We start from the raw sequence: 144,179 nt of genomic DNA, 5'->3' as shown, positions 1-144,179 counted from the left end.
ATTACTCTAAAGTGTTGCGCCATTTCTATGTCATCAAGTCGTTGACCGCCTTTTTTAACAGGAAATATGTGTGCTCTTTCTGTAATAGGGTGATGCACCACTGGTCCCACAAATGTGAGATGAAGTGTACATACTGCCTTCATCACCCCCATGTGCTTTTGTTGAAATGATGGTAAACTGTCAAGTCATAAAGTTACTGATAAAGCAGTTTGTGATACATTTAAAATATGTACTATGTGTTCGAAATTTTTAAATCTCGAGAAAAGGGGGAAAGACGATCATAAATGCAACGAGTTCTTTTGCCAGGCCTGCTCAAGAATTGTTCCGTCAGAACATTTATGCTACATAAAGCGATACAGAGGCAGTGCTGAAAAAAAAGTTCTTAATAATATTTTTCGATTGTGAAGAAACTCAAGATACGCCTAACGGTAGCAATTCTTTCGTGCATGTTGTAAACTTAATTGTCGCACAGCAGGTTTGTTATTCTGCCCTTGAATAATGTCAGATACCCGCGTGTACTAATAGGTTTTGCACCTGAAAAGTCGAATTCTAAAGGTTGGTTTGGTATTTGCACTCCGTTAACCGTTGAATCTCACCAGATTATTATGCTTGCTACCATACCGAAAACTATCAAGTTGGGTAACTGACGGATCACCACGTTGTCAAGGGAGAGCGAAAATGTATTCGCAGGTAAAGTATATGTTTTTACCTTTACGCGTTTGTAAGGGTATATCGCATTGGATCGTTGGAGGACGTTTTCATGCGCAAGCAAGATGCTTGGACTAATAGTTACATGATTCATGTACATTGTTGCCCCTATAATTTTAAACCGTGGTGAATTAGCATCCTCTTTGGAGTACAACTCAAATTCGGGTTTTTCTAATGAGAAAATTACCCGGAGATCTATTCCGTTAATTAACAATTTATCCTGATTTAAAATATCACCGTGAATTTTTCTCATAAATTGCACGACGCTACTGCTTGCAAGCAATTGGGATCTTCTAATGTAGGCACTGTTTGAATCCTCTGGTTTTCCATTTTCAATGATATCCATTTCATTCTAGTCAAGGTAGTACCACCCAACAGATTCGAGATGGGTTTTAGCGGTGTTACTACCATAATTCAACAAATTTTCAATGTAGGCTCGGTATTGATAATTATGATCGGTTTGTGCGATTGTTGCCGTTTAACTGTATTGTACATTGTCCGAACAGCGAATGCATGACATTATTGACAACACCAACTGGAGAAACCCCTTTATCTAACAATTTTTCCTTTCCGTCTTTTAGCTTAATTAGTTGCACTTTTAGTCGAAGATATATACTGGACAGATCTCGATATGTATCGCCATGACCGAGTGAGACAAATTCTAAACTGTTGAATTATCTGGGGCGGCATGGGTTTGTACGCTATGGGTTTATATGCTACTTCCTCGGTTTTTAAAATATTGCTTTGTATCGGAGAATTAGAAAAAAGATCTATTTTAGATTTCATGCATTCTTTGTAAGACATTTTTTACTTATCGAAAATGTCTGTCAGACGCTTTCGCTAGTTTTTTCTACTTTTTTTTCATCGTTTAATTGACTGAGATTTTCTAATTACTTTGTTACCTTTTGAATATTTCCTACGATTAGATTTCGTTTTAGATTTTTTAACCTTGAAAGGGTTAGTTCTTTTTAATGCTGACCGATTATTAATAACAACAGTGTCTAAATCCCTGTAGAGCTTATTTTTTGGGCTAGATCTCGTACAGCAGTTTGACCCCGTTCGCTTAGACTTAATTTTATAGGCTTCTTACCTATCCCAGAGAGTATTGCCATACTAGCTTTTACTGCTTGCCTTTTCAAGGTTGCTGTACTCGCGCAAACTACCGGGTTTGAATATCTCGCTAAACCTCTAAAGAAACTACCAACCCCTCTATCATCCTATCTAATATTAGGTGTTCGATGTACGTGTGAATTACCGCCACTCTGAATTAGATAGTAGGTGTGTAAAAAGAGTTCATTTTATGACTAAATAATTAAACCCTCTGACGTCTTTAAACTACTATATGCTGAACTAGAAAACATTGCCGCTCAAAGTGGAGAGTGAGATATGTTGGAATATCGCTTGCATGGAATGCGACTATTTCACCGTGTTGCTTAGTTACTTCTATAGCAATGCTTTCAATGAAGGTGTTTTCAACCGGATGATATTCTATATGCTCAAATCTTAGCATTCTATCACACTCTTCCGATGGTATTGCACGTAGCCATCGTTCCAATCGATTACCAATTACTCGTGGTCTTATAACATCACTGGAGATAAAGATCAGTCCCCCATCATCATATGCACTAAGTCTAGTAGTTGACTCTGATGAAGTATCCTTTGATGCTCCACTAACTTCTTCTTCCAAATTTTATATTGCTGTATCATCATCATCTTTTTTAGACCCCTAATTATCGATATTCTCTTTTATTTCCGGTATTATAGCATCCGCATTACGTTTATCTTTAGGTATCTGTAAAAATAAAACTGGAAAAATCTCTAAGGCTGTCTGTTTCCGCATCCATTGCTATTTTAATGGTTTTATAATCACCGCCACTCTCCTTCTCATACGAAGCTTCTACGATAGTACTGTCTACTTCAGATTCGCGCCATTTTACAGGCTCTGCATCAAGTGATTTTTGTTTCAACTTTTCCATGTGTGCTAATAATATCTGAAATAGGTAGATTTTCTTTACCCTTTCCTCATCGCTAAGCTTCTCATCGTTAAATTGTATGCACACTAACAAAAGTTTCATCAAATCCCTAAGTCTACTTCGTATGGTTTTTTAATTTTCACCTGAACATCTAATCCTGGCCATTGAAGTTCCAAATTATCAACAAATTTCGTTTCATTAGGAAATTCAGGGGGTGCAGGTAAAGAACTTCCCAAAAGGATTAAAGACTGCAAACTATCGCGATTTCGCCGCTCCTTCGGAATTTGACCGATAATCACATCAGTGAAGCTTTCAATAGAGGGGTAGGTATAATTTTTCAAACCAACTTTCTCTACAATAGCATCGCTTTGTTTTATGTTGAGTATAGACTCGTTCGGAAGTTTCTCATAAGAAGCTCTAACTATGACTCCATGTACTAAATCGGTCTCTACACGCCCCCATATATTCTCCTTAGCTTTTCCTACACCCAAGCTCCTTAACTCGGCAGGCTCAATTCTGCCAAAATAAGATGAAAGGTTGTAAAATCAATTGCTCCATCCCCATTGCTTATTTCACTAAGCTGCTTTTGTGTCCAGTTGAGCGTTCCATGAAAATCCTCAAAATTTAAGACAATTCTCAATGCCAGGAGCTCACCTCCGGCTATTCCTTCTTTAAGGTGATCGCGTTTGACTCTTTTCTTATAAATCATCTTATTTGCTTCACGGGTAAGTTTTTTCTTCGGTATTTTTTGTGGAGGCAATGCAAAATCGTAAATCCCAACACACCAGGTATCGGTAAGATTACAGAGTTTAGGTGATATATTGCGAAAACGGCCTTGTACATTATCGGGGTAGAAAGATAGAGAACTATTGCTTAGGAGTGAGATGTAGAACTCATTATTATCTACATTGACAGGCATCTCCTGTATTTTATATTCTTTCCCACTCAAAATCCGGAATACTAGAACCTCGTTCTCTTCTACTTTTTAAACATTCACTTTGACGAGCAAATTTTTTCGCTGGGAAAGCTAGCTCATATTGACCAGGATTTAACTGTGAACATTTTAAGGTAGTCTTTCTGATGACTCCTTTCGGATCGCTTTTATATTCTCCCCGGTCGCCTTCCTCTAGCCTCTCCATAGCACTGACTACTTCATATGAACTCATTTCCGTAGGAATGGTATACTGAGTTAATCCGTGATCGGCAGTAATTATTTTATAATCCCCCTGTTAGATTTATCCAGGATAGTTTTTGTACTTTCATTGGTTGAAGGTTTTTAGCCATACTGCTTGCTGATAATCGTCGTTTAGATGCTGGTGAGAGGGATCTTCTTGGTGATGTTACCTCTTCTGGCTTAAAGTAACTCTCTTCGGTCAAGAATGATACCTTCTCTGGGGTTGGCTGTGTTGATAAATCTTTTCGAAAAATTAGCCTTGTCTGGTTCTGGCTATCTCGTAGACCTTTCTGATTCGTCAATGATTTAGCGTTCTTTAGGACATATAGTGTATGCCTCTTGCCTTTAAACGTTGCATTTTCGAAACCATTATTATTATTTTTCAGGCTACTTGACGAGCAATAACATGTAACAAATCGGTTCGAAACCTAATAATATCCTGGGTTAAATCTACCAGCAAATAACTGTGGTCTCTGTATGATATCTTTATATATCTTCACAAGCTCACCACTCTTTCCTGGATCAATCTGTTTAACTAAATGGAGAAATTGCCTTTTGTCTCGTGGGTTTTTCAATACTTCCCTTGATGAAATACATTCTGTGTTACAAAAATCACAGAGAAGTTGCGATGATGAATGATGATGAAAAGTTCACATATCTGCTTTAAAAATGCGTTGAACATCATATCATCCAACACGATCAAAGTGGGATCCTTAGTCTTGTTTGTGAACTCATCTGGGATATATTTCATATATTCAATGTTCTTAAACGATACACGCAATGCCAGTGCTCCTTGTTCTGTATTACACCAAACTATCTTCTCAACTTGAGGCTATATAAGCCACATATTATTCAAAAGATTTTCTGTAAAGATCGTCTTTCCACATCCAGATGGTCCTGCAACCATCATTGTAAATGGATGATTAAATTTTAGCATGGTGATACTACTTCTGATGCCTTTATCAGTAGATGTTAAGATATAATAGTAAAAGGCAGTCGATATTTATACATTCAGGAAAATGAGCAGAAGACAGATTATTAATGAGCTTCCCAAGCCCGCTAGCAGAAACTTCAAACAACGTCGCGTTACTATGGCAGGCTGATTTAGTTGACATGCGTGCCTACACATCTTAAAACCAGGGATTCAGTTTTCTAGTTACAGTAATTAATAGTTTTTCCAAATACGCTTGGGCATTACCCGTTAAGAATAAAAGTGGTTGTGAAGTTATGCAAGCAATTTTAAACCAGAAGCATGTTCCTAGAAATTTACAGGCAGACGACGGACTAGAATTCTTTAACAAGAAATTTATGAAGTTAATGAAAAAATATGAAATAAATCACTACTTAACGCATAGCGCTTTAAAGGCATCAATTGTTGAACAATTCAATAGAACTCTCAAAAGTGTGATGTGGAAAAAATTTAGTATGAAGGGAAACTAGAAATGGATCAATTTATTTAAAAACACGAAACGAAAATATAACACAAACCAACATCGAACTATCAAGATGAGACCTGTAGACGTTAGTACTTCCAACGAGATAGATCGCAAGTTAGCAAAAAGCGTTTTTTTCTATACTAATCTAAAGGACTATGTTAAGTGTTACTTTTGTTCATCGGAAATAAGCGCCCTCAACACACCTAGAGATGTTGAAGTGGAGCATCTACGGCTTTCCCATACCTGTCTTTTTGCTAATGGACGTGATGTTTGCGGTCTGCATGATCGCATTCCTGTGCAAATGGCAAAATCCAGATCCGTAAGTTACTCTTCCGACGCGGTGAAAATTTTACTAGCAGCTGCTATCGTATTTGCTTTTTCACACAGATCTATAAGGCTTATGGCACCTTCAACAAACAGACGACCACATGCACTATGCATTAATTCACTTGGCAATGGAATATTGATATTTTACAATTGTTTTGCAATGTAGAAATATGACAATAAAGATTTTGAACCAAATTTGTGAACTTGTTTCATTTATTCAAAAATACTAACAGGTCGAGATAAATGCTCAATGACTGAGTATTTTAGGGCGAGGAATAAAATGTCCGGATAGCTCAGTGGTTAGAGCACTGGGTTGTCATACGGAAGGCCGCGGTTCAAATCTCGCTGGTGGCAGTGGGATTTGTATCGTGACTTGACGTCGGATGCCAGTCGACTCAGCTGTGAATGAGTACCTGAGTCAAATCAGGGTAATAATCTCGGGCGAGCGCAATGCTGACCACATTGCCTCCTACAGTGTTCTGTAGTGTACCGTTACGGTCTTGAATGAAGTGCTCTAACACACTTCAAGGCCCTGATCCAATATGGATTGTTGCGCCAACGATTATTATTATATAATAAAATCCCATTGACAACACTACCGCCACTAGATCCTACCCGTTCTACCATCCGCAACTTCCACTTAGATTCCGCCCGTTCTACTATCCGTATGCCTCGCGAAAGTAAAAGCGAGACGACAATGTAGTGTTTCTTCCATCGACTCAGCCCTCACAATCTTCCACGCAAAATTAACCTGCCCGGCAACACCACAGCTTCTCATGTCCATAACCCCAGATAATCAGCAGCAGGCAGCCATCATTGCAGCAACTCAACCAACCAGCGCCAAGCGACCATCGCCATCACGATCGAAAACCTTATCCACATCCCTCTTTCAAACCATTTTCTTTATGCAACGATGCTTATCTTGATGCTCCATAAAACACCAAATAAAGAGGTGTACCACCAAAGTAGAAATTTTACAAGACACGACTCTCACAATGCAACACCACCCTTACATAAAATCATCAATTGCAAATTCTAGAAAAAGCCACACCCCAACAGACAACTCTTTAAGGGCCCTCGACAGCTCAAAAACACTTTTTCCAAACATATCCTACAAAATTCACACCAAATCGGAACCCCAACACAAGACATCAATTTTCAAAAAATCCAACCTTCATGCTGCAACACTACCCTTATGACCAATCATACCAAGCGCTCCGCCCCACAAACAACTGGTTCCCCATACAAATCCTACGCGATTGGACATTTTAGGGCGGGCCTAACAACGCATCTTATCCCTATCGCATCTACTGAAATCCCAAGGCGTGATTGGTCTATTACTACTAATCTAGGCCTCATCTATCCCATTCCAATATCTATTCAAATAAACTTACTAATAGTATATTACCAACTTTTAGAGATTGACTGGAAAGCTCCTCTTAAATGAAAAGAGAAACGAAGGTGGCTACGGTTTCGTACTAGGGCAGGACCCCTCAATCCATAAAAAGAAATTGTCTAGCTCCGGCCAAGCTTTGGTTCGAACGACATTGTTGCTTTTGTCCGCTTTCTTGGATCCTCATGATGTTCTTTTAGATTTTGCTTCTCTATCTTCAAACTAATTTTTGCTATTCCACTTCGAATCTCCTCTTTTGTCTCATTGCTAAGGCATTTTATTCGTGCTTCAATGTTGACGATGGTTTCTTCTAATCGAGTTGTGTCTGATGACGCGTACCCTAGTCCATTGTTCAAAGCTGTCAATTCTCTGAGGGTGAACTCAATCCATGCTTTATTAACCACGTATTTCGGTAGTGTGGGCAAGGGGTTTTCCTTCTGTATCCTGTTTTGTGTCAGCCGATCCCATTTAATTTTATGCGCTTTCCGTTTCTTAGTCACTCCACATTCGAATGTTCTCTGGATTTTTACCAACATTCGATCCAGCGGGGCTCCAATTGATGTTGATTCCTTGGCCAATTTTAAATGGTGCTATTTGCTTTAAGGTTTTGTTTTGCTTGTTCTGCGTAGAGAATGATACTTTTTACAATTTGTACCTACATGTGTATGCCTTTTAACTTTTCTTATTTAAAAACAGAAAAAACTTCCCAATGATTTAGTAGTTAATGTACTAAGGAAGAGAGTAAATAGCTCTCGAAATACGTATCTACAAATTATAAAAACATATTGTAGTAGGAGAAGCTACATAGTTTTTTTTTACTCGGGGTTATAATTCTGGAGCTTTATTTCATACGATCTATTTATCTCCACTACTTTTAAAATTGAAAGATAGAAAGAGTGCATAATGTTGATCTTGTATTTCTTGTTATTGCTATCTTCTGAAATTGGATTGAGGATGTTTACACGGTTTTAGTTTTTGATTAAGAATGTGAGAAATATGCTAAGCCTAGTGATGACTCATATTATGGCTATGTGAAGTTGGTATATGGTGAGGAGGTATGGGTTATGTGACATGTAACCATGGTATGTCAGAGTGTGTACTGTAAACATTTGGAGTTAGCAATTTAAAGTGGGCAAATTGCAATTCAGGTGTGTAGTATATATGTATTTGATGTTGTGTTTATGGGTATGTCGCCTTAAGTCAATGGCTTAAAGAAATTGTATTTTTTAAAATTTATATTTTTATCCGGAACTTTTCAGTTTAAAAAGGATCCTAATGACTGCGTCAATAACGACCGATTTACATACCGAAAAAGTATGTATATGTTACAATCCTTCCACTGATCGTACATAAAAGATGCTTCCAGGAATATTTCGGTATTGATCAGAGGCCGTAGCCTTTTTGTCCGAAATCTCTTCGTGGAGAAAAACGTTCTTTGAACTAATAATCGAAACAACACAATCTGATTGACCCTAATTGCTATTACTCTCTCCTTAATTGAAAACACTTTTTAAGGAAACACTTATGTAACATTTATTTAAGATTCTACTTAGACTAACTTAGAACAGTTAATTATACGAACAATCGCTTCTACTGGACTCACGACAATTGAAACAAATTTAGAAACTTGCAATTTACATCACGTGGCAGTTTTTATAATGAATTTATCATTACAACATACGTTCAAAACTGAATATAGCAACGCTGAAGGGACCGGGAATTTTGGTGGTTATATTCAGTAAGCGATTTTAACCGGAACGTCCAAATTTAAAGAGTCAAATTATTTAATTTCACAATAATTAGAAAAGGATCATAAATATTTAAATATTTAATTTGTATGTTACTTTTAACACTTTTTCTCAGTTGATTCGCTGTCAACTCAACTGGTTGTTTTGGTCAGTAAAATGCATCGAGAAAATAAGTTACCATCGTCACTCTTAACTTCTTCATTTATAATTTCCTTGTCGGTCAAAATTTCAGAGGTGCGCACTTCTTCGTCAACGTGAGCAAAATTATCGTAAATGTTCGGCTTGCAGACATTATCAATCGATGTTAGTTGTTGCAACTATAAACTTAATGTCGAAACATCGTCGTCATCAAAACAATGTTGCGAAAGTTCTCTCGAAGTTTTATTACTTTTTTTCTCTTATTTTTTGTTTTTTTGTTTTTGTTTGTTTTTTTAAGGTTTCGTGTAAAACAAACCCTTATTAAAATCGATTCAATGTCTGTTGGTCTGCCTGTCACACGCATTTTTCTCCAAAACGGCTAAACCGATCCAAACGAAATTGGTGTTATCTGTGATATCTGTTCAAATAAACTTACTAATAGTATACTACTAATTTTTAGAAATTTACTGAAAACCCCCTTAAATTCATCCTAGGACTTCCGAATTTTGTACCAGCATAGTGGACAATATTTCATATATATATATGTTGTGTTTCGTGGAAATCTGGCCATTAACGACAAAGTTATAGCAGTTCAAACTTCGCGCGAATATACTGCCGGAATTATATTAACCGGAATAATTGACATTCGTGTCAATACTTTTCGAAACTGGTTCCATATTTGATATTGGGTGAAATATAGGGGAGTGAGGGCTCAAAATGTGACCCCCAAAAAGTGTAACAGGTCTCGTTCTCAAAACCTATCCAACCGAAAAATCTGAAAAAAATCACAGTGGTGCATCTCTACGAAATCTAGGCCTCAAAATATATCCGGTTCCGATATCTGCACAAATAAAGTTAATAATAGTATATTTCCACATTTTAGAAATTTACGGCACCGCGCCTGATGTTCATCCCAGAAGTAAAATTTGGCACGCGTGTAACGAAGAACATAATACACACTTTGGTCAAGTTTGAAGAAAATCCAACTATTATTAACAAAGTTATAGGGGGTGAAACTTTACTATTTTTTGTGAATTTCGTGCACTCTACAACCTGCATAACGTCATCATCACATATCAATTCGTCAATACCACAACGAAATGAGTTGTTATGAATGGGGTCGCAAAGAATTATTTTGTTTTAGTTTTTTAGTCATTTGTATATGAATATCAATTACTCCAACCAGATATATGTGTATATATCTATATAGTATATGCGCGCTATTGAACTTTGCGGGTGGTGCCTAATTCAGATAGATATAAGAAGTAAATCAGGATTATGGGTACGATCAATTTATATACGTGCATATATGTGTACAGTATTCGGAAATAGAGTTTGTTTGTTCAGGGTTAGCGTAATATTTATGGCTGTAATATTTACGTATGTCTGTCTCGTAGTTTGAAAAAAAATGAAGGAATATGTTGGATTTGTAACTATATATTGATAGAAAAATGTGCGTTGAAATTTCTGACATAGATGAACACAAAAACGTTTATACCCGAAGCGCGAGCTTCCGGTATTCCGACTTGTTTATATTTGATGTTAGTTAAATTCTTGACATTTGCTGATAATATTAAACTCAGAGTATGAAGCGTATGAGGTTGACTATTATCAATACAGGGGTTTCCATCAAATGATTTATTTAAATCGCTTCCTAAAAAATAAAGGGCAATGGAATTTTTAGCTCTGTGACACGGAGCTTTCGTGCACTCGTCGCTCCTCACATCTTTTTCTTCAGCCTTTGTTCCGTTCACAAGCGGGGTCGGCTCGTCATGATCGGTTTCGTCATTTTATTTTATCAAATGCCAGATTAGGATGTAATCGTGAGGCCTTTAAATCCCCATCCCGCGTATCAAGCCACCATTGTTTTGGCCGGCTTTTTGGTTGCTTACAAGTGACTTCGATGTTCTGACCAATATTGGTTAGTGAATTCTCGTTTGCGTGAATATAGAGAGCGGCAGACGGACGACATTGCAGTAAATTTTAGATTTGGGACATGCGCTGATACGTCGATCACAAATAACACCAGTTGGGGAATGCCACTTCATCCAGGTTGCGTTAATGCGTGAAACAATTTCATTACGTAGTTCCCCATTGGCTGATAGCTGCCCCTACAGATATTTAAATCGCTGAGTTCTGGCAATGGCAGTAACCTGCCTAGAACTAAGCGATTTAAATATTTCGAGTCAATGCTATCAACCAATGGAGAACTACGTTATGCTCCTCACATAAGGAATCACAAAACCTTTTATACCTGAAGTGTCAAGCTTCCGGTTTCCCGATTTGTTTTTTGTTCCATCTCAGTTTCGAATATATTTTTCAAAAAGAATAGATGAATGATGAATGATACTTGAATTACTCTCATATTGTACCGGAAGTGGCCTACTGTTTTCAAGCGTTGGGCATTCTTATATTTTCCAATAAATATCTGGTTCTTCTTTGCTTCCGCCATACTTGCTCCAACCAAAACTGTTATCCTATACCTGCACATTTTCTCACCGGTATACTTTTGTCCTCTAAACTTGAGAATTTTGTCAGATGTAATCTTAAAAATACCCCTGCATTGTCAATGTTATGAATTTGCTTATCTGAATAATTTTCTGCAAGCTTTACCCAAACTATTCGCAGCCAGGCTTACACTGGGATTGATGAACCATTAGCAAGTTTCCCAATGTATTTTGCTTAAACGATTCCGTGACGTACGCGAAAACGATGAATCGATCCCTGTGAACACAAGAAATCTGTTTTACCCGTTGGTTTTGCAAAATCGTTTGCTTTCATCTGGTACTGTTTCGAGTTATACATCGCCTGAGCAATGCTTCCTCAATATCGGCATGTGCACTTAATTTAACCTTTTTAATTTTTAATCTAGCTTCATCTAGTTCTTTATTTATTTTCTCTTCTGCCTTCTGAATATAAAATAAATGAATTGTCACAAGAGTCGGTCTACACAGATGCGCATAATGGGATCGTCTTGATAAGTCGTTACATCCGGTTTTTTTCTGGAATTTCTCCAAGACAGGCGTCGTTAAAGGCAATATTTCATAATAAGCGATATCTTTACATCCGATACGACCTACGAAGGAATGACCGCGATTTGGAAAATTGGTCGTAATAAGTGATTTTTCATTATAACCGGTGTAATTATAACCGATCTTGACTGTATATTTATTTATTTGTAATGAAGTAAAAGTGAAAAATTCCGACAGAAACTGGTCGTGAAAAAAATATTCAAAAGTGTCAAACTGTGAACTTAATTTGCATTCAAAGTATGTAATTGTGTACAAATATAGCAATTAATTTAATTTAGTTTTAAATACTAATTTTTAACATTGATAATTGTATATCATGTTGTATAGTAGCAATGGTAAGCAAGACCATCTTCGAAGTTCGGATTTCTTTTACCAAATTTTTTAGGACCACTTTTGAAAAATACATGATTTTAGTTTATACGCAAGGAAAGGTAACAAACATGTTACCAATTTTTTCAACTTATTTATGTTGTCAAACAGTATTGAGGAGACACTTGAAATATACGTAAAATTATCCCATAAAGTCAAAACTAAAATAAAAATTTAATATTTAATCAAACCGTCTTTTGTTGGAATGATAACTCTTACTCTTCAGGGTATATTATCAATACATCTAGTGCAGTTTATTTTTATTACATCGTTTCTATACTTAACCGCCATAAGGCCTTCTGTCAACTGTATCTTATTTCCTTGTATTCTTCGTAACAATTTTGTGTTTTTCATTGATCTCCAAAGTGGGTTAAGTTGCGGTGAATTACCAGGCCGAGCTTTTTTCTGAAAAACTCTGTTCTCTCTTGGCCTTTTGGCATGGATCAGAGTCGTTCACAAATACAAAGTTGCCGTTTGATAACCATTCATGTATTTTGAGTGTCATTCTGGTTTCCGAGACCTTTATATATTGGTCCTGCCGTTTAGTGTTAATTGTAATTTTGCACAAGTTTTTTGTTTGATTGTGTCTATACCGTGGCTGCGAAACGTTTGATATAAATGTAATTGAGCTGTCACTATTGATTATCAACTTTTTTATCTAAAAATTCAATGTTTTTATCTGAGAAATCTTTCGTGGGAGGGATCTTACTTTTTCTTCATAACAAAAACCTATAGAATGGAACATATATGTATATTTATATAACTGTATCTTACATAAATTTAATAAAAAATAACTAATGAATAAATATATACTTATCACGGCGTAAAAATCACAAAACTTAATTAAAATTAACCTAGATAATTGAAATAATAAAAACTTGTTGTTTCTTTTTCGTTGGTGTGGGTATTTATTCTTGCAAAAACCGACATTTCGGGAACCACTTGTTCCCTTCATCAGTGCAAACAAGTTCAACAAGAATAACCTAGATAATCTCAAAATCAATGTAGAACACATGCTCGTTGAAGCAATTATTATAAATTACGTTCAAAAATGCATTGTTGCCAGATCATTGAAAAGGAATATTACAAAGTGTAGCAGAAACAATAATAATACATAGTTAATATGAAAAAAATATAATGTACTTAAAATTAGATGAAAAATGTCAGTAGCTCTAATAATTTGGCCACCCTCTATAGTCGGAAGTAATTGAGTGATTTTTAGATAAAAAGAAACACTTCTTTTAATTTGATTTCAAAATTTAATAATAATAACCGTTGGTGCGTGGAAGTGTGTTAGAGCACTTCATTCAAAACCGTAACGGTACCGTACTGTACACTATAGGAGGCAATGTGGTCAGCATTGCACTCGCCCCTGATTTGACTCAGGTGTTCATTGACTAACAGTCATGTGTTATTTTAAGAACATTTATGGCAGGTACAATTTTATTTTCTGTTTCTTTTTTCGTAACGATTCAGGCCAGTTTTGAGCCTTGCTCAATTAAAATTTAAATAAAACGGTATTTTCGTATATTTTACTCGAAATGATAAGTGTATTTATGTAATGAGTACTTCTTCCGTGTCAGCAGTTCGCAGCGCAACAGCAGGTGTCGATTTGTCGCCGACAACCAAATTTATAATAACAAACAAGTGTTATTGTGTTGTGTACAAGAACACTTTCAAGCAATATGTAAACACGGAAGGGTCAAACATAGGTGATTTTAAGAATAACGTTACTTTTAATTTTGAGTAGTTCAAAAGCCTCTGAACAGAGCTAAAGGGTTCTATCCGAGAACACTTTATTTCGCGCGGGAATTACTTTAACTCGCTTTTGAGATTAATTAAGTAAAAATTATTAATAAGAAAGAAATAGAATATTGTGCTTAGAAAATAAAAGGTTTGTTGAAGTGGAGTCGCGAGTGTTTTCTTTTACTTAAGCCAAGCCAATCAAGTAAGTATTATTCCTAACCCTTTAGTGTTTTCTGTTTCAGTGGTGTTTGATTACCCCATCGTTCCGAAGTTAAGTTTCGGCAACCCGGAACGAGAGCAACCACGGTCCTCTAGTTAAACATCCAGGAGCTAGTGCGCGAGCTTGGCCAACGCCCAAGCAGGGTAGTTCACTGGAAGAGGCCGTTTAGGAGAATGCTGAAACATCACATATAAAGTGCAATACTCAATATAAAAAAAATTAAATGTTATTCTCCATCGAAATGACACTAAAAATAAATTAATTATGATATTTATCAAAGTAAAAATTGTAGAATGCAAAGATTAAAGTGAAATATAAGTTTCTAAATAAATACCCTGTTCAAAAATCAATTGTTGCTAACTTTTCTCTTCTACTATAAAGATTTCAGTAAGTCTTCAAACCATCCGAGGTGGTAAGTATTTTAACACCTATTAGTAATAATAATAGTATCAAGGGAGGCTATACTGCTTCCTGAAGAACTATTAACCCCTATAATGGCAGTAGTGTACCTAACCCTTTAATGGCAGTAATATAACTAACGTAACTATAATATATCGATCAGCTCTGCCTCTGGAAGAATACCTCGAGGTGTGTTTTCCGTACTTTGAACAAGTGTCGGACATTGCCCTAGATTATGTATAGAGGTTTTACAGAATCTGTAGAGAATATCCTTAGACATCCTCAGCTTTTGTTTAGGAGGTAGTTTCATCATCAGACATCCCGGTTTTGCGCCGAGGTCCACCAATTCGATATCCCTAAAAGCTGTCTAGCGTCCTGACCCACGCCATCGCTCCATCTTAGGCAGGGTCTGCCTCGTCTTCTTTTTCTACCATAGATATTGTCCTGATAGACTTTCCGGGTGGGATCATCCTCATCCATACGGATTAAATGACCCGCCCACCGTAACCTATTCAGCCGGATTTTATCCATAACCGGACGGTCATGGTATCGCTCATAGATTTCGTCATTGTGTAGGCTACGGAATCGTCCATCCTCATGTAGGGGGCCAAACATTCTTCGGAGGATTCTTCTCTCGAACGCGGCCAAGAGTTCGCAATTTTTCTTGCTAAGAACCCAAGTTTCCGAGGAATACATGAGGAGTGGCAAGATCATAGACTTGTACAGTAAGAGCTTTGACCCTATGGTGAGACGTTTCGAGCGGAACAGTCTTTGTAAACTGAAATAGGCTCTGTTGGCTGACAACAACCGTGCGCGGATTTCATGATCGTAGTTGTTATCGGTTGTGATTTTCGACCCTAGATAGGATAAATTGTCAACGGTCTCAAAGTTGTATTCTCCTATCCTTATTTTTCTTCGTGTTTGACCAGTGCGGTTTGATGTTGTTGGTTGATTCGTCTTTGGTGCTGACGTTGCCATCATATATTTTGTCTTGCCTTCATTGATGTGCAGCCCAAGATCTCGCCTGCTCGATCTGGATGAAGGCAGTTTGTACGTCTCGGGTGGTTCTTCCCATGATGTCGATATCGTCAGCATAGGTCAGTAGTTGGGTGGACTTGAAGAGGATCGTACCTCTTGCATTTACCTCAGCATCACGGATCACTTTCTCGAGGGCCAGGTTAAAGAGGACCCATGATAGCGCATCCCCTTGTCGTAGACCGTTGTTGATTTCGAATGGTCTTGAGAGTCATTCTGCTGCTTTTATCTGACCTCGCACATTGGTCAGGGTCAGCCTAATCAGTCTTATTAATTTCGTCGGGATACCGAATTCTCTCATGGCCGTGCACAGTTTTACCCTGGCTATGCTATCATAGGCGGCTTTAAAGTCGATGAACAGATGGTGCAACTGTTGTCCATATTCCAACAGTTTTTCCATCGCTTGCCACAGAGAGGAAATCTGATCTGTTGCTGATTTGCCTGGAGTGAAGCCTCTTTGGTATGGGCCAATGATGTTGTGGACGTATGGGGCTATCCGGCCTAGCAAGGTAGTGGAGAATATCTTATAGATGGTACTCAGTAACGTGATACCTCTATAATTGCTGCAGTGTGTGATATCTCCTTTCTATGTATGAAACAGATAATGCCACGTTGCCAATCGTCAGGCATTGATTCGCTGTCCCATACCTTGACCACAAGTTGATGAACCACTTGGTGTAACTGGTCGCCTCCATATTTAACCAATTCGGCTATAATTCCATCGGCTTCTGACGACTTATGATTTTTTAGCCGATGAATTGCACGGACTGTTTCTCCTAAACTTAGTGGTGGCAGTATTTGTCCGTCGTCTTCAGTTGGCGGGACCTCCAACTCGCCGATGTTTTGGTTGTTCAGTAGCTCATCAAAGTACTCAACCCATCACTCTAATATGCCCATTCTGTCGGAAATCAGATTTCCCTCTTTGTCTCGGCAGGATGAGCATCGAGGTGTATAAGGCTTCACCCTGCTGACTTGTTGGTAAAACGTGCGCGCCTGGTGCGGTTGCTCCCTATACTTTTCTAGTTCACAGACTTGTTGGTTCTCCCAGGCTTCCTTTTTCCGTCTGTGAAGTCGCTTCTCCGCTCGACGGAGTTCGTGATAAGTCTCTGCGGGTGCCCGCGTTCTTTGAGAATGCAACATTACTCGGTATGCGGCATACTTCCGTTCCGTTGCTAGCTTACATTCATCGTCAAACCAGCCGTTCCGACTCCTTTTGCGGCTGGGGCCAAGTATGTTTGTGGCCGTATCCATGATAACCTTCTTCAAGTGATTGTGAAGATCATTTGTTGATGCTTCATCTCCAGGTCCTCTGTTGACTGCGGTTATTGCGGCATCCATTTCCCTTTTATAGGTGTCGCGGAGGGTTGTGTTGTGGATGGCTTCAGTGTTCACTCTCACCTGATTGTCAGAGGGATTCTAGGTGATATTGTTATTCGAGCTCGGAGCACCATGCCAACGAGATAGTGATCCGAGTCTATATTGGCCCCCCTATATGTTCTGACATTCATCAAGTCTGAGAGGTGGCGGCGTTCGATCAACACGTGGTCAATTTGGTTGAAAGTGGTCCCGTCTGGAGAGGCCCACGTATGTTTGTGGACCGCTTTCCGCGCAAACCAGGTACTTCCAACAACCATTTCGTGTGACCCTGCTAATTGAATAGTCCGCAGTCCGTTATCATTTGTTTTTTCGTGTAAGCTATGGGAGTCAACGTATCGCCTGAATACGGGCTCCTTCCCTACTTGGCTGTTAAAATCCCCAAGTATGATTTTGATATCATATCTGGGACAGGCTTCGAGGGTTCGTTCTACTGCCTCGTAGAAGGTATCCTTCTCCGACTCTGGAGTCTCCTCTGTAGGGGCGTGAACGTTTGTGTGGCTTATATTTCTAAACTTGCCTCGCAAGCGCAGAGTGCATAGCCGTTCGCTTATGTTTTCAAAGCCGATAACAGCAGGTTTCATTTTTTGGCTGACTAAGAAACCTACTCCGAACACATGGTTTACTGGATGACCGCTATAATATATGGTATAGTGGCTCTTTGCCAGGAAACCGGTCCCTGTCCATCGCATCTCTTGCACCGCTGTTATATCAGCCCTATATTAGGACAGGGTATCGGCTAGCTGCTCGTCAGCTTCATCTCTGTACAGGGAGCGCACGTTCCATGAGAAAATGCGCAAATCGTTATTCCGTTGTCGTTGCCGGGTCCGTCGTTTTAAAATCCGTCCTGTCCGAGGCTCCTGTTGTGGCTTCGTAACAAGTTGTTTTCCGTGTAGGGTTGTCAGCCCTACCCAACCCCCAACCTGGAGGACCAGTTGGTACAATTTGTCCCGTTTTTAGGCGCGGGAGACTCGCCTTCATCCTTCTCCGTCTGCAGCTTTTCGTTAAGAAAGAGCTCCCAGCGGTCACCACGTGGAGGTGGAAATAGGGTTTGGTAGTAGAGCTGTTGGTGTTGGTTCAACAGGCATTTCCCAGGTTTTATGGTCCATCGTGGGTACCAATCCACGTTTCGCCCCGGACCTATACTACCCTTTGACCCGAGGAGGTAGTTTAGCCTGCGATAACTTGTGACTATTCCGGATATGATCTTAAGGTTCTTTTTCGTGAGGCTCAAACAATCCCGTGAGCGGTATGATTTATATTTCCCCATGAGCGTCTCGGGAGATTCCATTACTGGTAACTTCGCCCAATACAATTTCTGCAACAGTTTTTCTTCTTTCTTGAAGGTTATGACGATAGACTCCTTCTCAATTCCACAGACCGGATCGTCATCCCTTGTCTGCTTGGAGCTTTTAAGTAACAGTGGTCCATATATCCTTATATACTACCCCCATAAAAAGGCACAGAAAGAATACTGACCCGGAATTTGTTCACCGTAAATTAAAAATTGTATTATAGGTGAAATTGATTAGGCCGCCGGACCTTCAAAAACAAAAGCGTCGTCGAAGAAAAGCTGTATAGCGGTCATTTTCTTTTGTATTGCTCTCGTGAAGGCTCTTTATCAGAATTTTAATTTACATCATTGTCCTGGTGAAAAGAAATCCCCAGATACCCTTATTTATTAAGCCGTTGGCCTAACCCGTTAAAAACCCCAAATTTTACAAGCTAGAATACACTAATGAATACATGGTCTTTCAGTTAACAATTTACTTACTTTCGGGCATGCTAAACAGTATTAATGTTCTGTAGTTCAATTAAGCTATTCACACGATTGGTTTATTCTGCGGAATCCCTCTTCACGTTGCCGAAAGCTTCCTCAAAATCGATGAAAATTAGATGGAGCGGTAACCTATAGGGTGTCAATGGATCGGTACAGGAGGACCGAGAGCGGAAATCGGCCTTCTCTCTGTTGATCAGATTTTTGTGGCATTCCTAGATGAGTGAGTGCATTAATGAGAAGCGGAACTTCACCAGATGTGATACAGTTGGAAACCATGGTGAAGGGCTCCTTCCACCTTTTTAACTGTTCATGATCGTGAATGAGGAGTCGAGCATTAGCCGCCCATACAGAACCATTGGAAGAAGATTGGTGGCCACCTGCCATTTTTTCGGGATCTGGTTATTGTTCTGAAATCATTACTATCTGCAGCAATTTCTCCTTCTGTCACTACCGCAATAATAAATCCGTCTTTTGTCGCGGCGTATGCTATGCTGAACTTCCGAGGATTGCTCACGTTATCAGAGCTCGAGAGCGTAACGTTCGCCACCACACCAGCGTTCAATAAAGCCTCCAATACATTAATTTCATTGAATTGTTTCCGTGATTACGCAGTCAACCAGATCTTCTGACACCCCTTCGGAACATGGCCGATAACTTGAGTAGAGCTCGAGAAAAGAACGTTTTTAACCACGATCCGATGCTTATTCAAGGCATTTGTCGTCCAAACAGGAAGATGGAGGGCTATCTCGAAAGACAGAGGGATCATAATAAGCGGCCGATGATGAACTTGGGGGTCGCAGCTCTTCAACTCTACGAGAACTGGCGGACATAACATGCAAGTGAAAGCAACCGATCATCATTAGATAATGTCAGCGCCTCTCTGATTACGCGCAGAAGTGTTCCTTTCTCCTCTTCAGCTGCTAGTCATCGTGGGTGAGAAGCCTACCGTTAACAAATGGAGCTCCGGCGCGTCGGGCTCATCTTCGCTCGCAGCCGTTACCTTAACTCCTTGGATCCATCGATCAGTCTCCACGTTTCCACAATCAGTCAGATTTTGTAACGCCCTTTTGGGACGCAGACGACAACTTTATCCGTACCAGAGAGGAACGCACCTCTTTTGGTAGCCCAGTGTGCATCAATATTCCCAGGCGGGTTACTTAAAGGTTATGTTTTTCTTCTGGACGACAGTGGGATCGCGGAAATGACCCGTATTAACTTTGGGGGGCCGACGATCTATTTCCTTACGAGCAGATGCAGTAGCAACACGCGAGAAAAAGTGCACACAATCAAAACACGACTTTTCATTCTATTACTAATCGCGATATGATCGATCTGATTAGATTTTTGTAGCCGCTCAGCCGAAATCTAACTGAGTTTGTAGCCTTTTGCAGGTGTTGTGCATGTATAATAATTGTTCATGGAAAGCATCTGTTCAATTGTGATGCTCCTTGGACTAGAATATTCCAGGCAAGATCCTGTTGCAAACCGTTCAGCTTATATCGCTGGAATTCCCGGTCGAGTTCGAGCAGGCATTCAGGCGCTCTCGACACTGTTGTCAAGAGGGATGCGCACATCCCAGAAACCAAAAAAAGGTCTGGCCTTTTCCGCCAAAACTTTGAAAACGAATCGAGAAGCATAGGCAACTGGAGGCTCTTATTTTCACTGCAAGCAGGGGCGCACTCGAAGCGCTTGAGATGCGATACCGCGGCAAATCTCATTAAGCGCAAATCTGAACATTTTGGAGCAATTGCATTCTGTCATCGATATTATTCCTTTTTGTTATCGATACGGTCCGTCCAGAGGACGCGGAAGAATTCAATGGGCCATAACACCTTTCCTAAAACCCCTCATCTACGCTGTTACCATTTGCTTGCTTTCTTAACGAATCATGGACCTTGGACAGTTTTTTCTGAATTTGTAGTGGTACGGGACAGTTATTGATTGATATGTTGATCAGAGGGTTGAAGTGACAGTCGATAAGTTGCATTTTAAAAAAGGGGCGTTAAATGCATTGCCTTGCAATTTATTTTCTTAGAGCGAGGGAGTGGCCCTAGAACCACATGACGCAGAAGAGTAGAGGTTTCTCAAGAAGACCCGGAAAGAGCTAAATCGCAGTTCTGTGAACCTGGTCGTTCGGCGAGTGGTGGACGCACTATGCTCCATTTAGGGCGATTTTCGCCCCCGTACTACTTAAAAAGCTGGGTAAAAAAGTATGTGGACTGGCAGCCAATGGAAAAATATTTAGGCTGCTTAAAGAAATTGAGATTCCGTTCTCATCTAAGTACAATGATTGATTTTTATAATGTCATATGTTCCTTGAGTGTCCGCGTTTGTTTCAACATTTTCGAAGGGGAATATACTGCAAGACTTTCGGTGGCGTGACAAATGTTAAATTAATTTACTATGAGGATAACAATCTTAAAATGTCAGGACAATTAGGATTCGCAGTTGTATCCATCCGATAAAATTCCAGTTCTTGTAGACTAAATGGCAAAGTAGAAGCGCTACACTTGGTGGCCAGTAAAGCCATTTCACGTAACCTTTGTGATTTCTTCTTTGCCCTACTCCATTAGAAACCTGGAAAACTACCACCTATCTTAAATAGTGGAAGAAGGTAATGATTGTTAAAAGCCCCCTTTTTATGGCACTAATAATAGTTAAAAAGCCTTCATACACTTGCGACTTTAAGATTATGGATAAAATGAAAACAATGCCTGAAATTTAGATTCCGCCTCCGCTTGCTTTTTATTGTTTTGAAAAAAGAAGCGTTTAGAACGCCCTGTTCTTGTTAAATTAGCTAGTTAATTTAGCACAAATAGCCCTAGATATAGAGGAGAAAAAAATGAAAGCCAGATAAATGACTAATCCAAATAAAATCAAGCTCTCCTAATGGCTGGGGATTGCATACTCTACTTGCTCTAGTGAGCAAAATACTGCCCGTGCAAGATGCGACTGATGACGTAGCGTGGCTTACTTATGGGTTTGCACAAATCAATAAGGCCTAATAATTAATAGAAGTGAAAGACGGAATAAATAAAATGACTTTGTTTCCTTATGATAAACGTTTTCTATCAATGTGGCCTTATATGTTTAAGCCACCAGAACTCTTGAATACTGAAGGCCTCGCACCCCCCCTTGATAGTAATATGTAATGTCATTCATCCTCTCCCGTTAGTTTGTGTGATAAAGTCATATGCAGTCGATTGGATTTGTGTCGAGACAAAGTCATGACCAATATAATTGTCAATTAAGTACTAATAAGCAGCTGTGTGAAAGTTACACAAAGGATTTTCGTTATTATCTGCTCAATGGAGTGAAGCACATGAACGAAAACAGTGCATGCTATTCGAAGTAAGAACAATTGCGAGTATCTCTATAAGTCAAGGTTTGATAAATGTAAGTAAACGCATTTGATGATAGAAATAAATAAAATTTATTATATAAAAATTTTAGTGATTTCGCCATAGCTAGGATGCATATGTTGTTGCAATTTACTTAAAAATATTCATTACTTGGTGACACGAAGCATGATGCGAGAACTTGAAGTGAGTTTTTAGTCTCACTTGGCAAGCTGGGACGCTGCAGTATTTCGTTTAAGTAAAGCGAACAGGAAAGAAGCGGTGCGGCATTCTCTGGCAAGACACGATTGATTACGCGTTGCCAAGTTTGCTTGATAGTTTCAAGCGCTGGAATCAGTCCAATTTTCAACAGGACGAAATCTTCATTGTTACATATCTTGATGACATGACTCAGAGTTAAACAGATCTAGAAAATACGAAAGGAATGAGTAGGTCCTGTAGAGTTTGAACTGTCGCTTACCTGCTCTTGCAAATTATCTCGATGTTTATACTCATTAAAATCGACTAAATTATTAGATTGCTCCAAAGCTAGGAGCAATGATGACCAAATGGTTGACAAATGTGTCCCATAATGTTCCCTTCTAGCGACAACCGCTAACGCCGCGGCACCATTGATTCGGACTTTGAAATTAGCATTGTTAATGATTACATTGATTAGCGCAGAGAATACAACTTTTTGCCAATCATAGTCTTTAGCGGATGTAAACAGCAATTCATTTTTCATTAGATTTCCTATAGCATAGCATGCGTTCCACTTAACCTTTGCATTATTGCCGGAATTGAGATTTTGAACTAATTTGTCGATTGCAGTTCTGTAAAGTAGTTGCCAGGCAGGTAGTCTTAAATGCTCGGCGTTCAAAAGCCGTAGTAGATTTCCTAATGTGCGAACTGCATTGCTGCGTACCTGTAATAAAAAGGTAATTTTCGGTTCGTTCAATGCTGATATAACAATCAAAAAATTGATAAGGCTGGTCTCAGCTCGGCAAAGCATATTTCATTCTATTGAATATTCGGACAGTTATGGGAAGGTTAAAACATAAATTGTTTACTTCCTGTGGTCACTTTTGTAAGTTCCGCATCTCCACGTCTGAGTGCCTCTTTCCCTCCCGTTTTGTTATTATAGTTCTAACTTCTTCTATGATAGTAGTATTAGAATGATGGTTGAAGCTACTTTCAAGTACAAGATCTTCTTTCCACAACTTTTCGCTAATTGGATATTTTCATATTTTGAGAAACAACTTATTTCTCAGTATACATATGCTGGTTCTTGAAAGATTTTTCCACCTATTAAAGGTCGATTCTGCCTGTCGATCGCTAAAATACCGTGCACCAGCAGTTCATTACTCTCTCAAAACCTTTTGCCACCTTAATGCGGAATAATAATTTGCGCAAACATCTTAGGTATCTTAGCAGTTTAATAACTATTCCACCATCAGCGAAGCAATCACAGGAAGCAAAATAATATTATGATTGACATTGCCAAGAATGCTGAGTTAATTACTGCCGAGAGCAGTCGCCATACCATTATTTCAGGCATCCACTTTACCGATAATATCAAAGGAGTAAGTGTGACGAGCTATAAACGGTTTGAAGCCAGCAGAGGCCCTGGTCTATATCGGGTGCAGAATTTCTGGTACAAGAAGTTCACCATTATACATCGTCAGGGCACATACAGTATAAATCATTAATCGGCCAGAGAAGTACTGCCGAAACACAGAAAGTTGTAAGAGTAACTCATTATCGACTCGGTAGCTGTAGGACAGTCAATTAAACGCAAAATAAATCTGTTTCATTACTAAATATATTATGGCGAGGCTTTTGATATTATCCCGCGATGTCCAGCGAATGTATCGCGTTGATCTGAAACTAATAAAGTTTTTGGAGATGTTTACGGGAGGGTGACACAACTTGGTTACTGCGCTCATTTGGGGCCCGTTAGAGTTCATCCATATACGAAGAAGCATTTTCCAAAGAGATTTGTTAAGTGGTCTTCGGTTTGTATTGCACTTAAGCCCTTTTCATGACTACTGAACGATGCTGGAGGGCATGGTTTTTCAATCAAATATGACTTACGTGCTAAGTGCGAACTGAAACACTTGATGTACTTAGATGAGATTAGCTTGTATGCTGGGGTTGATGACCATCTTAAGCTCTATTTATATTGGTCAGCAAGCAGCGTTATGTATCTAGCACGAGGCGTGTTAGAGACAGCATCGTTAGAAGCCAAGAAAATTCGTGTCCCGGCTTGAATTTGTATGGTGGAAGAACATTATTACGCACATATGCCATTCCGCGTATTCCAGAGGGATTTTCTGCAAGTGTTTCGTTTTTGCACCAACGCAAACTGATAAAAAATGACTCCCTTTCTGCATGGCATTGCAATGATTCGTTAATTCATCCAAGCTGATGTTAAATTCACAGCTGAAAAGGAGCACATTTTTCACAACACCACTTTTAGAAGTTCGAATTACACTCTATAAATGGAACCACTTTATATTTGTAAAGATTATACTTGAATTCTTGAGAGGCACATTTTGATATAGGTTGGACTATAACGGAACAATTCCTAAAAAAACTCATGCGCATGTCTATGCTTCTCCGCTTCCAATGCAAACGATGGTGCGTAGGTATAGTTGACGGGCTATACTATACTCTACCAAGGCGTGAATGGCGACTATATTCTGATACAGTACTTTTTAATCAGAAAATATTTGTATGGTTTCGCATAAGGTCTGTTGTATCTCAACTAATCGATGACGTACCTAACCTAGCCAGATCAGCAGAGCAATAGAGGCGCTAACATCGGCCTCAATCGAGGATATTGATGAGCACCAGTGGCAGTGGCTTTTGGCCACTTTCTAAGGGACGCTATAAGGTCTGGCTGACTGCGGGGACATGGAAGCAGATCGACGAGCGCAGCGAACTAAAGTCTCTTATGGCCGTTGTAAGTGAAGCGTGGCATGCGTCGTGAAAAAAGAAACTCATTATTTTACTAGTGAGGGAATCAAAAGCCGCGGCAAGTAATTACGATTTCGCTACCATGTACTACATCGCAAAAGCACTTGTAGGTGGTTTCTCGATGGCCCTGTAGGGGACGTTAACGTTAGATACTTCAGTTTGAGAAATGTAGAGAACTTTTTATCACTATTCCCAACCGTACAACATCTAATCAAGTTCCATCTGTTATAAATGAAATGCCTAGTCACCGTAATATGCGGATATAAACTACTCCTTCAAACAGAACAGAAATGATCTCGGCTCTCAATACGCTCAAGCGGAGAAAGGTCGCTTGGCTTGACGGCCTCTCCACGGAACTATTCATCGCAGCCCCGGCGGTATCTGCAGAACTGCTCTTTCGACTCATCCGTAAATCTTGGGATCCCCAGATCTTTCCCAGTGAGTGGAAAGAGGAAATGATTATCAAGAATCCGAAGAGAGAGCCGTCCTCAGGGCGACAATTGCGGATCACTTTGGAACAATCTGCAGAGTTCAGATTTCCACTTCACCTGCTCTTCATTGATTTCAAGAAGGCTTTCGACAGCATGAACAGTTTTTTGCAAAATCCCCGTCTCTGCACTTCAGTAAGGCGCTTACAATACGTAGAGCAGAATGGACTGCGTTGCTCCCATTAGAAGACGTCTCCTGGTAGATATAGAGCTTCCAACATTCCTGACTCCAGTTGCACCCCTGTCCGCTGTTTTCATAGTGCCAACTGCAACGTTGTCACCTGCCGAAGCGCCTTCCAGCGGGATCAGATGTTTCAAGAGCTTCGACGAATTTGCCGAAGTTCATCCTCGTGATGTTAAACACACACAGGGAGCGCCGGGTTGAGGTACGCCGGGAAATAGCGCCAACAACTTCAAACGTGATGTACTGATGATCATTCGCCGAGATGTCTTCCAAGCCCCGCCACCCGCCCACCCACGTTGCTAGAGATTCCAATGCAAAAATTATATCAGGGATGCTTCTTCCGCATCCTGGGCGCTGGAACGTTGACGTGGATCCGATGTTTAAAACTACGAGCCCAGTTCTCGCTGCCATTTCCAGGATCCGTTTCCCTCGGGGGCCTGGCTGAGGGATGCTCCCATCAAGGAACCTAAAATTAAAGTCATACCAGGATTCGCCTCTCCGTGCCCGAAACTGCGTCCTCCAGAGCATCCGCCGGAAGGCCGGCATCGTCTTATTCGGCGTCAGGTAAATGCTAAAAAACGTTATCCCTAAACACCGAATCCAGAGAAAGCCACTCCCTCGGCCTTGGGCAAGAACATGAAGTCCAACGCTCTCCCGAACCCAAATGGAAGCGATATTCATCCAATAAGTCAAGATACCATGAAGCCGGGTCCCTGTTCCGGTAATGGTGGCGTGAACGGTGCGTATATTTCGAATGCTCCAGGCAGGGGCATTCCAGAGAACCCAATAGCTAATATCAGAGTGACGCAAAATGTCATGTGCTGCGTCGAAGTGAAAATTCTGAGAAATTTGAAGTTCAGCGGAGGTCGGCACGGTTGCTTTCTGCCGCCGAAACTATCTTCTCCTGTTATCAGCGACGTTATCCATGCTGCCTTTCCTCAAACACCTCGACACACAAATGATAGCTGTCTGCTCTTTCCCAGAGTAATGGACCTGGGTCAAATGGCTCTGGAAAGAGAGGCAAGCAGAGTTGAACTAAACATAAGCACCAACCAAACCAAGGTTCTCAGTCTGACTGGTCATCGCACTCAACGTTCTCTTTCTGCTGATGCATGGGAGCAGCACATAGAAAATGACCACCACCTTTACGGCATACGGGCCAGTTACCGGTAGATGTCTTGATTAGAGGGCCTAAGTGCCAGTGAATAGGTCACACTTTAAGAAACGGCGACGATTACAGCGCATGATGCAGAACAATAGAAGAGTATATGGTTCTCCGGAAGAGGTGGTGCGTAAAGATCGTGAACGCGCTATGATTTATTAAGGAGATATTGGCCACCATATATATATACATAGATTGCACTAGCCAAATTGCACCTAGGCCAGAAAATTCGAGCAAAATCAGAAAAAAATGAATCTATGACGGATTCAAATTTTAAATATATTAATTAAATATATCAATTCTATTATATGACTCCACATATATTTCATTATTGGTAATTAAGATGTTTTAATAAAAAAATAAATTAATGAAATTGATAAAAATTTACCTTATCGTTGTCAACAGCAGAATCCGAGGACACTTCAAGTATACGCTTAAATAAATCATTTGAAATTCTTTCCGACTGTGGCTCAATGCTGTAGGGAAAAAATAACTTAAATTGTTTACAATTTAGCAGCACCGAATTAAAGTTCTTACCAATTGGCAACCAAGGCATCGCTAATATTCCCCATGGCCCAGGACGCTTTGACCCTTACAAACAAGTTGCCATCCTTTAGTAATGGAATTATTGACTCAGCAGTATTTTCCACGAAACATAAATCATCACGTAGTGAAGGAAATAAAGCATAAACCGCCAAGGCTCGAACTGCACTTGCCTTCACATTGTTTTCTTCATTACAGCTGGCGCCGGATAGTAGTGAGATAATTTGAATATGTGTTGTATGCTAAAATTAATTGCCTCACAGAAGTTGCAGTTAATATTTCAAATTTTAAAACTCACAGGAAGACGTTCAAATATATGAATTCCAATGTTAGACATAAAATCACATAAGCTGACCTTCAAGGCTGGATTTTGTGTTTGGCCTTGAATTTTCTGAATAACGGATGGTAAAATTTTCAACCAAAAATTAACACATACAGAAAGTTCATCAGTGTCTCCAGCAGCTGCAAAAAATAAAGTTTCTTTTACATATTTTTCAAATTGTTTAGGTCTCACCCTTTTCAATTAGATAAGCGCTCATAGAATGTCCTATTGTGTCTAAAGTCTTAGCTGCGTAAAGCCTGATTTCAGCTTGTGAGTCACTCAGCGACTTTTCGAGGGCAATCTCAATGAGTTCAAGATGATCCTTCAGCAACAGGAAGTGTGGTGCTAGGCAGGATAGTACTTGAAGGCTTTCGATTCGAACTGGAGCCGCTGCTAATGTTAGAGTTTTCTGAAGATGGTAAATTGAATCTTTTGCATTGTCCAAGATAAACAATTTAAGGGAAATAAGGGTACAAAATAATAGTTAGGACATCATACCTTTAAAGTACCCACAGCTACGCCAAGATTTTCTAGAACCTTTTGTAGTACCCAGGACATTTTGTTTGAGCTGTCCTCACAATTTTTGTTTTCTTCTAAAACTTCCGAAACATCACCCTCATAATCGGAATCGATCACCTCTTCCTCGTCATGTGGTTCTATGCTGTGTGAAAACAAGTCATCAACAATCCACACAATAGCACATTAAGTCAAGTATTACACATCATTCGCACCAACATCATTCAATTGGTTTTGATTTTTATTCGTTGTTTTCAGTTTGCTTCTAGGTATTCCTATACACTCAGAGATTTCGTTGGTCATATCCTGAACAGATATGAGAAATTCCATTACCATCAGTGCAGCGACTTGAATAGTTGGATCTAGAGGAGACAGAAAAAGACATTAATGACAATAGAGAATAGACGAATTGAGTAAGTCGATACCTTTATGATAAATCAAACGGCGTATGTATTTAACGAAAGAGGGAACAAAACAGTTGTCGATGCGATGGAACGGAGTTACCTGTAAATATGAACTCCTTTCAGAACAATCGCAGCTGGCAGTGAATGACAAACACCATTTACCTGTATTAAAACACCTAAGCATTTCAAAATTTGCGTTAAGACGGGCAATGAGCTTTCTGCGGATAAGGCCTGGGTAAGCGATTCGTATATTGATAAAATCATATTTCCTAAAGCTATTGAAAATGGCATAAAGGATGATGGAGCTTTTCTGTTAGAGAAATGTTTGTATTTAGCATTTAAAGTCAGCGATTTTGGCAATTTTCTACTTACCTTGTTTCTGCTTGTGCAAGGTACACCTTTGAGCCAAATAGAAACATGGATGTCGCCTGCAAAGCAGCTACCCTGCAGCGTGGATTTGGATCCCTCAGCACGCAATTTAATAAGCCTTTACTGGAATTAGTGAGTGATTCGGATGGGAAAAGAGAGTGCCAATAGCCATAGAAAATTTTTTTCTCGATATTTTTGGCAACAACACCAATTAAAGAGATAGCAGCCAAGCGCAATTTGGATTGTTTGTGCATTTCGCTTTGGCTCCTTCCGGATTCTGTTTCAGAGTAGTCGGACTCGCTGGTTTTATAAAATGGTGAAAGCATAGCGTTGTCATCTTGAAAAGCAAAAAAGAAAATTGATTTCAAATTAAGTCAGTAAATTTGTATATCTGGCCATCAGCCTGCTTCTTGTAACTTCTTTAGACATAACTAATGTCTAGTAAGCGTCAAACGATTAGCATATTCTCGTTTTGGTTTAATAGTAAGGATAATTAAAACCAGAAGTAGCTGTTGTCTAGACTGCCGCTTTTCAGCACAATTCCAAGAGAAATTGTGAGAAAATCAATGATTATAAGTTTCAGAGTATAGAACATTTGAGGTCGTTCGAGTTACGTCCCGGTAGGACTCACAGATCACATATGGAGAACATGTAACCGGATAACAATTCTCCCCATTACCACTTGTCGATGATGTTGCGGAAATGGCAGAAATGCATAACAAACAACATCAATGCTCGGATCATCATTACTTAAACCAAATACTGATGCTCATCATCGAGCTATTCGAGGAAACGACTGTATTAGTTATTGAACAATTAGCTAAGCAAGCGATTATCTGAACAAGTGGTTCGCATGAAAGAAATTCAACTTTGTGTTTGAAGTTAGTTCGAATTTATTTCCAACTGAGGCAAGGTATTTTACTAAAATCCTCGCTCTATCAAATTTGAGCAAAAATTTTCAGTTAATAACACTCAGCTGCGATCGGCCTTTTTCTGGGGTTTTCGTTTAAGATATTATATGGCAATAAAGTTGAGTTACTGACAACTTGGCCTCGGGATCCTTCCATACTTCCAACTAAATCAGCATTTTGAAAGTGCGATCTCAGAGAAATGGCTGGGCAACCTAAGAACGCATCCTTTTCTACACGAGGCAGGAGTGACTTAAACAAGTTTGCATTTCTTCATTGATGTTTTTGTATCACCCATGCCATTCGATGAGTGTTTGGCGATCGACTCGTCGTATTTCGTTTATTTTTGTTGTTGACGATCCCGTCGAATTAAGATTAGGCTCGCGCTATTGTGCGCAGCTATGCCCACATTCCTGAACTGGCTAGCATAACGATATACAAGCAGACACCAATTAGTTCTGCATTTGTAAACAAACTTACATTTGAGCGATCATTTGACTATCTTAACAATTCTAGTTGATCACCGCTTTCTGTTCAAGCCCAGCTTAAGTACTCCTTTTATCACCGCTCGGATTTTGTTGATGGGGTAACCTGTGGTAGATCACACTAAGAATATAGAAACTATGGTTTTTGATTCTCCGAGGAGTAAGGATAGCTGAGTGGTTAGAGCACAAGGCTGTCGTACGGAAGGTCGCGATTCAAATCTCACTGGTGGCAGTGGGATTTGTATCATGATTTGACGTCGGATACCAGTCGACTCAGCTGTGAATGAGTACCTGAGTCAAATGAGGGTAATAATCTCGGGCGAGCGCAATGCTGACCACATTGTCTCCTACAATATACTGTAGTGTACCGTTACGGTCTTGAATGAAGTGCTCTAACACACTTCAATGCCCTGATCCGATATGGATTGTTGCGCTAACGATTATTAAGGAGTAAGGAGTCACAGACGTCGTATCCACCTGTGACTTCGAGCAATCCAGTCGCGGCTAAGGCACGGATTTTATAGGCCTCGCCACATTTATGTCCCCCACCGCGAAATCTGTCGAAAACATGATATTCACTCTAGTGTAAAGTCTGCATTTAGTATCTACGGCACCTCAGTCGGAAAGGAGGGTATAGCAACTCCCGCAGCGATAAAAACGGCAAATTCGATTGCGGGCGGTCTCCCCGTTTCATTGTTGTCTAATTCTTCCCAAAAAAATGAAGGAGGAAAGTTCGGTAGAATAGAACTTCAATCGCAAAAGAGAGAGGACTATTAGCTAAATTTTTCCCGTCCGGATCGTCGGTTCCGACTCTAAGCGGAAGAAAGCTGGTGTTGTGCACAAAGATGGTATAATCCCGGCATAGAGAAACGGATCCATGCAAGGTGGATACAATAAACTTGGGAAACCTACCAGCCGACGGCAGCGAGGTACTATGAAAGAAGGCGAAACTTCCTGGAAATTGGACATACGCGTTACTGTAGAATCAGATGTGACAATATCCATTGAAGTTGCCAAAGCCTCTTTCTTTCTAGCAAAGCCGTCAAAATTGGAACACTATCCTTATAGCTTACTGGAGCAAAAATCATGAATTCGGTTTAATAAAATCTGTGGTATGTCCTGATATCATTTTTTTAGAAACAACCATGCTGAGACAATTCTGTACGCAGGACCCAGCTGCGGTCATCTTACAATAACAGGTTAACTGTAATACAATCGAATCTAAGTCTATCTATTCTCTAACTCGAACTTTTCGGCCTTCCATTAGCTTTCCCAGTAATTTTCTATATAAAATTCCACCTCTAATTCGAAAAGCCCTCTTAGTTGAAATATTTTTCCTTAATTTTGTAATTGCAAAAGCTTCCGTTGGCACTGTGAAGGACGTTAATGGTCGACAGTCGAACAGTAGAGAAGGAGTGCAAACGTCTCAGGAAGTCGTGGGAGAAGCTGAAGGGCATTTCAGGCATCCGTGCTATTCCCACCACCGGAGTAAATAGTAACCATATGTATACATATACATTCGGCGAGAACTACTGACGATGAAAAAATCTGGGGACTTAAATAGAAATTTTATGAACCGTCGGCGTCACGGGATACCACGGTTATTTATTAATTTGTATAGAGACAGTTCTTTTACAAAAGTCTTGAAATTCAAGTGGACTTATCTCATATTCATATTCATGTAGATGCAAATAAGTTTGAAAATTCCTTACCATATTCCTGTCATTAGTGCTTTCAAAGCCGTTTTGTTTCCGTTTATCTACACAAAGTCCATTTGCTTCCACAATCTCTCATGGATATTTTTTTTATGGAGCATAATTTCCTCTTTGTGTCATTTGTCCTTTATATGCCATTTATTAAGGAATCGTACCCAAGAATGAGATGAACTTACTTCATGTTGTATCGTATTAGTTGTTGGCTTATATACCTATATTTCAGCATTTGCATCTTATTAATAAAAAAATTTTAAAGAGTTTTTGAACTGGCAATGCAAAAGCAAAGCAATATTATGTCCATGCTCAGTAGAAAGTTTGTTACTCATTTTTCTTGTTAAACAAACACCGTCTTCGATATCTATTACCATTTTTGAGGAAAGCTAGTTTAAATCTTGTAAGAGAACTAATTCATTTTGGCAAGTACTTCTTGAAATAAGTGGTGAATTAAGAAACTTGTTTATCTGTTGTTTTTTAATTAGATTAAGATTTTTATCAATTTTACGTCCATCTCTAACCCCCATTTCAAACATATCACGCATGATTGAACTCTAAATTACCTGCAACATCAGTAAATTTTCCAGAGACGGGCAAAATTGAGCAAAAGTATTAATTTCATCCTATAATGTATACTTCGATGAAAAAAAAAACCATGACTTATTTCGAGTTGCTTATTTTTTCCCTAAAGAAGACGGGACATTTAGATTATCTTCACTTAAAACGTAAAGTTAAGCTAATTTACTGTATTATACATTTATCCATTCATTCCATTGCAAACATTCATAATTTAAATGTATTTTAGACACAGGCACAGAATAACAAAGCTGGTGTTTTTCTGATTTAATGCTAAACTCTTGGCAATTCCGACCAGTGTGCACCAGTAAAATAGCTGCCACGAATTAAATGACAACATTTTCGTGAGAAAAGAGAAGAAATGATCCTAGTCGATTGCCAACCATGTCGAAGAATCATGAAATCAAGCTGAAAACACAATCTAAAAAGCGGCCTCGTAGTGACCAACCCTGGTAAGCGGTTCATCAACCGAGATATCTGGCCAAATGAAGGTCCGTGAGAAAGAACGCCTCTATCGTGAGTTTCTCATCGCATTGCATCTAGGCTCTGGAAAGCGAAGTGCTGGGACTCATTATGTTGTGCAGTAAGTTCTTGAATCGGATCATTAAGGAGGTAGAACACCATCTGACTGGCAAAAAAAGACCACCGTTCCAATCCAGACCGTCAAGCGCAATATTCAAATTACCGTCCAATCCGGTTCTGTCCCATACCATGAGCACTTTCGAATACATTCTTGACAAACGTATTCGAGAAATCATTGAAATAACAGTGAACCAAGCCAACAACTGCAAAAGTACCGATGCAGTACACGTTGCACAGTTACTCATGGAGCAATCCTGTGATTCTGGATCTAGGGAAGTCATTTGACCATGTGTTTCACAAACTCATTTCGTATGCTTTGCAGTTAAATTGTCCAACCGATCCGAAAAGTAAAGCTCCAAGTGTGGTCGGTATATTAAAACGTGTCTGTCTCTGTCGGTGTTCTTCAAAGAAGTGGCTTCTCGCCCCTCCTCTTTGTTCTTGTTATGAACACTGTCGCATGCGACATTCAACCCCTCCCCTTCTATAAACTGCTCTAAAGCTGGTTTGGAGCAACTTATACAAAAGTGGAATGATGGCCTCATTCAATACAGTCTGAGAGTGAATCCAAATAAGACCACCCCGGCGAAGCAGACACTATCGTTGTCAGTGGAAGCGAACTGCCAAGAAGCGAGCCTTTCAAATATACGGGATCAATGCAAATTGGATGCAGTGTCGTTCTTTTTGGGCGACGTAAATCCAAAATTTAGCAGTGTTGCTCGCCTTGTCGCCTTCTATGGTTCTGAACAAGAAATGTCAACATCACGCTGAAATGAATAATTAGATCTGCCCCTAAGGCCTGAAGGCACCAGCTCACACAAAGCACATGTGAATTCCTCTCGCAGCTTTTGCAGTGGCCTTTATTCTTTCCTTCAACACATAAATATGACTCGCGGTAAAAATATTATTCGAATTATTTATTCGTTTTGAAATATATTTCGGGTGAATTTTACCCTTTGGGTATCGCCCATTCTTTTGGATACCTTTTGCAATTGATTCGGTAGTTCAAATATTCAATAAAATAATTTTGAATAAAGGCCTAGGCGTCACCGTATGGTGAAATTGGGTTCAGCCCCTTCTGGAAAAGCATCTTAAAGGGAACTATTCAGAACATAGTACTTACATTCGACCTTTAGGTGGTTATCCCTATCGGACTCTTCGCTTCTTGAGTTTTTGCTGCGACCATCCTTCTTTCTATTCTTCCCTACATTTCGTGGTTTTCTAGTTTTCGGCACTTTTCCTCCTTTGTTCGTTTGAGATGTTGCGGGTTCCAGCACGGATTGCTGCGATACTATGACTTTCTGCGGCATCGACTGCTCAACACCAGGCAGCCCGTAAAGCATGTACGACTTCCCAATGCCAAGAATTTCGCCTATATTCCTCTCTAGCCAGTCCCTATCTCCAGCCGCAATTTTCTGTAAAGCTACAAGGCCGGATGTTATGAATACATAAGGATTGGTACTGTCGGCGAAATTCTTCTTCTGAGAATAGAACAGGCGAATGATTTCCACTCCAACTGCATCCAAAAGTTCGACATGATGATCTGACAAGTCCTCATCCAAAGGTGGTATCAACGCCTCGACACATCGCATTGCAGCCTCCGCAATCTCCTCTTGTGAGCTTCCGTCATAGTTCTTCCTCTTTTTCTCGCTTTCATCGAAGGTCAGTCGCTTCATCAATGGACCATTTGGTGCCAAGAGTGATTCGCGAAACTGTGGATGATTTTGGGGTGGGACACTTGTTTTGTTAGTAAGTAAGCAAAAGCAAACCTCTAATAAATGCTGCGGATGATATTTCAGCAACGCATGCATCGTTTTCAGGACATCGCCTGCGACGTCCGGAATGTCGGAATTCAAACATTTGAGCAGCCATTGAAGCACTGGACGAAAAGTCTGAACGGGAACCTGAACCTTCTGCTTCGTTAATAAACTCGTAAGAAGGTAGCAAGCTTTTACTATAATGGTCTCTTCGTCTGTACCGATGTTGGTGAAAGATTCGATCAGGCGAACGGCAGTCTAAACGGATAATAGGGACAGATGTTTACCCATGGATGATAATTGATCTTTTAATTGCTAACCTTGTCATCAACGAATTTTGGATTTTGATACCCGAAGCTATTCAGATCATTCAACAAGTCGTTTAATTCACTACGAGTATTTTCATTTTTGCCATCATTGCAATTTAAAAACAAGAATTTCGTCGTCAGTCTCGAGAATTCATCCCAGTGATTGCTCATTTTTGCCGACTGTCACAACATCATTGAAGTTAGGAATGTTTAGCATTTTACAGCTGCTGGTTGAATATGCGAATTCGAAATTCGTATCCAGGGCATTACCTGATGCTAAAGTTTTCAAACGAGTCTTCATTCACAAACCAATGATTATTTTCATTAATTCTGTGAAGACAATCAAGATTATGCCAATATGAAAAACATCCACTTTAATTAAATAGTAGTTACAAATGGGTATATATGCAATAATTAATCCAAATAAAACACTTCATTCGAAAATTGACAGCAAATAAAATTTTGACGTTTTAGCTGTCACAGGAGGGTCAACATCTTGGATGATTTTAGAGGTGCCGGCGACCTGTTTATTATAGCAAACGTTTAGACAAATTGCGAACTATGGCTGCAGGGCCAATCGCTGAAAGGAATCAAGGTAAGTACAATCTTTCACATCCCAGAGAGAAAAGCATCACATTAATAAATTAAGTAATAACGCTCTTGAAATTGAACGCCTGTCGACATGTTAACCTTATTTGCTCCAACGCCGCGTCTTTGGCTGCTTTGTACATGAACAATATGAAATTTACTCTTTGAAGTCAGTATCGGAACTGATTGAAACATCTCATCTTCCGAAATGATCTGTAGTAGATTTTGAATATTGTTTTCTAAACTTGTTGCTCATTTTATTGTGTCGTTTTAACCTTGGATTGAAGAATTTCGCCTTCTTCTATATTTGTCATTCCTTAACCCGAACCGGACTTTCCACTTGCAGAAGCCCAGGATTACCCAATTCTATGATTAAAGCATACACCTCTAACTTTGTTTCCAGAAGGAATGAAGGGCTCGACCATTTCAGAGCTGAATGCTTCTGAGTAGGGAAAGTGGGAATTTAGAGAGGAATCGGTTGGGAATGAAGGGAAAAGGACTATAAGCTTCGGATTGACGATATATGGTAGTTTTGATATAGAATCTTATAGTGAATGCAGATGGTGAAGACAACCAAAAGGACCATCCGGTGGTCAGCCATGAGAGAAGGAATCTCAAATGTCGGTGAAGAACGCCCTCCGGGATTCGCTATGGAGACCTTTGGGAAATTTAAAGAGATTTATTTACGTGAAATCGTTTTATTCTCTTATCACTATTACTGAAAATACCAAAGAAAATAATCATGATAACCAAAAGAAATATATATGGTTACCATTTACTCCTTGGTGTGGGGTATTGTGCGTCATCGAAACCTACGCGCAACGGTTCCCAGTTATCTAAAATGAACTTGCGCTCCCCCCACGACTTCCCGAGGCGTTCGCACTCTTCCTCTACTGTTCTGCGTCTCGTCGGCTATTTTGGGAGAGCGAATTCCACTGCATGGCGTAGCTCGCAGCCCCATCATACGAGTGCTAGGCCTCGGCGCGAACCAAGTTCTTCGTTTGAGACAATAACACTAGCACAGAACAGCCTCAACTAGATCTTGGTGTTGAGATAACTGCGCTTGCAGATTTTAGACAGGGCAGCGAATGCGGTTCATTGTTCATGTGCCGGACATTTTGTTCGGTGCCACCGTAGGCAGAAACGACACTTCCTAGATATACAAATTGATTGACATCTTCGATACTCTGCCCATTAATGCAGATACGGAAAGTGCGATGACCCGTCAAACAGAACCTTGGTTTGGTTGGTGCTTATCTTCAGTCCCACTTTACTTGCCTCTCTTTCTAAATCCGGAGCCATTTGGTGAAGGTTCATGGCTCTGTAAAAGTAAACAAGTATTTGAGGAAAGATGTCATCGACCATTGAGTTCGTCCACGTGCATCGAATAAAGCAGCATGAAGAACGACACCGAGAGGATGGAGTGACAGCTGGGCCGTGCAAGCGGTTGATCAACTTAGGGAGTCAAAGCTTCCTAACCCTGCGAAAAATGGCGGACGCAAAACGCAAACGAACATAAGCGACCATCAGATGGTGATCTCTATCGAAGCCAATGTCTGCGCCTCTCTTGTTCCTAAATCTACTTCAGATCACGAAATGATCCATCTGATTGCTCATACGGTGTTGGTCAGTTGAAATCCAACTGAAGTTATGGCAGACTATGTGCTCGAACAATGTGTCACCAATGACAAGGCGCTGGAAATTGCAGAAATCCACGAACCTTCCACCATCGCATGTCCGAGCAAGGGGTTGTCAGAAGCCACGTTGACATTCAGATCACCCATGACGATCGCAATTTCACCTTTAGGATGCCTCTCTTGGACTGCTCAGTTTCGTAAGAAGCCGGCATCGGTTTTGCGTCCGGTACCACTTGGCTTAGCAGAGTACTAAAGCACATTGCCATCAAGGTGGCAAGAGGGAGAGGAGTATCACTTTATAACCTTATATTATCTACCGTTGGATTCAACCATTATACAAAATCCATAAATAGTGTAATAACCTCCGTTGGATATGAGAAGTGTTCACTGATAGTGACGGGTCTACATACAATACGCCATGCTCGAAGAGGTTAGAGTAAGAATCTATGCTAAGATCTTGTCTTAAGTTATATTTGAAATTGTTACCTAACAAAACGGCTGGACACCATACTTGGTAGTGTTGGCGCTAATTACTAAGATTTAGTCCGAAAGCTCTCGCGCTGCGAATATACAGCGTAAAATCAAACGCTCAATTTTTGATCTCCAAATGAACATGTATTTCAATGTTGTCTTTCCTTTTATAAAATTCTTAAATCTAAAAAAATGCATAAATCAATTAACATAAGTCATCACTTGAAATTCATGTCCATATGCACATGCATATGCATGTATGCCACTCAGTTTAGAGTTTTGCTAAATAGAGTTTTTAATTATGGGAATTTCAACGATTATGACGAGTTCGAGTATCCTTGGTTTGTTTTCTGATTGGGTTTATCTGTGCGATGTATGCGATGTAGAAAACGGTTGCTTTATTCATAGGGTATATTAAATGAGATTATTGTTAGGATGAACCTCAGTACCGCAGTGTCACTGTGCTTTTTTTTTCAGATTTTTCGGTTGGATAGGTTCTGAGAACGAGACCTGTTTCAGTCTTTGGGGCACACATTTTGAGTCCTTACCCATTATCCCCAAAATTATTAATTAAGCCCTTTCATTTGTTACCCCACTTGCCAATATTCAGCGAAAAAAAGTTTACTCCTCCCTTTCGCTTAAACAGAAAATGTGCAAAAATGTGAAACTCATTTTTCAAACATTGATGAAGCGAGATATAAAGTTTCAACTGCAATAAATCAGTTGAGTTACACGTATATTAGGCAAGTTATAAATTAAATTGGCAACGAGGTATTATCTGTCTCATACATAAAAAGGGAGATATCACACATCTCTGTGCGGCAAGCGATGGAAAAACTGTTGGAATATGGACAACAGTTGCACCATCTATTCATCGACTTTAAAGGCGCCTATGATAGCATAGCCCGGGTAAAATTAATAAGACTGACTAGGCTGACCATGACCAATGTGCGAGGCCAGATAAAAGCAGCAGTATCACTCTCAAGACGACAAGGGGATGCCCTATCATGCGTCCTCTTTAACCTGGCCCCCGAAAAAGTGATCCGTGATGCTGAGGTAAATGCAAGAGGTACGATCCTGTTTAAGTCTACCCAACTACAGGCCTATGCTGACGATATCGACATCATGGGAAGAACCACCCGAGACGTACAAACTGCCTTTATTCAGATCGAACAGGCGGCGCGAGATCTTGGCTGCACATCAATGAAGGCAAAACAAAATATATGGTGACAACGTCAGCACCGAAAACCAACCAACCAACAACATCCAACCGCACTGATCAAACGGGAAGAATAAAGATAGGAGAATACAACTTTGAGACCGTTGACAATGTCTCCTATCTAGGGTCGAAAATCACAATCGATAACAGCTACGATGACGAAATCCGCGCATGGTTGTTGTCAGCCAACAGAGCCTATTTCAGCTCACAAAAACTGTTCCGCTCGAAACGTCTCAGCATAGGGTCAAAGCTCTTACTGTACAAGACTATCATCTTGCCAGTCCTCATGTATTCCTCGGAAACCTGGGTTCTTAGCAAGAAAAATTGCGAACTCTTGGCCGCGAGAGAAGAATCCTTCGAAGAATTTTCGGCCCTCTACATGAGGATGGCCGATTCCGTAGCCTACACAATGACAAAATCTATGAGCGATACCATGACCGTCCGGTTGTGGATAAAACCCGGCTCAACAGGTTACGGTGGGCGGGTCACTTAATCCGTATGGATGAGGATGATCCCACCCGGAAAGTCTATAAGGGCAATATCTATGGTAGAAAAAGAAGACGAGGCAGACCCTGCCTAAGATGGAGCGATGGCGTAGGCCAGGACGCCAGACAGCTTTTAGGGATATCGAATTGGTGGACTTCAGCGCAAAACCGGGATGTCTGGAGTTCCTTATTAAGGCAGGCCTAGACAGGATACCGGTTGTTGCGCCGTTGATGATGATGATGGTAAATTAAACCATGTTTTTCGTTATTATTCCGTGGAAGGAATTCTTAACCCATTGTAGGAAACCACCCGTTTAACTGGTGCAGTTGTTCGTTTTAAGAGGGAGGTAGGGGCTCCTTAAGTCATCGATCCAACGGCTCATCGTTTGCAATACCAATTTTATTCATTGTCGTAAATCATAATGCTCAATCAATGTTGAAACTCATGGCAAAGTGGAACTGAATAAATTAATACAATCACGGAACGAATACTATCATACTATTAAACTAACTCTAAACGACTTTGCGTCGCCCTATTGAATTTTCAAAAAATTCATCCCCGATCAATTAGAAAGTAATTAAGCTTGCTAACTAGTAACTGTTTAACCCAGGCTTGTCGGGAAAAAAAACCTTTGACAAACAAAGCGTCATAATAACTCTGGCTCTTTGGAAATATTTTAACACCCAGTACTTTGAGAAGCAAAAAACTTAATAATGAAGAACCGACTGGTGAGCATCATTGGGCTAAACAATAAAATAGTGTGAATACAAAACAACTAAAATGGCAAACAGCAACGAATAAATGTCACCAATTCCACTCAACCTAAACTTGAACGACCTATTGAAAGAGGCGAAACGCTATAATGAAACTTAGCGTATAAAATATTAAACTTGACACTACCGGGAGGTAAAAAAATATATAATTCGGCTAATTCTACATAAAATACAAGGACTGCAAAGAATTCTTCTCTTCTCCCTCTTAGCGATTTACATGGAGAATTTAATATCATCCGATACAAGTCTTGTTTAGAATAAATATAAGTCTTTATTCTCCAAAAATAAAGTAAATTTGTTAAAAGCTAAGAATTGTGTAACTTTGGATCAAGGATATAACCCCTTGAGAGAAATTCAGGAAAACTCAGGTGTTGAAATAAAAGCTAGTGAAAGTTTGTTAATAAATAAAGTGTTACATTATAAAGAAATTTCCCAGGATTAATTGTGTGAAAACCACCATTTAATTTGTCCAGGTTTTATCACCCCCATGCAGACTTGGAAACGGAACGGTTTAAGATTTTCACTTCGTGGATCTGCCGTCTAGAGCTAATTATGCTCTTTGATTTCTCAAAACAATTGTGAACGACAATTCCAAATGATTTTCCCAATTCTATGGTATTCTACATATATAGTATATTCTTCAGCGATAATTATATGGAGCGACTTGTGGACGCGTGCAGGAAAGCTACTCATATCCTGTAGGTGCACTGTGGCTGAGATGCTTAATGTCTTGTCTGAAACTTGACTTTCCGCACCGACCCGCCGACCAATGTGCTCATTTTAAGAGCCAAAAAAGTCAATTCATATATGGTTCATTAGAGACTCAATTCTCTAAGAATTTGGTATGTGAGATCTGATATTCACCTATAAATGAGAAGCAAGTCGGAAACCGGGAACTCGAAGCTGCAGGTATGAAAGGTTTTGTTTATTTTTTATGTAAGAATACACGTGTGAAATAATTATATCGGACGGTGATCATTTTTAAGGTTTTGTGTAAAACGAAGCTTTATTAAAATCGGTTTACTATCTGTCTGTTTGTGAATCGATGAGAGATTCAAGCTGTATGTCCGGAAAAGTGAAACAGATCTCATTCTCAGGACCTGTCAAACCGAAAAATGGCAGTAATGCATTGCAACAAAATCAAGGCCTCAAAATATATCTCACCACGATATTTGCTCAAATAAAGTTAATAATAGCATATAAATATATTTTAGAAATTTGCCCGAAAACCCCTCGTAAGTTCATCTAGAAGTACGAAATTTGGCATCAGTATAAGTGACAACATAAGACGCAAGGGAATCCAACTATTACTAACGAAAATATAGAAGGTCAAAGTGAATTCATTGTAGTCCAATTGTTTCGCCATTAGTAAATGACGGGCCGCAATATTTTGAGTTGGAACTCGCTCCGCTCCGCCTTTCAGTAGATACCTTTGTCGAGTTTTGAAATCAACAAAAATAGAGCAAAATACCGGTTTCGGTCACGCTACTCCTCACGGTGGAGACGCGGGTCAGCATTTGATGAGATCGAAACCGACCAGCCATAAAAAAAGTTTGCGGGTAGTGTTCCATCCAGAAGGATATATTAGACATCTACGTTAGTACCAGTGGTATTCAACTTTTGTAGTTATATATATACATATGCGTATGTACACATCAGTATGAGTTGATAGACAATATTTTTTAAGGATGAGCATAATATTTCTGTCTTCAAAATATACTTACATCTGAAAGTTTGGAAATACGCATATGAAGGAATGTTTTGAATTTGTAGCTATGTGCGAGAAGAAAAACGTGCATATGAAGTCCCTCACATAAGATGAACCCATAACCTTTATATCTGAAGCGGCCAGCTTCCGTTGAAAGTTTAAGTTGTTCACTCTGATATCATGATATAAATCATTGAATATGAACCTATGTACTCACTTTTTTTTCCCATATTTCAGATGCCACGATATACGTAGGCGGTCTTGACGATAAGGTGTCTGAATCTTTGTTGTGGGAATTATTTGTGCAAGCTGGGCCAGTAGGTAAGTGTAATAACCTTTTAACTTATGAAACTTTTCAAAAATTGTCCACTTTTCAGTGAACGTACATATGCCAAAAGACCGAGTTACGCAAATGCATCAAGGTTACGGATTTGTCGAGTTTCTAAGCGAAGAAGATGCCGACTATGCTATAAAAATTATGAATATGATAAAGTTATATGGAAAACCGATTCGTGTTAACAAGGCATCTGCTCATCAAAAGAATCTGGACGTCGGAGCAAATATCTTTATAGGAAATTTAGATCCCGAGGTTGATGAGAAGCTTCTATACGACACATTCTCTGCTTTTGGTGTAATTTTGCAAACGCCAAAGATTATGCGGGATCCCGAGACCGGCAATTCAAAAGGATTCGCGTTTATTAATTTTGCAAGCTTTGAAGCATCGGATGCAGCAATGGATGCAATGAACGGGCAATATTTGTGTAATCGACCGATTTCTGTTTCATATGCGTTCAAGAAAGATTCAAAAGGAGAAAGGCACGGTTCAGCTGCTGAACGTTTGCTTGCTGCTCAGAATCCATTATCCCATGCGGATCGCCCGCATCAACTGTTCGCGGACGCTCCAGTGCCTCAAATGATGCCGGTGGGAATGGGCCAAATAATGCCTCCACCACTTATGGCTCCACCGCCCCCACCTTCGACACCAGGCATGTTACCTCCACCCCCACCGGTTCCACCGCCAGCATCAGGACCTTTCCCATCTTCTGTACCTCCACCGCCACTCCCTCCAATGCCGTCAAATCAACCTCCTCTTCCTCCACCAGTTGGCATGCCGCCGCCACCGCGTATGATGCCGCCACCACCATGGCAAGTAGGCGGCGCTGCTCCACCACCTCCAACACTTGCAAATGGAATGCCAGCTCCTGGGGGTGCAAGGCCACCACCACCTAACTGGCGGCCTCCGCCACCTGGATTTCACAGACCACCATTCCCACCACGACCTATGCCGCCACCACCATTTCCAGGTGACGGATTTCAATATTAAGTTTTCGCAGTTTCATAAAATGTATGATTTTTTAAGATTATTTTCTGCGTCTGACAAGCTTAAAATAATAAAATTCTTATCCACAAGAAAATACTTTTGTGTTGCTTAAAATCCATTCTCCGATCAGGCTTCGTTGGGGCTTATAAGATCGCAAGTTACTTTTGAAACCTATACAGAAACGGTCCATTCCTCTTTTTCACTGACACACTATTTCGAAATATGCGACTTTTTAAAATGGGTTCTAATACTCTCGATTTTCCAAACCACAACTTAAAGTGTACTTAAACGTTTTCGCTTCAATGTAATAGGGCAGTAGTAGTTCAGTACAATGATATCTGATATGCAAAAAAAAATGTTTAATTAATGTTGCATCCTTGAAAAAAAGATGATGTCAGGAAGGCACACGGCATTCTGTTGTGATGTGTGGAAGAAGAATATGTAAATATTTTTTAATAATAATATGGCACTGAACCCCCTTTCATGGCTACTGAATGATGCTAGAGGGCATGGTTTTGCAATAAAGTATGGCCTACGTGCTAAGTGCGAATTGACACACTTGATGTACTTAGATGACTTCATGCTGTATGCTGGTACTGATATGTTCAGCCATGATATTCGGATGGAGTTTGGATTAGACAAATGTCGAATCCAAGCCATCCGCAAAGGTCATCACGAGCCGCATGCCGGATATAGCATTGGTGACCTCCACATCGAAGCTATGACCGAGACAGACTTCTACAAGTACCTAGGAATTCTGCAAGGAACCCATGCTCGAGTTGGTGATCTGAAGGAAGTTCTGCTGTCCGAATTCCTGCAACGTGTAAAGCTGGTGCTGAAATCGCATCTCTCGGGGAAGAATGAAATGAGTGCGTTGAATGTATGCGCCATCCCTTCACTGGCTTATGCATTCGGAATATTGCCGTAGACGAAGCGGCGGATACGGACAACTATGTCTAAATGCCGAATGGATCATCCAAAGTCTGCCGTGGAGCGGATGAACCTGCCTCGTGACATCGGAGGTAGGGGCGTGGTTGACGTGGTGCCACAACATCATCGCCAAGTCGACTCGCTGCGCGCTTATTTTTACAGCAAAGAGCAGGCGAGTCCCTTGCATGCGGCTGCCTGTAAGGCAGACTGTGGACTGACTCCACTTAACTTGAAGGATCGATCTTTCAATCCTCTGAGTAGGATGAAGTCGGACCAGAGCGGATCGATGAATGGAAGTCGAAGGCAATACACGGTAAACACGTGAATTGTCTTTGGCAGCCATTTGTCGATTTGAACGGGTGGAGAACGACCAGTGCAGAATCTGTGGTTCGGCGTTAGAGACGTTGGACCATTTCATTTCTGGCTGTACTGTTATGGCACCGGTGCAATACATCACTAGACATAATGCTGTATGTAAGGTTATCCATCAAAACCTTGCATACAAGCATGGGCTGATCACGGGAACATGTCCGGTTTACTGATATGAGCCGCAAGCAGTACTTGATAGTTCTGCTTACAGCATGTATTGGGACCGGCAAGTTCTGACTGATCGCCATACCGCACACAACAAGCCTGACGTACTGTTAGTTGACAAGACGGGTCGCTCCGCGTATATTATTGATGTTGCTGTCCCCCATAATAGCAACATTGAAGGGAAATACGTGGAGAAGAAGGCGAACTATGAGCCATTGGCTCTAGAAATCAAAGAAATTTGTCGTCTCGAGCGGGTGATTGTAGTTCCCATAATATTGTCAGCTACAGGTATTGTACCTAAATCCCTCACGGCTTCCCTTGATGTCCTGGGAATTTGGCACAGTCTGGTTCAAACCATGCAGAAGTACACCATTTTGCATACGTGCTCGATGTAGCGGGGAGTACTCGACGGTTTCTCCCACTGGCCTATCACCGGCCACCACCACCAGCGCCCCTTTAGTTTTTAAGTAGGCAGGATCGTCCGAGCCTAAATGCTTGGCACTTAGTGCTAGTATTAGGTAAAATCCGACATCTGCCGAGATTGTGATAACTCGGAAATAAAATGACGTTTTTTCGAAACCCTTTTTTTTGTTATATAATTTTTAAAAGAAGTTTATTAATATAAAATTAAATATTTTTGTGGATCCACATATCAGCATGGGTGTGCAGAATAGTGGATTTAAAATTGGTGAAATGGTTTTTTGTGAATGCTTTATCAAAACTTTGAAAATGGTTTCAAGTAAAACGTGTTCAATCCCGTTGGGAGGGCTTTTTGCGATTTTTTTTTTGGTGAAGAACTCAACAAAAATACAAATGCGAATTTTTTTTCCCACCGCTATTTTTAGATCGATATCGCTCATTATTGAATTACAAGGCAACATAAACACCCATCTCCAAAAGAAGGTGTTTTCCGGGTGCCACACTAGAGGGCGTTATATTCATCCTAGAGAAAAAATAAATGGCATTCCATTATACCACAGTTCGCACACTAGGATTATTAAAAAATATTGAAAGGTAAATTTTTGGTGCCTTTTTAAACTTTTTTTTTGTAAATTTTGCTGTTTTTTCTGCCTTTAATGCATGATGACTCACAATAATCCTAGTTTGCGAAACGTAGAAATATATTCTGGATAAGTCAACATGCAGTTTCGAGAAAAACGTATTTAAAATTTAGAATATGACTATAGACCACTCGGAATATCGAAAAATCACTGCCCATATATTCTACACTAATTGATATAAAAAAAAAGCGATTCCTCGGATATGACACACGGGATGGTCTCCTGAAAGTGTTAATATTAGATTTTTCATAACAAGACTTACTGATGACATTTTGCAAAATTCCTTCTATATATTATGTCAAATTCTTATTTCCGTATTCAGTATGCATTTTTATATAATGTGTAATCCTGAGTCAGCTAGTGCAACAATAGTGGAGTAAAGAAAGACCATTAGTCCTGCTACTATCGGCTAGTTGGCCGTTTCTATACGTGCTGCGGTGCACTCTATTTTTTTTCAACTCATCACACTGTACTTCTATCTGAAATACAACAATATAAAATACGCCAACAAATTCAGTTCTATTCAGTTCTAGTTCTAGTTCTATTCAGTTCTAGTTTAATTTCAGTTTTTATTTATCAAATAAGTCTAGAAATAAATATCTACATTTGCATATATAAACACATTTTATTTTTCGCGATTGTTCGTTACTGTGATTACACCACACATCAGTGGCTTACCTAGTATGTTTTCTTCACTTGGATGCGGCATTTTATTTACCGGCACCATCATAATAGTTGATGAGAATACAGCTGGATGACGACTCTGGTCTATTGGGTTTGAATGGATCACTACAGATCGACCTACTATGCCGTTGAACCCAAACATGATGAGATAAGGGCTGTAAAATATTACCGAAACGATACCGTCGTCTTTTGCTTCAATATTCCCTACCTGTTGAAATAATTTAGAATAAATGAATTCAATGAAATATTCTGAGAAAAAAACTTTCGTTAAACGAACGCACAAAGTTACTCGGCATATGCGTTCCAGTTGATTGACATCCTCGACTTATGTCTCCAAAAGAATGGATATGTATAGCATGCTTTCCCGGTGGCATCCCTGTTAAGTTAACCGTGACCTGAATGAAATGGCTAGGACTGAACTGATGAAATAAGACAACTCCTCTCAATGTTTCGTCCCCTGACTCAGACATCAGATACGCTGAAGCTCTCCAGGTTGGAACAGGCTGAAATTAATGGAGAATCAATCTATTTTGTTTTTGGAATTAGATACAACAACGCTGTACTTGAAATCAACCTACATATGGTAAATACCCCTGGGGGCTCCCTGGAATTAAGGGCATAACCATTTGCTCAGTTTTTGTATATTGCGTCCCCATGATAATTTGAACGTCTGGTGGTGGAAAACTATTCCCTAGTAGTTCGCCCGTGGGATTACAAAACGTCGATGTTAAGTGCATGTTCAGTAAATTTATCACAAATAGTGCAGGCACCATTCTGAATTGTAAACCTTCACTAAAAAACTTCAGTAAACTGAGTGCATGATTAGCACTGTGTGTAAGTAAGATAACTGGACAAATTTACTGTTGATACGCTTGCTGACTCTAATGATTACAACGGTTACGTACCGATTAAAGCTTATGGTTCTAATTATTGGTTTTCTGACAGTATGAAAACGATATGGCCTTAATTACTATGTTGCAGATTTATTAGATTTGGTAGGTAGATAGGTAGGGGGTTGGACATACCTCATTATTGATTACTAGTTGCAGTTAAGTAACAATCATCGTTTTTTAATTCTTTAAAAATAGAAACAAAATGCCAACCAGGTAAGTAGAAACGAAAACAAAGAGAAAATGGATTTGATAAACCATTTCTACTTAATAATGATTTTAGTTATGCCTGCTGATAGAAACTGGCGCTAATTGTGATATGATAATAGCGCGGCTCTTATTATGATTGGGTGTTTATTATTTAGACTAGGCGGAAAATGTGGTTTATTTTATTCTGCTCTTGCAGAGAAAGTATGTGGGCGAAATATGGGCTCCATAGGCTTTTCTCAAACTCACAATAGATTCCTTTCCAAGTTCCTGAAACCTTTCAAGGTAGCGACTTCATCCACATTTTAGTGTTGTATATAGTTCTCATATTTCTGGTCACCTGCTTTCTTTATGCCGAGCCGTAGCTCCGAATGTTTGAACTACGAGTTTGCTTTTTTGCCTTTTAGACGTCAGCCGATCCCCTAAAGAAGCTCCTTTTTTATTGCAATGTTTTGTCTGGAAGGGCGGTCAACCAGCAGGTTTCAATTTTCCCACGGGAGTTCTTTCTTCTCCTTGTGATCTTACATAAAGGACCCTAATGGTTCTCACCATGTTCCTTAAGGATCAATGCACCTTGTGCTTGTCTTGTTCAACTTTTTTTGTTCCAAATGAATTCATCAGATCAAGGCTATATTCCTTATAAGCCTTGGCGGGTTTATTTCTTTTATACACGCCACCATCTTTTAATTCTCTTTGTTAGGACGCTGTTCAGGTCGTCAATAGCGTCTCGAAGGGGCATAAAACCTGGCTAACTGCGGGATCATAGAAGCGGATCGAACGTAAGGGATTATATATTATTGATCGCTATCAACGGTGGCGAACGTGACACGCTCGAGCTCCGATACCATGAAATACCAAGGGCGAAGTGTGCGCCGTGACAATAGGACATTTATTATTGTGCTGGTTAGAAAAGTAGAACCTAACGCAAGCTGTAGCTCTTTCGATGGTGCAGGACGTCAAGGTCGGTTCCTCATTCAGAACGATAAGCAGCTGAACAGGTGGAAGGGAGCGTTGAAGATACACCTGTTGTGGTTGAAATGGTTAGTCACTGGATATAGACAAAAGTGAAATCACCTCTGTCATCTCTGTGCTTGACGGTCTCCATGTAGAATCGTTCATCGCAAATTTTGCAGTTTCTACAGAGCTGCTACTTTCACTTATACGGAGATCCTGTGAACCCGGAATCGTTCCCAGTGAGTTGTAGAAGAAGATCATTAAGAAACCAAAAAAGGACACTCGCTTTGAATGCGACATTTGGAGGGGTATTTGCCTGTTTCCTGTTTCCATCGCAGCTACCTAAATAGTTAAAATAATCCAGTTTGTGGAGTTTACATCAGCCCTTCACCTACTCTATGTCGATTTGTTGAAAGCTTTCTGCAGTATCGACAGGGAATCTATCTGGAACGCTTTAACCAGGAGGTGCATTGCAGAAAAGCTAATAGCAATTACCATCAGAGCAATTTTGCAACCTGCCCCCTTGTTATCTATGGCGTTTTCCATATTGCTTTGTCTGCAAGACATGGAGGACTTCAGAGGAGTATCACATCTTTCCTTAAACTCACCGGCCACCTGATGACATCTCTCTTAGTCTGATAGAAGTGCATTAGCACATATTTATATATCAATAGGTTTTTCCCAGCCCGCCATCGAGCCACCCGCCTGATGGAATATCTAGCTGTAAAATTCAACTACATACTAGCTAAGATTGGCATAAATATTGGAAAAAAACACTAACGGCTTTGTCCATGGCAGAGGCAACCCATCAGACGCTGCCCTACCTCTGCCCTGGAAACAGCTTGACCGAAAGTGGCTACGGGCGATTATCGCCCCTTTATGTATAATCGCACATTCCCCATTGGCGGTCACACGCGGGGGAAATTCCCCCTTTCCACCCCATGACGTGAAGCCTGTGACTAAGGGTACAGTGATTACATGATTATGATTACAGCAGTTGTCCTAGGCTGTCGTTCGGTAGTGAATAGAAAATTACGTCGGTGTATATGCCAAATACCGGTAGACTTGTAGGTTATAGGCGGTGGATAGGCCACTCTTTAGGAAATGATAACAACTCCGTTGCTGATTGTGCATGCAGTAGAATGGCCGCCAAGTGGGCCCCTCTAGAAACACTTGGCGTAGAACAGTAGAGAAGGAAGACTTGGAGGGAGAGGCACTTTCAATCGCATTGCATTAGCGGGTATGTGTCATCTACATGCTATGCCCCATTTACGGGGTAACGGCAACAATACAGAATGTTCCAAAGCAGCCGTACAATCTAGATACCAGGCGGTTCCGCATGCAAGCAAGTTGGTACATGGTTTGCTGCCGCCTTTGCTGGGCGCTGCGGCGCGGCGCATTTTCATGCATGCAACTCATTCTTCATCCTTACCGTCTCCTTTCCGTTTGCAGTTTTTTCCCTATGGAAGTTTTTACCAGCATATCTTGCGCAAGGCCGCAATAGTCAGGACCGGGTATACCCTCGGGGACAAAGTCCCTACCCCAGTTCCCTAAGTTCTGAAATACGCTTGACTGGTCGGCAAGGGTTTTTCTCCTAGTGTGTCACGATATATATGATTAAAACTTATTAACCGCATGACACGCAAATATATGCGTACAATAATTATATTCATCATCAACGGCGCAACAACCGGTATCCGGTCTAGGCCTGCCTTGATAAGGAACTCCAGGCACCACGGTTTTGTATCGAGGTTCACCAATTCGATATCCCTAAAAGCTGTCTGGCGTCCTGACCTACGCCATCGTTCCATCTTAGGCAGGGTCTACCTCGTCTTCTTTTTCTACCATAGATATTGCCCTTATAGACTTTCCGGGCTGGATCATTCTCATCCATACGGATTAAGTGACCTGCCCGCCGCAACCTGTTCAGCCAGATTTTATCCACAATCAGACGGTCGTGGTATCGCTCATAGATTTCGTCATTATGTAGGCTACGGAATCGTCCGTCCTCATGTATTGGGCCAAAGATTCTTCGGAGTTCGCAATTCTTTTTTGCTAAGAACCCATGTCTCCGAGGAATATATAAGGACTGGCAAGATCATAGTCTTGTACAGTAAAAGCTTCGACCCTATGGTGAGACGTTTAATTATATTGCATAATGCAAATACTATGACTATGTGATAATAATATTATGAGTATAAATATCTCATTCCCTCTAAAAAACCTAAGGACAACACGGAAAAAACTCGCCAATAAAAGGAATTTATGATTATTACGAGTATACTATTGCAACCCCATATTGAGTACTCTTCCGAGGAATATTTTGCAATGGGCTGCATGCAATGGCAACAACTCAACAGCGGCTGTAAAATACCGATACAAACGTTTTCCATGGACTTGAGATTCGAGCAAGAGAAACAAGAGAACTTACCCGAGGAACCGATACGCCCGTTCTAGGTCCACGAGAACTCCAAAAACTAAAGAACATCTATTTAATTTCGTTAAACAAGATACAATGTGCAGAATTAGACGAGTTGGGAGAACTGCGGTTTTCAATTTTGACTGTACAACGAATCACAGATTCAAACCTTTATCCTTAAGAATTTTCTTAAAAATGTCCTCAGAACTACGAAATGTATATTCATTTTTGTGAAAAATGTTCACTTTACTAAAAATATTTTACTTGTCCACGAATGTCTTACTAGTCAATAAGGGACATTTAATTACCACAATAATCACTGATAGAGTGAATCGAATCCCTACATGATGCGTGAAGCACATTCTCAAAATCAATGCAGTTTAAAGGCTTGGGCAAGCATTCATAGAGACAGATATACAGGGCCTCATATTCCCCAAAATCGATAGAGAGGCGAAGGGTAAAATCACTTCAAAGTGCTTAGAAGAAGTTTCTAATATGTTTGAAGCATAAGCTGCTAGGTCAATTATTCCATTTCTTCTTGGCCCCACGCACATAGGAGCACACCCTGCATTTGCAGTTGGTAGTCATGACACCAATGACGAAATTAAACATTTTCTCTTGCCTGGGGGTGGGGTGGTCGTCATGGCTGAGCGGTAGGCTCTCGATCTCGATACCTCGGGGTCGAATTTCCGTTGTCGTGGATGTTTGTGTTGTGTTCGCGCTGTCCTGCTGCTGTAGGCTTACCACTTGCACAGCATAGTCTCATTGAAACCTGAGCCTGCATAGATATCCTATCTGTACGACTCCATTTTCATATATCTGTATTAGATCGCATCATCAGTTTCCCTTTTTTCCGCTCTCCTTGGTAAAGGTTGAGGAAAGGGTTGTGACAAACATGATTTGACTTGTAGTACCCCTCTTTAATGGCTAAAGTTTCCTTCTCTTTCTGGTCGACTTAACCTCTATTTATACAATTCAGCTGCAAGCGTTCTGCATCCGCACAGACACAGCACAGCCCAAATCAACTTTTGCAAACAATTTTTCCCAGTGCTGGAAGGTGTCCTAATAGGGAAATTGAAGAGCTATTTCACTGGAAGTGAAGAAGCGTAAACATGCGCATAAGTTGTACCACACCTCTCATTCAAGCATAATTTTCGAAAATATAAAGTGGTTCCATGCATAGAGTGCAATTCCAATTTTTACTTGATTTGTAATTTCGCGAAAATTGTAGTGTTCCGCCGAACTCGTTCCTTCTTCAGCTGTGAACGAATGATTAAAATGTCATACAGATAGCAGGTTAGTTGCAATTTGTAGATACTAATTTTATATGCATTCATTTGATTAAATTATTGATGCAAGAATGAAATACTTGCAGACTGGGTTGCACGGAACGGCGTACATAATTACTTCCACCACATAAATTTGAGCCAGGAGACTAATGTTCTTGGCTTCTGCGATGCGGTGTCTGGCACGCTTGTGTTGAACACGGCACGTCTGCTGCTGGATCGTATAAGTACTCTCATAGAAAATGTGTGGAAGAACTCTTTTGTGTCTGACTCGTTAGGTGCTGGACACACAGTTGAATAGTATGAATACTTTCGCCTGTGCTGTGCTAGAAACACTCCGTACTTGATAAGTTAGCTGCTCTATTCACTTCTGGCGGAAGTGCAGAGGTCGGCCGTAGTCGGATTTCCACTTTCTTTCATCTTATGACGAGTTGTCGTATAGTTGTGTCATGGAGGAGTGTGCAGCATTCAATAAAGCCTTTCTTAGATATAATTTTGGTATTTTCCATCTTTCGGAATGTCTACTTGATTACGAATCTAGATTTTATCTAGACGTTCCAATCAGAACGGCATTCATACAGTGAGTAACGATGAATTGTCTAGTTGCAGAGTGTGGGAGCTGCCACCTTGCATAAATCATATGGGCTGGTTCTCAAGATCTGAGCTGGTTGGATTCTGCTTCCCTTGCCTTTCCCGCAGCAGGCAGGGTCTTATGAATTTATCATATCAAAACGGCGCATGACAGGGTTAATTAGCTCCTCGGAGCGGTCACTGATATCTAACTACGCTACCAGTAACGCGCAATAGGATAACTAGCCTGCTTGTTGTCGGTGATGTGTACCGTCTCGGAATCGGATAGTAGCATCTAAGTTAATAATAAAAACATTTGTTTTTTTTCCCAATTTTATTAAACATAATGTTCAATATTAGTGCCGCGGCACAGTATTTGTTCTCTCGGACTTAAATGTTTATATGATTATATAAAATATGAAGTTGATCTGATTTCTCCTTGTTCCTCTCTCCAATAGAAACACCTTTTTTATAACTTGAATAACATGAATTCCACATCATTGTTATTTGCTACGGAACTAAAAATGATACCTGACTAATACTAAGTATAAAAGCGAAACCAAAAATGATCATAACGATTTAATGAATATAGTTTTATATTTAAACTCTGAAGTATTGCTTCGATTAAACTAAAGGAAGAGAAATAAAATGCCTAAATATTCAGTCAAATTATTACTAACGTTTACACGCAGACACCTAAGAATCCTCACTAGATTGAAATTCTGAACAATGACATTGAGGGGTTCAAGTCAAATATCCTTTTGAGCAGAAAACTATACACCATACAATACACGCATTATTAGTGGGTATTACTGCACATACATAATATTCCTATCATTTGTGGATAGAGCTCATCCATTATGTATAATATAAAATAAATAAATTATAATTATATTAGGGGCAATGGTAAATAAATTCCAAGTTACAATTACGGTTTATCATATCTAGTTATGTGTTCGTGCATCATTCAAATAATGTAGACACTGCTTTATAGTATGCAGTTTTACGTTTAAAATATGCAACATTCTCTTTGGCAACATTGAACGTACTTCCTGTTTGGGTATTTTTTCTTTACGGTCGGTCATGGATTAGTCTTGCATTGCATTAGGTTTCGAGGACTCGGTATGAAAAGTGGGACTTAATCAGTTGACTTTCTTGGCCTGTAAATGAGGAAATAGTGTAGTACTGACTGGATTTATAATAATATATCATTTGATTCTCACTTCGTCACTCTCCTTCTGATCTGATTCATCTGTGTCGTTGCTTTCCTTTTCCGCGCCATTTATTATTTCTATGTCTTCACCGATAGGACTATCGTTTTCAGTTGATGCGTTCTCTTGTTCTTCGCCAGAATTCAGGTTAATCAATGATAAAGTCATTTTACTACTTAGGACAACCTATAGAAATAGAAAAAATAGAAAATTTTTATTTAGTATGTACATATGACAGTAAACCGATTTTAATAAGGTTTTGTGTTTAGACAAAACCTTAAAAAGGTGAATCTAGTCAAATTGCATTTATGGTATGTACGTAATTGAATTGAGTGGGTATTATCTCAGAAGAGCCATTAGTAGTGTTCGTTTTCATCCGCTCCTGTTCCTGGCTCCCAGATCATTTAGCAATGTGCACGAAATGGTCGTTGGAAAAACCTGGTTTTTGCGAAAAGGAATTCATAAACAACAAGCTGGAATTCCGGAAGCTTCATGCTTCGGATATAAAGGTTCTGTGTTCATCTTATGTAAGAAATTTTCTACATACGCCTCTCCCCTCGGATGCAGCTAAAAATTCAGTATAGATATACATATAGATCCCTCACTCCTTAAACAAAATATGTTCAGCTCTGGTCAAGCTTTGGCTCAAAATATGGGCGGATTTATGCTCAATATAATTCGCAGTCATGTCGTGTTTTGGCCGGTTTTTCCCAGGGCAGAGGTGAGGCATCGTCCGACGATTTGCCTCAGCTCTGGTAAGAAACCGTAAAGACGTCTTCACCTAATATTTTTGATATAGTATGTATTCAAATTCTAACTCCACCAAGCTCAAGCTAGTTTTCGAGGAGTTCTTTGATATGCTCCGAGCAAATACGCCTCCAATTGTCGCACTCCGGAGAGAGTTGAGGAGTTGCACGGTCTGAATGCGTTCAAGGCAGAGGTGATTTCACTTGTGTTTAGAGAAGTATTCCAAATTGACTGACAAAATAGGCGTATTAAATGTGGAGAATCGACGCTCTGCTCCTCCGCGAACGGATGCAATAACGACACGCAATCGTAGTTATGCGACCATCTGCTGATGGTCCATATCTATTGCTGATCACATATGATAAATCTGATTAGATTTTCGTTGCCGGTCAGTCGAAAACCACGGAGGAGGTGAAAGTTGTAGAAGTCCACGAGATTATTCCTTTTGCTTTTAACTATTTTAAATATTTATCGCTTACGGTATTTATAATGGGTAACGGTTGACTTAAACGACTATGAAACAAGTCGGCAAACCGGAAGCTGGACGCTTCAGGTACGAAAGGTTTTGTGTATTTCTTAGTAAGTAGCACGTAATATATGCATATATTATGTGAGAATGTCCACTTTCGGATGATATTGATATTCATAGTCTTGAATTTGCAAAGAAGCGACAACTTTGACGTATTATAACTTTGTTAGTAATAGTGGGATTTCCACCAAACTTGGTGAGATCATGCTCTATGTTATACCCTATAGCTCTATATTATACCCTAGCATGAACTTGAGGGGGGTTTTGCAGCCAATTACTAAAAATTATAGTAATATAATATTGTTATCTTTATTTATACAGATATCAGTATGGAAGGTATTTCGGAGCCCAGACACCATATAGTGGCAGCGTCCTGATTTTTTCAGATTTTTCGGTTGGGTAGTTTCTGAGAATGGCCCCCTTAAACGAAAGATCACTTTCAACCCCCCGCACTCCCCACCTTTCCAACAAATGTCAAAACTAAAACTGGCTTCGAAAAGTACCAACCGAGCCCTTTAATTTGATACCCCGTATGACTACATTTGATGAAAAAAAAATTGTACACCCCCTTTTGCATGTATGGGGACAAACCCCCCCCCCCCGCCTTAAATTCATCGTAAAAGGATGTAACTCACTGTATGCGTGAGCGTTCACAGTTCCCAGCTTTCTACCAAATTTGGTGTCAATCGCTGTAACCGTCTCCGAGAAAAATGCGTGTGACGGACAGACAGACAGACAGACATAATTTTAATAAGGTTTTGTGTTTACACAAAACCTTAAAAAGTTGCTGCTTGATGATGTTCGCAAAGCTACTCGTCTTCAGTTTGTTCGATAACATACGATCTATTCTCCGATGAAAAATTTCAACCTGGGTGGATACAAATTTTACTTTCTTGATCTTCGAAAGATTGAAATGTATATGTATATAAGCATCACCAGTGCTATCTTTTTGGTACCAAAGGTACCAGATTTAGTATTTTTTGAAGTTCATCAGTACTTCAGTAATTTTTTAGTTAAGTAAGCACTTCTTAGTATTTTTTAACAGAAACCAAACCAGTGAGTTGAACATTTAGAGAAACTGGCAGTTCGAAAACAATGTGACGTGATTCGTAATTCACAGAAAAGTCAGTTCAAAAGCGGAGAAAGATGCCACGCGACATCTACGGCGGACAGGTTCACTTTAGAGCAGTATATTGTGGGTAGCAAGCAGAAAAAGCGTGCTATAAAAATCTTAGACTTTTGGTATTGAGTTGTTTGGTCCGGCAAATGTGAATTCATTCTGTTTGGGTTTAATAGAAAGCAGTATGTCTATAAGTAAGTCAATACGGAATTCAAAATTCGCGACATACATGTCGTCAAGCCTGGTGGTGTGAATCCGTTAATTTAGGGTTTCGAAGCGACCAAAGCGAACAGATTGGTATTTGTCTAGAACGTGAAAAGGAAGTATACTTTAATGTGCTGCCACCTTAGGCATAGAATAACCGTTTGTTTTTCAGTAGGACAACAAACACAAGTACAAGAAGAGTATAATGCCCCATGCCGACTATACAGGGTGTCCCGTTGACGATGGTAGAAACTTTAATGGGGGTAGCAAAACTCGTTTGAGAAAAATTGTTCCATGGAATTGCCACTCTATCCGTTACCGTTACAAAGTTATAGGGGGAGGGGGACCTGGCAATATTGGGATCCTATACCACCGGCCTACAATTTCTCTTTGAGATATTGGCAGTTAACATCATTCTGTGAAATCGTATATATGCAGTTATTATGAACAAAAGGAGAGTAGGTATTGTTAAATTGCCTTCAAATTCATCTACATATGTATATTAAAAAGAATGTAAGCTGTGGAATCAAACTTTATAGATCGTATTTAGTACCTGAGCCTATTGAATTGAGCCAGAAAAAACTGTATATTTTGTTATGCTTTGATCGCTTCTTCCATAAATGTTTATTGCACTGAAGTCGTCCTGTTCGTGAATAAATAAAGCTATTTCACTTTTGTATGATATTCAAAAAGGCACTGCCGGCGTATAGCAAGACGATCAGGGATGCACAGGCAGGACATCTTCAGGAAATTATGTAAATCATCGATTCACAACAAACCACAGAGGCAACAATGTCTTCTGTCTGTCTGAAGAAGAAAGATGTGACTCTTAAGGATGGCAAGGAGTAGCATGGCTTTGTGATATATACCAAGGGCATGGAAGCGGGCAAAAGTGGCCTTAATTACGATCCTTTTCACTCTAAATCTTAAGACCACCAAAGATAGAGAAGGTGGGGAAGATCATAGACAACTATATAAGAACTAACTTTCTAATATGTAATCCCCTACATCAGTGTCAACATCCTTATCGGGCAATACTTTCAACCGAAAATGCTCTGTATCAGCTGACCGATGAACGTATTACGGGATGCTATAGAAACAAAAGAAATAGCAGTGTGTGTGTTTTCGGGCATTGAAGGAGCGGCCGATAACAGATCACACACAGAGATAATAGATGCCCTGATCCGCAAGGGAGTGGTAAACACCCTGGCCTTCTGAATGGACAGAACGTAAAAGACTCAAGGTTCTCCACAAGGTGGGGTACTATCACCTGTGGAGTATGGTAATGGGTGAACTCCTAGGAGAACTAATAAATACTGGAATACCAACCCAGGATTACGCTGACGACTATGTTTTAATCTGTAGGGCCAAATATGAGGATATTCTACGTGATAGGATCCAAACTGGACTAAGAATTTCTGGTACCTGGTACAGGAAGGCGGGGCTGCGCATCACTGCATCCAAAGCCACCATGGCACCATTCAATAGGAAGCGTGAGCTTGGTCACCTTAGAACTATTAATTAACATGGCATGGGGTGAAATAGAGGTCAAATATTTGAGAATTACACTAGACCAAAGATTACTCTGGCAGACGTGTGCTAGGTTGGATACGAATCCAAGCGTTTAAAGGAATGTTGAAGAAAAGCCTTCGGGTTAGAGTGGGAATATTTACTGGCCACTGCCGACTAAACTATCGCTTGGGCAAGTGAGGGTTATCTACGGACACTGATAGCAATTTCTGTGCAGGGTGTGACAAAACTTCCATACATGTTCTAAATGACATTCAGTTGAGCGGCAGTGTAATTCAGAGGAGATAGAATGTGTGGTAATATCGATTTTAGCATCGAATTTAAAAAATAAACAACCGCAACGAAGTTTGATCAGAAGATATCACAATTTCTGGTAAATCAAAGGGTAGCATTGAACAAGTAATCTTATAGTCATAGTATCATCAAGATTATCAATTTGATATCCCTAATTACTGTCTGGCGTCTTGCCCTACGCCCGCAATTAATGAGAGCCAGGGTTTGTCACGTTTTCTTTTTCTACCATACATATTGCCGTTATAGGCTTTCCGGGTCCATACGAATGATTTGACCCACCCAACGCAACCCATTGAACTAGATTTTATCCACGCGCAGACGGTCGGTGTATCGCTTGAATAAGGGCTCCCTACTTGACTGTTAAAACCTTTGAGTAATTTTGACATCATGCTTAGCGCAGCACAGGGTTATCCTTTTCCGACTCTGTAGTCTCCTTCATAGGGGCGTAAACGGTACCAAGGCTTATATTCTGGAGTCATAGTGACGTTGAAAATAAAACAATATATGTGTATTCTACAACACTTACCGCAGGTTCATCAGGGCTGCCATTTAAATGTTCGTCTACAACATTCTCGGTTCGTGTTTCGGAATCTGCTACAAGTATTTGAGATTCTCGTGGTAGTGCACCTTCTAAAAATATTGATTCCGCCTTTTCAGATTCCTCTTCAACAGGCTGGGGATGGAAGATATTGTACGTTAGAAAAAAAATTTCAACTCAGAATGTATGTGTAATATTTATGTTAAAAACTTATGATAAAAATTTAAATTCTGCAGTTATTCGTTTTTGACTTCGTTATTTACTGTAACTGATACTCATCAGTTTTGATTTAGAAAAAAACAAATTGGTGTTTGAATTTCTTATTATGGAACCTGAAGACCAACAGGCCCTCCCCCCTTGTTAATGTCATCTAATTTTCTGAGTGGCTTCCTAGAAACGTAACGTTAGGTGTAATAAAGTTTATTGCAGTATCAAAGTTTCTGGAAAATTTCAAAATCTTAGATGGGAGTGAAAATCTCGGTTCGAATGATATGTTGTGTAAAAGCACAAGAAAACACTTAAATGGAAAATGCGATGGCACATATGAGCAAATAATCAATCACAATTAAAAATGGAGCAGACTTACACTTTGCGGTCGATGTGAAAATATTGGAGTTGGAGGGCGTGCCCACTTTTGACCACCCTCACAACTAGCGGTCAGTTCCATACCAAGAACCTATGATTTCAAAAATTATTCAAAAAACAGTGAAAATTCATCAAAACAGTACTAATTTCATCGGAAGTGCAAATTCGAACTTATTGTAAAACAAATAATTGGGTTAAACAAAACGAGCCACGTACATCGGCACAAAGAAGAAAAGATGGATAAGTCCACAACATATTTAGGGTATTTGTTTGGGAAAATTAGTTATTAGTTCTATTAATTATGGTCGTGTTTATAATCATAATGAATCTGGAAGATGTCCGTGTATCAGAAATTAAATTGAAATTTACTGTGGTTGGTAGATATTTACATGCGAGATAGTGGTGGATTTTGAAAACATCGCCCCCAAAAAACGCGTATCATTCTTTCAAATTGATATTTTTAATAGATAGTAAGTGTGATAGCGAAACGATGTTTCTTTTACTGAATTCAACCGTAGTTCGGTTTGAGGCCTGCTTTGATTAGGAAATGTACGAAGTATTGATGCAGGCGTTTGCATTTGGTATTATTAAATGCAATGCAGCCAATCAATGGCAGACGATTGGCAACGAGGCATTATTTGTCACATAGATAACAAGCAGTTATGAAAATTACGTTGTTAAGGTGGTCGTCCCATGTGTCGGATTCGCGGAATCAATTTTTTTTTTGCATTAATTGTATCTAGATATAGTGTAGGATAAATGGGCAAAGTATTTGTTTGATATTCGGCGTCGTTCGGAAATTATAGTGTTAAACACGTGCGTATTTATTGATTCGAATGACGTTCGAATGAAGAGGAAAAGAATTGAAGCCAAGGTTGTACAGATGTGTCTTCAAGAAACCTAATTTTTATGGATTAGGTATAGCAGATTAATGTCCAGTTAAGGTTGTATGGCTAAAAATTGCATTCTACTTTTTAAATGCGTTTTTCTCGAAATTGCATGTTGAAAATCGGCTGCCACCATAGCCCAAAATCTATCCTGAAATTCTTTGAAATTTTGACTTATTCAGAACATATTTCTACGATCCGCAAACTAGGATAATTGCGATTCATTCAGTATTTTTTTTTTTATTCATTGAAGAAGCCGTGAAAAAAAACCAAAATTCACAAAAAAAGTTTAACAAGGCACCAAAAATTTAGCTTTATATATTTTTTAATAATTGTAGTTTCCGGACTCTAGTTAAGTCTGCACGTTAAAATGCCGTTTACTTTTTTCTTGAAGAAGATCGCAGCGCCCTCTAGCGTAGCAGCAGAAAAACATCTTTTTTTGGAGATGTGTGTATAAATTGCTCTGTATTTCAATAACGTACCATGCGATCAGGCTGGAAAAGTTACTATGCACGCTCAAGATATTAATAAATCTATAGCGAAAAATTCGTATTTGTACCTTTATCCTGTTCTTCACAAAAAATTTTTAAAGAAAACCAAGAAACGGCCTTCGCACGGGATGACCCCCTTAAGTATCATTTATATCAATTCGCTGCTATCCTGTATGTCTCCTATTCATTCTTTTGTGGAGAATAGGGCATCCTCGTAGTCTCTTTTTCGAATTGTTACTGTTACATTTTTTCCTAATCGATTTTCAATGAAACTATGCTTCAGTTTCATTATTATCACACTTAATGCTGCCCAAGTGAGAAGACTCCAGGAGCCGGATAGCACAATGGCAAACACAAACATTTATAACCAAACGAAATTTGAACCCAGAACAACGACATCAAGGGGTCACGTAGAGATCATTATCTTGCTAATCCAGATAGTTCAGAGGGCGCACACACACATATATATTGCAGGCAAATCAGCAACAGTGCAGAATTGTTGAACTACGGCAATTACTGGTGCGATCTTTTCATTTGCCGCTTATGTGTAAAACTGTACACGGCCATGAGAGAATTCGATATCCTGACCAAAGCAATAAGAATGATAAATTGAGTAGGATTACTTTCGAGACATTTCTCCATTACTAACCATCTATGCCAAGAGTATTCTAACCTGACTGTGGAAGAAACGGTTTGTGATGTGAGATTAAATGATTTAAGGCCGCCATCCACGTCTGCCATACATACGTTAAACGGGGGATATCACACAGTGCAGCAATTATAGAGGTATCACGTTGCTGGGTACCATCTATGAGATATTCTTCTCTATCTTGCTAGGCCGGATAGCCCCATACGCCCAGAACTTCATAGGCCCATACCAAAGAGGCTTCACTCCAGGTAAATCAGCAATAGATCAGATTTTCTTTCTGTGGCAAGCGGTGGAAAAACTGTTGGAATATGGCCATCAGTTGCACCATCTTTTCATCGACTTTAGAGTCGCCTATGATAGCATAGCCAGGATAAAATGGTACACGGCCATGAGAGAATTCGGTATCCCAACGAAATTGGTAAGACTGACTAGACTGAACCTGACCAATGTGCGAGGCCAGATAAAAACAGCATGATCACTCTCGAGAGCATTCAACATCAACAACGGTCTAAGACCAGGGGATGTCCTATCATGCGTCCTCTTTAACCTATAACCGGCTATATTACAAATATTATTATCATCAATGCGCGTTCGCGGTATTTCTAGCAAAACGTTTTTAGAAATTAAAACTCAACACCGTCTTCGTTGCTAGTAGTATTTTATTCGGCATATATCGACATCTCGGGAATTCCGGGTGTATGTTGGTGTGAGTTGATTTCATGATTCTAAGATGAAGTTAAGGGGGTTCTACTAAAAGTTATAGTAATATACTTATAATTAACTTAATTTGAACAAATATCGGAATGGAGGGTATTTCGGAGCCTAGGCACCGCATAGTGGCAGTTTCGAGGTTTTTTTAGGGGTAGGTTCTGAGAATGGGAAATGACTACTTTTCAGCCCCCCCTTCTCGCCTTGTGTATTGAATGTCAGAACTGACAATACTTGGCCTTTCCGATTAAAACAAAATTAATAGACAAGGAGAAATTGAACGTAACCGAAAGGAAACTAATGGAACAGCATAAAAAGAATGAAGAAAACACTCCGGAAATCGGTATTCAATTATTTTCGCATTACCAGGAATCAATTTAGAAAAAGGTACCCATCAATTTTCAAATTTTAAAATCAAATCTGTTTCCTATGCTACGTTCGCGTACCTTGGAAATCGTCATGTTTAACGAAATAGTTACTAAAGGAGCTAAAAATACGAGAAGGGAAGCATGGTCTCAAATCGACAAAAAATACATCAAGGATTTGCATTCCTCCTCGTAATTTTCCCGCTGTTTTTTTAAAATATTGAAATTTCTCGCGTTTATATTGGTGTTCAAATTAGTGTTATATTTTATATTACTCGCATACAAAGCACTCAATCACCCACACGAAATCAGCGAATCGATCGCAATTTGGCCTTTTTCTTTGCAATCTAGCGACACGCGTATAGACTGAAGTCCGCCCGATGATTATTTTCCACGTTTACCCACCACCATTACGTATATTATACTCGATCAACTTTAAGCCACGAAATTTAAAATCTTCTATGTCTCCAATTCATCCAGTTCTGCTCATCTCCTCATATTTCCATTAAAATTGCCAATGATAGGTAGGTCCCTTGAATCTGAGAACTATATTCCCCTTGAAGCATTTGTCGTAAGGGGCGACTAAAATGGAAATTAATAGGCGAGCAACCTGCAAACTCGGACAGGGACGAAATTTTCAACCATTACCTTTGGCTTGCGTACGCAACGGTTAATTTCTGCAATGCGTGCACGCACTCCTCCACAATGATATTGAGGGCTTGGGTGATCGCTTCCTTCGACTTGAATGAGAATTTCGACATTGTGGATTTAAACTAAGTAAAGTGGCGCGACTTTGGGAAGCATTCCTTTCCCTCTTGCAGGTCTTGCAAAAAGCAGTAGTAGGAGCAAATTAGGGCAGATCGATTCTGACAGTTGTGTAAGCCGCCCACTCATAACCTGGGAACTGGTTTTTGATAGGATTTTAATTGTGAGATTTCGATCCAGAGTTAAGAGCACCACAATTCTACAGTGCTAACGGTTAAGGAACATCACATTTATGCAGTTCTATAGAACAACGAAGTGTTTTGTTGTAAAGAAGAAGGATGCTATCTATGAGAGACTTGCTAAAGGTGGCATTGCGATGGTGATGAGTGATCCATCATCGTCTCGATTTTGGAGGCAGATTATTTGCAATGATAGGATCTGTTATAAGGTCAGTTGACCGGTAACGATAATTTAATCATGGTGATTCACCCTTACTTAAATTTCATGACCGCATCTAATGGCAAGGGCGTTGAATGTTGAACCCCTAAGTTCAAAGAGAATATTGATAAATACTAGACTGTGATCACAAGTGCCTTTATCTTTGGAAGCGAGCTACCGGCCTCGCCTCAAATGGGCATCACAAGATCTAGTTGACTACATGGCCGCAAGGAGCAACAACAGGCGTGATGCGCTAGAGCTCCAATATCGTGGCAAAGTATGAAAAGTGTATCTGTACTGCATATTACATCAAGTAAGATGAAGGAAGTCGACGGTAGGCTTTCTATCCACAATGATGAATAGCTTAAGAGGTGGAAGAAATATTTCACCATGTTGATCATAAGTGATTATGGAAGTGGCAGAGGATAGGCCATAGATTTAAAGGGTAACAATCTCATCACGGGTTATACCATGCAATGGAATCGACTACCTCTGTCTGGCGGAAAACAGTTAAGAAAGAGGCAGCTGCTAGTGATACCGAATTGGTGAATCTCGATGCACAACCTGGATGTTTTGGAATTCTTTAATTCTTTACTGACGCAGGCGTAGACTAGATACCAGTTGTTGCGTCATTGAAAGTAAAAAGTAAATCACAAATGTATGATTTTCACTCTCTTTGGTATCATTTTAATATAGGATAACTTCCAACCTCTGAGAAAAGTTCCAAGCATTAGAATGGTATTCAATATGAGTTTTAGGTGGACGACAGTATATATAGAGAGCTCTTTAATGATTTTGCTCGTAATCAGATCCTGCTTGAACGACATTAGAATTCTTAGCGACCAAGAAGTGGATATCGATGTTCAGATAATTGAGCGTTAGGTTGCTGAGTAAAAGTGGATTTACTTTCAGTGTAAACCCTGATCTCATTTACTGTCAACTAATCGAATTGATGATTCATAGTGGTTTGATTTGTTAAATTTCTTCACTACTCTCCGTAGGAGATATTTAGAGGTCGGAGCCAATCGGTGACTTATTCTGATGCAAATCACGTCTCAATCTTCGCATTTTCAGAAAAAATTCATCAGTACCTTTGAAGCACTTCTAGGGCGGTGGGTTCTAAGACCCCTTATTTAGGTGTCATGTACGCTACACTGTTGATTTAAAAGCGTATCGAATTTACACCTTCATTCATGGTTAAGGAGCGCCCCCACTGGGACCGACAATACACGACATTTTTGCTAACCCCCACTGGGAACTACACGACACGGCAGATTGGCTAACGCCCACTGGGAACGACCCACCACGACAGAATATTGCCTAGTGTATTTGCAAGTAAACATATTGAAAGCACGATTATTAATTTGTTTGGCGTAGGAAAATACCTCCGGCTGCCTCAGATAACAGACAGACAAATGTCTGCTTCAGACAAATATCTGTTTGGGAGAAAATCTTATCCTGCATAGGCGCATGCTAACATATTTTCAACATTCAAGCCAGTTTGTTTTCTTTGACGTCAGTTTTTCCAGTTTACAAACAAAAGTGCGATAATCAGAGAATGATATCAAACTGGGTGAATGAGCGGAATTTAGCCCGAAAAAAATCTGGCTGTAATATGCTGCAATAGTCGTAAGATCTGGTATTTTATGGCGATCTGGTACGCAAGATGACGTTGAATTCACAATGTTTCGCTGCTAACAAATTCTTTTCCCTGGGTATAGTCAATCGGTAATTCCAGTAGGTTCGCGTTGTACGAGGGCGTGTCAAATATAAACGGGATTGATTTTTTAAAAATTATTCTGTTTGTTATATTTCATTTACAAAAATGTTTTATTTTACTACATACTCTCTTGCCAAGGAAATGCATTTTTCCTACCGAATCGGGAGTTTTTGAATCCCGTCGTCATAAAACTTCTTTGGACGTTCTTGAAGCCACGAACGATTGCACTGCCGCGTCGTCGTCAAATTGCTTTCCTCCAAGCGCTTCTTTACTGTCCAAGTCCAGATTGTAGGGAAATATTCCAAGGTTTCCCAGCCAAAGGAATTCAATTTTGTTCCGTTGCATTAGCTACGTGAGACCTTGCGTTGTCATGAATCGAAGAATCACGCTTCTAACGGATTTGGTCTTCCTTTTTGGCCGAAATACCAATTTCGCGGCATCCAGGATTTCGTAGTAACGCTGGGCATTACTGGCTCGATTATGAAGGAAATCGAGACGAATACTCTTCTTCTTTTTCTTTACCTTTGGCCCGTTCAATAGCGTCTCGTCGTGATCGGTTGCGCGATTTTATTCTATCGAAAGCCTGATCTAGATGCAATCGCGAAGCTTTGAAATCTCCATCCAGCGTATAAAGCCACCGTTGTTTCGGCCGGCCTTATGGTTGCTTACCATCGACTTCGATGTTCAGATCAACCTTGGCAAGTGAATTCTCGTTACCGCGAATTGCTTGGCCATACCATCTAAGTCGCTTCTCTCACAATTTTTCCACGATCGGTGCAACCCCATATCGATCGCGGATATTTCCATTTCGGATGTGATCTAAGCATGTCACGCCACCAGTCCAATGCAACATCTTCGTCTCCATTACCACAAGATGCCAATCATTGTCTTTTATAGTCGGCCAACACTCAGAACCATAGAAGTCGACAGAGCGGATGACATTACGGTAAATTTTAAATTTGAGACGTTCGTTGATACACTTCATCGAGGTTGCACTATTGCGTGAAGCAATTTCATAAAACAGTTCTCCATTGGCTGATAGCATTGACACGAGATATTAAAATTGCTCAGTTTTGGGCAAGTCACTGACAGTGATAATGCCTGTTTCGCTGGGATCGTTCGTCAAAAATTCAGTTTTATTGATATTTAATCTGAGACCGTGCTACATGAAGCGATCATTTCCTTTTCGGACATGTTGATCTCAAGCGATTTTGCTATAAGACACCACGAAAACATGATATACATCTGAGTTGGACAGTGTCCATAAAAGAATAAAGAGAAGTGGCGAGAGGGCGCTTCCTTGATGAACACCAACAGAGACACGGAACGGTTTTGACACGACACACTTCGAATTTTACTTTTCGGATCGTGGTAGAGCAACTGAATCCAGTGCACGAATTCTTCTGGCACTAAGTGTTGTCGTAGGGAATAACAGATGAGTTCGTGTTGCACACGATCAAACGCTTTCTCTAGATCCAGAAATGCAATGTAAAGAGGGCGATATTACTCTGCCGCTTTGGATACCATCATCCACGTTATATGTGGAAAAAGACCTCGTGTAAAGAAAGGCGCTGAAAAATGTAGCTAGATACCATTTTTGGCTATATTGCCAGTTTGGAACGGAAGGGAGAGCGAAGTCAATGGCAATGATTAAAGTTGCGTAGAGAAGACGACTTTCTTATAGCAAGCGTCCCACGAACATCACCCAAGGGGAATATTTTTACTAGATATCAGACGGTAACTAAAAAGTTATATGACATTAACTAAATCATTTGTTAACTACAAAAATACTTGAAAAAAGCAAAATATTTCGGGGGACCAGATTTTACTTTGCAAACAGTCAGTCAGTTGGAACCAAAATATTGTGTCGTAAAGTTTAAAATATCGATGTTCGGGTTAATTTCGGTTAAGCAAATTTCCCACTTAATACCCTTGCTTTGACAAATAGATCTAAGTCTCTTAAAATAATGAATCTAAACTTAGTCCAAGGAAGACTATTGACTGGCTGTGAATTCAGCGGTGCTTGTGCATTAAACTCCATTCTGGAGTTCACCCTGGTGCTGTCTATCACTATGGAGCGTTCGAACACAGTGCTCGTATATTCAATACATTCATCACGCCATATTTCTCTTCACTCACCAGTACCACACTCTAATTCAGAGTGCCTGATTGCTTTCCTTGTCGAAATATAACTCCTTCTCACATTAGAGAATTGAAACTTCCTTCAGTTACTTAATTGTATGTAAGAAAAAATTTCAAGCATTTCTCGATGTTAGAAGACACTCACGTCAAACTCAAAAGCAAGCGTTATTCAAACCTTAGACAGTCGCAAATTAATTTTGTTTTAGCGTAAGTGTGGTAGTTACATACGCCGTTTAAATCTTTTAATTTGAGAAATCTGCTGTTTTGAGATAAGGTCAATCATTATTTTTTCAACATGTCGAGGCAAGCTTTACCTGAACAGTTCGTTCCTGATGGTGCTCAGGTTTGCTGGCGTCGATTTGTCCTTTACCGTCGTTTTCATTTTCAACTTGATCTACAGGGTCTAGGGTTTCATTAGATTCTTCAGCTAATTCTTGATTTTCACTGGGTTTCGCAGCTTTCTCATCATCGGTTTTCTCTAAATCTCCATTACTTTCGGGTTTTGTGTGACCGTTGGCAAGGTTTGATGTAGCGGAAGTATGTTCTGTTTCATCCTAAAATTAGATATATGTATATTAATGTTTTTGAAGATCCTCTTTTTTTTATTAATATTATAGTTCAGTGAATGAGTAGCAAAAAACTTAGTATGATTATATAGCTTCTCTGCTTGTTGGTTGAGGTATTTTTTCAGATTTTGTGGAGTTTCTTAATGTACATTTAAGTAAAATGAACATCCATGCATGGCTTACAAAATGTACATTGAAATAGAATATGCTGTTAGTATTATCATGGAAGAATTTCTTAGCTTAGCCGAATTTATAGAGGTTCCAATGCAGGCAGGTTGTTTGAAAACAATTTGCACAAGTTTCTTACAGAGATTCATGCACCTGATCTTAAAATACGAGTACGCAATCCGGGGCGAAAAGTGAACTAAATTCTAGTGCTAACCTTGTTTTGATCGTTTGCAGCTTCACGTCTTTTGATTTGTTCATCAGCAGCATCTATCAAACCTTGAATAGCAGTTATGACTATGTGTAACCATTTAAATTTCATTTGATTTTAATTAGATGAATCCCATTATGCATTTTTAAGAAAATTTGGAGAAAAAGCATTTCATTTTACATCACTGCGTAGTAATTATGTATCGATTTTAGTTTGAAAATTTCGTTTTACATTGAAAATATGTCCTTTATCTATTCAAAGTTATTAAGATATTAAGAAAACGGATACAACAAGGCATGCAATTCCTTCATTTTACCATGCAAAACTTTAATATGCGAGAGTTAGGGAACGAACCACTAGTGAAGTTAGCTAAATGGACAGCATCCCTTTTATTCCACCAATTACCATAATATTGGAAACAGAGCAAACACACATATATTGCATAACACCATGATTTCTGTAAGGTCGCGCAATATATCAAATACAGTCAGCGGGGGATTACTCCAATAACACGTGACTTTCAGATAATCAAGGAAAAAATATCCTGCATTAAATTATATGTGGTTGAAAATTGTTCAGGTATGAGCACATAATTATACATAGGTATATGAGATATTCTTCATTTGGTTCAATAAAAATAAAATAAAATTTATGTAGAGAATAGTTAATCCGATTATCAAATAACAATACCAATCTAAACAGAGGTTGTCTGGCTATAAATGAATATAGCTTACGCAAGTCGCAGCAAAAGTCGACCGATGAATAGGAGACAATACACATTGACCAACATTGACTGGTCAATATAAAAAATAAAATGCATAGCATAAAAATACTATCAAAACTCAATTGAAAGTGCAGCATCCGAAAGTACTCCTTCGTTACCACGAGTTTTCCTAAAAAGCCTAATCGGAGCTGGAAAGGTAAAGAGGCATTTATACTATATGCGCGCAAGATAATTTTGGTAGGTAATCCTTTGTGGAGTATAAGGCAACCACAGTTTCAGTTTCATTACTATCACACTTAATGGTGTGCAAGTGATAAGTCTACAGCAGCAGGACAGCACGAATACGAGCAAAAAAAAATAGGAGTGGACAAATTTATATTAGGTTGGGGAAAAAGTAATGGCGTATTTTGTCAATAGATGGCGACACTTGTACATATCTTGTGTTGTACTTGTCGCATCGGGTCATAATATACGGCGATATGAAGACGACTGTTTTATGATCGTACCTTTCAGTCTCAAGTTATAGCGCGTCAAAGATGGAGTCCACCAAGGAAGAAATTCGGCATATTTTACATTTTTACTACCTGAGAGGCAAAAATGCAAAGAAAGCGGCCAACAAATTTGTGAAGTTTATGGGTCCGATACTGCAACGATTCGCACAGCACAGCGTTGGTTCGCTCGATTTCGTTGAGGTGTAGTAGATGTCGAAGAAACACCCCGTACTGGTAGACCAATCGTCGTAGAAACCGATAAAATCGTCGAAATCATCCAAGTAGACCCGCATGTGAGCATTCGCTCGATTGGCCAGGAGCCCGTTTGGAGCCATTTGCAGAAGATTGGATTCAAAAAAAGCTGGATGTTTGGGTGCCACACGAGTTGACGCAAAAACATCTCTTGGGCCGAATCAACGTCTGCGATGCACTACTGAAACGGAACGAATTCGACCCATTTTTGAAGCAGATGTTGACTGGTGATGAAAAGTGGATCACATACGAAAAAGATCGTGGTCGTAGCACGGCAAGCCGGCCCAAACCATCGCCAAGCGCGGATTGGCGGCCAGGAAGGTTTTGCTGAGTGTTTGGTGAGATTGGAAGGGAGTCATCCACTATGAGCTGCTCAACTATGGCCAGACCCTCCATTTGGTCCTCTACTGTGAGCAACTCGACCGTTTGAAGCAGGCGATTCACCAGAAGCGGCCAAGATTGGTCAATAGGAATGGTGTTGTGTTCCAACAGGACAACGCTCGGCCTCACACATCTTTGATGAGCCGCCAGAAGCTCGGATGGGATGTCCTATTGCACCCGCCATATAGTCCGGACCTGGCACCAAGTGAGTACTACCTCTTCCGGTCCATGCAAAACGCTCTTGGTGCTACTAAGTTCGCCTGAAAAAAGGCTTTCGAAAACTGGCTGTCTGAGATTTTTTGTTTTTTTTGGGGGACAATGGAGTTGGCTTCTAAATGGCATGTTTGCGAACAAAACGGCGCATATTTGACTTAAATCGGATAATTCTAAGTATGTTAAATAAAGTGTTAGAATTCGATCACAAATACGACATTACTTTTTCCGCAACCCAATATTTTAAAATTCGAATTAGAATGAGATAAGCGTGCATCTGTGACTGATAATGCCACATCGTACTTTGTTTTCCAAGAGCCGCTATTCCTAAATAATTGTACGTTGAAAATTTAGTTGAAATTACAATATTCCATGATTAAATGGTAAACTAGGAACTAATTTCATTAAGTTGTGGAATTTGTAGCTCTGAATACTCCTCTGTCAGGGCTAAGCAGACCCTTAAGGATAACCAAAAACATTCAAGAAAGAAAAGAAGCTGTAGAATAATGGAGCTACTTTGGTATCATCAAGAATTACCTCTCATATTTTAAAGAAAAACTTATTATCTTATCCTTTTAAGCTTAAGAATTTAAGGTATTAATACGGTGAAATATTTTAGAAAAATATTTTTTTTTTCTTTTCACATTACCAGAAAATATGAAAGTTACAGTATTGCTACTGTATGCGCGTTTTCGACTTAGTGCAGATGCCAGAAGAAAGGCACCGCAACACGAGAACTATGTGCCTGAGTAATGTGAATACCTGCAGGTAAAGAAACAGATTCACACACGATTTTAATAAATCTTGTTGGATTTTCTTTATTAGGGCGTCCGACGCGACAACTTACTGGAATATCACCAACAAATAAAAAAATTAATGAGAAAAAGTACAAAAAATGCCAATTAAGTAAGCGGATATCCTTATGGGGGTATTTCAAGGCCTAGATGTCATTTTGGGGCATCATAATGGCTTTCTTGTCATTTTTTAGCTGGGCAGTTTCTGAGAATAGTCCCTGAATTTAAGTGACCTCTTTTGAACTCCCCTTCCCCACACTTTCCAACTGACCCACCACATATGCTACATTCCACGAAAAAAAATTAAACCCTCTTAAAATCAACATAGAACGAACATTTGCTGCATTTGTGGGTTTTCACAGTTTTCAACTTTCTCACCAAATGTCGTGCCAATAGGAAAGGAAAAAACTGCCTAGATGTAAAGTCGTAACGAGCTATTCAAAATCCATAATGTGATCAAAATGCTCGGAATGCACTACAGATAAAGCCGTGTGAAGTGTAATATACCGTCCAGTTGCTTATAGAACAAAACCTTATTAAAATCGGTTCAATGTCTGCCTGTCTGTCTGTCTGTCTGTCACAGGCACTTTTTTCGGAAACGGCTATACCGATTGACACGAAATTTCGTGAGAAGGTGGGAACTGTGGACCTCCAGACATGCAGTGAGTAATATCCTCCTACGTTGAGATTTAGGGGGGGTCCCCATACATGTAAAAGGGGGGTGTAAATTTTTTTTTCACCAAATATAGTCATGTGGGGTATCAAATGAAAGGTCTCGATTAGTACTTTTCGAAGCTGATCTTAGTTTTGAGATTTGTTAAACAGGCGGGGAGTGGGAGAGGTTCAAAGTGATAATTTCTTTAACGGAGCCATTCTCAGAAACTACCCAACCGAAAAATCTGAAAAAAATCGTGAAGCTGCCTCTGTACGGTACTCAGGCCTCAAAATATTCTCCATATCGATATCTGTTCAAATTAATAATAGTATATTAACGTATTTTTGGGAAAATCAAGCAAAACCCCCCTTAAGTTTATGTCAGAGTTATAAAAGTTGGTAGTAGTATAAAATATAATATGAAGCATATTATCTCCAAGTTTGATCAAAATCATACTATTACTAACAAAGTTACAGTAGCTCAAAGTTGCCTTACCGTGTAAATTTACAACCCGAAGTACTAAATCTGATATGCTAAATGCATGTTCTTAATGGGCTACGTACAAATGGCATAGTTCTACACAAGAAACAAACAAAACCTTTCTTACCTGAAGCGCCCAGCTTCCGGTTTCCCGACTTGTTGAAGACTGCAGGTAGGTTAACTGTTTACTGCGAAACTAATTTTATGGATGGAATGAAATGAAAATTAACCAGCTTCAAGATATAACATACGCTGATGTATTTCCAATACGGCATCTGGATGATTTCTTTTTAATAACAAAAAATTTTCTGATTAATATCATTTTTCCCTCCCAGTTTTAACAAGTCTCAGCTTGATTTAATCTCCTCACACTTAATACTGTGTATCAAAATAATATGTTTTCGTTGTTTTTTATTTATGCACTTTTAACAACACAAATCCGTCAACGGTATTAACATTATTAAAATCGGTTCACTCCCTGTCTTTCCGTCCGTCTGTCTATGCACTTATCTGTCTGTCACACGTGTTTTACTCAGGAATGGATGAACTTTTGAGTGAAACCTTATCAGAATCCAGTCGATGTCTGTCTGTCATGCACGATTTATTCGGAAACGGCTGAACCGATTGTCACGAAAATTTGTCAGAAGGTATGGTCCGTCGTTCCCTTTGATATAGCAAGTGGCGACATTTTGTGTTAAGTTTAAGGGACTGGAGGGTGCAAAAGTTCAAATGAAAGGGCACAATTAATACTTTTGCGAAACTGGTCCCATATTTGATATCGGGTCAAACGTAGGGGAGTGAGGGCTCAAAGTATGACCCACGAAAAGTCTGACAGGTCCTCGTTCTAAGAAGCTATCCAATCGAAAAATCTAAAGAAAATCACAGTGGTGTATCTAAACGGAATCTAGGCTTCAAAATACATCCCATTCCGATACCTGCACAAATAAAGAGTTAATAATAGTATTTTATGATATTTTAGAAATTTCGCCGGAAGGGATAACATAAAGTATAACTCTGGGAAGTTTGAAGGAAATCCAACTATTATTAACAAAGTTATTGAAGGTGAAATTTTTACATTTACATATCAATTCGTCGTCAAAGTAAGCTCACATGAATAAGAGGTCGCAGTGAAACATTTTATTTTAGTTTTTTTTATCATTTATATATCAATATCAACTTCTCCAGCCATACATATGTATGCATTTATATGTATATGTAAATGAAGCTCTGGGGTAGTTCCCCCTAATTCAGATAAGTTTATTTGTACATTGAAAAAGCGGTATTCAATATATGTACTTTATATGTACATATATATACTTTTATGCACGAAGCAAATTGAAAATATGTGTACGAGCAATATATAGTATATATATGAAGGAATATTTTGGGTTTTTAGCCATATACCAATGGAAAAATGTGTGTAGAAAGTTTCTCACATAAGATGAACACAAAACCTTTATACCCGAAGCGCCAGCTTCCGGTATTTCGACTTTTAATTTAATTTGAAGATGACATCCTAAAAGGAGTGTACATTTTATTGTCATAATATTGTCGTTGTAGGGTAACGGATAAAAGAGATAAGTAGCTTGGTAAATGGATATAATCCCAGATAGAAGCAATTAGGCACCATATATTGGGCCCATTTTACTACCCCTAGCAGCAGCAGTCTGTTCAGATAAATTCCAGCTCACGTGCCGCTTGCAGGGTTTTGCGAATTTAAAGATCTCTTCTAAAAACCGAGATCATGGTGATTCCTGATTGAATAAAAATTTGCGAGGTACCTTCATTTACGCTTGATGAAGCTGAAGAGTCGCATATTAAGTGAAGAGGCATTTCCTTCTCTTTAACACGTTGGCTATAGATAGTCGAACGAATCATCCAATTTTTTTGCAGGCGGTAGCTTGAGAAGTAATACTCCCTTGCAGCCCTACTAGGATTTACGCATTTTCTCCTAAAAGGGCAGTAAAAAAACGGTAACCTCAAGGTTTTTTTCACACACATTGTTTACTACAATAAATTTAACTATTCAATTTAAAAACGTAACGAGAAAATCTGGAGCAAAAATATTTTGAGGCTGTTTTACAAAACATATTCCTCAAAATACGAGTACGTACTATTGCAATTATACATACTCGAATAAAGTTAACAATAGTCAATAAACACATTTTCAGCAATTGAAACTTTTGGTCAAACGTCTTGCGCCCTACGACATCTTAAAAATTATCCGATTGAAGTGAATAGTTTGACATATTAAAACCGCATATACTCTTCTTTTAGAAAAGAAAAGTACAAGATAGATAGCTTGGTGGTCCAGGAAACGAAATTATTAGGCCAATGTATCAATATATATTCTTCAACGAAAGAAAAGGACAACTTACAACTGTTTCCCTCATTGTAGGATCCACTAGAGAACATGGGCATCATCTAATAGGATGATATGTATAAATCATTTCAGATAGTGGCCATGTGGATGATATAAATACACTGGTACAATCGAGAGAGTCACTGCTGGACAAAGTAGCATAGGGAGTTGGCCTAAAAATTAACGAAGAGAAGACCAAAAAGATGACACAAACTATAATAGAAGAAAGACGCCAATCAGACAAAACGTGGCAGTAAACGATTACAACTTCGAACAGCTTTGTGTACTTAAGCACCGTTCTGACAAAGGATAGCAACGAAATAAATGAGCATGGCATAAACAACAGCAAAAAATCAATGTTTTCGAATATCGAGTCCTTAGCAGGATCTTAGGCTCAGTGAGGGTGGACGGCGGATAATGAATGAAATGAAATGAGTTGTACCTAGTATATAATGATTCAGAAGCCGCCATCCGTATCAACATTCGAAAGCTGTAGTGGGCAGGTCATGTAGATCACATGGACGTCAAAAGAGGATATGAACATCAAAGGAAAGGTAAAAGGTAAACGAGCACCTAGAAAATCGTGAAGGAGATGGGTAGGACAACGCCATTTATGGATAACCGAAAAAATGGAGACGAAGCCTTCGGTAGTCCAAGGACAGTTATCAGACTGTCGCGCTATGGAAGAAAAGCAAGAAGATTCTATGATCGCGGTCGGCTATCGCGACTCAGTTGAGAGTCGGGATCTCGATCTCGTCGCACTGGATTCGACCTCCAGTGCATTTATTTGTCTTATCACTGGGCAGCATTAAGTGAGACGATAATGAAATTAAAGCAAAATTTCATTGAAAAATCGAGCAAAAAGACAATAACAATAAGGAGCCAATGTTGATGCCTATACTCCACAAAGGGGTCAACAGGGGAACGCAAGGTTCTATGCATGATATTTCACATTTTTCCCAACTCAAATACTCGTACATTGTCCACATATCAAAATATTGAACACAATCAAATCTTTGTAAACCAATGAGAACTTGTTTGAGGATTAAGGGAACCCTGAGTCCGAATCAACTTGATGTCGGATATAACCTGAGTGATTCAAAAAATTTGACTGACGATTTCGTCTAGGGCAGAGGCCGTCTCACTTTTCCCTGGGAGCAGTGTGGCCAAAAGTGACGAAAGGTGGTAATCACTCTATTTATATCTAATGACAAATACGACATGAATACGAATTATATACATAATTACAAAATATAACTGAAGTGCCTACCTTTATGTATAATCGTACACATGCGTGTGCGGGTGGACACCAATGGGGAATGTGCGATTGTACATAAAGGAACGAATAACACTTTCGCCATTTTCGGTTGAGTCATTGTCATTGAGTTGCCTCTGCCATGGACGAAACTGTAAGCCAATTTTTTGAGAGAAATGGTTCAAAAATAGAGAAATATTTTTTAAATTGAGGGCATATATAATTTCAGACTGTTAAATCATCATCTCGTTATGGTAATATATGTTACGTATTGTTGAAATATAGACCACATCGACAACCTTAAAAAGGTAAAGTTCAATTTAGAAAGCTGAAAAAGGAGGAATACCTGGTTTAAGGAACTGGAAATAATTATAATATATAAACAAATACATACATAAGTCAAAATTAAGTAGAATTTATAAAAATTAAAAATCTTTTACTGGAAGTTATAATAGATTAAGAAATCTCATATACCCATGTATTATAATTTGGATGCACAAAATCATGGAAACAGGGGCATAATTGTTTTTTATTTACTTTTAGCACGAACTAATTCAATTGTTGGGGTGGAATCCGATCCATATTAGCTTGTTGCCTAAGAAAGTTCATGACGATAATCTTGAATTAAATAAAATTACATTTTATTAAATGTTGCCCTCGGAATATCAAACTGTATTCGTTCAAAGGTTCCTTAATTAGAGAAACACTTGTAAGGAATTATATATTTTCGGTTTCCTATTTAATTATGTTGAACATTACATGAAGCTTTTTGTGCACTTAAAATAATATTGTTTAGAACATTTAGAAAATGAAACGTTGGCAGAATTACGATGTTAAAAGTCCATCGTCTTTGAGAATAAATGACTGCTTAGTAAAAATGAAAATAATATAGCACAAACCCACAGCTGAGAATGAAATCTTCAGAATGAAAAGCAAAAACGATTATCTAGGACTTGTGCATGAATTTAAGTTGATATTTCATAGAGATACTTTTCGAACAAAAAGCATCAACTAAGTACTAATTGGATAAATCAACCTCATTTTATATGTGTGCTTTGTTAACACTTCTCGAATTATTGATAATACTAAACAACCCTTCAACAGTCAGCGAAGACATCATTACCTGCCACATTTTTAATTACTACAAAAATTAAAAAGAATTATTATTTATGTACAAAAATCAAAATGAAAAACAATATCTTAACAAATGTTCGTCATATCAACTAGTATTGGGGTCTAACCTTTGCCTTGTAAGGATCACAACCCATTTCAGCTATTAATTTCGCCATTGCTTGCTCAGTATCTTCTAACTTCTTTCGCAATTTCTCAATTTCCATCAATTGATCTCGATCCCGGACAACTTTTCCGTTCGATTGTTTAATACTCGAATTATCACTTGCGCGGTTATTGTTGATCGTCTCCTGCTCCGTTTCTGCTAGACTGTGATGTCGATGTTGCTTGTTAGATGTTGATGATGAGATGGCACCATTTACATGCATTTGATCACAGTTACAACTTGCGTGCATTTGCTGATGGTTAGTCCCTAAAAGTCAGTTTGGTTTTTGTTTGTTTGGTTTAAAGTTACCAGAAATTAATATTAAATTAGATGCTACAACAATGTCCTTGCTATGTGTACAAGTGAATATATTCTGTAGACAAAGCATGCAATAAGTGTGGAAATCTGTTTAAACGTTTGTAAGGAGTAATGAACTACGATGATTTTAACAACAACATCAAATTTTTTAAGTGTATATGAAATATTTTTTAACAGAATAATAGTTTATATAATTGCCGAAATGTAAAGTTAGCATTGTATTCCGTAGAATTTTACATATTATAACCATATTCATAGACGGCAGATTATGTAGACAAAAATTAACAGTTATTGCAATGAAAATTCCATGGAGTAATGCTGCAATAGCCTCAATTGCCGGCATGCAATTGCTTTTCCCAGTGAAGAACTCAGCATAGTATATCCAAACTCAAGAAGTTGAAAGCGCCGAATAGAAAAGAGCTGACTTCTAAATGGAAACCTAGCTCGGCTCTTCAATTTTTGATTTAATATCCAACATTTTTTAAGAATTAGCCATTCCCTCCGTAACAGAAATAGTTTACCATTTTGATATTTACAGTGAATTCCACATTGTGTGGTCATTAGTTAGTAGGACTAATTGTATAAAAAGTAATTTATTGCTCATATTATTACAAAGCAGTCTTGAGGAAAGAGGGTGGCAAGAGGGGATTCCGCCCGGGCCAGGAGTTTTGTGGAGAACCCGGAATAGAAATTTTGGTGAAAAGAGATATAACATGGGGGTCCCCAAAATGTTTATACCAGACCCGAATAACCTTCACACTGGTTCCCATTTTTTCGGGTGGTGTTTATTCCGGGCTCGGATTTTCACCCTACGGTGCTAGCGAGGCAGGGCTTAAAACTTTTTAAAATAGGATCCTTGTACTTCGATACACCGGATATGAAATGTTTGCCAGTTATTAAACACTTTCTGAAAGCCATTTCCATTGTCTTTTAAGACAAGGAAAAAGGAAAAAGTCTGGTAAATCCATATCTGACAACGAGCCAGCCGCTAATGCACTAACATCGCGATAGGGTACGACACATCGTTCGTGGTGGAGCTCCCAGATACTGGTAATGCCTGATCGCGCTTAACACGTTTTCCCAATTAATCGAGCACTCCATGTGACTGTGTATTCACTATTTATCCAGAAAGTAAAAACTCCTTGTGAATGACGCCACTGGACTCAACCAAAGCATGATTTTCACCTTGAACTAGCTCGTCGAGGCCCTTCCCTCTCAGAACAACGTCTGCCACTCAAAAAAGCTTGAGCGGTTTCTGGCAGCATCTGTGTGGCTTGCTTAATCATATCAATGATTTTTTGGCGGTTTTTCGTAGTTTGAAGTAAAACTTCACGCTGCAGCGTTGCTCCAGATTTCGTTGCATGATAGCCGTGACGACATCTCTAGCGTGTTCACTCTGCAAAACGGATGGGTCATTGTGCAGGTCTTGTTTTGTCGACCACGCCCAGCCGATTGGTTTCCCCTGTCGCTTTGTCTGACCTATAGAAAATCGATCATTTTACTTATTGATCTCATTATGTACTTATCGGCTGATTGAGATCGTGACATTTTAAGGAGGTGGCAACCAAGGGGTTCCTTATATTACTGAATAACACAGCAATCCCTGGAGGGAAGCAGTGAGGGTTCGGTTAAACGAAAGCTACAGGCCCAATGAAGCTGAACAAAGTTGAACCACGAGGATAAGAGCTGATAAGCGTGGAATGCGACGGGGTATGTATAATCTTGCCTGAGTCATCTCATTTAAAATTGTTTAGATGACCGTCTGAAATGGGGCATTGATTAACTGAGATTTATTTAGTAAGAATTTGACCACAGAAGAAAACTGCGCCGAAGGAGCAGGGAAGATGACCTACTCGGTGGGGTATATTACAGTGAAAGTCGCAGAAAAATATAAATAATTGCATAATTTCACTTTGTGTGAACAACTCAAAATCAGACATTGTAAAGACTATCGAATACATCGGCGCACTAAGCCATGTAATTGAGGACTTTAATATATACATAAAAAGACGAAAAGCAGAAAAAAATATAATATTATAGGATCAACAAGGAAATCAGAGAAGAATAATGGCAACTAGCTGCATAATTAGCATTGGAGTATGATAAGGCAACACTCCGACTACAGTGTCTTATTTAAAGTGGACTGTATTTTAAAATTAAGTGTATCAAAGCGGCGGTAATTTGTAAAAGTGGTACTAGGTTTTTCATGGTCCCCTTCTCAAGGAACAAGGGACAATAAGAATTTCGCCAAACAATATGGAACCGGACCCTTAGTGGGCCAGTTACTAGCGATGTTCGTTGTTGGGGAATAAGCGGTTTAAAAATTTTTGGTGAGACCAGAATTCTCAAAAACCACCAAACCAAAAAATTTAAAAAAAAAATCATGATGGAGCTACAATCTAGGCTTCAAAATACCTTTCCTCAAATAAACTTGTAAAGTTTGACCTTGTGCGATAATAGTAGCTCAACGTTTTTCGCATGAAGCCCTAACTATGATGGACTTAAGACACCTGTAAAGTTGTCGCTCATTTGTTTTAAGATGGAAGATACATGGAATACAATACATATCTTTACGTTTATTTTACTTTTTGAGCGGACCTATTTGCTTGAGAGTCAATGAGAATAAGGAAATGAAAGCCAAATATAATCCAGGAAATTATAGCTAATTTTGAATATTTGTAAGATGCGAGAACTGAAGAAAATGCCGAAAGGGCTTATTTCTTATATGAGAATATATGGGTGTACGACAATAATATGGTATTTGCACGTGACCTGTAGTGTAGGTATACGTTTTGCTTGTGCCAGAAAATTTAATTTAGTGTGAAATAATGACACTTCTAAGATGATAACTTAGTTAATAGTGTAGTAAATTTACACGAAAGAGACAGCTTTTACTTGGTATAATCTTGAATATATTTGCTAAAAAAATATTGCACCCTCCTTTCTTAAGTTCAACCTAAAATGTTACCCTTTCCGTCAAATTTTTGTGTCGCTTCCGAATAAATTGCGTGTGTCGAATTACCAGGACTCTCATTAAGTGCGCCACCGGCTGCGAATAATGGGTGCTATGGAGTCATGCGTGAATGGGCATATTTTTGTATAGCTTATGTATCCCCATCCTCGGACCAAAAGGCTATGAAAAGGACCTTCAGAATAGAAAGCCAATAAGTCGTTGGTGTGTGATGGTACGCATTAGTGGGATGGCCGTGGCTGGTCGTTTCCTGCGATTTTCGGGATCTAGAACGCCACTTTGTCACAATTCCAAGACAACTGAACAGTTTAGGTGGAGGTAGCTCGCCTTAAACTAGCGAAAACAGCTGAGTTAGGTCAGGTAATTCAAAGTATGATTGGAACTATCTATGCAGTTTTTTGGAAATATGGAGTATTTGAGCAGTGCTAAGAGGGGAAGAGATGGCTGTTGGAATAGGACTTCGTATAGAACACAGAGGTAGCGGAGAGCAAATGGTAGCAATTACCATGCTTATGGTCCGCAATAAAAATATGGATGGGAAGTACAAATTACTATTGGAGGGAAGAGAGGATTCAAACAATGCCTTGACAGATTACTTGATCACCGCAATAGATAATTTTATAGATGGTAAGGAGCAACGAAGAACAACGAATTATCATACATCTCTGTGAAGACGGTGAGGAGAGAGGAGAACAAGGGCTGATAGTGGTAACGACTGCAATTAGCAGAGCAGGGAAGGAATAGTTGAACAAACAATACGCATTGTTATTGAAAGCCCTTACCGAGCGACTCAAATAAGCCCAAAGTGGAAAGCGATGGAGGACAGAAAAAGAAGCAGCGAAGTTATGAAGAATATTGCAGCAAATATTTCAATATCATAAAAGTACAAAGGTTCCCAAGACATGGAATTCAAATTGGGTTCGTAAATTGTATCTCAAAAAAGGAAAAGGCGCATTTGAAAAATGTGTCGTGAAGGCGAAAAAACTTGTCAAACGAAAGAAGCTCCCTACAGCCGCGATTATTATCAAAGGTAATGGTAATGTTTAATGCGCTTCTGCTTGGCGTTCTGCGGAAAATCGATGGAAAGCTAGGAATTTCAGAAAATTTAAGACCAAAGCACATCTAGTTACTAGAATTTGGTAAGTAGATCCTTAGCAAAGGACGCAATTGTTAGATAACTGATTCATGAGATAGTTGTGGAGTATAGGGGCCTCGACGAGATTATGTTGAAGAGGGATGTAAGTATAGATCGAATTTTAAGGAAAATGTTGATACAATAAAGAACTTGCGAAACTTGTTGGAAGCCGTAGGATCCGTCAGAAAGTGTTTTCTGCTATCTACACACTCTATGCTGTTCACTTTTCACAATAAAGGGACTGGAACGAGCACTCTTGTTAATGAATACTCATTGATTGATGCTATTCTCGGGGTAGTCACAGAGGTCAATTCAATTTAAATATACAGCCTTCACTGCCTACGAGCGGCACCCCACGTAACGCCATGTCTAAGGAACACCCTCAATTTAACTAGGCGGGCTAATAAACTTGAGGTTACTTATTGCGGATATCCATCCTATCCTATCCTATCTGAAACGTCACCATTGGAGATGCCTGGATATTATTATTATTATTTTCAAAAAGGAGAAAACTAAATGATGTTGGCTTTCACAGATACGGGGTGCAACCCTTCAACTTTAAGAAGAAGTGAAATATCTGGGAATTATTCTAGGCAAGAAGCTTCTTTGGAGCAAACATGTAGAAGTAAAGATGAAATGAGCTCCATAGTTTATGGGTTGTACAGGCGGATCTTTTCCTTGACATGGGGACTTAGGCCGCAGACAATGCGTTCCTATCATTAGGGCGATGTTCGCTTATACATTTGTAGTGTGGTGGGTTAATGTGAGGCAAAAAAGGTTTCGCTGCAAACTAGGTGTACTACAAAGAAATTTATGTCTGGGTATTACCGGTGCCATGAGCACAACACCTGCGTAGCTCTAAATTCATTACTCAATTGGCAGTCCCTGGATACATTGAGAAAAGTTCATACACTAATTCGTTTAGTTCTTTAGGGAACCAATGGAATGAAAGGTACAGAGTATTGGAAGAGTTATTGGGAGAATTGAATCCAGTTCTTACAACGCTTTCTGGAGTTATTTTGAAACGTAGAGAAAAGTCCCAGAAGAATGCTTTGTGAGATATATGGAAGCCTTCTACACCGATGGCTCAAAAACAACAAGGTTCTGACGCAGGACTCTACATCTCGAGTAAAAACGGGAAGTGGGATTTTCCATTGGGGCAATGTATGCAATGGACTCGCGAATGCAATCTTAATGGCGACAATGGGGGCTTAAGGACAGGCCCATCGTAATCTGTTACGATAGTCAAGCTGCATTGAGGACATTGAAACAGTCCTTTCATCATTTTAAAAATAATTTAGGAATGCAAAAACTAATAGAACTCTATTTCTAGATTCAATACGGTAGAATTATTCTGGGCACTTTTTCGTTGTAGTGTAGAGGGAAATGAAATCTCGGATGCCTTAGCAAAAGAAGCTCGATTTTCGACTTTGCCCGCGCCGAAACCAACAATTGGTGTGTCAGTAGCATTGGATTGGATAATACCGCTATCAAATCCTGGGAATAAGCTCCCCATAATGGCAGTTGACAGAGCCTTAATGCTGCTAGATACACCAAACTTTTCTTGTCAAAACCAAACAACCATACTCCAAAGTTTATGCTGTCGAAAAGCAGGAGTATTGTGGGCATTCTGAATGGCTATAATTCATTAGCTGAACATATTTTCAGAATAGGCATTCTACACGCTTCGGAGCGGATATCTATATACCGTAAAAAAGGTGAGTAAGATAAAAAAACGACCGCTCGTAAAAAGAGAGCTCGTAGTAACCCTGGGAGAGTAAATCGAGTCCATGCAACTCATCAGAGACATGCAACTGCGGTTTAACCAGCTACACGGTGAAATTGATTATTACTTAACATGCCTACTCAGTACGCACTAGTATTTTCGGTCACCATCTGCATAAATCACAGACACTTAAATATATTTATTGTAAGGGGTTGGTTAACGATTCCTGCCATACTTTTTTTTCTGTAAGCAATGAGAGCGCCTTCGCGAACGGTAGTTTACCGGAGGGATCGGATTTTTCCGGACATCTGAATTGAGGGAAAGCTGCAAAGTGCCGCCATGTGAAGCGGGATGATACGTTGCACTCAAGACATTCTGAATTCAAGCTTTAAAATAAATTAATGATTTATAATGAATGTATGGAACAGGATAACTGACACTTCCTGAACCATGGGTTATGTGCTTCTATGATAAATTGAATTGAATGTGTGTTCAGAAGGCAACGCAAGTAATTTCGGTAAATAGGAGACTGTCAGGGTGAAAGCGCTTGATGGAGGTGATTAAACAACTCTTGAAATCATCATCATCATCAACGGCGCAACAACCGGTATCCCGTCTAGGCCTGTCTTAATAAGGAACTCCAGACATCCCGGTTTTGCGCTGAGGTCCACCAATTCGGTATCCCTAAAAGCTGTCTGGCGTCCTGACCTGCGCCATCGCTCCATCTTAGGTAGGGTCTGCCTCGTTTTCTTTTTCTACCATAGATATTGCCCTTAAAGACTTTCCGGGTGGGATCATCCTCATCCATACGGATTAAGTGACCCGCCCACCGTAACCTCTTGAGCCGAATTTTATCCACAACCGGACGGTCATGGTATCGCTCATAGATTTCGTCATTGTGTAGGCTACGGAATTGTCCATCCTCATGTAGGGGGCCAAAAATTCTTCGGAGGATTCTTCTCTCGCGGCCAAGAGTTCGCAATTTTTCTTGCTAAGAACCCAAGTTTCCGAGGAATACATGAGGACTGGCAAGATGATAGTCTTGTACAGTAAGAGGTTTGACCCTATGGTGAGACGTTTCGAACGGAACAGTTTTTGTAAGCTGAAATAGGCTCTGTTGACTGACAACAACCGTGCCCGGATTTCATCATCGTAACTGTTATCGGTTGTGATTTTCGACCCTAGATAGGATAAACTGTCAACGGTCTCAAAGTTGTATTCTCCTATCCTTATTCTTGTTCGTGTTTGACCAGTGCGGTTTGATGTTGTTGGTTGGTTGGTTTTCGGTGGTGACGTTGCCACCATATATTTTGTCTTGCGTTCATTGATGTGCAGCCCAAGATCTCTCGTCGTCTGTTGGATCTGGATGAAGGCAGTTTGTACGTCTCGGGTGGTTCTTCCCATGATGTCGATATCATCAGCATAGGCCAGTAGTTGGGTGGACTTGAAGAGGATCGTACCTCTTGAATTTACATCAGCATCACGCATCACTTTCTCGAGGGCCAGGTTAAAGAGGACGCATGATAGGGCATCTCCTTGTCGTAGACCGTTGTTGATGTCGAATGGTCTTGAGAGTGATCCTGCTGCTTTTATCTGGCCTCTTACATTGGTCAGGGTCAGTCTAGTCAGTCTTATTAATTTCGTCGGGATACCGAATTCTCTCATGGCCGTGTACAGTTTTACCCTGGCTATGCTATCATAGGCGGCTTTAAATTCGATAAATTCGAAATAGATGGTGCAACTGTTTCCATATTCCAACAGTTTTTCGATCGCTTGCCCCACAGAGAAAATCTGATCTGTTACAGATTTGCCTGGAGTGAAGCCTCTTTGGTAGGGGCCAATGATGTTCTGGGCGTATGGTGCTATCCGGCCTAGCATGATAGTGGAGAATATCTTTTAGAGCGCAACGTAATACCTCTATAATTGCTGCACTGTATGATATCTCCCTTTTTATGTATGAGACAGATAATGCCTAGTTGCCAATCGTCAGGCATTGATTCGCTGTTCCATACCTTGAGCACAAGCTGATCAACCACTTGGTGTAACTAGTCGTCTCCATATTTAACCAATTCGGTTGTAATTCCATCGGCTCCTGGCGACTTATGATTTTTTAGCCGATAAATTGCACGGACTATTTCTCCTAAACTTGGTCGTGGCAGTATTTGTCCGTCGTCTTCAGTTGGCGGGACCTCCAACTCGCCGATGTTCTGGTTGTTCAGTAGCTCATCAAAGTACTCAACCCATCGCTCCAATACGCCCATTCTGTCGGAAATCAGATTTCCCTCTTTGTCTCGGCAGGATGAGCACTTGACTTCACTTACAGGACTCTTAACATCGGTTACGGCAATATTGACTTTAAGAAATTTGCTTGGAAAACAGTGTCCTCCTGCAATTGAGCAAACGATCCAGCAATGGTCTGTAATCAAGTTCTGCGGCAAACAGAACAAAATTGTGACAATACCAACCAATTTATCCAATAAACTTACAGAAACGCTGCTTTATCATTTTCATAAGGAATATGTGACCAGTCTGGATGGTCATCAATCAACAAAATTGACAAAAATATGGTTTATGTGCATGATTCCTTAAACTTTCACGGCATAAGGAAATCGGTAACGAACATTCGGAAACTAAGCCTAAGTTCTTAGACAATGTTATATTGATATTGAAACATGGAAACTTTTGGGTGCGGGCCAGATATAAAATCCCAGAGTACGGAATAGCATCGGAATCCTTTGAAAAAGAAGACAAAAGGTGGACGTTTTTGAAAAATTGAGAAAAATGCTCGTTAGCCCTATCATGACAAAACAGATCCAAATTGTTCTTCGTGCCCATGAGTTTCTGTGAAGTACAACTTGGTAGCCCTACCTAAATGACCTCACAGTCATGAGTTGACTCTCGTTGAATTTTTTTGTTTCCAACGATTAAAATGGTCTACAAATAAATAAGTCTACAAAACCAAGGTTTTTAGTTTGACAGGTCATCATCACACTCTTCCTACATTGGACAATTATTATATCTAAGTAGCACCATTTCTGTCGACGGTGACAGGGAACTTGTTGCTTGACGTCCATTCCATGTCCATGTCCATTTCTTTCTGTACTACTACATGGGTATAATATATGGAAAGTGGCCACCTCTGTTACTGGGAAGCACTAGGTTTTCATCAATTCATGCTTGCGTCATATCATTAAGGTATTCTGACCTGAGGCAATAGTAAATGGAAAACTTTTGCATACGGGCCAGGTAGCCGTGAACGTGGTAATGAGCAGGCGGAAGTGGCAGTAAGTAGTCTACACATCGAGAAAAGGTGGCAACTTTATTGTGGGTTATGCCATGCAATATAATCCACTATCTCATGATGCCCGGCGTTGAGCTAAAGTTCTAGGGATTAAAGTTGGAGGCTATGTATTGAAACTGTTTATGAAAACTTTAGCTGTAAAAATCTCGATCTCCCTACTCCGACAGAATAGTGTAAAACCACTGAATTACGTAACTAGTAAAATTTATAAAACAATAAACTTTACAATTCTCATAATGTGGCGCTTAGAGGTGACCACATGCCTTTCTCAGAACTCAGGAAATTTTGAAGATCAGAGATTACGGAGCGATTTGTCATGAATGCGGATGATTATTCAGTTGAGAGCAAATGTTTTTAAAGAATTGAACGTTAGCAAGACGGAATATTTTCAGGCAGAAATTAGGAGCCAACTTTAACGTTCATTTGCCAGCAGGTGGAAGGAGTGATGAGCTCCAAAAATTTTTAGGCGAAAATACTTCATAAAATTGCAGAATCATTTCAATTTTCAAAAATTAGAAAGTAGAACAGGTGATACCCGGCTGAATTTCCGATTGAACTATCTTGTTTTCTTCTCCACAATCGTTAATTTGATCATTACGCTAATTTTAGATTCCCCCAAAAATTTACATACACATTTTATGATTCTTGCAGATAATTTCATTGCTGCTAACGCCCAGGAGACATTTCTATTGAACAGATAATTTCTTTATTGGCGCGATCTTGGCTAGATGTGCCTGGACAATGTTTAGTTTACTTGGAATTGTTGTGGTTTTCATGAAAATCAGAATCTTAAACTGTATTCTTTAGTACGTAAGAAACTAGCACGTAAATATAATTTCAGAAAGCGGTGAGCGTATGAATGCAGTAACAAGAAAATTTTTCATTCTAAACTTTTATACTTTTTGTTTATAAATGTGCAAAAGGAAACTGGGAATCTAAGTACCATTAAATGCGTACCAATTAATACGAAAGTGATTACTAAGTTTTTGTGGGGCAATATAATAAGCTTTGAGTGAAAAAACATGAGGTTTCATGTAGAAATCTTAATCGTTATTAGAGAAGAATAAAACAGGACATATTTTAATGTAAATTGTACAAGTGAAATTTTCTGAACAGAAAGAAACCAAAACTGTCTTTTGTAACGTAATAGACCTTACTTGTCTCGTGATCCTTCCACGCTATTTGGTTAGCATAATGGGAAAATATTTTTTGATAAGGTTTGTGAAATTTCCGGAATCCAAGAATAATATCGTTCTAATGTTTATGAACAAACGTAGACTTACCTAGCTTTGTTGTGCCGTCGTCCGGTCTGTTGATGTGAAGTTGATCTTGACCAAACACCTCTTTGCGGAAATTCGGATCTCCCCTCGCTGGCCCGTAAGGAGAATTGACAACAGGTTTTTTGAACAGCAACTGTGGAAAATCGTATGATCAGATATTTCCCTATTTCGAATTGTTTGGCTTTATTTTGACAATTAAAGCGATGAATTACCTTCATTATGGTGTACACGAAGAATGCAATAATCCCAATTGTGTACAATGGCATTATGAAACTCATACTGTTGCTCTTCGGTTGTGCTTTATGAACTGATCCGGCTCCAAGTGGTGGTCTCAGCCCCGGAATCGGTCCTGGCTTTTGTTGTTTTTTGAAAATGAAAAGAAAATGAATGGAACGATCAATTTTTATTCGATTCTGTTTTCTTTAATTTTCTTAAAAAAGTTCAAAAATTCTTCTTCGATTCCAACGGTGGGAACAAGGAGAGTTAATGTTTATGTTTTACTAATCACGAAAATTAGACGATTGTCTATTCCAGATAGCTCCAGATTCGAGTGTCATTGGGTTGAGCTATTTGAAAAGAAGCGATCTAATGAGTGGACTCTATCGTCACGGTAATTCATACAGATGTTTTGTAAATATTTACAAATCAACTGAGTCGGAATCGCGTTGGATTTTCCGTAAATAAATAGCTGCGAGAGGAATTTAAGGGGATGTAGAATCACTTCGGAACCTTACGCGAATAATTTTGTATGTGAACAGATCTGTTTGATAAAACAGTTTGGCTATATTCTGAGTTTTATCAACAATTAAGAAATTTATATTTCCTCAACACCTTAAATTGATTACTTTCCGTTTTCATATTTTCATTCATAGTTTCGGCATAGTTGAAGATCGCGTCACAGTTTCCACATCCTTTACTTTTATAGTGCGAAAAAGAAATGGGGACCACCTTAATTCTAATTGAATGCGCAGGGAATGTAATAAGATTTTTTTGGTAATTGACTGAGGTGAAAGTTGCATGTACTTGTGTTTGTGTGGTAGGCGTAAGATGATGCATGTTTACATCATTTGGTCATTTAAAGTTGATGATGCCCACGAAGAGCTGATACGCAATTTCAGAAATATATCAGTCAAACGCCTACTGTATGTAGAATAGCAGAAATGAATTTATCTAGCCGAATGGAGATACATAGCTTTATTAATATTTTTCTTTTGTATTTGCAGCACGAGATAATTATAACGCGGGCAAAATGAAATATTTTTATTAAATTTAAGACAAGGATCTTTTAGACCCGAGTATTTATTGTCAGGTAGTTTGCAACATTTTCTGAAATTCTAATGAGAATGAGAATTTCGCGAAGTAAATTGCATTTTTGGTTTGTCCCGAAGCTCATTAGAAGCAGCTCTAATTTCACTTATGTTAAGTTGACCCACAGTGTAAAGAAGATGATACGAAGATGTAAAGAAATTACAGCATAAACAAGTCGGAAACGAGTGACTTTTCATTTAAAACCTCACATGGTTGTATTTAGCAAGCTGGGAGATAGTACCAATATGGCAGCAGTTTGAAAATAAAGTGCGTGTAACAAACAGTTAACAAACAGGTTTTCTTTTCTATAAAACCTTAAAAACGCAAAGGCTTTTAGAGGCAGAAGGTAGGTCATTACTCCAAAATTTCATTATTTTGGTATTTTCTGACAGTTGGTTGCTTCTCGTTACAGTGAGACTTCCGCACAATTCTTAGTTCATTCCTAGTTAAAAAGAAAAAAGTCAAGGATCTTATTTAATAAAATAAGGTTAAAATATTTATGATGTAAAAATACTACCATATGTTATAACTTTTTTTCATTAATTGAGATTCTTGACAATTTAACCCGACAAGAAATGAAATTTAAAATATTGTACCTGTCATTGTTTCTGCTCCTCAAAAAGAAAAGAAATTCAATGTCTTAAAATTCGTATTTTACAAGAAATTCAGGAGAATGTTATACAGATTTATCCACTGCCTAATTGCGATAATGACAAAAAAGAGGAACTTAAAGAAGCAAACTCGACTACAGCAGCGAGCAATGGTGTTATAACCGATTGGGATAAATATTACAAGAAAAAGAATCGCAATTGCAATGTATGCAAGGAACGCTCGTTCAAATGAAAGCGAATTTGACCATTTCAAAATAGGTTAAATTATTCAGTTACTAAGTTATTATTGGAGAGGAATGAACAACTTTAATGTGTGAAATTCGCGCGGTTTTCGTGAGCTAATTAATTAATTTAATGCATTTAAGTAAAAAATAATAAAAAAGGAGAACGCCGCAAGAGATGACACGTCTGCTATCTAGTCTCGTTCCACTTGCGTGTTGTCTGGCGATGCAGTTTTCATCGCCTTGGACAAAATAGGGGGAGGGTACTCAGTAACGTCAGTACCTACTGTGGCAGTACGGATGCTATCATGGTTCCACCAGCACGACGAACAATTTGCTTTAGCCGGCATCTCGACGGAAGTCACGCGGTTTAACCACGCGCTCGTCGGGCTGAATGAGAAGACGTCGTTTCCGATATGCTAGAAGACTACTCCTACAAAAGGCTGAAAGAGTAGCTCATTAAACGCTAAATGACAGCGTTTTAGTAAAACCAAATATGAAAATAAAAATTTAGTAAAGTTTTTGAATTTTATTTTCTTATTTTTTAGTAACGCGTGGTGACCACCATCCACCTTCCAAACAGGGCGCTTTGGTAGTGCGTCGATAGCAACTTCAACGAGTGCATTCCATGCTGGTGCTACCGAAGACTTAATGGCGAATGGAGACCTTTCATACCGATACTCTATCCACGACTCTATCCCACCCTGCCGTATTTTCTCGACTTTGGACTAATTAGACAATCAGAAAACCGGAATATGGACACCTTTTGGAGTTTTCGACTTCACTAGGCTGACTTTTCGACTGAAATGCAGCACAAACTTTTCAGAGATTTCCCCCAATTGAGAAATGCAAATTCTTGTAAACACAGGTGAAATTCTTCGGCCATCTGATAGTCCCTGAAGACATCTAACCAGACCAAATCAAAGTGCAAGCGATTTTAGGTTATCTACTTCTAAACTCTGGTAAAAATATGAGAAGGTTCTTGGGTAAGTTGAACTTTTATCGTTGTTTCTTGACAAGGCCACCCGGCATCAATCCATCCTTAACATTTATCTGTCTTTACCGAAAATCAAAAATCTTCGTTTGATTGCGTGGTTCCCAGAGACTGTCCAGTCATTTGAGACTACCAAGCAAAAGCTGGAGGAAGCTACACTTCTGTATTTCCTTAGTAAGATGCACCGCTGGTCGCATTCGTGGATGCTTCAGACATCGTCGTAGGTGCTGCCCTTCACCAAACGTGAGCCGAATCTAGCAGCGGTTCAGTTTCTCTTTCAAGTAATTAAAGCCCGCCCAACAGCTTTTACGATCGCGAGTTATTAATTGCATACCACGCAATAATATACTTCCGGTATTTCTTTGAAGGCAGGCCGTTTGCAGTGCTCACGGACCATAAGCCACTTACTTTTGCTTTGAATTAGAAGACCAACAAAACGTCCACTCGCCAACTTCGTTATTCGAGCTTTATGGTCCAACATTCAACACGTATCTGGAAAGGATAATATACTCGCTGACGATTTGACATATGTGGTAGATGTGAAGATTCCCGCCACCGTTGATTTTTCGGTATTCGTGGAGGTGCAGAAGTACGACTTAGTTTCTAATGTTCGGCTCAAAGCCTAGTATATACTGCGAATTCTAAATTAAGGCGCCAAGACCAAATGCTACGACCGATTTCCGCCGCGTACGATCTAGCGCACCCAGGAATTCGGACGATGAATTGGTTGGTCAGCGCAAAATATTTCTGAACAAGAACTTTAATTCTCTGGCCAGATCCTCGGTCCATCAAACGTTTTCACACAATCCACCTCGACGTATTTTGAGCACTAAATACCTATATAAAGCTTCTCCCTCGTGATTTGTGTAGATTCTGAAAATAATACCTGCTATACTTTTTGCTGTCTTTTCTCACGTACGTTCCACTCAATATCAGAGGTTCCAATTGAGCCCTTTAATTTGATTTTCAACATGGCCGCATTCTGAGCAGAAAAATCTGACCCGTCTTTTGCGCCTTCTTTGAATTCATCACAAAATTATTTTTCTCACCATATGTAAATGGCTTCGCCGCCACATAATTCCGTCCAGTTTTATAAGAATAGGTTTAGCCGCTTCAACTCAAATTGAGTGCACCAAGTAGGTTAAATTTTAATAAGACAAAACCTTAGAAGCTTAGTAGTAAGACAGCAGGAATGGAAGGACATAATTCACATCTCACTTGTGGCAGACAGACTTGCACCATAGGCTGAATATCGGATATCAATGGATTCGTCTGTGAATTCAAGTCAAATCAGGGTAAAAATCGGGCTAGCGTATTCTGGATGTATAATTTGCTAATTATTTATGACATCAGTGCCACAGATGATATTTTATACTTTCCAGGATGCATTTTCGCTGGAGAATTTCATAGAGTACTGCCACAAAGTTGATGAAAATCTCAATTTATTCCTCGACGTTCTCAGCCATTGGGACTATCTACAACGATCACATGCAAATTTTGCTTAGGGATCTGACTTTCTGTGTGCAGCAAAATCTTATTAAAATCGATTCAATGTCTGTCTGTTCGTCTGTCAGTCTGTCACACACGATTTATTCGGAAACGGCTGAAACGAATGTCATGAAATATGGTGAGACCATATGGCCAGTGTGCCCCTTTACATGCAGCAAGTGGCGCCATTTTTTGTTAAGTTTGGGGGGGGCTCCCCATGAATGCGAAAGGAAGTGTACATTTTTTTCGTAGAATATGGTCATATGGGGTAGCAAATGAAAGGGCTCGAATAATAATTGTCTTATTTCTGATATTGGGTAAAGCAGGTAGGGCAGGGTAGGGCTCAAAATGTGCTCCCCAAAAAGTAAAACAGGTCTCGTTCTCAGAACCTATCCAACCGAAAAGTCTAAAAACAATTACAGGGATGCATCTAAACGAAATCTAGGCCTCAGAATACATCTCGTTTGATATCTGCACAAATAAAGTTAATATTACCATGTTTAAGAAATTTACCGGAAGACTCCCCTTAGGTTCATCCCAGACACACCAAATTTGACAGCATAGGCGATAATGTAGGACATAATTTTGAACAATTTGAAGGAAATCCAATTATTATTAACAAAGTTCGGCATTTCAGGTAAATTTATTGCACCCTAAGACGTGTGTGACGTCATCATTATATAAAGTGAACTTATATAAATGGCGGGGTCCTTGGGGACGTTTTGGTTTTCTTTTTTGCTTTTTTGCATATCATTGTCAATTACTCGAGGGAGATACGTGGAGGTAGTAACCAATATAATAGACATTGGTGTACTTGGTTACCAACGGTTTTTAATTTACGTACGTGCTTTTGTGCACGGAGTAAAGTGGAAATTCGTGAAGATCCGTTAAATCAATTTATCAATGCGGTAATATACAATGTTTGATTAGTTAGGATGAACAGTATTAGGTCGTTAATATGTGCATACATGTGTGCATCTTAGAGTTCAGAAAAATATTGCGGAATATTATCTATTCTTAGCTCCATATATACGAATGAAAAACGTGCATAGACAATTGCTCACATAGGTGCATCGGTAAGATGAACACAAAACCTTTTACCTGATGCGTCGAGCTTTCGGTATTCCGATTTCTTATTTGTCTGGATACGTCACAAGTGAAATTGCCCTATTTAGGAATCTGAAAATCAAAGACCGATATTTGAGAAGCCATCGCATACTCAACGTATCATTATATGGTGCGCTATATGGTCTACGTCAATAGATTACGCTTACGAGAGATGTAAACAACCAAATTTTGGACAGTGTTATATGCTACCGAAACAATGAATTTATTGCAAACCAGATTTCCCGATCGCATAATTTCATCAAATTCATTTGTCAATTGACTTCGAAAATCATGTGATTGACCACTACTGGATTATTTTTTCTGGTGCTATGTCAAAGATAAAATCTATATGGAGCCAATCGGAACAATTGCATTCTTAAACCCCAAAATCCGTCATCTGATTAACGAAATGAACCCGCCATTTTACCAAAAAGTGATTGAAAATTTTGATGAAAGAATCGAAGTCTGTAGGCATGGACGTGGTGGAAATCTGCCCGATATAATTTTTCATTTATAATGACCAAACCTTACTCTTTTTTATACAATCAATTCTTCGTTTTATTTGGTTTAAGAAAAACAAATTTCTTGTTGAAAAACTCGTGACTATAATATTTTTTTCTTTTTCTTCAACCTTTGTCCCGTTCAAAAGCGAGGTCGGCTGGTCGTGATCGGTTGCACCATTTGCTCTATCAAATGCCTGATCTGGATGCAATCTCGAGGCTTTTAAATCCCCATCCAGCGTATCAAGTCACCGTTGTTTCGGCCTGCCTTTTGGTCGTTTACCATCGACTTCGATGTTCAGAACTCTCGTCAGTGCGAATTGCGTGACCATATCATCGAAGACGCCTCTCTCGCAATTTTTCCACGATCGGTGCAACCTCATAGCGACCGCGGATATCCTCATTTCGGATGTGACCAAAACGTGTCACGCCAGTAGCCCAACGCAACATCTTACTCCCCAATACCGCAAGACGCTGTTCATTGGCTTCTATAGTCGGCCAACACGCAGAACTATAGAGAGCGGCAGACGGGCGACATTGCGGTAAATTTTAGATTTGAGACGTTCGCTGATACGTCGATTACAAAGAACACCAGTTGTGGAACGCCACTTCATCCAAGTTGCGTTAATGCGTGAAGCAATTTCAAAACGCAGTTCTCCAATGGCTGATAGCGTTAACCCAAGGTATTTAAATCGCTCAGTTCTTGGATCACTACCGCTGGCAGTGATTGTGCCTGCTTCATGGGGATCGGTCGGCGTGACTACAATATACTAAAGGTAAAACAAATCTGCCACTAATAATTCGCAGAACAACCTTCAACTTACACTAGCAAACTATGAACCAGTTTATGAATAATAATTAAAAATTATACACTCAAAATTGGCGACTGGAACCCAAGTGCGAAGTTATATGTATTTTTCTAGAAGGCGTGTGACCTGGATATATTTCTGATATCTGAAACTCAGGACGGGCAAATTTATAAGCTCGTCGTTTCAGCTATATTTTTTAAAATGCTTCAAATAATATCCTTAACAGTAAAATTTGTTGAAACACATTTACTAAAGATCATAGAATTCAATAAGTCGTAAACCAGAAGCCCTGCGCTTCAGATGGGGAAAGTTCGGTTTCGTCGGTCTAATTGGCAAAACAGTTAACTCCGTTTCAACAAAATGTACAGGAGCGACAAAAAACATAATATGATATTTCAAGTTACACAGTTATGTTTATAATGAAGCATTCTGCTAGGCTTTGTAAATTATACTTTTACACTTTTTCTAATAAGGTATTTATTTCTTTTTTCTTTAGCAGACAAATTTGGTAAAAAAAAGGAATTAGCTGATTTGGATTCTGGCAATATCAATACGAATACACGGAATTAGCTTAATTTTCCATCCATTGAAAAAAAGAATCAAATACAAGTGCACACACAAATTCAATTCAAAATTCAAGTAAATATTCAAATAATTCAGGCAATGTAATCGATAACATGTACACAGTTAATTAAGGGAAAGAATATCACAAAAAGAATGATAGCCTCGTGGTACAGTTATCTTCAAGTCCTGCAAATCAAAGAACTTTTTCAAAGTGGTTGGCAGTCTTTCGTTGTGTAGTTGTGTAATTGTGTAATAGGAAAAACCCTTTGCATTGATGGTGGTTTTCCCATGTGGAGAAAAATTTTGCAGATGGCGGTGAAAAACGTGTAAAATAAAAATAGAAAAAATTGGGATCACTGCTTACACGGCCAGGTCGTATCGTCTTTACAAATTCTACTTCTTTGAAACTTTAAAAAAAAATATGTTTAAAGTAAGAAACATGGTATGGTTGGAAGTATCGTGCATATTTACAGATATCATGGAATCTGCTTCCATTTGTGAATTCTGCGAAATATTTTTGCTCAATTATAATATTTTGAGTCATAGCCAATGCGACATTTATTTATTTTGAGCCTGTACAACCATCACTATAAAAAAATGGCATACCGATTCGATGGTAAGCGACCAAAATGCCGGCCCAAAACAACGGTGGCTTGATACGCTGGACGGGGATTTGGAAGCGTCGCGATTGCATCCAGATTAGGAATTTGAGAGGACCAAATGGTGAAACCGTTCACGACGAGCCGACCCCTCTCTAAAAAGGGCAAAGGCTGCAGAAAAAGAAGAAAAAGTTGACTAAAGTGCTAGCGAAGCATTCAATACAGCTTGCAGGTCACCCCAGAAAATAATATTGTTCTTTGACTTGTCTTTGGCTTTCTCTGTTCGGGCTTCCTCTTTACTTGGGATATGAGCACAGTTAGATACTAGACAGCTACCTCACTCCCCCTTGCCCCTCAAGGGGGGAAATCAGTGCGAATACACACGATTTCAAATTGTTTTGCCCTTGAGCATGAGCGAGATGTACTGAAAACCCGATCAGCTGTGTTTGACATACCGCCCGGACTTGCCAATTTATTGGTGAGATTGACAAGTTTTTGCTTATGTATAAGTGAATACGTGAAACAAACTTTTTACTAATGGGTGAGCACGCCGTACTACCAGAATAGCAAAAGCTCACCGATCTCTCTCTTACCAATACGATTTGACGAAGATTATGCCTTTTCTTTGTTTAGCGTCTCTGATGTGTACAGATAAGCTTCTGCAAGCACATTTGCAAGTGGGGTCATTTTTGTAAGGGTACTGCCTATAGTAGATCTATTGTGGATATGAGCTTATAGAGTGTCATCTATATATCCAAACTAGTGAGAATGACAAAGATTAGATTTATGCTTTTTAGTCATGGTATTATTGAATGTAGCGGTTGAGAGTGAGGGCAAATTTCACGATGACCACCAATCAGAATCATAAAATTTTCATAGAGTAGCTTTAGATTCCCATTCAGGATGAAGATAGTCTTCTAAGGTAGTCTGGCGACTATAGTTTGAAGGCATTTTCGGAAGAGAATGTAAGAAGCCTAGCAAATACTTTTTTACTTCCTGAAAATTACTTTTACGTTTTTCTAATTCCCAGAAATCAACGGAATTTTCCTTTTCTCTGTTAATTGCGAAATTTTGTTTTGCAGCTGACTTCCATGACTTAACATGAATGATTAACATGAATGATTCTCCAATGTTGAAGGTGTGCAGAAACATAATTTTACATACCCGCAGTATCACACTATTTGCTTTGAGGTGATACTCTAAGGAACATTCTCTTCTAGACTTAGTCGCATCCAGTCTACCACGAGGTCGTTTTAAAGGCAGCACAGTAACTAGACTGTCAAAATAAACTCGTTTTTCGGCCAGCTTCTTGATTTTATTCTTCTTTTTTCCCTAGAAATCTTTTGCCATTGCTCTGCCTCTTTTTTATCCAAAATATCGCCTTTCATTTTTTACGATTTGCAACATTTTTTAGCTGTCCCAAGCACTTTTGTCAACGTATAACAACGCTATTGTTTCTTTGGTTTATTAGCAAACAGAGACATTTTTGCATACTTCCTCTTCGTCTGAACTAGAATGATGGAAACAGGGCACCAATTGCACCTTTACGTTGTCAGTCATTTGCTTAAGCGTAGTAGTAGTAGACCCGTAGTAGTCCGGAGCTTAGTGGTAGGAATGAATCAATTTCAGGATTATCCTCAAATGTACTACTACTGCGCTTACAAAAGTTAGTAGCTCGCTTATGGACTTCCTTGAAACTAGCTTCACCATTCTCTGAGCTCGAGAAGACTTACCCAGAAGGAGTTAGGTGGCCTTAATTAGCCCAAACGCTTTTAAAGTCAATTTGAAAGCAACATCGAAACGAAACAAAAAGTTCACCTTTGAGTGTGATTAAAGAAAAATTCCGTTTTATTGAGAATTGTGTAAATTTGACCACTCACGGATACTAAATTCGCAAAGACACTATGAAAATCTAAATAAAATCGTCTTTGAATTTTCTTTAATAATCATATAAAAAAAGTGTTTTGCCAAAAAGCGGAGTTAGCCGGTTTGTAAATTAGACCAACGGTTTACTTTTAATACGGGTGCTCAATGGCTCCATTTATACAAAGCATACGATCTATCTCCGTGAAATAAAGCAGGCCGACTATCCACTTTGATGTGATACTGGTATTCTATTAAATATTACGTCTTAAGATCCATAACCATATGAAACAAAACCTTATTAGAATCGATTCAATGTCCGTCTGTCTGTTACAACCAATTTATTCGGAAACGGCTGAGGCTGTTGTCACGAAACTTGGTGAGAACATGTGGTCTGTGAATACATATAGCTGTTGGTGCCATTTTGTATTGAGTTTAAGGGGGTGCTTTCCTTGCATGCGGGGTGTGAACTTTTTTAACAGTAGAACTTTTCGAACATCATCTTATTATTAATATTGGGTGGAACATTGAGAAGTGAGGGCACAAAATGTATGCCCCAAAAAGCGTAATAGGTCGCGTTCTCAGAACCTACCCAACCGAAAAATCTCAAAAAAATCACAATGGTGCTCTTATATAAAATCTAATTCTGAAACTACATCCCATTCCGATACCTGCTCAAATGAAAAGTAAATAATAGCATAGTAACATATTTTATAAATTTGCCCGAAAATCTCTCTGAAGTTCATCCAAGAAGTACAAATTTGGTACCGCCATAAATAATAATATAATTTACAATTTTGGAAATTTTGGAAAAAGTTAACTATTATTAATTAAGTTATATCATCATCATCATCAACGGTGCAACAACCGGTATCCGGTCTAGGGCTGTCTTAATAAGGAACTCCAGATATCTCGGTTTTGCGCCGAGTTCCATCAATTCGATATCGCTAAAAGCTGTCTGGCGTCCTGACCTACGCCATCGCTCCATCTTAGGCAGGGTCTGTCTCGTCTTCTTTTTCTACCATAGATATTGCCCTTATAGATTTTCCAGGTGGGATCATCCTCATCCATACGGATTAAATTACCCGCCCACCATAACCTATTAAGCCGGATTTTATCCACAACGGGACGGTCATGATATCGCTCATAGATTTCGTCGTTATGTAGGCTACGGAATCGTCCATCCTCATCTAGGGAGCCAAAAATTCTTCGGAGGATTCTTCTCTCGAAAGCAGCCAACAGTTCGCAATTCTTCTTGTTAAAAACCCAAGTCTCCGAGGAATACATGAGGACTGGCAAGATCATTGTCTTGTATAGTAAGAGCCCTATGGTGAGACGTTTCGAGCGGAACAGTTTATGTAAGCTGAAATATGCTCTGTTGGTTGACAACAACCGTGCGCGGATTTCATCTTCGTAGCTGTTATCGATTGTGAAGTTATAGAAGGTGCAAATTTTGTATTTATCATATGAACGACGGAATTGGCTATAATAAGGAATATTTTTAACATTTATTATAGCTATGTACGAATGGAAAAACGTGGATAATAAATTCCTTACACAAGATGAACGCAAAACCTTTCTACCCGAAGCGTCCAGCTTCCGGTATTCCGACTTGTTTAATTTTTCGCCTGAATAGATTCTGAGTGGTTTCTAATTCCCTCACTCTCACTTTGCAAATGATGCCAAAACTGAAACCTGCATGCTTTCCAGCCCTCCCATAAAATTGAGTAACCTTAGGTGCCCCTGTTTCTTCGAAAAAGGTTTGTGACTGATAGACAGACAGAGAGATACGAAGAAGATCTCTCTCTCCGTGAATGAAAACAAAACCTTGCTATCAAAAGCGGTAAAGATTGACTCTTCGAACCCCATCATTCAGGGAAAGAGGTTGAGGAGTTTATGGAGAAGAAAGGGGGAGTTGCCCCCTTTTCAACTTCGATGGAAACTCGTGGTGGTTACTTCCTTGCTGTCTCCTAAAAGTAGATTTTTTATATCATCGTCGTTGTTGCCAGAAGCAGAAAAATTATGGTATTAAGAAATGTGATAAATAGATACTAAATAATACATTTATATGACCATACTTAGGTTCAAACAAAAGAAAATATTTTCACCTCTGCTGTTATATATTGTATTATGTCCATGTATATCGTGTCATGTCACTATATTTACTCGTATATTGTCCGTATAAAGAATACGGAGAGGAAAGAAAAAATTGAAGAATGCACAACTAAATACGTATCAGACGATATGATGCATTCCCATGTAATACAAAAGTAGTATCACAGTAAGAAAAATAAACGGATTCTAATCAACGAAATTGGAACATACATTTCAATTTTAAAGTTATGTATTCAATTGAGACTGTAAGATAACGATTCATCGGATTAGAAAGATATTGAATGGGGGCAAATTTGGTGCCCAATTTATTACAATGCCTTCCAGAAATCGTTTCTTGAGATTTGTGGTTTATGGACCTGGAGTTCGAGCGAATGATACAGATGTTCAACCAGGTTAAGGTTTACTGACTAAGAAGGCATATATGGTCGGCATGGGCATTATACAATAACTATTTTCGTGGCTAAAAGGAAGTGTTCTTAGGGTCGTTGTTCTGCAGGAATACAAACTGCTGAGAAATAAGAAAAAATACCAAGGTACTGATAAACTTCAAACAGTACTAAATTTAGTTCTAAAAACTCAACACTGATTGTCATGGTAAAGTTTGGATTTTCAACCTTATCTCGTGAGGAAGAAGGGATGGGGAGAATTTCCAGAAGAAAGAGGAGGGTTCCCCCTTTCTAACCCTGCTAAATCATTGCGAACGCAAGTTTTCATGGGGTTTAAAGAAAATCTTTCCACTCCTTCAAGGGACGGGGTTGAAAATTCAACCTTTACCCAAAAAACTCCACTGAGACGGCGGGGCAGAGTGATGACCTAGAGTTTAAGAGGATGAGGCTCCCTCTCCGCTCTCATAATATGAAAATTCCATTAATCATTTATGATGAACTGAGTTCAGGGCTTTCATCAGATGTGGTTTCGATTAGCTTAGGCATGAATATGTTTTCCCCATGGACAGCATTTTTTAAAGCCAAAATGTGTCATTTCTCATTATTTCTCTCAATTATTCACGGTTCATAGAATGTCCAGAATGCACTTGCACCTCCACACAATATGCGTGGGACTGTACTTGGACCGTCTATATCCATTAATCTCTATCCCATATGCCGATATATATGGGCATTTATTTAGTTCGTTATGTCTGAAAATTTCATACTATTGCGAAAAAGACCGGAAATCGCAAAATGGACCACATAGGTAGCGAGAGGAAATGAACTCTGTTGTTGGTCACCATATGTACAAATGACTAATTATTCCAAAGTTGATTGCCATTTTCTCCCAAAAGAAAAGCGAGAATCGACCAAATTTTGAGCTTGTTATTCTGCTCTATATTCATATAATCATCTGTCATTTTATCGTGTTATTATTAGACTAGCGAGCACCTTGGCATTTATTCAAATTTAGCTCCGTGTTTAAGAATAGATGGAAATACAATGATCGCATGTGTCAGAAGTACCTATACATTGGGAAACTCGCGCAGATGAATTAGGTCTAAGCGCAATATTTAGCTAAGCTATGTGAATTTGAGGAATGTTGTCGCCAATTAAGAATTTATCTTTAATTAATCAATTTTTGCTATCAAAGTGTTGAAATATTCGTCCCGTCTGTTATGGTGGCGTTATAGTTCTGACAGCATTTTGTTAATGTTATGGATTTTCAATAGACTTTCCCTTTTTAAAGTGAATATTTCAAAATAGCAAAGCTACAAAATCAGCTCGCGCACAAATATCCGTACTTTATTCTTAAATATATTTAAATTTAAAAGGGGATAACTGAAAATAGTACTCACCCGACCTTCAACCATTATTGGTGCAGATTTAGTGGGCCTGCTAACTACAGGAACGGTCTGCGTACTGGGGATAGCTCGTCCTTTTTCCAGCATGGCAGGATGGACTCCTTCTTTTCGTAAATGAGGAGGACGTTCTTGACGTAAGCCTGTCGGCGATCAAAATGTTTAAATCGTTGATATTTAAAGAAAATCACACAAAAAAATGTTAATTACGAATGTGTTCATTGTAAGAAGTTAATTATGCATAAAATAACAACGGGAAATATGTGGAGGTAGTTTTGTTAGTATAATTTGTAGTTGGCATATAAAACGTTACTTCAATTTGGACAACTATAAACACCAAACGAAGCCTGTGTAGGTAAGTAAGATTAGAGAAGAGAGAAATGAGAAGCCTGAAACGAGGAACGATCAAAATATCGCTTCATGTCATCATTTTGAATAGCAGCTGATTTTCTCTCAATAGCAATTATTTTTAACATTTTCTGTGATATGATAATGATTTTCTACACTCGCTCTCTTGTCTCTGGCTCTGTTGATATGCAGCCTTTACTTAAACAGATGTCACAATTCACAAAGGACTAGCCGCAAAAAATGTAGGTCACGAATATGTAAAACCAGCCCCCCCCCCCTGCATAAAATATGCAGTCTACCATAATACACACTTTTCAAAAACACCTCATTACCAATTTTGAAAATTTCATAGAAATTTAGTTGAATGTTCTTCAGACAGACAGTGGAAAGCAACTCCTCTTGCTTTATTTTGTTTACTATAAGTTAAGTTGGTCTTTTTACATTTTAGAATTTATCTTGAATGGAGCGGCTAAGTTTTATTGATATTATCATTGCATATAGATTACTAACGTAGCTAAGCTGTTCTACTTTCTCCCAAAAACCTCAACTATTTTGTCAATCTTTGTACAAAATGTCGAAACGAGTACACACTTGATGTTATAATATTACTATCATATAACTACTATACGTGTAATCATCGTCCATATAATTTTCACCCTCCACTGCTCACCCATCGCAACTGCCCTTAGTGTATTTCGCAGAGCCGGTTAGCAATTATGTTGATACTCCGGTGTCAGCATCACTCGGCTTTCTCTTTCTGCTAGACGGAGCTCTCTCCCCAGCACCGTCTCTCGCCTTCTATGCCAGCGCTGATGTGTTTACCATCGACGATTGAGCTACTTAACTTTCTGCTATCTCTAGTAAAATGTTGAGAATTATTCCCTCTATTGCTCTTCCCATCGTCTCCAGAAAGCATATTGTGCGATATGATCGAGGATCCCCAGATCGCTTGCTTCCTTTTGGTAACAAAACCGAACGTTACTACTTCTACTTTTAAGGGACCCATTTTTGGATGGTACCTATAAGTATGTTTGGTTTCGTGTGGGCAGCAGTTCTCATTGCTTCGTTCGGATACCATTAGTTCCCGGCGCTTCTTTTCTCTTCTTTTTCTTCTCTTCTTTCTCTCTTTGAGCAATTCATCTTATGCGATACGAGATATGTTCTCTGAATTCGCTACTCCAGTTGTTTCATCATTCGAACTTTGTGAAAACAGTGCTTTCAATATTGACCTCAGCATTGTCGGGCAAATTACTTACTTAGCGCACTCCCCTTTACGTTAGACATTACGAATCTATAAGCTGTACCTCAGGAGTTGACATCAGCTGCGATACAGAAACCGCGCAGATCGCGCCTCTTGGAAGTCCATTCTTCGTCTCAATTGTTCGGGAATACCATTATTTCTTCCTTCCATCAATACCAAAGTAAACGTTTCCTTGTGGGTATTGTTCCCGACATTGCAAGTCGCACACGTTAGCTGGCTGGATTAGCTATTTGAGCAGCTCTTCTGCTGATTTAGTTTACGCTGGCAGAATTTTTCATCTAGTAAAACGCATCTTTACCGAAGAAGCTATCTTTCGATTTTGATCCTACTATATATCTTTGGAATTCTAGACTTGCTATGCTCTTTAATTTCAAACATTACCGCCTGATGATTGCTGTGTTAGGCATAAAACTGCCAAAATAATATCATTGATCGTATCCATTCCAACTTTACAATAAGTGTTTTCTTCGTTATCGTCCACTGGTTTTTAGCGTATGACGTTTGCTTGCCTAACTGCATTTTCCTTTCTCGGCTTTTGTTCCACTTCTTGCTTATATCTTGGACTCGAGAGGTCTTCATTGGGGTATGCTTCCTCTATATCACGTAGCTATTTAATCTGGAAGTTGTTTACGAGGAGTTATCCTTTCGAGTCGATTTTAGCCTTTTTATTCCCCCATTCAATCTCCAGCAATTTATAGAAAGCTTTAATACTATCAATTGCAAACCTCTTATGTTGCTGAATGGAACGTCTTCTTCCGTGTTCCAGCATCTCGACAAATTTCTTAATTTGCTCACCAACTTTATGGATATTGCCTCCTTTCACGACTAAGCCTACTTTCATATGGACATTCAAAAGCGTTTGAAGCTCGCATTCGCTGGTACTCCATTGTGGTCCCAGTGGTCTCTCCTATCCATGGGAGTTTCCTTCTTCCCCGATTTCAATCGCCACTATTGGCACTTTCAATATTTTTTATATTATCTGCATCCATGCCCCAACACAAAGCTGTTATCAATATTTCAGTTTTGGGATCATGCGTTTAAAAATATATCAGAACTAATCAGGCACGGTCCATCCGACGTAAGCGTATTTTGAGGCCAGGGATTTAACGGAACGGAGATGTATAGAGTTTAGGTTGAAAGCCATTTCGGAAAAATCTCACATTACGCACTCATGTAACAGAAAACTGCAAATACCAATCCGAAGTTAACAGTCTAAAACGTGTTTTAAGTGGTACTTCCCTATCATGTGGTGTATTCATTCCGCTCCATACTATCATTTTCAGAGCGATCTTCCACTAGCTTTTATACGTATACCCAAGTGTGCCTGGGGAGCAGACTGCCTTGTACGTAAACGTATGTGTCATTGCATGTTGGAATTATAAAAGTGAATTTAGTCCCGTGAGTTAGGGTTTAAGGACACACTGAAATTCTTCCCTGCTTGTCGTAAAATCATAATTATCGTTGGCGCAACAATCCAATTGGATCAGGGCCTTGAAGTGTGTTAGAGCACTTCATTCAAGACCCTAACAATACATTATAGGATATCAGTACCCTATAGGAGGCAATGTGGTCAGCATTACGCTCGCCCGAGATTATTACCTTGATTTGAGTCAGGTACTGATTCACAGCTGAGTCGATTGGTACCAGGCGTCAAATCACGATACAAATTCCACCAAGGCATCTGAAAAGGATAGAAATTTGCAGCTAGCCACTTGCAAATTTTTTAACTTTATTGCTACCGAAACGTCAACAACGCCTCGGATAGAGACTGACCTCAACATTGACCGCTAAGCATATATGTGTGATCCACCTGTCGCTCGATAATAAGCGAGCTATCTTGCTGATCCGGTAACTCGCCTGAGAATATCGATGAGAAAATACCCTTTATTGGTGGACTGACTGCGGAATCGTACAAACGAATTGACGAACGGAAGAAATTGAAGGCTTTATCGGCTGTTGCGGGTGATGGCAGGCGTGACGGAATCGAGCTCCAAGACCGTGTTAAAAGAGGATTTGTTATTTCGCTAGTCATTATAGCGGAAGCTGTCGCAGATTGCAATGTTTTTAGAATCGAATACCGCATCTGAAAAGAGCTTGCATGTGGTCGCCGACCCCTCGATGATCCTGTGAGGAAAGTTAGCGATCGACTCCTCATCTACTGTGACGGACAACTGAAGAGAAGGAAAGAAAACTTCCCCACGGTTCTTAACCGTATCACATCCGGTGGGGTGCTGCCTCTTGACGGATTAAGGACCAACCTTAAATTAAACTTAGAGGCCGCAAAATTGGTAAAAGACTTCGAAGCTTGGGTTGTTCATTGTATTTCAGGCAAGTGATAACAATGTTGTTGTTGCTGGGTTGTGTATACAGCTTCTATTCACTAAAAGTAAGTTAATTCTATATTTAGCAATCCCGTTAATTCAATTTATTTGAACAATGTAAAAATTCCTTCGCGGGTTTTTATCGAAATGGCTGTGCCGAACGTTAGGTTCAAAAATTAATATGAGATTCCATTACCTACGAAGCTTGATCGAGCAAAGAGAATGGTGTAGTTGTTATGATATGAATATGCACTGAATATACAACTATATCACATTTGTCAACTAATTGCGGCCATTTTGATCAAGTACGATTTTCTGTTTCATAGAAGAGAGATCTACGAAGTTTTGTGGTCGAGACTCTGATAAAAGCCCATTCCCATTTATTATAACTCGTAGATTTCATTGCTCTAGTTTGGAACTATCGTCTAGGCAACCGTTTACGCAGAACTTCCATACATCCTGTTTCCTCATCCGAGCTTAAATGTTCGTTGATATTCCCTATGACATCATATCATTATTGCTCATATTTGGAGACTAAAGTTCTTTTATATATTCCTTTTTATAACTTTTAAAGTATTTCGTAATTGGTTTTGAATTATTCTGGTTTTTATTAATATATATAAACTTGCATAATACTTTTATGATTTGAGGAGCCATCACTCACATTTTTACAATTTAATGACACATTTCAGTAAGGAGTACTAGACGTTAGAAATGGTAGCATACGAGGGTACTCCAAAGCGGCTTCTCGTTACTTGCGAGGGTAGGTTGAGTGAAGAATGGAGCTGGCTTCTCAACGGTGTCATTATCTAGACTTCGCAAGAGTAAGAGTAAAGAATATTAGGGGCAGAAGTGCCTGGAACCACTCCTACTTCCACTAACTACGGGTGGGCATGTAACTTTAAATCTAAGTTCCCGCGGTTAACAAAATCTAAATTAAATTTTTAGTTTGCAGAGGCGTTCAGGTGAACTTGCGAGTGCGAGCTAACTGAATGAGTTTCTTCAAAATGGCAACTAGCTTTCAACATAATGCTACCAAATGTACTCTAGAAATGAATAATGTTGCAGTATTCTATAAAAATCTGGTTATTCTTAAAATACCGAGTCAACTTTGGACCATGTGTGTGATTTATGATATTCAAATCGGTTAGTAAGATTTGAGCACTGCTGAGTGCGACTTCTCACATCAAAACTGTTTGAAGAATTAGTATTCACACAAATTAATTGTTAACATTAATAAAATATAAAAATTATAATTATACAAAACCTACTCATCTGAGCAATACGATAATCGAGTTGCTTTCTATAAGCTTGGTCTCCAAGCGACTTGGATAAATTCAGGAAATTATCCCTGTCAAGAACAACATCACAACATGACACTGTTTTCAAATTGAAGAAAGAGAGAACAAAATTGTTGATACAATAAATAAAATGTTGTTGATATAATAATTGAATTATTGATCACTGTTACTATTTGTATACTTATAACTAATAAAAGCAGAAAAAGTGGGTAGGCTTGTAACACCTATCGGCCTGGAACTTATCTTGATACTTTATAGCGATGTCAAAGCAGAGCAATATTCTAGACTAAGGTATTCCATTAGAGGGGGCGTCAACTTTATATATATACACATACGTTATTAACCTTATTTGAGCAGGAAATATTGGGGATATATTCATTGTTTTTTTTTTCAAATTTTACGGTTGGGTAGTTTCTGACAATAAGCCCTTCCTACTTTAAGTTCGCACTTTTTAGCCCCTCACTCCCCTAGTCTGGAACCGATGTTAAATCTGAGCCTGTTTTGTAAACTACTAATTGAAACCTGTCATCGCCTATATTCGCAAAAATAAGTTCTGCACCCCTTCTTCACTTGTATGAAGACTTCCTCTAAAGTCTATATGAAATTACGCCTGCCATTATGTGTGAGATCTGCATATGCCACAATGTAATATTAGACTTGATCATGTAAACAGGTTGCATTCGGGAGTACTGCAAACACAAATTAACTTCTTATATTTCATTTATCATTCACGGGTAATTTGAATTCTTTTTTGTGTTGTATAACAAAAGTTAACATTCTTCCATCTAATATTGCTTGCGTATGGAGAATATTGACCGGGGCATCTGCAGAATGTGTGATGAGTTTAGTAAAGTAAGAATTTAGCAACATAAGGAAAATTTATGTATAAAAGTACTGTTCAATAAAGTAAGCAAGACTTCTGTTCTTTTAAAGCTAGCGGTGAGTCTGCCCTAGCGATTGATTCAAATTCCTTGGCTCTTAGCTAGTTTGAAATTGGAAGATCGGTTTCCAACTCAACATTTTTGGTCCGTCGAGCCGGATATAGGCAATTTCGACGTAACCAATACTCATCATCTCCGCCGACAAATTGGTTTCTGAGCGATTCAGTATGCCAGAAACAAGGGGTGAAAAGGCGCCATCCGCAAGCACTACTGTGCAATACGACAACTTTTGGAGCATCGCCAGATTGAGGACGAACTATATGAAAGACAGGCTCCAACAACTGGACGGCATGTCAGGGGCAACAACCGCTAATCATTGCCGAGACTGTCACCAACTCTAAGCAACGCGACTCGTACCTTGACGAGTTCAAACGACATGCGGGAGTACTATTTACATCTTCTATCAGCATTCAAAGACGGTATCAGGTGATATCAAAGCGGCACGAACAACGAAGAAAACCGCACTGGGGCGGTCGGATTAGGAGCGAACCGGATCCAGTTTGTGCGATTATTGATCCCGAGATTCGATGAGAACTATACTTAGTGCAGAATCTTCATCGACTTGTTCACCTCGATGATGAACAAAAATGAGTCATTGTCTGCAGCCGTGAAAATACAGTATTTGAAGACTCATTTGGTTGGAGAAGCAGTACGTGTTATCCAGCACGTGGACATCAATAACGACAACTACGAGACAGTGATGGAGCTGCTCCGTGAAAGGTTTGACCACAAACGAGCAATCGCGTGGAATTATCTGCTCAAATTTTAAAAATTGCCTACTGCTAGGGAAGAACGGTTACGCGAGTTTGAGAACAAATGGCCAAAAGGCAGTTTGGTTACCGAGAATGCTGCAGCCGATATCGAAGTATGAACTGACAACATGTGCCTCGTGAGCGTCAGAAGCATAAATAGCTCGGACATCACCCAGAAGTTTTCATCGTTCACGAAGTTTATCAGGGTCATAGCATATTGTCGTAGATGGAAGAATATGTTGAATAACTCATTTTTATCTACCTCAGAGGTGAAGGAAACGGAAACTTGTTGCATCCGGATGATCCAACATGAGGCATTTCTAACCGGAATCGATTTCCTTGCCAATGAAAGACAATTGCCTAACTCTAGCCATCTTATAAGGCTAGCACCATTCCTGGATACTGAGAGGATACTCAGAGTAGGTGGGAGAATAGAGAAAAGTGCAGTGAGTCACGACATGAAGCATCAAATGATTTTACCACGGGGGCACGTAGCCAACTTGATCATCAAACATTACCACCATCTCAACCTACATGGAGGAGAGTAGTTGGTTCCTGCTACGATTCGTACGAACTTTTGGATTGTGGATGGAGCCACGGCAGTCAAGTCAGTTATCAGGAAATGCGTGACGTGCTATAAGGTCAACGCAAGACCGAGTCATCAAATGAGGAGCCAACTACCACAGGAGCGAGTTCGACCAGGAAAGCCCTTCGGTCGAGCGCGTTCTATACCCGCTTTACGCTGGTCCCATCATTATTAAATGGAGCAGTAGACGAGGATCCGAGGACAATAGGTGTAACGGTTTCGAAAAAAAGTGCATGGAACAGACAGGCAATCAGAGAAACAACAGACAGCAAAGCGATTCTGATAAGATTTTTGTTTTTGCACAAAACTTTAAAGATGAAGTGGCTTAAAAGTACCTGGAGTAGTTGAAGGAGAAATAAATCGATGGACTGATACTTGGCATTCGTTTTTGGATATGACACGTTTTGTAGCGGACTAGACTTATAGGCATCAGAAAAAGAGTTCACTGCTTTCTTGGGTTCATTTCAGCTGGTGTCACTAACTCACAACGATTCGCTATTTTAGATAGCAAATACTTTGCTAAAGTGTAATCAAACTGGAGCTCCAATGAGAACATTTTGGGCTGCGATAAATCTTTTGTTCTCGCTGCTCTTCGCTGTTTTAATGTCTTTAGTTAACTACTGAACATATAGGGCACTCTTATAGTTTGCTATGTGACTATTGGTATAATCGCTACTTTGTTTGTCAGAAAAAAGCTTTTTATTCATTGCGTAGTTTGTACCCGTAGGTCTAGAATCCTTTTCTTTCAACATTAATTTAAAATTTACTTTCTAAGCTAAAATCAAACGGAAGATTTATGTTCGCCTCGATATGAGACCAAAGTAGATGAAGGCAGACCTCAAAAATTCTCTTGAATCATTAGTACTTAGATATAATAAAGGAAAAAAATTATCTGTGTTTCAGTCTTTCAGTCTTTTGCTTAAGAAACTTATTTAAACTCCATAAAAATGGAAGAATGTTGTGTTAAAATTGGATATTTTTATTGCGCAGTTTCAACATTCTTACATTGTGCAAATTATTATCTATTTTCCTCACCACTCAGAACAGCCTCCCCCCCCCTTTCATCGTTTTGTGGGGTTTCCTTTTCTTTTCTCATAATTTTCATAACTAATGGAGATAAGGACGTTTTAAGTTTTCCATAATTGACCTCAATTTTTGGGCAATTTTGTCCCCATTCAGAACTACCTACAAATATATGGTATGTCCCATTTGGCATATCTTCCTCTCCTCCTAAACTAGTGATTTCGCTAAACAGATATATTGGCTTTTAAATCTATCTCAATTAGACACTAGCCGTAAACTTCATTAGCACGCATATGCTACATACCTACATACACAAATGCCTGTTTGGAGTAATTGATGACTCAAACAAATTAATTCTTTGCGACCCCATTCATACAATATGACCTGGCTTGGTTGTGGTATTGAAGAATTGATATGTCATGGTGACGTCATACACGTTGTATTATAGAATGCACGAAATTCACAAAAAATGGCAAAGTTTCACCCCTATAACTTTGTTAATAATATAGGGCCTACAAATAAGTTATGTCGGTTTTTTCTTTAAATTTGAAGCTTTATTGTGAAAAATTGGTTATACATTCATTGTTCAAAGTATTGCCCATCGCTAGCCACAACTTTCTTCCATCTTTCAGGCAATTCATAGATACTATCGCGCCAAAAATTGGCCTGCTTGGCCGCTATCCACTCATCGAGCCATTTTTTGAGTTCGTCGTAATTGGAGAAGTGCTGGTCAGCCAAGCCATGCTGCATTGACCGGAACAAATGGTAATCAGAAGGAGCAATGTCTGGAGAGTACAGCGGGTGGGGTAGGACTTCCCATTTCAACGTTTCTAGATATGTTTTAACGGGCTGTGCAACATGTGGACGAGCATTGTCATGTTGCAAAATAACTTTATCATGCCTTTGCTGGTATTGCGGCCGTTTTTTCTTGAGTTCGCGGCTCAAACGCATCATTTGACGTCGGTAGAGTTTGCCCGTGACCGTTTCGTTCGGTTTTAGCAGCTTATAGTATACCACACCCAGCTGGTCCCACCATATACACGGCATGATCTTCTCACCATGAATATTCGCTTTGGCCGTCGATGATGAGGCATGGCCGGGGTATCCCCACGTTGCCCGACGCTTGGGATTATCGTAATGAATCCACTTCTCATCGCCAGTAACTATTCGATGCAGAAAACCCTTCCTTTCTTGTCGTTGGATCAGATGTTCACAAGTGAAAAAACGGCGTTCGACGTCTCTTGGCTTCAGTTCATACGCAACCCAACTTCCGACCTTTCGGATCATTTCCGTTGCTTTTAAACGGTTGGAAATGGCTTGCTGAGTGAGTCCAAGTGTTTTTTCAAGTTCTTCATCCGTTTGCGATGGATCTTGGTCGAGCAATGCCTCTAATTCTTCATCTTCAAAAATTGTTGGCCGTCCGGCGCGCTCTTCGTCTTCCAAGTCAAAATTGCCACTTTTAAACCGTCCAAACCACCTCTGACACGTTCGTTCAGATAGAGCATGGTCACCATAAACTTCCACCAAAATGCGATGACTTTCGGTTGCTTTTTTCTTCATATTGAAATAATGAAGTAGAACTCCCCGCAAAAACACATTATTTGGTACAAAATTGGCCATTTTCGTTGATGAAAAAAGTATTGTTGTTTATACTTCAATTAAATAATTTATACTGACGTTTGTGCCTATTGACAGTAGCTTTCCGATGAATGTTTGGAAATGTGGATCAATGGAATAAAAAACAAGCTACGCCATCTATTGTGAAAACCGACAGAACTTATTTGTAGGCCTAATAGCTAGATTCAAACTTGACCAAAGTGTACCTTATGTTATCCCTCACATCTGTGCCAAATTTTGTACTTCTGAGATGCACATAAGGAGGGTTGCCGGAAAAATTTCTAAAAAATGGAAATATACAATTATTAAGTTTATTTGTGCAAATATCGATACCGGATGTATTTTGAGGTCTAGATTTCGTAGAGATTTTCCAGATTTTTCGGCTGGATAGATTCTGAGAACGAGACCTGTTACACTTTTTGAGGATCATGTTTTGAACCCTCACTCTCCTATGCTCCACATGTAGAGGGAGCCCCCCTTAAACTTCACACAAAAAGGCACAACTATATATAAAGGGAACAACAGATCGCATATAAAGGGAACAACAGATCGCATATAAAGGGAACAACAGATCTCACGCTCTCATCAATTTTCGTGACAATCGGTCTAGCCGTTTCCGAATAAATCGGGTATGACAGACAGACGGATGGACAGACATCGAATCGATTCTAATAAGGTTTTGTTTCACACAAAACCTTAAAAACACGAACTGCTTCTGTGAAAGTGAAATCTTTTCGCCCATCAACGAGCTCAAGCGGAGTAAAGTCACCGGCGCGCCGGATCTCTGTGGAAATGTTTCTTGCGACCGCTCCAGTTTCTGCAGAGCCGTGGAAAATTCAGAAAAAATCGTGGGAATGTGGAGTTTTTCTCAGTGAGCGAAAGAAGGTCATGGGGATTCCGAAAAAGGGCAACCATTTTGAATCATTTGAAAGGCATAGATATTAAATGAATAATCATTGAAAGCAGGCTGGTATCCTCCGGTGTGACCACATCAACACTTTGTGATACAGTGTACGGAGTTCAAATCTCCGCTTTACCTCCTCTTCATCGATTTCGAGACATTTTTCGGCAGCGCCAATAGGAACTGTGCGTGTATGAGGTGCTTCATGAAGGAGGGCCATTCCAAGCTCTAGATCCGCTTTCTCTGTTTTGTCCAAAACTGAAGTGTTCATATCTCCACAGCAACATAAAGTTTAAGGATACACGGAAAATAGTTCTCATTGTTACTTCAAAGACTTCATTGATACCTGTCTCTGTCTTATCGGGGTAGTGTAGCATGATACAACCTCGAACAAAGAACTACGCTGACGTGCGAGTTGCATCAGAATCCACTCTCTCAAAGCGGACCATTTAGGGGACATATGACATATGACTCCCCTTATCCGCTAGCGGCAACGCCCACTTCAAGTGAGATAAAGATATAATGCTTTCTGCTCTTATTCAGCTCAATGAAACTGGAGAAACGTATTTCGGTCTACATTCCAGCGGATGAAATTAGTTATTTGGTAACTCAACAATATTGAATCCTTTTTAAGTTAATCAGGATCTGTTATCTTATTGCGAACAGGCAATAAACATAATTATCGTTGGCTCTTAGAGACTGTTGCCGCAGCAGGGAAATTTTCAGCAATCAGAACAAGTCAGTAACAGGAATTTCAGCGCTTAGGATAGATATGAAAGATTTCGTATATTTCGTAAGAAAGTACATTTCCGACTGTTCCAGATATTAGATAATAGTGTATATGAATTTAATGTAACCTGGCTCTGTTTAGGGAAACAATAAATTCACCAAAGAATGAAAATGGATCAATGCTAGCAGCCAATGATGAACTACGTTATGAAATTGCGTTACGCAGCAGCGCAACTTGGGTGAAGTGGTGTTCCACAAATGGCGTTCTTGTGATTGACGAATCAATGAGTGTATCAAATCCAAAATTTAATGCAGTGTCGTTCACCCTGTCGTGCTTTATGGTTTTGAAGTCTGGTCGACTATTAAAAATACTGAACGGCGTCATGTAACGCGAAATGATCACATCCGAAATGAGGACATCCGCGATCGTCGATGTCAAGGATATGTAATTCTAACTGACGCGAATTCATTTTAAGATTGGTGTGTGTATCGAAGTCGGAGAAAAATTACCAAAATGCTGATCGAGACGATCGTCTGATACGCTAGATGGTGGTGGGAGAACCTCTCGACTCTATCTAAATCAGGCCTATGTCTGAGCAAAATGAAACAATTAATCAAGGCGAGACAGTAACGCTTCTGAAAGGCACAAAGGCTAAAGAAGGAGAAGAAAAAGGGAGTAGTTCTAGGCTTGCTTGTAATGCTAGGATAAATGTAAGAGGTGTTTTCTGCAAATTTCGATAATATATGTATGTAGGTGCTACTTTGACCTTTATGTGAGAAGATATCGGATTGGAATGTATTTGGGACCTTAAAATTTATTTAGAGGCACTACCTATTTCCTTTACTAGTACGTAAAGTACTAATCAAGACTTTTCATTTGACACTCCACGCGGGGTATAACAGACTTCGACTCAGGCAGCAAACCGGTTTTAATAAGGTTTCATTTTACACAAAACCTGAAAAACAAACTCGAGGAGGTTTTTGCAGTACTTTCATAAATGATCAGACCGTGTTCATAGGAAAATATAACTGTCCTTCAGAGGATGCTATTAATTTGTCTCTTCTGATATGATTCTCTCTGTCTTTATTTACTGCATTCATCATTTTACGTAGCAAATCTAGCAGGATCCATGCCAACTTAATACTATTTCAATATTATAAAGTATTGCTCTGCTTTGGATAAAATGCTTTTATCTTATAATAATATTATCTGTTATCACAACACTCACCTGTTCCGTGATGTCCTTTCAGCGCCGGTTGCTTTGGTGTACCGCTTCCCATCATCATCGGGTAGAAAACTTTTGGCCATAGTATCGCAATGCATCCAACGACGGTCATTAGCACGAAGAAAGTTTTCTTCGGTCCAATGCCGGGAGGATCCATCTGATGAGTTGTAGCAGGTGTGTTCCGCATATTTCCTTATTTGTATTTCCTGTATTTTCGTTCACTAGAACTTCACTAACTGATAAATTCAGTAAATTTCATTAATAAAAACTTTTAGAAAGTCACACTTTCACTCTCACTACATTTAGACTATTTGGTTTCGATGAGAAGTTTTGTTTCATTTAATTTTGCATGATTTTTAATATAAAAATCACTGAAATGAGAGAAATGGATCGAAATATTTTGTTAGTATTATTCATTTATCTTACATAAATACTGAATTTTCATTTAACAGATTTTTCGAAATTGTGGTTATCGTCCGGTCGAAATTATCAACATTATATCGGTTATGTATTATTTTCCACGAAAATAGATTTGTCCATGTCTTATTGTGCAAAATCTTGATGCAAGTGCAGGTTTAAAATTATGTATTGCAAATGCGCGTAAAGGTTTATACTCGGAGACAGAAATTTTCTTTGAATGGGATGAGATGCCAAGAATCAAAGTATCATTTGGAAAGGTTAGAGGTAGAGGAGAATCGCTGGGAGAAATGTATATCCTTCTTGCAAGGACTATTTATAAATACAAAAATATATTTGAAGAATTCTTGTCGGGTTTCTTTGTTAGGTTAGAATCTTTAGAAGAAGAAAAAGAAGAATCTAGAGGGTACTGTAATCCTGTAGTGTACCGTTACGGTCTTGAATGAAATGCTCTAATACACTTCAAGGCCCTGACCCAATTGGATTGTTGCGACAACGATTATTATTATTATTAAGTATTGATCATCGTTAATGTGCTATCTGTAACGAAACAGACGCAGCATGACCATTAAGCATTACTGGTTCGTTTAGAATGCCTAGAGGCCCTATCTAAAATTAAAGTTAATTTGAGGACCATACGTTTCAAGTTTGATTGATGATCTACTAGGAACTGATAGATCAAAAACTGATTGTACCTAATATATCGAACCAGGCCCATCAGCGTAACATCGCCAAACATATTCTGGACGTCATCACAGTTAATAGGCACCCCAACCAGGCTATTCATAGTTTAATTGACGAAGGTAGGAGAATTCTTGAACGACAAGCGCTTATCAAACATGTATGTATTTTTCTTTTCCGTTCCTTTCTGGAGTATAGGGCATTCAAACAGTCACATAAATATACAGCCAGGATTCGAAGTCTAGGGAACGAAACCGAGAGGCTGACGCGCAACCACTTTAACTACCACACAAGTTATCAAGCAAACTCTAGTTCAACAAACCAACACGAGAATACTATTGGTGGTTGAAGGAATGCTGTAGAAACATGGTTTAGACGTCATTACCAGTACCAGGAATGACAAACTTAAAACTCTTTCGTGATCAGCAAACGAGGCAAAAAGACCAAATGATCAAATTTGAGTGTACATGGACAGACTAGAAACAAATCCGCATTGGTGACGGGAACGATAAGCATAAAATTAGTGGAACACATAAAGAAAGAGCTGACATGATCGAAAAGGAGATTTATAAAATCCATAGCGACAAAGTTCTCGACAAAGACCAAAAGAGCAAACATTCTGCCTTGTTCAAATTTATTAGGAGGCACACTCTACATTTTAATTATAACATCTATTCCAGCGGCGAGTGCGAACAGAAGAGAAGTGTATTTTTCCCATGTGGTGCTCGATATATTAACCTCCCTTGGATTTTTTCTGACAATCAAAATAAATGCCGTCTTTTCAACCTTTTCATATATTATTATTGGGGTTTTGAATTATTATACAAAATTTTCAACTGAAGAATTTGATAATCCTCTCTCTCTCTACTAAAGGAAAAACATAAGCGTTGTTCAGACCAGAACTACAGATATGTAGAATATTGTGTAAAGGAAGAAGGATGGATAACTACGCCACCGCTGCGTCTCAGGGGGTAGATGAAAAAAGTGCAAGAATTTTGTAGTCTTGCAGATTACTCACTGAAGAAGTTATCACCACAACTGGCAGTTAGGTATAAAATGTGAATTCAAAAAAGAGGAAAAGGAGGAACTTAAGCTCCGGACGGATAACCGGCGGGTGCCGTCTGAGAGCAGGGCGTCGGATCCGCTAATCGTGGGGCGGTTCGACGCCGAGGCTCCACAATGACCAGCAGCGTGGCTCCGAAACTCCCATAACCTGCGGCGTCCGCTTCAGCAGGTTCATCTAGGCAGCGGATGAAATGGGCTGAGGAAATAAACCTCTTTATCATCTGCTTCTACTACGAAATAACCAGAGATTCGTCGAACGTTTCCCACAATATATACAGTCATCAGGTAGAGTGTTTGACTTGAAGTCATCGCGGACACTGGTGACCAAGAGTTGACGGGGCCGATGCGGCGGCATCAACAACACCACGCCGTACTGCAGGCAATTGTTACAGTACTCGTGGAAGCACACTTCTTCACCGTCCAGCTGAAGTCTCCACTAAGGTACAGGACGAATTGTAAACAGCGTGTATATAATTCTCGGAAATGGATCCTTTGCATAAAGAAGGTATTTCCAGGCTCTATGCGTCTCCAGCAACTCCGAGAATTCTATATCAAATCAATGATGAGACTGCATCTCGACGGTGATATGCTGCTCGATATGCTGATATGTCACTGCTGCAACTATAATCACTTGTGAATTGTGGTGTAGTTGCAGCTGTCGGATTACACGGTCAGAAGAATCGCTTTCGCGTTATTAGTGTGAGTGACCGAGGAGATTCATCATGGAAAATTCGTGTAGAACGTCGGCGGGATTAAGTATGGCAGGGCCCCGTTAGGATGACTCAAATTTGCACTGGCGGACGGGTGAAGAATAAGTAGTAGAGGGTTTTCCGGAACTATGTCATTCCCATTGAAGCATCAGTAGCTGAATTTCTGGACACACTAAAGCAAAACTTTCTGGCGTATCTAATGGATGACGATGGTCTGGAGAAAGTCACTCCAGACATATTCAGAATGCAACGTTCGCGAGGAACCAGCGAAAGTTTTGCAGGGACGTGGTTGGCGCTGCGGCACATTATCATCACGGTAAACATGAAGAATAGATGGCTATGTACTGAGGAACTCTTTGCCATTCAGGACGACTTTGCCGCCATTCGAGCTTATAAAAAGCTTATAATGAAAGAGCGGGTGGAGAATGACGTACTTAAAGAATATGTAATAAAAAAAATTTTGATTTCCGGGCGCATCACAAGTGTATATAACTTCTGGAATAGGGCCCAGTAAACTTTTCTTTTGGACAGTAATTGCCCCCCATATATTATTCCTTTTTTATAACTTTGTAGTTTTGTTGCGAATTTACTCAATTATTTTCTGATTTTTTTATATCCATTTTCACGTGTAGAATTATTTTGAATTTGAGCTTAATTTTATTATTTGCATTTTTTTAAGTTTTGATTTGAGTACCTTTACTTCTATCCTGTAGCTTCCCACAATAGAATCAAGTAGATTTAGGTCTACAAATGTCGGAATGGGAGGGCATCCAAAACCGCAACTCATCACATCTGTAATTGAGAGTGCGTTGAGGGAGGGAGATATTTACCGTCAGTTTTCACTTGAGATACGTCGTGAGATGTTCGGAAGGGTAGTTTCTATTTTGTTGAATGTATAAATGCGAGAATGCCAAGACACCCGAAATTCGCCTCACACTGTACCTGAAATTGAATCAATTAAGTGAGAGGTATCATCGCCAGTCTGGCTTCGTATTGGTCGCCTAGTCAGATTTAAAGGGTAATTCGGGTCTGCACACGCATTTGTGGTTTTAGTTTGGCGGATTCCTCTTCAGACCGCAGAGACAATGAGTTGTAGCTTGTGAAAAATGATACAGAGGAGCAAAGGCGACAAGAATCTCCCCCACTCTACCGAGTAGAGAGACTAGTTAGTGAGTAGGTGTCTTTGAACACTTCTGAAGAGTTGGCTGATCGGAATGTCAACTGAGGATAGTATTCTAGCTATAAATTGAATTTCAAGATTTTCTTAGATTTGACTAGTGTAATTCATTAAGAACACTTAACTTTTCAACAGAAAGAAAAGGTGGAAATAACCTCGTAACTTCCAGTAACACTCATGCTACTAAGTCTTAAGAATCAGGAGTTCCGTTGGTTCATAAATACTGACCAAATATCGTTTACCTCATGAATGTTGGCTTTACGCAACAACGTAAGAATCTGAAATGATTACGATCATCAAGATTTCTAAAATGGAAGGGCATTAATTACCTGGACTTATCGATATCTTGGAAGATATAGTATGCCCCGGGTGATTCTCTAATTTGTAATTTGTCCCATTCTCCAAACAAAAGAACCATCATCTTTTCTAGTCCACCTTATAAACCTTAAAGCAGCCCATACACGCTCAACATTATTGTGCAATATGAATTGCACAATATTCTGAAGGGGGCTGCTAGTTTGGTTTGCCCAAAAAATTAGACCGTATGGAGGGGATATTGCAGAACCTTTTAATATTGCCCACATACGATCAATTACATTGTACAAACCAAAATATTGAGCGCGAATGAGCCGCTTAATATTTCTATTCTTCACTTTCACTGTTGTTGTTTCTGAATAAAGGTCTTTATGAGAAGTTGTGAATTGAATAATTAGTCGTTGTAGAAGCGTATGTAATTGTCTTGTTCCTTAGAATTATTCAGTGGCTATGAAACGCGTTACATCGCAAAGGTGTTAAAAATGCAGCTTTCCACCAAGCAGTTGACTATGCTAGTGTTCAACAGTAACCAATAAAAGTTTGAATCCAAAAAAAGAGTAGTCAATAGCAACAAAACGTGGTTTTGCCAACTTTCTCCGAAGCACTAGTTAACGAACGCACCTTTATCAAAAAAACTGACAAAACCTGAAAAACTAAAAATATGCAGCTGTTGAATTGCATTGAATTATTACTTGTCAGTTGTTTTTTTTTTATAGCAAAATCTTCGAAAGAACACATTGAAATATTTGGTAGATCAGAAAATATGATTAATTGTGTGATTCGAGTGATTGCTTGCAGATTTATTTTTGGAGGTAGTCTCCTTAGAAGAAATGGGATACGGTTGAAGATTTATAGGTCAGTCTTTAGTCCATTTTGACACATTTCAAAAACTGATCTGTATGCGGCGTACTTATATGGATGCCTTCATCTAGATATACTCCACCATATTTAATAAAAGAGAATGTTACACCATTTTAATTCATTCAAATATTTCCTTGTTTAAACCAAGATCACGTAACGAAAAACATGAATTTCTCCGCTAATTTCCACTGGTTCATAAATTTCCCAGGGTTACATTGTTTATATGCTAATTTTAGTTGGGCTATAGCATTTCCATCCGCCGGCAGCAGTCATGTGTGTATAAGCAATCGAATAAAATTTAACTAAAATACATAATTTTCCTAACTGCACTGCATTTAAGTGTTTTAAAATTCATCATAAATATCGGTGAAAGGCTCGCAAAATCCGGAGTTTACAACTAATAAATTTTGGCAGAACACAGTTTTTATATTTAGCACATCACTCATACTCGACGAGTTTTGCACAGAAATGCGCGCAACCTGGATTTGGTAGTCGACTTTTATATATTTGTGAGAATTATATTTCTTTTATTTATCTTGCACCAACCGCTTAATAAATGTGTATTTTAGATGATTTTTATAATAAAATCTAAGATTTATCCAAATAGAAGGAAAAAATTATTAATTCACATTCTTTGAACCGGCAGCAACCGACGAGTATTTATAAAAATTCAAAAGCGAATTGAAATTACGCAATCTTGAAGTCGCTCGAGGAAAAGAAATCGGAGCGCATTGAAACTTAAATCAGGAAAAGAAACTGATGGAAATGATAATTACAGAAATCAATTAAAGATACTCTCTTTACGTCTTTTCGATTAGTTCGACGCTATCGTTCGAACTGGTCAAAGAAAATTTTCCGACTAATTCGAAAACCATGAGTTTTCTTTTCCCCGCTCCCATGGCGAGACCTTGCAACGATTTTGGCTGTGTGCCGTGAATCTTTTTCAGAAGAAAAATCTTGTTAATAAAATTCAAAATCGTTTCATGTACGAGTTATTGTTGGAAACATCTGATCAACGGGAGAATGATTCAAGGGAAAAGTTGGAAGTGCGGTCAATTTTCACTGTGTTCTCCATTAACTTCTTTTTCCAGATTCATGCACAGTTGGAACAACGTTTCCGTAGAAGCAGTGAAAGGTGGAAAAGAGTCTATCTCAGAAGCGAAACTATATCTTTCGTGTAAGATACAGATAATTGTTTCAAGTGTAAAGTTGAACCAACTAGAAATGCAAAAATAATAATGGAATGCCTGCACAATTAAATTCACGAGCAATTTAATTTTTAATTATTCAAACAGACAATCAGATGCCCATATATGCGTAAAGGTAAAGCCTGCACACAATACGGTAATAGCACGAATAAGTATGTGTGCACTCGAATATGTTACTCTGAAAGTAATGAAAAATGAACCCTTCTACCCTTGCCTTGTTTGTTTACAAAATTGTTCATTGCACGCATTCAATCATAATCACATAATTTTTACGAAAAACGAGTGGTGCATTTATGCGCAGAGTGTCGGATTCCCGCAACGATACGTTGTCGGACTACCAACTAAATACCTCCCCATTGTCAGAGAGCTAATCTGGAACCGGTTGTCACATTACTTCGGGCTAGTCCCCGAACTCTCCCGTCTTGCGTAGCCTTCAAATCAGGGAATTCTTTTCACCAACGAGAGGGAAGAGGAGGAAGGGAACTGTCAGGAATCCCCTACCATTCGGCTCCTCCACCGGTCGACCTCTCTCTTCTTAGCAACGAGAAGGAGCCGGACGTAATGGGCAACACGGCTCCACCTGTCAGCACTCCTAAGCATCCTCGACAATGTTGTCTGGAGTGAAATCCCCTGTGCTTAAAGGGAGCTGCTGACAAATCACATCCCACGTTCCACAAGAAAAAAAAGTGTGATGATTGCAAAACAAAAAATCCGGAGATCGTGCCTTTCCAACCGTGTACAGGTAAGATTGAAAGCCTCCATGCCTACTTAAAAACTGGATAAGGAAATAATCAGTCTCACCATGCCTCCGATTCAGCCACGCACCTAAGTTGCCAATGAGCCGCGTAGTCCATTTGCCTCTAGTTTTATTTTGCCAAGAGTGTTGGCACTCGTCTAGGGTGCGTTGCCTTTCTTCACAAGCAACAACCTCCCTTGGCTCTTCCCTCTTACGCTTGTATATGGCTTGACGCTCCTTAGCAAGAAGGGCAACGGGGATCACTCCCGCAATCACCATCACGGCCGGTTCAGAGACAGTGCGGTACGCACCAAGCTCCCCATCTCTATACTTGCGCGAAACGCTTACGATATACCACTTCTCCAAGAGTGTCAACCCATACCTCTGCACCGTAGAGCAGGGCAGACTGCATTGAGCTCATCAGGAAACACCGCCTACTAGATGTAGGACCCCCAATATTTGCCATTAACCTACTTAACGCCAAAACCCCAGCTGCAGCCTTGTTCGTTGCTGGTTTGATTTGCTCAAAGAAGCTCATCTTTGAGTCAAGAGTCAGTCCAAGGTACTTTACAGCTGATTATCGATTTGCCGAATGATGTAGGACGCAGGGTCGGTCTCTTTTTAGTCAGGATGACTACGTCGGGTTTTTCCAGTGCCCGGTTAAAACCATAAGCAATCATTCATCCGCTTACCCGTTGCATGAATATGCTGCAGTCTGCTTTGCGCCTGTTCGACAGTGCGTCCAACAAGCGCAGTGACATCATCTCCATAACCGACAAGGCGCGACTCATCTGGCCCTCCAGCGTTTCATAGAGCATGGAGCGGTTCCTCAGATAGTCCCTCATTATTCGTAAGAGATAGTTTGGCATGTGGAAAGTATTGTCTAGTGTGCCTAGAATGTCTTTCCATCTTATGGAATTAAAGGCACTTCTGCCGTCAAGCGTTACGAGGAAAACCACTCATGGAGTTCGACGGCTATGTGGGTCCGCTCATCGAACGGCATCCACGACTTGCATGACAGCATCAACTGTGCATCAACAATCTCTCTGTTCTAAAACCGAACTGCGTGGAGATAAGTCTCGAGCAACGCGTATCGCTTTAGCGAGTCTACTTCTGATGAGCTTTCCGAGCATTTTTGCAGCAGTGTATACTTAACAAAGTGGACCACCTTCCAACAAGAAGGGAAAATGACACCTTTCAGGCAAGCGTTGAATGCGCCGAGCAGTAGATCCGGTCAAGGTTAGAATACGAGTTTGTATACCTTTGCTGGAATACCATCGAGTCCTGGCGTCTTCTTCCTTTTCATAGAGAGGGCTGAATGTTCTAACTCTTTTATAGAGAAAAGTGGACAGTCCTTTACGCTCTCTGCGCCGACGTTATCATCCCGTACGGGAAATAGTGGTCGTACAATGAGGTCCATCTGCTCGACTTTAAGTGAACAAGGGTTCCGCAGAGCCCCGATTTTGCCGGTTACTAGTTTGTAACCGAGTTCCCACGGGTCTGCATTCATGTCGTCGGCTAGATAACCCGCCCATCAGCAACACCAGTGACTCCGACGCGAAGGTTAAGTCTGGACTGCTTACCTCCACTATCAGTCCTGTTCTCGCCGCCATTTCGAGAATTCGTTTCCCTCTGGATCTGTATGAGGTATGCCCCATACCATCTATAACATTTGATTGGGGCGACCCGGATTCGTATCCTATACACCACCCAACCAATTCTTATTTTCCCGCTGTTTAGGAGCTTCCTCCAGTATTGCTCCGTAACTTCCACCACAGCAAGTTTTTGGCCTTGGGAGTTCGCAGAGGTGATACCAATCCGGACATTCGCATTTGATGGTATCGTTCTTTTCTGTGAGGTAATCAAGGTCTTGGATTTCCAGGGAGCACGTGGGTTACAGGCTGGAAACCAAAGCTTTCTCTCCCAGAAGCCCCTTGACTGCTTCACAGAGCATAACTTTATTTGCCCTTGGGCCTAGTTCAACTAGGACTCCACCACAATTCGTGTTACGAATGGAAAGGACTTCTGCTTCACTATCTTCGGGTTTGACTTTGTAACGGATTTCACTGAGGACTCCCACAAAATTCTTGCCTTTCATCGGCTTAATAAGCAGAGCTGGCGGTCTAGTCCTCCTTCGTCTCCCCAGCTTTCATTTTGATGCTACGTCCTTCGTGTCCGCCTTAATTTTAAGCAGAGCCTTTTCTAATGACGCGGCATGACCTCTTGACCTCTTCGCCTTCTTCTTTTAAGTCCTGGAGAGTACCTGAGTGAAGTTTCCTTCAGATGCCCCTTCCTCCTTTCGTTTTTTTCCAGTTCGCTCTGCAATGGACTGCCTGCGATCCGTTTGGCGCTCGCAGTATTTTCATCGGGAGGCGCGGTTGTTTCTGCTTCCCGAGGATTTTCTGTTACTCTCCATGTCTGCCTATAATATGAAATTCAGTCCAGGAGCTCCTCCAGCTCGATCAGCCCACTTTCCCCCTTGGCTGAGGGTTTTCTGCAAGAACGTCGCAATAGCATGCATTTCACAACTGCCGCGCATTACTTAATAAGCCTTTCCAATTCAGCTTTCACCAGAGTAGTCGATAGCCCTCCCACTCCGCTTATATTCGAAACCATTTGGTTAGCTTCGCCAGTTTCTACTGTCTCTTTTTCCGCAATGATAGCACAGCGTGGTACTGTCTGGGTTCCCGTCGCTGTTGCAGATGCTGCATCACTTTGCGAGTCTTCTCCTCTATTTTCGCATCCCGATGTTTCGTCGCATATTTCAACCCTTGCTGCGTCCTTTGTTGGGCGCTGGGGCGAGCGACGCATTTTCGTACTCCCACTATCTACTCGTTTATTTTGTTTGTGCTCGCCATTTAATTTTTTTACCAGCGCATCGTGCGTAAGGGAGCGGGCCGCAATAGTCAGGAATGGGTATACCCTCGATGATAAAGCACCTACCCCAGTTCCCTGAGCCCTGACCTACGATTAGCTGTTCTCGGAATTTGCTCACTACCCGACCAGGGTTCCGACGGGGCTAGCTCCTGATACACGCCATAATTACCATCTTGACAGAGCTAGGCTCACATCACGCCATCGACATAGACAAGGAGTTGTCGACGGCTCCGGGGACTCCCAATGTGTCTCAGCGTGTATTGGTCATTAGCAGTTCGCTCTTCACCGAGAGCCTCTTCTATAGGCACCTACCTAGGACACAGATATTATGATATGGTATGGTAATGTGATATTACACTTTAAGATGATATCACTTTTGTAATATTCAATGAATCATCTACCCATCTATATTACTCACTTTAGTATGATATGCATGGTCGATGTGTTATATTGCAGTAATCTTACACAAAAGAAACAATTTTGAGTTAGCACAATTTGGCTAGTAGTAGTAAAAATTGAATTTTCTTAATATTATTCTTCATATTACAGCCTATATGAGTTCATGATTATAGAATGAACTTGAGGAGGGTTTTGAGTCTATGTCCATAAAGTATGGTAATATACTCTTACTGACTTTATTTGAGGAGATGTCGTTATGAAAAGTATTTTGAGACATAGGTATCATATAGAGCCAACTTCATGATTTTTTCCGATTTTGATGAATTAGGTTTAGAATTGCTTTAATTGGTAAGCTATGCCGTCCACCTCATTTTGTGTAAGCACAAAAACTTCGGTTCGATATCTGTCGCTCCGTCTGTCCCTCTGTCTGCCTGTCTGTCATACCCCATTTATTCAGAAACAGCTGAACCGATTGTTACGAAATTTGTTGAGAATATGTGGTATGTGTGTCCGTTTACATGCAGCGAGTGGCGCCATTTCATGTTGAATTTTAAGGGGGGCATACATGCGAAAAGAGGGTGAAAATTTTTTTCACAGAACATGGTCATGTGGGGTGTCAAATGAATTAGTACTCTTCGAAACTGATTATTAAAATCTGTTTTCTCTCTGTCTGTCCGTCTGTCTGTCTGTCTGTCTGTCACACGCATTTTTCTCTGAGACGGTTACAGCGATTGTCACAAAATTCGGTAGAAAGGTGGGAACTGTGAATGCTCACGCATACAGTGAGTTACATCCTTTTACGACGAATTTAAGGAGGTCCTCATACATGCAAAAGGGGCGGGGGTCCTCATACATGCAAAAGGGAGGTGTACATTTTTTTCATCAAATATAGTCATGCAAGTATCAAATTAAAGGTCTCGGTTTGTACTTTTCGAAACCGGTCTTAGTTTTGACATTTGTTAGAAATGTGGGGAGTGCAGGGGGTTGAAACTGATCGTTCCTTTAAGGGGGGCCATTCTCAGAAACTACCAAACCGAAAAATCTGGAAAAATCAGGATGCTGCCACTATATGGTGCATGGGCTCCGAAATACCTTCCATACTAAAAAGTGAAGCGATGGCGGCTTTACGGTTTCTTACCAGGGCAGAGGCAAATCGTCAGACGCTGCCTCACCTCTGCAGCAGCGTGACCGTAGCGGCTCGCAGAAGTTGAGTGCTCCTTTATATAGTTCGTAGAACACGACATGACTACGAATTATATTGCGAGCCGCTACGGTCACGCTGCTTCCAGGGCAGAGATGAGGCAGCGTCTAACGATTTGCCTCTGCCCTGGTAAGAAACCGTAAAGCCGCCATCGCTTCACTTTTTTGAAAAGTTTGCTTGCAAGCCCTAAGCGAGGGGTCCGTGGACCAGGAAAGAGGGAGTAAGTTGCTTCCCATTTGGTCTGGTCCAGTATTAAGTTGATGCGGACTTAGGACCCCATCATTCTCAAAACGAATACCTTCCATACTGTTTTCTGTACAAATAAAGTTAATAATAGTATATTACTACAATTTTTAGTAATTGGCTGCTAAACCCCCCTCAAGTTCATGCTAGCACCAGGAAATATAGGGTATAACATAGAGTATGATCTCACCAAGTTTGGTGAAAATCCCATTATCATTAACAAAGTTATAATACGTCAAAGTTGTTGCTTCTTTGCAAATTCAAGACTATGAATATCAATATCATCCGAAAGTGGATATTCTCACATAATATATGCATATATTACGTGCTACACACTAGGAAATACACCAAACCTTTTGTACCTGAAGCGTCCAGCCGGTTTTCCGACTTGTTCTGATACTGCATGAAAAATAGGGGAGATAGGGCCCAAAAAGTCAAACAGGTCTCGTTCTCAGAACCCACCCAACCGAAAAATTTGAAAAAAATCACAATGATGCAACTATATGAAATTGAGGCCTGAAAATACATCCCATTCTGATATCTACACAAATAAAGGTAATACTAATATATTACTGTGTTTTTGAAATTTACCGGAAGGCCTCCCCCTTAATTTCATCTCAGGAGTACATAATTTGACGTCAAGATAGACGATAATATAGGACATAATGCCGAAAGGTTTCAAGGCAAATCGACCATTATTAACAAAGTTATAGGAGGTTAAATTTCGCATTTCAAGTAAATTTATGGCACCCACGACATGTATGACGTCATCATCATATAAAGTGAACTTATATAAACGGCGAGGTCTTGGCAGCGGTTTTTAATTTACCACTAAACACAGAAAATGAAACTGCCTAGGAATTCTTACGGAGCATAGGATTAAAAATTTGAGTTTTTATCAAATTCTCGTCATTTGTGTTTTAAGTTTTAATTTTATGCTTCAATATGTAGCAAACTGCGTTTGACTTTTATTGAAAGCCATTAAATGCTTACTGTAGACCGCTATTAAGCAAAGAATATCTATTGCTGATTTAAACATTTCAAAAACGATTTCCAACTTGTAGAACAGGAGGAGTTACTTGATCAAGACTCACATCAAAAGGAGGATTATGGTGCGATGTTACACAAGCATTTGCGGGCGATCTATCAATAATAATTAACAGCAAATTTGCGTACACAATATGCGACCGCTTGAATGCAACTCTACAGATAATCCTTCTAACGAATTTACGACGAATACTACAAAGACTGGACAAATTATGTTCACTAGGAACACTAGGTGGGGAAATCAAGTCAGACAAATAACCGAGTATTTAGGAGTGTATATCGACTTCAAGCTTACAATGGTTAATGGAAGCATTATACCCAGGAACAATGTAAGAAATTCTGCAGGATGGTCTGGTGCTTTCGGACCTTGATAGGTAAGGCCTGGAGACTTTCACCACAAGAGGTTCACTGTATTAATGAAACCCATTACACCTCAACAGCACGGTGTACGAATTTCAAATCTTCGAACAAAACCGTTCTTACAATTTCCAAAGAGCGGGACACACGATATGAAACTGAACGCTCATGACAGGCTCGAACAAGGTATGGTAATTTCACAACCATGTTCGAGTTGCAAGGATATGAAGGACCAGAAGTTTAACGTAACTGCTTGTCGCGTATGCGTAATCCCACGTTCCCCTTTAGATACAGATTGATTTGGAAACCACAGTCAAAGACCCGCCAACATTAGCATAGCGGTACTGGTTATCTAATTTGGCGTAGTTAAGAAGTACGGTGCCGGAGTTGCACAGCGCGATTCCACACTAGAGATCTTAAGGAACGCTGCTCGCGCTATGGGCACAACCATTTTGAAACTCCCACAAGTAGTCAAAATGCTAATAATCGGGCTGGGAACACCAAGAATCCTTCTGGAGCATATTCTCCAGAGGACCATTTCGGCTCTGGTGGCACCAAATAACTTCCAATAAACTTCTTGGCGAGAACAACTTCAGATGAGTGGTATTGCTTATTCGGGTTTGATCGCCTTCCTCGAGTACGTGGGGACGAAGTGAAAGAGCAAGTGATCTGATTTATTTATTTCTTCCAGTACATGAAGCAAATCCACAGTTTTTGTAAATATACTTAGGGAGATCAACATTCGGATCGCTACTTTAGGATTAGGGTTAGTTTAGGGTTGTGACCTTATTGTTAGAGAGAATTACGGCGCCTGTGGCATTAGAAGCCTACCTAAATCTATCCCACATTCATTGTAAAGTACAATGGTAAGCAACTAACGACACATACCATTAGCACCATCTGGAAAACTATGGGCAAACATCAGGTAACTTTCATGGCTACCAAGCATATGTTTTCAGGTTTATTTTCGAAAACCCCGATTTAAGAACTGATCCCTCGGAAAATTGACGACATATTTCAGGAGGAGCTACATATAATTTTTTTAGCGATAGGTTACAAATGATCAACGTTAAATAGTGATACCACACCAAGCTAGTTGGTGTGAAGCTGCCATCAGTTGCTGCTAAAACTTGGCTGACTGAAGAAAACATTCTTGATGTGAGTGCCGCGTACTGGAAGATCGCTTGCATTTGTGAAGACTGACAAACTTACTCGCGAAGATCTAATTCCACAATGGTGAGATCAGAAGTAGTTAGGTGTCAATTCTTCTCTGATCAACGTAGTTATAAGGGTACACGCAACCGTATGAAGAAATCTAGATCTCTTCTTGCAGCTGAAAACCTGTGAAAAACACTGCTTTGAGGACCCTAGGTACAGTTGTCGAGGAACGTGCGCATCTCCATAAACCAACTATAGTCCCTTTTCGATAGCCGTGAGGTCAGTCCCAATCCGAGATGTTGTTGACGTTTCGGTAGCAAGAAAAAATTTCGTAATTTGCAGCAGCAGCAGCAACAAAGTCGAAGGGGAATTGTGTAATGTGGCTTTAGACAAAAATGGGTTCAACACGATAATCCCAGGTGTAGGGGAAATTCCAAGAATACTCATGCCTCCAAGGTATTTTGTAGAACCTGCTAGGCTCGCGTATCATGAGCTGCTAAAACCAATTGAAATCACCACTGACAATCGATATCTAATTGATGCATTTGAGCCGAACGTTGAAGGATAAATGGCAGCAATTCAGCGAGATAAAATAACAATGACAATACTTGATCCCTTTTTGCGACTTGGAAACGTTGAAATCGGACATCCTACCTCTGCTCCCTAAACTACCCCATTGAAAAAATCGGGGTAACGGTCCCGGAGTTATGTAACCAATATGAGGAAAAGGGTAAGATAGGTCTGCATTTCAGCAGTCCAATCTACATATACCTGAAACGAAGATACTTGGAAAAACATTTTTTTTATGAATGTGTGCACCGTCTGTCTCTAGAACGCCTCCGCTGGGAATATGACATCAACACGTACTAATTACTCGTGATTACTAGTGATGGCGCATAAATGTGATTTGCGAATTAATGGCGAAACGGATCGATAAACGGAAGGGGTTGAAGGCTCTTTTGGCCATTGCGAGTAATGGCGGGCGTGACACACTTGAACTTCGATACCAAGCGAAATTACAAAAAGTTCAACGCCATGTCCAAAGGAAAAATGTGCTGATCGGGAACACGGAAGATGCCGTAGAACGCAATGATTTCAGAAGTGTGTACCGCATCACGAAATAGCTTGTAAATCTTTCGGTTCTTAATCGTATCACTTCCGATGAGGTTCCTGCTCTTGTAAATGAAATGGCTGATCACCGTAACTTGCGAATATGGACTATTCCTCCAAGCAGAAGAGAAATAATTTCGACCATCAATGCACTCAAGTAAGGTCATTGGAATTGACGATCTCCCCCCAGAGTTATTTATCGCTGCATTTGCAATTACTGCAAATCTACTGGTTCCACTCGTACGGAAATCTTGGGAATCCGAGACCTTTCCCAGAGAGTTGAAGAATAGGATGATCGTTAAGATCCCAAAGATGGGTACTCGTTCTGCTTCATGCTTTTGCAAAGATAATGGCTGAAATAATCCTGAAACGCATCAAAGAACATCTTAAAAGCTTGGTTGACAAATAGAAGGCTGGTTTCTGCTCCGGATCTTCCTGCGTTGACCACATCAACACCCTACGAATCATTTCGGGACAGCGCGCGGAGTTTAGATCTTCGCTCAAGATCGATTTCCAAAAAAAACTTTCGATAACGTGAACAGGGGGTGTATCTGGTGTGATCTACGCACGAGGGGCATTGCAGAGAAACTAATAGCTACTATCAGAGCGACATATGATGTCACCGATATCATTTCTTCTTGTTGTGACGTTCTTCATACTGTCTTGTCCGGAGGACGTTGGGGAATGGACTATGACATCTTTCCTCAAACATCTCGACAACGTTCATGACGACTATTTGTTCTCTTACCCGGTTACAGACCTTGACCAATTGGCTCTGAATTTAGAAAGAGAGCCAAGTACAGTTGGACTGAAGAAAAACACCGACAAAACCAAGGTTCTCACTCTGATGGGTTATCGCACTAGTGATTTCTGCCGACGGTGGCACCGAACTGGATGTCGCTCGACATATTAACAGCACCAGATCCGCTTTCGCTATCCTGTCTAAATCTAAAATTCTCCCAAGTAAGCCCACCAGTGGGTTGCCCCAAGTATCCGCGAACGATGGCGCGTAGGTATGGTTGACGTGCTATGCCCCACCAAGGGGTAAGTGGCAATATATAATATTATGTGTGCCATAAACCAAAAGTTGGAACTAGCAGCACCCTAACCGTAAAGCGAAAAAACTACACCCTTGAGGCAGAATATCGGTCAAGTAAAATTTGGGCAAGTAACACATCGTTCAATAAGTCTCGGGACTAGCGTAGAAATGGCGCTAATAATGCCATTTATATACCAAGGTTCAGAAGTACCAACCTTCAGATAAGATGGGTCAAAATTTGATGTAATTCGAAGCATAACCAAGAAAGCTATAGTGGTTAAACTGGCGCTACCTTTGCAATCGTGAAAAAATGGACCAAAACGAATTTCGTGTGTTGATAAAACATTGTTGAGGGAGTAACTCCCGAAAACACCAAGCAAGTATTGAAAATCGTGATGGGTGACCGCAAAATGAAAGTGCGCGAGATAGCTAAGAAGGTGAACATATCAACTGGTAGTGCATTTACTATTTTGCACCAAACATTGGCTATGAAAAAGGTTTTTTCCAAATGGCTGCCGCGTTTGCTCACAATGGAACAAAAGCAACAACGTATCAATGATTCGGAGAGCTGTTTGGCACTGTTTACTCGCAATAAACAGGATTTTTTGCGTCGATATGTAACAGTGGACGAAACATGGATTCACCATTTCACTCCGGAGTCAAGTCGGCAGTCAGCTGAATGGCGTACGACCGGTAAAAGCCGCCCGAAGCGTCCAAAAACACAACAGTCGGCCGGCAAAGTGATGGCGTCCGTATTCTGGGATGCGAATGGTATAATTTTCATTGACTACCTCGAAAAAGGAAAAACCATCAATAGCGACTACTACATGGTGTTATTGGATCGTTTGAAGGCCGAAATAGCGAAAAAACGCCCACACATGAAGAAGAAGAAAGTCATCTTTCATCAAGACAACGCACCGTGCCACAAGTCAATCAAAACGATGACCAAATTCAACGAATTATGCTTCCAACTGCTTCCTTATCCTCCGTACTCGCCGGATCTGGCCCCCAGCGACTACTGGCTCTTTGCGGATCTCAAAAAGATGTTCCACAGAAAAAGATTTGGCTCAAATGAGGAGGTGCTCGCTGCTACTGAGGCTCATTTTGAGTCAAAAGACAAATCGTTTTACAAACATGGCATTGAAAAGTTAGAGAAGCGTTGGAGTGATCGTATAACCCTTGAAGGAGATTATGTTGATGAATAATAAAGAATTTTGCCGATAAAATGTTGTTTTCATAGTTAGTCCCGGGACTTATTGAACGATGTGTTAATCCAATTCACCTACCAAGGAACTCTACTTACTAAGGACGACAATGAACGGCACGAACGCCCATAATGCATATTTCACAATTCTGTCCGTTATGAATTCAAGGAAGGTCCATAGAAAAAACTGCAAGATGCGTGCATTGAAAATTTTCTGAAAAATATAATACATGGAGCCATCAAGTAAAAAGTAACCGAGAACTAAGAAAACTGGAGAAGATGTATCCGATTGGCCAAGGCTCATTATAGGCTACAGTGTCATCCCATCACTACTCAGCTATCAGTTTCGTGAACATTAAGTCCAACCGACTTCCTTTTTTGGAGGGCCAGGGTAACCATCTATGGAGTTGATGCCAAATATGTCTTAAATAGAGTCGAGCAACTTAAAAAAGGCTAGAAAAGTATATGCACCTTTGTCATTTCGTTGCATCTATTCTGCGTGCCTCGATTATTTGTTATCAACCGATATATTTCAGGGAGGTTTTTTCTAATTCACATTCACATGACTTTATCATTTTACAAGTGTTTTTGAACAACAATGAAAACTCGTTTTTTTAATGAGTCGCATGTAAACATATTCCTGCATCCCGCTCGTACTTTAAAACGTGCGCTAAAAGTATCTACAAACTTACATCTGAATTGAACTCAATATGCAATATGCACCGGAATGTAACTATAATAGAAAGTTCAAGAGTCACTATTTCCTCTTACAAGTGGTTCTTAAGAAAAGAAACAAAGGCAAAGCTCTTGCAATTGCAAAGGATATACTACGGGAGTGGAGAACAACGAACAGTATTCCACCTTGGGGGTGTTGGAAGAAATGACACTAAATCACTGCTGAAGCTCAAGCACGAAATGCATACGGCTATACATCTACCTGAGTGAAGACACCCTTCTTCAATACGCTCACACAAATAGTCTAGGTGCGGACTCTATGCTGTTGAAAAATTTGGATACAATTTTTATTCCTTTATGTCAACTTTTCAAAAGAAATCGTCTTTGAACTACAAAAACAACAATATAAGATGCACACGATTCCCCAACTTAATGTCACAGTTTAAATTCGGAAATCCCGGATGCCAAAGATGTCTCTCGAACAAGGAGTACACCTTATGAATTTTGCAACTTTGTAGTTAATATTTACCTTTATTCCGAGTATTTTATTTCGCCATTAAGTTTTCGCAGTATTTATTTGAATCCTCAGAAACTTTGATTTACAAAAATGCTTAAAATTTTATGTTTATAAACTGAGTGTCGTCGTCACAGAAATCTTTTTTCCACTTTAATAAAATAAGATACATTTTTCGTCACAGAGAGCTTTCGTACTGGCGAAAGTTGGCGACAAGAAGAAATGCATGCGCATAAAACCGGCAAAATAAACTTGAAATCATCACCTGTGAGAAAGCAAGGCAACGTTGACAGCAGAGGGTGGAGAAAATAACGAAAAATCGATGAGAACCGCATTCGTTAAAAGCTTCAGGAAAACGTTAATAGATTTTATGATTTTCCGGTTACTTAGCGAAATTTTGTCATTTGATTTATTGTTACTGCATTCATGCAACGGTATGTGTTTGGCGTTCTAATATTTGCTTGAAATTTTATGAGAATCAAGATTCAATGGAAATTGAAGGAAATTTGATGGAGAGACAATGGGCTTTTATAAGAGCATAATTGATGGAGCAGTTTGCAAAATACAGCATCCTTCATATAATGTACAACCAGATTAGTTTTTGAGGTTTTGTGTGAAACAAAGCCTTATTAATTCAATGTCTGCCTGTCCGGGCTCGAAATGTGTGCACCAAAAGTGAAACTGGTCTCGTTCTCAGAACCCACCCAACCGAAAAATCTGAACAAATCACAATGATGCATCTATTCAAAATTTAGATATGTGTAAAACAAAACCTTATTAAAATCAATTCTCTGTCTGTCTGTCACACGCACTTTTCTCCAAAACTGCTAAACCGATCCGAACGAAATTTGGTGGACAGATGGAACCTATAAAATCCCACGCATACAGTGAGTGGCATAAATTTAGGTGGAGTTTAAAGGGGGGCTCCCCATACATCCAAAGGGGGATTCAAACAATGTTTTCACCGGATATAGTCGTATAAGGTATCAAATGAAAGGTCTCGATTAGCACTTTCCGCAACTGATATTAGTTTAGTCGTGAATTGCAAAGTGGGCGAGTGAGGAGTCAAAATGTACGTACTTAAAGTGAGACAGGATTCATTTTCGGAAAATACCCAACCTAAAATTCCGAAAAAAATCAGGGTGATGCGCTTAGATGAAGTCTAGGCTTCAAAATATGTCCCATTCTGATATCTGCTCAAAAAAACTTACTAATAGTATATGACCAACTTTTAGAAAATTTACTGGGACACCCCCCTTAAATTCATCCTAGGACTTTCAAATTTTGTAGCAGCATAGAGGACAATATTTCGCATATACGTGCGATTTAATGGAAATCTGGTCATTACCGCCAAAGTTAAAGCAGTTCAAACTTAGCAATTTCGCGCGAATTAACTGCTTCCAAAGCCATGCAAATAAGATGCTAACGTCATAATTAACGGGAATAATTGATATTCGCACGAAATATTAAAGCGGTATTTATGAATAATCTACTTCTCCCCAGCCCTTTTTAAGGTTTTGTTTAAAACAATTATGTGAAATTTAATCCTCGAGAGATGTCCCCTGCCGGTATCAGCTGAAATAAATTTACTACTGGTATATTACCAACTTTTTGAAATTGACTGAAAAACTCCCCTTATGTTCATCCTAGGTGTACAAAAACACCGACATAGAGGACAGCCTCGTGTATACACATGCCAAGTTTCATGAAAATCCAACTATTAGTGTTAAAGTTATAGCAGTTCAAACTTATCAATTTGGTGTGAATTAACAGCATCCTAAGCCATACAAATAAGATGCTGACATCATAATTAACGAGAATAATTGACATTCGAGTGAAATATTTGACTTCCATTCAAGAAGAATTATCCCCAGTCCTTTCATGTTTTTTGTAAACACAAAACCTTATTAAAATCGATTTACTGTCTGTCTGTCCGTCTGTCTGTCTGTTTCTCGGAGAAGGTTGTAGCGATTGACACCAAATTTGGTAGAAAGGTGGAAAATGTGAACGCTCACGCATATAGTGAGTTACATCCAGTTGCGTGGAATTTAAGGGGGTCCCTATGCATGCAAAAGGGGGGTGTACATTTTTTTTTCATCAAATATAGTCATGTGGGATATCAAATTAAAGGTCTCGGTTAGTACTTTTCGACATTTGTTGGAAAGGTGGGGAGTGCGGGGGGTTGAAAGTGATCATTTCTTTGACGAACCCTTTCTCAGAAACTACCCAACCGAAAAATCTGGAAAAAATCAGGGGGCTGCCACTGTATGGTGCCTAGGCTCCGAAATACCCTCCATATCAATACCTGTTCAAATAAAATTAATAATAGTACATTACTATAATTTTTAGTAATTGACAGGAAAAACCCCTTTAAGTTCACCCTAGAATGACGAAATTTTACAGCAATATAAAGTACAGCATAGAGCATGATCCTGAGTTATAATAGGTCAAAGCTGTCGCTTCTGTGCAAATTTAAGACTTTGAATGCCAATACCACTTAAAAGTGGATATTTTCGCATAATATATATGTATATTACGTGCTACATACTAATGGGAAAAATGCACACTCACATCTCTTTATAAAAGAAACACACAAAACCTTTCATACCTGAAGCGTCTAGCTTCCGGTTTCCCGACTTGTTTTAGCTTTTTTTAGTTATTTAAATAAATACATACGTATGCATGCTTTCGTGCATAGAGCAAAGTGGAAATGTGTAAAGATGCGTTAGATTAATTCTGCCCACAATATTTATGCCTTTAATATGTATGAACATATGCATATTTTGTTTGGCAATATATGGCAGAATTTTTTGCAGTCTTAGCTATGTTTGAATGAAAAAACATGCATAGAGAGCTGCTTACATAAGATGAACACAAAACTTCTATACCTGAAACGCCGAGCTTCCAGTATTCAGACTTGTTTTACCAAACCCTACGCACTTGGGTCGAATGACACATACGCATACGCCTGTACCGTTTAAGAAAGACAACCTTAAAGTTTCAAAAGTCTGAAAAGTTGGAAGTACTATGATGATATAAAAAGTTGGATAATGCTGGACACTGATGATTTGGATTCGCCAGTCGATTTCTTTCTTCCCAGAGTGCTAAGATCCTGCGAACAACTTTTTGCGTAAACAGTAAAAAACAATTTATATTGGCCCATACTGAAAAACGAACAGAACGCTGCATAAGCAGCGACCTGTTAACTTTTACAGAGTGAGCCCACTGTTTCCTGTCGTATGATAGAATTGATTGCTCCTTATGTATATGCAGCCAAAAAATTAAATCAAAATAACACAAAAAAGTAAATTTTACGGAACAAAAATATATGCACACTATATAGTGAGGAAAATTAGAAATCCAGACATCATCGTACGAAATACATAAGTGCTCAGAGAGGGGATAAGAGGAGTTGTATACTTTTTGGTTTTTTTACAGGAACGTTACGTACAATCCGTTGGATACAATGCAGAAAGAATCAACGAAAAAGGATAAAATGAAACCCTATTTTCGTGTGCAAAATTGAAATCCGAGCAATGCCAAAAAATTGTAATAATGACATTAAAAACTCAAAAAATGACTAGTTTATATTCCATATGGAGGCTTTTAGCACCAAATACATCCTTCACGGGGCGGTTACATGGATTTTTCAACATTATTCGAGAAGACGTTCAATGAAGTATTTTTTGTTCGAAATGCGAAATGGACCTTCGCGAAGTCTACCGTCGACATAGTTCTGCAGGTTCTTAATAAGGATTCTGAAAGAGGCGGAAAAGTTGTAAGTAGCTTCCGACAGTGAGTCCTTGAGTGTTTTCCGTGGGTACCTGCCGCGGAGACTTAATCCCACAGTCTTCTTAAGACACGGATTGATTTTGTGACCACAATCAGAGCCCCGCTGTGACAAGCAACAACAGTACCAGTCTATACCAAGTGCATGGCTTAGCATCCATACTGGTGGATGCAAGACCTACATAAATCTCTAGCGAACAAAGGAGTACGGCACCCGTGTTGAAACGCAACACCACGCCGAGGCCCGAAGGTCCTTCTCACTTGAGCATAACCACAACCCCCATGAAGCTCCCACTAGGGGGCCAACCGCAAACAACCGAGCTGTACTCACATACAACGGGAGTTCACCCGAAGTATGAGAGTCCAGGAGCTATCCCGGTTCCCATGGTACCAGTATACCCCTGGTAAGGTTTTGTGACTAATTGCCACTTCAGATGAGTCTCCGTGCAGACTCAGGTCTAATCGCCCTGATTAGGCCTTTGGAGCATTCGCAAATTGCATCACGGCCGGCAAGCCAAAGTGAATACAGCGTCTCCCGGTGCCATCACTATGGAGGTTCTCCTCGGCCACTTGGTTTTTGTTTGGCCGACAGGGTTGCCGCCTTTCCTCGCCGCCTCCTCTAAGTACCAGTAGCTTCCGACAATTGAACACTACTACATGCGTGTTTTTCACGCTTTACGCTTCAGGTGAATGTTTGACGAATACCCAATTTCCTGTTTTGAGTGGCGCCAATTATCCCAAGAGGAGAAAGGATGGCGAACTCATCAAGAGTCCCACCAACATCAAGAATTGCTTATAATTTGGCGGAAGTGAAACAAATTCTGGGCTTTGTTCGTCGTTTCATAAGTCAGGTGTTAAGTCTTTTCGACGGCACCGTTTAAATATAATCGCAGGAAATTTGGCAATGAGGAGAGAGAGTCGTTTGCAAATTTCAATAGATGGATGAAATGTATTAGATAAAGTCTATTTTCTCAGGAACGAGGTTAATGGAGATGAAACTGAATGTTTTTAGTCGACGACAATGTGCCGAACTATACTACCATGTTCGTGAAGAAGTGGCTGGTCTGTATGGCGTTACCACGTTATCTCACAAAACCCAATTAGCTTTTGTGGTATTCGGTACTCCTGAAGCGGTTAGTCGTCTCACCATTCTCTTTCCAGTTAACTGAGTTCTGCTTGCCGCCCACCCACACTTCTTGGAATTGGTTTGTCGATCTTTTACTGAATTTTCCAAACAAATCGGACGGATACTTGATGTTTTATACTGCTTTCACAAACGAACTTTCATTACAAAACATCTTTTCGAACTGCTTTTCCTACAACTTTCGGAATTGTTATTCCTATTAAAAATGATTATTGCAGTGTTTTCCTGCCAAAACCTTTGATTAGTTTTTTCCCATTCCTCCGTACGTTGGGTTCATAGAGAATCTTGGGAAACTATATTTATAACTGCACATTATGGAAATCATCATCATTTGGCGGACCAGGAACCTAGCCTGAATGAGGACAGAGGTTGGAAACTCTTCAACCGGGCAAAACAAACACAAAATGGGCCAAGGTACAAAAATGCACAGACGACATAAATGGATTGAACAGACCATAAAAGCATTCAGATTACACAAGATTGTAGCCAATAACCGAAGAATTTTCCCTAAAAAAGGAAGGTGGGGCATTTACGGAAAAGGAAAAAGATGGGGTATACCTACTTCTAAAAACTCATTTTCCGGGGTTCTGTCCACGGTGGAGGATAGTAACTTTCCATCTTTCAGCCCATTAAGGAAGAGTGGAAAGGAAAAGGGAAAATGAGAATAGCAAAAGACACGACGGCTATAATAAGATAGATTGGGATCTTCTAAGCTAATGAAATCACCTCGAGAGAATGATACATTTCCAACACAACTGCAAAAGTGCCGGAAATCATTCTAGGCTCCGTTTTAGTGGTGTTAAAAGTCGGTGTAGCCTTGTGGTACATAACAGGTCTTATTTCCGAAAGCGGATAAAAAAGATTCGTTTCACTCTAAATCCTTCAGACCTATTTCCATGAAATCTTCCGCACTGAAAACTGTGGAGAAGTTCCTGTACAACTAGATTAGAACTTAGTTCTACGACGTAATCCATTTCATTCTTACCAACGTACTTCCCGGACTTAGCCGAGCATGACGTCCTGTATGGCGTACATAAGTCCCCCCCCTCCTCCAAAGGGATTCGCCTGTTCCTTACTATACAAATAAGAGCGTAGCCAGGGGGTGATGCATTCGGAATTTGGTCATAGTAGCCCTTATCCGCCGCTGGACGCTTTTCAGATCCGTCTCCGTCCACGGCAATATTCCAAATGCATATGTCAGTCTTTTATTTTCCCCGAGAAATGCAATTTCAGCATCAACTTCACAAGTTTCAGAAATTCGAACAGAACAACATCATTTAAATTACCAACTCGAGCAAGGGTTCCTTGCAGAATTACTGGGTATTTGTAGAAGTCTGTGTCGGTCATAGCTTGGACGTGGAGGGCACCAATGCTATGCTCAGCATGTGGCTCGCGATGACGTTTGTGGATGGCTTGGATTCGACCCTTGTCTAAACCAAATTTCATTCCAATTTCACGGATAACTAGATGAGAAGCCGCAAGGTGATTAGCGAGGATTCGTCCGAGTTCCGCACGAGAATGATGCAATTCACCACGGAGTGAAACTCACCCGCCTGAGTGGCTCGCTTAGCTGTTGGTAGCGGGATGAAAGTCACGAAGCTGACGGAGCAATCGTGGAAGTAAAAGAATGTAGAGATTCATCGGCGAAAGAGAGTTGAACAATTTTTTTTCTGAATTGAATTTAAAAAATATAAATGACATTGTTTTGTAATTGAGTTTTTATAATTCATAACTAATAAATGATTTAAATTTCCTAGATGCTTGAATTGCATTTTAAGTGTGCAAGCTACAATTAGAAGCAGCACGACGCTTTCTTTCATTGATTTCAACGAATTCAAGACGGTACCGACAAAACAATCGTGGCGTCCACTTACGACACCGTGATTAGAGGGGCCCAAACTACTATTCCGTGCCAGATTCTCTTCAAGTTGTCAAAGCGGATTCAGGATCAAGAAATTCAGACGGAGCTAGTGGAAATTAAGCAGCAGCCGAAGAGAAAACGCGTCAACAGCAAATACAACTCCAACATCAGCGAATCTTCACCACCGCCAGCAGTAATCGTTTGTGGAGGATTAAAAGCAGGAAACAGAAATTCACTGCCACAATCTCCGCTACCCGCTGGAGTTTTGCACAGCAACATTAGCGGCGGTGCTCTACAATGTCAGTTGTGCAACATCAACAAATTCATAAGCAGAAATAACAGAATCAGCATGCTAAATCATTCAAGGAACTTGTAGATTGCACGCTAATAACGGTTTCGAGGCGCTCGTAGTGCTCCTATAATATTTGGTCCACGATACCACAACCTTTTAAGCTAACGATTGGACTTGTCGTCGATGCCCTGGAGGAGTGTTCCTACTCGAAGTTAAAAGTCACCCTCGCCAAACGACTGACAGAGTTTACCTTAGGCGATCGTTCCCCGGAGTCAACTGCTGCATGAGATGAAGCAGTTGGGGGTGAACTTCTGAAGTCGCAGTAGTTGCAGCTCTCAGGACGTCTTGGCCTGTGCGGACTCCGAATCGTTGGAGATGTTAGCAAATACTGCTGACAAAATCCAGTGTCGCGGGAAGCCACGGGCCAAACCGCTGAGCTTCTGCAAACGGTGGGAACCCTCGCGGCAACCGTCTTGAAATTAGCGGCAATGGTTGAAGCTTTGCGTTCGGGTGGTAGGCCCCGAACACGTTCATGGTCCGCCAAACGAAATGGGTGATCGGGTAGTCGTGCATTGAGGCCTTCAACGAGTCCTGCAATTTGCTGGTACCACCGTCTCTTACAGATTCCGTAGTTTTGCTCAGGTCTTGAGGAAAAGTAGCCACTTGCGCTACTGTCAATCTTTCGAACATTTGTGAAGAGGTAGCCAACCCTCGCATTCATGCAGTTTTTCAAAAATACAGCAACATAACTACCGAAAGCAGTCTCTAGTGGCTCTTATATCTTCTCGAAGGTGCTTCCATTACCACCCCAGGAATTCGCTGTTGCTAAGAATGATTTTGATACATTTTCAAAGCAGGCTATTTACAGACCATCAAATAGCTGCTGGTCTTTCCCACTGTACATGGTTCCAAAGTCCAATGGCGAATGGACACCATGTGGCAATTACAGACGTCTGAATGCTCAGACTATTCCAGACCACTATCCTATACCACTTATCCACGACTTTGCGCACAATCTCGCTAACTGCCGTGTTTTCTCAACGTCGGACTTGGAGCCAAAACGTACCATCCTGCAGTCCAGAAGATATTCCGAAAACGGCAATATGCACAATACACCCTTCGGATTTTCGAGTTCACACGGATGCCTTTCGGTCTGTGCAATGCGGCGTAAATTTTTCACTCAAGACTAAAGACTCACGCGTGATTGCTTAGTTTACAGAGGCCGTCCAGGCTTTTGAGCTAGTCAGACAGCTGGCTGACGCTACACGCCTGTCAATTTCTCAAACAGATGCACCCCTAGCCGTATTCGTCGATGCCTCAAACATCGTGGTATGTGCTGCCCCAAATCTGGCAGCCATTGAGCTTCTTTTCCCAGAAATTGAATACAGCTTAACAGGATTACAGCACTGACGATCGTAAGCTATTAGCCGCGAAATAGTCTGCGAGACCTCTAAAAAGAGAGCAAATCCATATATTCCGGTCACTTTTCGGGGGGAAGTAGTTCATGCAGTCCACGATCTTTTGATCGCTGAAAAAGAGTTGAATAAAATTTTTTTCTGAATTAAAAAAAATACAAATGACATTGTTTTGTAATTGTAATCAGATGATGGCACTGATAATACTTCAAAAACTTTATTAGTTTCGTATCATGCGATCGATTAGCCAGATATGCAAGACCTCGCTTTGCCATTATGTATTTAGCAACTAAATCGATTTGTTTAGCCTCTAGTTGCCTGTCCTACAATTACCGATTCAATAATGAGTTACTTGGACCAAGACAAGGTGCGCAGGAGACTCCGCAGCGTTATAAATAAAAGCAAAGCTCGCGGTTGGCAGAGCTTTGTCAACGAGGTGAATGGGGACCCGTAGGGACTTGGCCATAAACTTGTCACCCGGAAAATCGGAGCTCTGCGGAGGCCCTGCATACAAAGTACCGAGCAGATGGATCACATTGTGCGGGTATTGTTTCCCAGACATCCTATACGGGTTGATGTCAATAGCGCGGAAAGCATCGAGGATTGGCGCCTTTTCACATAGAGAGAGCTCGAAGAAACTGTTCTCACTATGAAAAACAAGAAGGCGCCAGGTCCTGATGGCATTCCGGCGGGAGTTTACAAACAGGTGTTCCGTCATCGGCCAGAATTGCTGTTTGAGGCGTTTAACGCTTGGAGGACATTTTTCCTTATCCTTGCAAAGAGGCCAGACTCTCGCTGATCAGCAAGGGTAAAGGACACCCGGAGCTCCCGTCTGCATACCGACCGTTGTGCATGCTTGACATGGCCGGGAAAGTGCTCGAGAAGCTCATTAGGAGTAGACTCGCTGAAGCGATCGGTGCTACCGGGGACTTACCCCCAAGGCAGTTCGGGTTCAGAACAGGGCGATCCACAGTATATGCTATTATGGAGGTCGTAGATGCGGTTCATTAACGCTTGATATCAGAAATGCCTTCAATTCCGTAAGATGGATAGATATCCTAGGCATATTAGAAA

General features: G+C 39.7%; 4 protein-coding genes across 12 annotated transcripts; 1 reads left to right on the top strand and 3 right to left on the bottom strand.

Annotated features, from left to right (window-relative positions):
• Window positions 1–22,266: 22,266 nt before the first annotated feature.
• On the bottom strand, window positions 22,267–35,692 carry LOC119646418 (HEAT repeat-containing protein 6). Its single transcript, XM_038046864.1, has 14 exons — window positions 35,492–35,692; window positions 35,184–35,429; window positions 34,538–35,126; window positions 29,161–29,494; window positions 28,951–29,098; window positions 28,810–28,888; window positions 28,587–28,746; window positions 28,367–28,529; window positions 28,061–28,277; window positions 27,845–28,008; window positions 27,541–27,788; window positions 27,392–27,479; window positions 22,672–23,115; window positions 22,267–22,617 (listed from the first exon to the last, which is right to left on the bottom strand). Exons 1-14 carry the CDS (start codon window positions 35,648–35,650, stop codon window positions 22,348–22,350), a joined length of 3,309 nt encoding a protein of 1,102 aa, XP_037902792.1. The 5' UTR covers window positions 35,651–35,692; the 3' UTR covers window positions 22,267–22,347.
• Window positions 35,693–35,961: 269 nt separating this feature from the next.
• Window positions 35,962–43,776, top strand: LOC119646172 (splicing factor 3B subunit 4). Its single transcript, XM_038046550.1, has 3 exons — window positions 35,962–36,074; window positions 42,599–42,682; window positions 42,739–43,776. Exons 1-3 carry the CDS (start codon window positions 36,041–36,043, stop codon window positions 43,683–43,685), a joined length of 1,065 nt encoding a protein of 354 aa, XP_037902478.1. The 5' UTR covers window positions 35,962–36,040; the 3' UTR covers window positions 43,686–43,776.
• A 2,980-nt stretch (window positions 43,777–46,756) lies between these two features.
• LOC119646173 (superoxide dismutase [Cu-Zn]) lies at window positions 46,757–47,773 on the bottom strand. 2 transcript variants are annotated; one of them, XM_038046552.1, is made up of 3 exons: window positions 47,470–47,773; window positions 47,158–47,394; window positions 46,757–47,099 (listed from the first exon to the last, which is right to left on the bottom strand). In XM_038046552.1, the coding sequence occupies exons 1-3, from the start codon at window positions 47,662–47,664 to the stop codon at window positions 46,833–46,835; spliced, it is 699 nt and encodes a 232-aa protein (XP_037902480.1). In that variant the 5' UTR covers window positions 47,665–47,773; the 3' UTR covers window positions 46,757–46,832. The 2 variants fall into 2 exon arrangements, with proteins under 2 accessions (XP_037902480.1, XP_037902481.1); XM_038046553.1 differs by having other exon boundaries at window positions 47,173–47,394; window positions 47,470–47,761.
• A 5,764-nt stretch (window positions 47,774–53,537) lies between these two features.
• On the bottom strand, window positions 53,538–134,817 carry LOC119654204. 8 transcript variants are annotated; one of them, XM_038059420.1, is made up of 13 exons: window positions 134,620–134,817; window positions 115,614–115,981; window positions 107,806–107,913; window positions 102,602–102,747; window positions 88,849–88,989; window positions 88,640–88,769; window positions 88,514–88,534; window positions 77,871–78,172; window positions 68,395–68,634; window positions 59,977–60,066; window positions 59,379–59,525; window positions 54,441–54,614; window positions 53,538–54,377 (listed from the first exon to the last, which is right to left on the bottom strand). In XM_038059420.1, exons 2-13 carry the CDS (start codon window positions 115,795–115,797, stop codon window positions 54,360–54,362), a joined length of 1,701 nt encoding a protein of 566 aa, XP_037915348.1. In that variant the 5' UTR covers window positions 115,798–115,981; window positions 134,620–134,817; the 3' UTR covers window positions 53,538–54,359. The 8 variants fall into 8 exon arrangements, with proteins under 8 accessions (XP_037915348.1, XP_037915338.1, XP_037915388.1 ...); XM_038059410.1 differs by lacking the exon at window positions 134,620–134,817 and adding an exon at window positions 121,613–121,737; XM_038059460.1 differs by lacking the exons at window positions 77,871–78,172; window positions 134,620–134,817 and adding exons at window positions 69,029–69,108; window positions 121,613–121,737.
• Between the last annotated feature and the right edge of the window lie 9,362 nt (window positions 134,818–144,179).

Source organism: Hermetia illucens, chromosome 1 (assembly GCF_905115235.1).
Source record: "Hermetia illucens chromosome 1, iHerIll2.2.curated.20191125, whole genome shotgun sequence".
Classification (NCBI taxonomy): domain Eukaryota; kingdom Metazoa; phylum Arthropoda; class Insecta; order Diptera; family Stratiomyidae; genus Hermetia; species Hermetia illucens.
The sequence above is the reverse complement of the archived record's forward strand: the minus strand, read 5'-3'. Positions and strand labels throughout refer to the sequence as shown.

Coding starts and splice junctions, on each gene's coding strand:
- LOC119646418 (XM_038046864.1), bottom strand. CDS start 35,650: ATGAGCAATCACTGGGATGAATTCTCGAGACTGACGACGAAATTCTTG. Junction 35,430..35,491: donor CAAAATTCGTTGATGACAAG/GTTAGCAATTAA, acceptor TTATCCGTTTAG/ACTGCCGTTCGCCTGATCGA. Junction 29,099..29,160: donor CTTGCACAAGCAGAAACAAG/GTAAGTAGAAAA, acceptor TTTCTCTAACAG/AAAAGCTCCATCATCCTTTA.
- LOC119646172 (XM_038046550.1), top strand. CDS start 36,041: ATGGCTGCAGGGCCAATCGCTGAAAGGAATCAAG. Junction 36,075..42,598: donor AATCGCTGAAAGGAATCAAG/GTAAGTACAATC, acceptor CCCATATTTCAG/ATGCCACGATATACGTAGGC. Junction 42,683..42,738: donor TGTGCAAGCTGGGCCAGTAG/GTAAGTGTAATA, acceptor TCCACTTTTCAG/TGAACGTACATATGCCAAAA.
- LOC119646173 (XM_038046552.1), bottom strand. CDS start 47,664: ATGGTGCCTGCACTATTTGTGATAAATTTACTGAACATGCACTTAACA. Junction 47,395..47,469: donor CCCAGGGGTATTTACCATAT/GTAGGTTGATTT, acceptor CATTAATTTCAG/CCTGTTCCAACCTGGAGAGC. Junction 47,100..47,157: donor ACTTTGTGCGTTCGTTTAAC/GAAAGTTTTTTT, acceptor TTATTTCAACAG/GTAGGGAATATTGAAGCAAA.
- LOC119654204 (XM_038059420.1), bottom strand. CDS start 115,797: ATGCGGAACACACCTGCTACAACTCATCAGATGGATCCTCCCGGCATT. Junction 68,635..77,870: donor GTGATCCTTACAAGGCAAAG/GTTAGACCCCAA, acceptor ATCTAATTTTAG/GATGAAACAGAACATACTTC. Junction 54,615..59,378: donor GCAGCCCTGATGAACCTGCG/GTAAGTGTTGTA, acceptor CTATTTCTATAG/GTTGTCCTAAGTAGTAAAAT.